Source organism: Amphiprion ocellaris, chromosome 19 (genome assembly GCF_022539595.1).
Source record: "Amphiprion ocellaris isolate individual 3 ecotype Okinawa chromosome 19, ASM2253959v1, whole genome shotgun sequence".
Lineage (NCBI taxonomy): Eukaryota > Metazoa > Chordata > Actinopteri > Pomacentridae > Amphiprion > Amphiprion ocellaris.
The window spans coordinates 20,300,604-20,419,440 of NC_072784.1; the positions used below are offsets into that span (position 1 = coordinate 20,300,604).

General features: G+C 40.4%; 13 protein-coding genes across 33 annotated transcripts in view; 5 read left to right on the forward strand and 8 right to left on the reverse strand.

The window, feature by feature from the left end:
- Window positions 1-8,354, reverse strand: part of nprl3 (NPR3-like, GATOR1 complex subunit) — a 13,150-nt gene extending 4,796 nt beyond the window's left edge. The window contains exons 1-8 of one of the 2 annotated variants that reach the window (XM_023279614.3): window positions 7,945-8,354; window positions 6,946-7,015; window positions 5,337-5,375; window positions 4,514-4,646; window positions 3,388-3,462; window positions 2,196-2,349; window positions 1,600-1,678; window positions 1,373-1,510 (exon numbers count right to left, since the gene is read on the reverse strand). In XM_023279614.3, the coding sequence (XP_023135382.1) occupies window positions 1,373-1,510; window positions 1,600-1,678; window positions 2,196-2,349; window positions 3,388-3,462; window positions 4,514-4,646; window positions 5,337-5,375; window positions 6,946-7,015; window positions 7,945-8,140 (884 nt within the window). In that variant the 5' untranslated portion in view covers window positions 8,141-8,354. The remainder of the gene's footprint in view (window positions 1-1,372; window positions 1,511-1,599; window positions 1,679-2,195; window positions 2,350-3,387; window positions 3,463-4,513; window positions 4,647-5,336; window positions 5,376-6,945; window positions 7,016-7,944) is intronic. The other variant, XM_023279616.3, reaches the window with a different exon arrangement.
- A 2,039-nt stretch (window positions 8,355-10,393) lies between these two features.
- Window positions 10,394-12,067, reverse strand: LOC111574818 (hemoglobin embryonic subunit alpha-like). Its single transcript, XM_023279602.2, has 3 exons — window positions 11,908-12,067; window positions 11,620-11,827; window positions 10,394-10,614 (listed from the first exon to the last, which is right to left on the reverse strand). Exons 1-3 carry the CDS (start codon window positions 12,000-12,002, stop codon window positions 10,486-10,488), a joined length of 432 nt encoding a protein of 143 aa, XP_023135370.1. The 5' UTR covers window positions 12,003-12,067; the 3' UTR covers window positions 10,394-10,485.
- Window positions 12,068-17,586: 5,519 nt separating this feature from the next.
- LOC111574814 (hemoglobin subunit beta-like) lies at window positions 17,587-18,325 on the forward strand. Its single transcript, XM_023279597.3, has 3 exons — window positions 17,587-17,709; window positions 17,814-18,036; window positions 18,120-18,325. Exons 1-3 carry the CDS (start codon window positions 17,618-17,620, stop codon window positions 18,246-18,248), a joined length of 444 nt encoding a protein of 147 aa, XP_023135365.1. The 5' UTR covers window positions 17,587-17,617; the 3' UTR covers window positions 18,249-18,325.
- A 1,089-nt stretch (window positions 18,326-19,414) lies between these two features.
- LOC111574812 (hemoglobin embryonic subunit alpha-like) lies at window positions 19,415-20,184 on the reverse strand. Its single transcript, XM_023279595.3, has 3 exons — window positions 20,024-20,184; window positions 19,726-19,933; window positions 19,415-19,621 (listed from the first exon to the last, which is right to left on the reverse strand). The coding sequence occupies exons 1-3, from the start codon at window positions 20,119-20,121 to the stop codon at window positions 19,493-19,495; spliced, it is 435 nt and encodes a 144-aa protein (XP_023135363.2). The 5' UTR covers window positions 20,122-20,184; the 3' UTR covers window positions 19,415-19,492.
- A 1,133-nt stretch (window positions 20,185-21,317) lies between these two features.
- LOC111574808 (hemoglobin subunit beta-like) lies at window positions 21,318-22,089 on the forward strand. The gene is made up of 3 exons (XM_023279583.3): window positions 21,318-21,473; window positions 21,578-21,800; window positions 21,884-22,089. Exons 1-3 carry the CDS (start codon window positions 21,382-21,384, stop codon window positions 22,010-22,012), a joined length of 444 nt encoding a protein of 147 aa, XP_023135351.2. The 5' UTR covers window positions 21,318-21,381; the 3' UTR covers window positions 22,013-22,089.
- Window positions 22,090-23,190: 1,101 nt separating this feature from the next.
- On the reverse strand, window positions 23,191-23,957 carry LOC111574813 (hemoglobin embryonic subunit alpha). Its single transcript, XM_023279596.3, has 3 exons — window positions 23,800-23,957; window positions 23,502-23,709; window positions 23,191-23,397 (listed from the first exon to the last, which is right to left on the reverse strand). Exons 1-3 carry the CDS (start codon window positions 23,895-23,897, stop codon window positions 23,269-23,271), a joined length of 435 nt encoding a protein of 144 aa, XP_023135364.2. The 5' UTR covers window positions 23,898-23,957; the 3' UTR covers window positions 23,191-23,268.
- A 1,478-nt stretch (window positions 23,958-25,435) lies between these two features.
- Window positions 25,436-26,208, forward strand: LOC111574807 (hemoglobin subunit beta-like). Its single transcript, XM_023279582.3, has 3 exons — window positions 25,436-25,592; window positions 25,697-25,919; window positions 26,003-26,208. The coding sequence occupies exons 1-3, from the start codon at window positions 25,501-25,503 to the stop codon at window positions 26,129-26,131; spliced, it is 444 nt and encodes a 147-aa protein (XP_023135350.1). The 5' UTR covers window positions 25,436-25,500; the 3' UTR covers window positions 26,132-26,208.
- A 4,291-nt stretch (window positions 26,209-30,499) lies between these two features.
- On the reverse strand, window positions 30,500-31,269 carry LOC111574811 (hemoglobin embryonic subunit alpha). The gene is made up of 3 exons (XM_023279594.3): window positions 31,110-31,269; window positions 30,812-31,019; window positions 30,500-30,707 (listed from the first exon to the last, which is right to left on the reverse strand). Exons 1-3 carry the CDS (start codon window positions 31,205-31,207, stop codon window positions 30,579-30,581), a joined length of 435 nt encoding a protein of 144 aa, XP_023135362.1. The 5' UTR covers window positions 31,208-31,269; the 3' UTR covers window positions 30,500-30,578.
- A 3,943-nt stretch (window positions 31,270-35,212) lies between these two features.
- Window positions 35,213-51,827, reverse strand: kank2 (KN motif and ankyrin repeat domains 2). Its single transcript, XM_023279618.3, has 13 exons — window positions 51,502-51,827; window positions 45,536-45,621; window positions 42,678-42,760; window positions 41,016-42,371; window positions 40,522-40,722; window positions 40,324-40,432; window positions 39,582-40,184; window positions 39,401-39,488; window positions 38,664-38,883; window positions 37,554-37,696; window positions 37,232-37,432; window positions 37,047-37,145; window positions 35,213-36,675 (listed from the first exon to the last, which is right to left on the reverse strand). Exons 3-13 carry the CDS (start codon window positions 42,712-42,714, stop codon window positions 36,619-36,621), a joined length of 3,114 nt encoding a protein of 1,037 aa, XP_023135386.2. The 5' UTR covers window positions 42,715-42,760; window positions 45,536-45,621; window positions 51,502-51,827; the 3' UTR covers window positions 35,213-36,618.
- A 1,727-nt stretch (window positions 51,828-53,554) lies between these two features.
- Window positions 53,555-81,249, reverse strand: LOC111574847 (dedicator of cytokinesis protein 7-like). 6 transcript variants are annotated; one of them, XM_023279646.3, is made up of 50 exons: window positions 81,034-81,244; window positions 79,114-79,201; window positions 78,180-78,358; window positions 77,894-77,962; window positions 77,614-77,740; window positions 77,019-77,231; window positions 75,573-75,658; window positions 75,387-75,453; window positions 74,978-75,127; window positions 74,791-74,871; window positions 74,411-74,567; window positions 74,116-74,246; window positions 73,112-73,205; window positions 72,847-73,009; window positions 69,876-69,993; window positions 68,851-68,921; window positions 68,617-68,755; window positions 68,393-68,494; window positions 68,199-68,285; window positions 67,516-67,747; window positions 67,123-67,287; window positions 66,809-66,981; window positions 66,055-66,156; window positions 65,621-65,707; window positions 65,058-65,153; window positions 64,731-64,871; window positions 62,716-62,829; window positions 62,454-62,624; window positions 61,957-62,096; window positions 61,623-61,792; window positions 61,363-61,514; window positions 60,881-61,063; window positions 60,209-60,335; window positions 60,042-60,126; window positions 59,805-59,901; window positions 59,587-59,721; window positions 58,986-59,138; window positions 58,665-58,823; window positions 58,464-58,564; window positions 58,194-58,386; window positions 57,947-58,090; window positions 57,672-57,803; window positions 57,541-57,555; window positions 56,903-57,028; window positions 56,725-56,814; window positions 56,408-56,644; window positions 56,187-56,330; window positions 55,921-56,027; window positions 55,653-55,826; window positions 53,555-54,883 (listed from the first exon to the last, which is right to left on the reverse strand). In XM_023279646.3, exons 1-50 carry the CDS (start codon window positions 81,081-81,083, stop codon window positions 54,841-54,843), a joined length of 6,360 nt encoding a protein of 2,119 aa, XP_023135414.1. In that variant the 5' UTR covers window positions 81,084-81,244; the 3' UTR covers window positions 53,555-54,840. The 6 variants fall into 6 exon arrangements, 5 of the variants coding, with proteins under 5 accessions (XP_023135414.1, XP_023135413.1, XP_023135411.1 ...); XM_023279645.3 differs by lacking the exon at window positions 66,055-66,156 and having other exon boundaries at window positions 66,809-66,978; window positions 81,034-81,245; XM_023279643.3 differs by lacking the exon at window positions 65,621-65,707 and having other exon boundaries at window positions 66,809-66,978; window positions 81,034-81,245.
- Window positions 70,037-72,490, forward strand: angptl8 (angiopoietin like 8). Its single transcript, XM_035952568.2, has 4 exons — window positions 70,037-71,147; window positions 71,634-71,783; window positions 71,975-72,085; window positions 72,207-72,490. Exons 1-4 carry the CDS (start codon window positions 70,842-70,844, stop codon window positions 72,222-72,224), a joined length of 585 nt encoding a protein of 194 aa, XP_035808461.2. The 5' UTR covers window positions 70,037-70,841; the 3' UTR covers window positions 72,225-72,490.
- Window positions 81,250-90,370: 9,121 nt separating the features above from the next.
- Window positions 90,371-108,579, forward strand: elavl3 (ELAV like neuron-specific RNA binding protein 3). 14 transcript variants are annotated; one of them, XM_035952554.2, is made up of 8 exons: window positions 90,371-90,867; window positions 97,769-97,988; window positions 98,081-98,184; window positions 100,284-100,437; window positions 100,586-100,814; window positions 101,371-101,424; window positions 101,991-102,029; window positions 102,812-108,579. In XM_035952554.2, exons 1-8 carry the CDS (start codon window positions 90,859-90,861, stop codon window positions 103,158-103,160), a joined length of 1,158 nt encoding a protein of 385 aa, XP_035808447.1. In that variant the 5' UTR covers window positions 90,371-90,858; the 3' UTR covers window positions 103,161-108,579. The 14 variants fall into 14 exon arrangements, with proteins under 14 accessions (XP_035808447.1, XP_035808449.1, XP_035808450.1 ...); XM_035952556.2 differs by having other exon boundaries at window positions 102,833-108,579; XM_023279584.3 differs by having other exon boundaries at window positions 90,376-90,867; window positions 97,772-97,988.
- A 332-nt stretch (window positions 108,580-108,911) lies between these two features.
- prkcsh (protein kinase C substrate 80K-H) lies at window positions 108,912-116,626 on the reverse strand. 2 transcript variants are annotated; one of them, XM_023279622.3, is made up of 18 exons: window positions 116,486-116,626; window positions 116,090-116,201; window positions 115,840-115,956; window positions 114,807-114,902; window positions 114,662-114,719; window positions 113,790-113,907; window positions 113,225-113,354; window positions 112,869-112,953; window positions 112,387-112,465; window positions 112,159-112,242; window positions 111,919-112,077; window positions 111,736-111,829; window positions 111,306-111,375; window positions 111,014-111,103; window positions 110,847-110,921; window positions 110,658-110,757; window positions 110,388-110,547; window positions 108,912-109,141 (listed from the first exon to the last, which is right to left on the reverse strand). In XM_023279622.3, the coding sequence occupies exons 2-17, from the start codon at window positions 116,175-116,177 to the stop codon at window positions 110,401-110,403; spliced, it is 1,590 nt and encodes a 529-aa protein (XP_023135390.2). In that variant the 5' UTR covers window positions 116,178-116,201; window positions 116,486-116,626; the 3' UTR covers window positions 108,912-109,141; window positions 110,388-110,400. The 2 variants fall into 2 exon arrangements, with proteins under 2 accessions (XP_023135390.2, XP_023135391.2); XM_023279623.3 differs by having other exon boundaries at window positions 116,535-116,579.
- Between the last annotated feature and the right edge of the window lie 2,211 nt (window positions 116,627-118,837).

Sequence of the window (118,837 nt, forward strand, 5' to 3'; positions counted from 1 at the left end):
CAGTTTGGTAGTACGATGTTTGACATGTTTTTTCTTGGTGTAATGAACGGCTGTCTTGGAGATCTTCAGTTTTTTTTGCTACCTGTCTCTTTACTCATGCCAATTTCCAGCAGTGGCAAGATGGCTGCCTTTGTGGCTTCACATAATTCTTTTGTTTTAGGCATTATGTGAGAGCTGACAACTTCTGAGTTGTGCTACGGCTTTAATGTCAGCAGGAAACCACTCTAGGCCTTTGCATGTGCAGTGCCGCTTATGACATGAAATGACCTCTTATATACCCTGGGAATACAATTAAGTTTAAGCATTTCAAATAGGACATAAAGTATTATGCAATTAGCTGCATTTTTTGTCATGTTCATTGTATTCTTCAAGTAATATACCTTTAGTGGTACCAGGCATTGAAATGAACAAGAAACTGAAGAAAACAAGGGTGGTCTAATTATTTTTTGCATGACTGTAGATGTAAATCAAAATTACAGCACACATGCCATCATGCCAATAGGTGGCAGTATAGCTCATAAAAAGCATGGTTTCTTCAGAAGCCCAGCTGTTAGACACACAACATGAGTCACTGATGGGAGTTCAGGCAGTCACTTTCAAGGAATCTAAATTTCTTAACGGACAAGCTCACCTGTGGTTTAACATCTAATAACAGAGATCAAGAGGGATTCTAAAAATGCTGTTTTGTTTGGTAGTTACACAAATGCCTACAAAAGCTGGTCATGTCATTGCAAGTCTATATATGTGTGTGTTATAAGTCATAAGTTTATCTCTTGGAATAAATGTTTTTTCCTAAACCATGTCAGCAGAAGATATTGTACCTTCCCATTCTTAGCTGACTGTCACAGATGAATGGCATTTTTTCTGACTTGCAACCCCATCAGTTGAACTAATTATTCCCATAAGTAAAGAAACTTAGTACATTCTAAACTGTATACATGTAAACATGAAGGTAAAAGTAGGAATGCAATGGTCACTAAGATATTTTACTCTTAAAAGGTGTAGCATTTGTGTAAAAAATAGAAGGGAACTACATATAACCTGATAAAACAAATTATTATATCAAAATTATATATGGAGGGGGAAAAAGCCTTATCTGTAACAGCCCTTGTAGTACCTTAAGATGTGTGTTTTTACTTTGAGAAGGGGGCAGTGGGGTGGAGTATCTGTGGTCGGTTGTGATAGGCCATTTTTAATATCACAGTCCACAACTGTTGATTGGGGCGTTGCTGCAAGTGTCACTTTCAGTTGTATTTTACAGAGAAAGACTTCCCCATGTGCTTTACAGGAAACAAGTTACTTCTAGTACAATGTAATATTGAAGATACCAGGAGGAAAAACACATGCTGTGTACAATTAAATCTAGACATACCTTATAGCCTTTAGGCTGCGCTCTAATGCCTCTGGGGGGATATAGTTGCCCCCAATCCTGTGAATCTTGTGTGGTAAACAGAAGCTCACCTCCAGCCAGTTGTTGATATGTAGTCGCACCACACCAGTTGTGCAAAGGCTAAAAAAGAACATGAAAATAACATAATATACATTGTGCAGGGTATATAAAAAGGAAAAAATAAATGTGCAGTGCGCTTAATCACAGACCTGTCGTAAGCCTCCTTCAGATCTCTGGCGAGCTTACACTTCGGAAGAATCTGTCTAAATGGGGACTGGGGGCTTTCATCTGTCGACATCAGGGGAGAAAGATCACCGTCAAAATAATACACTACCGTTCAAAAGTTTGGGGTCACTTAGAAATGTCCTTATTTTTAAAAGAAAAACTTTTTTTTAAATGAAGATGACATTAAATGAATCAGAAATACAATCTAGACATTGTTAATGTGATAAATGACTATTCTAGCTGGAAACGGCTGATTTTTAATGGAATATCTCCATAGGAGTACAGAGGAACATTTCCAGCAACCATCACTCCTGTGTTCTAATGCTACATTGTGTTAGCTAATGGTGTTGAAAGGCTAATTGATGATTAGAAAACCCTTGTGCAATTCTGTTGGCACCTGAATAAAAGTGTGAGTTTTCATGGAAAACATGAATTTGCCTGTGTCACCCCAAACTTTTGAACGGTAGTGTAATATACTTAGAATATTTGCTTGTTAAAAAGCTATATTGTTCTATAATAAATATACCAAAATATACAGTGAATTCTAAGAAGTTGTATATCTATTTTGTGTGCGTCTCACTCTCAGTCATGGTTGTAATCTCATCCTGGACGGCCAGCATCAGTTTGGCTTCTCGGGTCAGGTACTGGCAGCGGCGCTCCTCGTGCTGCAGGGCTATAGCGATGCGGCGCGACAGATTGTGCATGCAGCTGATGACGGATGGGTCAGCATTTGCCTGGAGAAGCACAGGATGAGAGGTTTTTAATTTTGACAAAAACATGTCTATATTACGACTGAATGATTTCCTACTAAACTGCATTCACATCATCAGTGCTTTCACTTTTAGTTTATGTCAAATATTTCCAGCCTGTTAACTGTATAAATGACCCTTGAGCTCTTTATGTGAGGTAAAGATGTTAGCATGCAACAGACACATAATTCAAACTACACTTAAGTGTCTCCTGATATATTTAATACAGAATTAAACAAAAGCCTAGTAGCAATTCATAGCACTGGCAAGACTTGTTCAGAATGACTTTACCCTTTATTTTGCTTTATCTCTGCTGTATTTCTATAGTTTAGCAGTGGTGTTGTATTACACTTCAATATATTAAGAGGTATTATTCTGCCACCTTTGGGATGTAAATAAGGATGAACAAAACATTTAAAAAAAAGGTTCAGTGACCAGTATCGTCTCTCTAAATAGGTCAGTAGATCAATTATCATTGTTTTATTATTGCATAAAAACAAAAACAAAGACAATTCGTATGATGGAACAAATCGAATAATATGAAATAAAAAATATTCAGCAGTGTGTATAGATGATGCACCACATTACAATTACCCAATGGGACTGTTGTTCTGTTCCACAGTCACTGACAAACCATGACTGAGCACTTTTTCCCCTCTCAGCTGTATTTGGACTTACTTGGTACCGTGACTCAGCATGGGCAGGAATGGGCTGCGCCTTTTTGGGCACCATGATTAGGCACAGTAAAGTGGCCCGTCCCCCCTCTGAGTTCCCATGCTCTCACAGATAGAGTAGACTGGAATATTATCACTCACACACACCCCTCCCATTCACAGCATGCAGATTAACAGAACAAAATATCTGTGTGTCCCACCCACACAATGCCAACTTAAATGTAAAATTAATCAAATATAAATATCAGTTTCAGCTTCAATACTTATCCCCCACTTAGAGTAAAACAGACACTTTAAAAATGCAGGAAATTACAAATTAAAATCTAAAGCTTAAAAAGCTTTTCCTCACCCTTAATGCAAACACCACATTAAACAAGATCATCGTAGGCATCTCTCTCTTAGGTGAAGGATCTGTTTTAGAGACCTGCACAAAAAGAAGACAAACTTTTCACAGGATGCACAAGATAAGTCTTTACAATAAAATATCAATCTATAGTTTTGTAAGTTATATATAGTATGGTAAATACTTAACATATAGCACAGGGACATTCTTAAATATTATAATAATGTATAACAACTAATGATAATTGGCAGTATTGCTTGATTTGCAAATTCTTTTTTATATATTTATCAAATTGCTTAGTCAATGAAAAACATCCATCACAACTTCAAAAAGTGCAGTGAGAAACATTTTGCCGTTTTATTTTCTTCACGCAGCTGAGTAAAAACTGAAGCTATTCAGTCAGCAAATACAAAAAACAAAGAAATGAAGCAAAGTCTTTCATTTAACAAGAATTTTTTTAAAAACAAAATTTTTTTGCTTGTAGAAATGACAAATAATTTATCACGTATTAAAATTGTTTCTACATTTGGATACAGTAGATGTTATTGAATTGCATTATACCACATATGACATAAGCTGTTACTTTCAATTATTATGGGCAAAAATTCTATGTGATTTGCTTCAAGTTTTTAACATCTTTACACGCTTTCCATCCCCTGTAACACATGCAGTGAATCATCAGTGTAGAAGACTGTCAAGAGAGGGCACCACTCAAGGTTTCAATGTGTTTACCAAAATTCAAAGCTGACTTAAATTGGGAGGTTCATAGTACAACAATATACAACAATATAAATGGAATTCAAGATGGTTTTGTTAATTTTTAACTCATAGTATCTGTAAAAGTGTCTCATACAACTTTAAGTTATAGTTACTGTAAAAATACATCACAAATAGCCATACCTACAATTTTTTTTCAAGCACAACATATGTCACTCTGCTGCACTGTTCTGTGCATATATTCTGTGTAGAAATAGATAAAATCTACAGTATTTTTTCCACCAGATGGGGGAGGAAGAGAGTAAAACATGCTGATTTTCCTCAAAAACAGTCTGACCAGAATACAATGACAGAAACATGTTGTTTACACTTGCTGGTATTCTTAAGAAGAAATGCTGAATCTTTTCATTCTTACCTGAATGATGGGAGGATGCTGAAGGAGGGTAGGGTGACCCACAAATCGAACATTGTCTATCTTCAGCTCAAACTTCTTTCCACACATATCAGATTTGGTGGCCAGGATGGTGGCGAGGATGATGTCTGAGAACCTTCAAGAAGGAAGAACAGACTGAATAAAAAAGTGTGCAGGGTGGGAAGAGGATGCTTCACAGAAACAGCTGAGAAGGTTAAATTAGCTCTGTTTGCTTACACTTTGTACATTCCTGTCTATAAGAGGGGTTGCATTAATCAGATGCATCTGTTTGAAATGTAATTCAACAACCAGAGTATAAATAAAAAAGTTTGTGTGGCTACTGGAGAGGAGAAAAGAGGAGGAGGCCTCCTTGCAGAAAAGTGAAATTGCTGTATGAATAAAGAGTGTGAAAGACTCATGCTGGTTTGACTTAAGTAACTCATGCTGCGACCAAAGGGGTAAAAATTAAAGTGTTAACGTCGAGAAAAAATTAAACACAGTATGGACTTACTCCACCACCACAATTGGAAATGAATGTGAAGCAGCTGCTTTATTGTAGCTTACATTTGATTTGAATTTTGTCTTGCAATGCTGAGTCTCCATGCTACAGCTAGAACAATCAGTGTCAATCAAAACTTTACCAATGGTTTAAACAGATTTTTCGTAACCCCAGCACTGATTCATCCTCTATTGATCATTTACAAGGATTTTAACTGAGATTAGGGTTGGAGATCCATTTAGGACACAATATAGGAAAAAGAAGGGGGATAAAAAGACAGGGGTGTTCTAAGCAAAGGAGAGGTGGTTTAGAATGATTTGGTCTTACCCTGCTACCAACTGTTCGTCAGTTAGTGGAGATTGTTCTCTGAAATGGGAATTGGGCCACAAAAAAAGAAGAAAAAAGCAAACAAAAGGGAAAATGCAACACACAGTTGGGCTAAATGCATAAAATGGACATCAAAACAACCCGAACAAACATGTGATACTGTGATGTGAAAATGCTGGTCTGCATGGTGGTTCAGGCTAATTGCTAGTTTACCCTGATTAAGCCTTCAAGTCAGTAGCGTTGGCAAATTTCGATCTTAGGACAGTTTATATGGAGAAGCGAGCCTAATTACCAGCCTGAAGCTGTCATGAAGACAACTAAGATTTCAAACACTGCTCCAAAAATATACAATGAAACAACAAGTGCATGCAGTAGTTTCAAATGCTTCTGCCAGGTTCTTAACCAACACGAGAAAGACAGACCATTTCTCAACTGCCTTATATGTTTAGCTCCAGGAAACTGATTCTAAAGTCAACACATTTGTATAACGCTCTGCTGTACTGTTAAAATAGAAAAAAATAGCTGTAAGACTGGAATGCACACAATAAAAGCCTGTTTGGTGTAAATTCACGAGGTCAAATTTGAGGGGAAAAAGAGATTCCATGATTTTGTATCAGTTTTGTGTGCTTATGTTTGGTTTGCTAAATTGATTTATTTCTTAGAAGGTTTAATTCTCACTTTCTCGCTGCTTCTTCCCACATCCCACCTTCAACCAACTAACGACTGACCAGCATCACCATCCGTGGAGTGGCAGAATGATGAAAATTACATGTTGTTGGAAACAACAGACAAGATTGAAAGCTTCACTGTCTGATTCTTGTACTTTGAGAATCAGACATCGACACATTGCTACAAACAGGTAAGAGTTCATGTTTCATCTGCCACAGTCAGCCCTGAATGTTCAGGCGCTTATCATTTTCCATTGTATCTGCATTTTTTTTCAGCTTAAAATTTCAAAGCTTCCTTGTCCTTTTAAGTTATCGTAAATTAGTCTGTGAAATTCTTAAAATACTTGTGAGTTTTATACTGTTGTGAGTGAATTTTAGAGTGTTGTTCTTTTTCTTTTTAAATGCTGTATATCTTAGTAATTATTATATTATTTTACATCTAGCTCTTTGGGGCAAGATTTCCATCATGAACAACAAATGACAGCCGATTTATTATACTTTAAAGATGCTATGAAATGATATTTTAACAACACATTTTTATGGATAATGTGATGATAAACAAGCAGTGTCCTGCATTCTCACTAACACAACGAAGTATGGTGGTTTAAAGGCTTGTTTATTTTTCACTAGTTCAGCTAATATTCACAGAGGCTACGACACTTGGACTCATTTAGACCACACAAAATTTAGCTTTATGTTTTTAAACTGTAATTGTAATGAAGTGTAACAATGCTCTATCACAGAGGCTAAATTAACAATGAGCCAACTCCCTAATTCCTTCAGAAAAATATTGTGTTTTTGGTGGGGAAAATAAGACGACCAAAAACAAGAGGGAGGAAAAATATAATGAGCGTAAGATGCTCATTTGGATCTCAGAATGGACTCTGTCCCGTACGATCAATGTATAAATTAATTAATAATATGGAAAGACTTAAAAATACCTTGAATCACCATCCTGATCATCAAGACCATCCCCAGTTGTGTGCAGTGCATATGGACTCCGTTGTTTTGCTTGTGGACAGATATCAACATGAGTTTCTCATCATGACCATTTAAAAAACATATTAGATTCATAACATATTACTAGACACGTCAAGAACCACAACAAACATGATATTCTGTCGATGACAACTCACTGATCATCAAACGTGTTAGAGTGGTGTCATGCTCAAAGGTTTTTCACTATATGAAGCTATAGTTTGCTGCTGGTAAGGGTCTTTCTCGGGGTGCAAAAAACAAAAGTAATACTAATAATCATATTGTGATTATTGTGGCATATATTGTGATTGCCATATAAGCCATGATAAAAAAATAATGATGTAATTTCAGCTGCTGTCTTTACCAAACAAGCAGAATATGATTTTTTAGCACCACAATGCTTCATCTTTTATAGTATTTTGTGGCACATTTTGAGTATTATCCAAAAAATTTACCTTCTGCAATTTGGAATTTGCACTTGGATATATTGTGATTTCAATTATATTCTAATAATCTGTTTAGCTGTATCTCCAGGATACCTTTCTGCATTTGCCTATTTATCATTAGGTAAACTGAGCTACTTTGACAAGTGTTGTTCTTAATGTGAACAAAATAGCAAGTAGATAAAATAGCAACAATATCCCAGTTACATCAAAATGTTTCTTACTAATCTCAAATAATCACGACATAAGCAAATAAAAAAGACAAACAGTAGACAGATGCACAAACACAGAGTAGATATGAAAGATTCCAATCCTATATGAATGATGTTGCTGCACTGTATTGCAGTATATCATGAGGTGTTTGTGAATTTCTACATCTCCTATAAATGTGAAATAACGTGAAAGTGACACCTTGAGGTCAGGAGTTTCTGTTTACTAATTGACTGCTTATGCCTGGCTAATGCTAATGTATATGTCTGGCTAATGCTAATGTCTGGCTAATGCTAAAGCTACGCCTACCTGACAGAGATGACGGGCATTCAGCGACTCTTTGGAAAGGATATCGAAAGAGAAGTTTGTTCCCTCGGCTGCCAGAGCTAACCAGTATGACGCTAATAGGGCTGGTTTTGTCGCCGCTTTTGTACACGCTGTTTTGTGACTGACTGTACATGGACTTTCGGTCATCTGGTAACCCGGCTGATGGGTTTAGCATCATGTTAGCATTATAGCTAACTGGACGTTAGCTGCGACACAACACAGTGACCGTTAGCCCGCTTCAGCTGGACATTAATGAATATAAATGACTGCCATGCACAGACACCAACCCGACACAAACAGTCTATCTGGAGTCAACTTTGCGGCCTGGCTTTTTAAATCCTCCCTGTGCGCATCTCTCCACTGTGCCGCTGCGATTGTTTTGTGTCACCTTGAAAAATATCCGGCTTCAACAAGGAAGGCGGCTCCGAGATCCCCCTCCCCCCTGCTTCAGAAAGCAGTTCTCCTGTAGCCTCTGTCCGTCTTATATTTTACAAGCTTGACTCAGTTTCCAAAACATGGATTAATCCTCGAATGAAAATTTCTGTTATCAAGGTATATTCAGGCAGTGCACTTCTATGCAGTTAGAACTGCACTACAAATCAGATAACCACTTATTTTATTTCATGCATATTCCACCTAGACACATGCCAGATTTCTGTGGAAAAATATAATTGAGTTGCATCAAATGTGTGTATTAAATAAGTTAAATACTGTAAGAAACAATTTACCTCCCTAAATACACCTAAATTGATTTCTTACCATTCTCATAAAACACATTAGGCCTGACCAATGATTCAGTAAACTGTTGAGTCATCAAAACCCACACTTCAACATTCAAAGGAGGAGATTCCATTAAATTAAGATGAAAAAATGATTAGTAAGCTACTGACACTGCATTTTGGCAATAGTTCCACAATTTTCGGCCATCGCCCTCATGATATTTTTAGTACACTGTTATCTTTAGCTTCAGATGACTCCACCCATTTATATCAAATTGCACATATTTTAAGGAATAACCGGCAACAGTGTTTTCCCTCCCAAAGTCCAGTGATGATAAACAGTTAATACTAAACACTTTCAAGCATGGTGGTGACAGCATCATGATGTGGAGATGTTTCACAGCAGTAGTCCCTGCAAAACATGTAAAGGTAAAGGGTAAAATAAATGCAACAAAGTATAGGGAAATGCTGGAGGACAACCTGATGCAGTCTGCAAGAGAACTATGACTTGGGAGAAGATTTGCTTTCCAGTTAGACAATGGTTCACACAAGAATTCCGAAAATGTAAAACAACTTGGCAAAATGAGGTGCACAAGTCCCTCTTTCATGGCTTTAAGTCAAGTCAAGTACTCCTTTCAGAATTTAGGATTCTCCACAAAACATGAATCCCAAAAACATACAGGTTTCTGGAACAAATTTTTTATAAACTAATGAATTAAAAATCAACTTCTCTCGCAAGTATGGGAACATCACAGATTGTAGGAAGAAACAGGAGCTTGAAGTGCTTTTGTCATGATTTGGACATGTGCCTTTAAAAGGCATGTAAACTTATTGGACAACTTTTCATCATTCTGCAGGACAATGATCCTAAACATACAGCAACCAGAGCACCTTTCAGGATGAAGAGGTGGAATTTCTTCAGCTGAACGGTTTATTCATTCAGTTTCAACTAAAAGCAAAATTCACAAAACAAGCATCAGCTGAAGATGGCTGCAGGCCAGAAAGAGCTTCATCAGCTCCTGCTGATGTCTGTGGGATAAAGATTACAGGCAGTTAGTTTTGTCACGTGTTTCTGTCCAGTTACTTTGAAACTTTGGCCACTTTGAGTTAAAAGGCTATATCTCATTCACACTTCTGTCTATTATGCTGTAGACCTACTTGAATCAAAGCAGATACTTTAATGTGATATCCAATATTTTAGTAGAAATTTAATCATCATAAAAACATTTTTAAATTGGACCCCATCCTTGATAACTTGTTTCAGTTGCACATGCCCAGGTCTTCTTTCATTTAACATTCTCAAGCAATACATTCCTTATTTCTGATTATATTTCAGACACGATCAATGACCACACAACCAACAGAGTCTATTTCTCTGACATAAGACTGCATATTTGACCTTTCCTCAACATTTTTGCACATCCATACAGCAACATTTAACTTAGTCTCAGGTGCATTCCCTTTTTTCCCCTTTAAACTAAGTGTGCAAAAATGAGTGATTTGAGCAATGACAGAATTTTTTCGACGAGAGTAAGAACAAGTTTTAACAAGGTGAATGGTTGTTTGAATAGTTGTTTTTCCTGTATTAATTCTGGCCAATTAAAAAGCAAATTTTTTAAACCTGCTTTATTAATGTAATGATGATATTTCTTTACCTTATGCACCATTAACCTAACATCAAACCCAACTACAGAAACACACTGCACGACTGCTTATTTGCATTTGATTCTTTATTGAAATTCAGACTAACAGAGAGATTATAAGCCCATGCTGCTGTCTGTCATCCGCTCCTCTGGCGCGCAGTTTACCGGTATTTCTCAGCCAGGGCACGGGCCAGGGCAGCCAAGAACTTGTCCAAGGACACATGGACCTCAGGGGTGAAGTCCTTGGGGAACTTGATCGCAAAGACCACAAGGATGTTGTGGGCCAGAATCTGTGAATAAAGATGATAATGACATTTAGATGAACTGCAAATGCATCTGACCGCTGTTCTCATATTTGATTGGATCACAAGAGGAACATCCAACACTTTATCCAAACTTAAGAGCCACAAATAGACTTCTTAAACTGGATTCTTATGAGTGGATTTGGGCCAAACCGTCTTCTAAAGTGCATCATTGATTCCTCCACAGGAAAAGGATTTTGACGCAGCAAAGTGCCGGATCTCTATCTACCCTTATGCTTTGGAGCGTCCTTTGCTACCTTGAGGCTTAAAAGTTACATTTATCACCTGTGTCTGTGACAGGATTGAGCATGAGTGGTCGACAACATGCCAGGATCTTTACAGGCCCTGCTTGTTGTTAGAGTTAATGTGTGTGTGATACCAAAAATGCACCACTTTTGTCCTAGACTCACTTTTAGTAACATACAGAAAATGCAGCTGAAAGAAGCTCCGACTTTTCAGTCCACATTATACTACATTTTTATGAATTCCAGATACTGTCATATTCAGATCTGAGTTGAATATTAGAAAGACAGGAAAAGACGAGGGCAGTTTCCTCAAAATGATTGCATGGTGGTCTTCAGCACCATGGACAGTGGACGCGAATAATCTGTTGCAGATTGGAGATGAACTGGTCTCTGAGAAAAGTTACTGGTGAAAAGGGCCCAGAGCTACAACAGCTGTTTTATTCCATGCATTATACAGGATCAGAACCCAATAATTAATCTACAGGGTTTGCAGGGTGCTCTAATAATGAGACAATTTAGAGAAAAGTGGTGCAGCTTATGATTAGACCTGTTTGTACAGTGTTTTTGGACAATGTAAGACTGGCAGCCAAAGAGCCACAATTCCAATTCAACCCGTGTAGATCTAGGGACCCTTAAATTAAATCAAAGATGACCATGCACAGCGTTTTCATTTTAAGTCTGATGAGCTACGCAGAGCAAATACAAAAAGGATTAAAACGAACTGGCGTTCTTCAGTCATCCTCAGTACCTTGAAGTTGGCAGGATCCACGCGCAGAGTGAAGGCGTGCAGCTCACTAAGGCTCAGAAGACCCCCAGTCAGATCGTCGATTTTGCTGACAGCATCAGCAACTCCACCCATCACAGTCTTTCCGTGCTTCATCACCGGGGCAGAGCCGGGCCTCAAGTCCTTCCAGTGGGCGAAGTAGGTCTTGGTCTGCGGGTAGACCGTAACCATCCTGAGTGGGAAATAATAAGCGCATGATTAATAAATGGACAAAAATGCAGGTTGTGTCCGGTAGTTTGGGGAGATATTTACCTGGACAGAGCATCGCCGCCGATATCATCAGCCTTGCTAGACACTTTGGCCCAGAAGGCCCTGACTACTTCCTTGTCATTAGCACTGAGACTCATCTTGAATGTTGAATGCCGCGATCAGCACCAACTGTCGGGGTTTTATACACGAAACTGGGCATGGGCACACCCGGGCCAACACAGATGGGCTCCGTCCATTTGGACGGGCTCCAAATAATGAGTTGCAGTTTGCATGAGATAAACATAAAATAAAATGACCGGCATGGCTCTGAAGTCTAGATTAATACAACAACGACACCACGAGTTAATCATGAGTAATTAGCAAATGGGATTCACCTATAAATTCAATTAAATTTCATTAAGTTCAATGTGCATACTTTCAAAATTACTAATTACTAATTTCCAGTGACAGGGAGTGAAAACATGGAATTTAAACAAGTCTGTAAGTGTTGGTATCCAAATATGCAGGAAATAATCACATTTAATTCAGTGGCCAGTTATTAATAGGCGCGTGCGTAATTTGTGCCCAACTGAAGAGAGTTAATGCGATTCTAAAGTGGAATACTTTCAATTTATATCAAATCGTTTTTTTCTCTCTGTCACCTACTGTTGGGTTGATGCATCAAAAATGATTTTTGACTTGGATTTTACAACTATTAAGTTAAACTCTTTGTTGTTACTGAGAGTAAATGATCAAAACATGCCTTGTAAAGTTAAAAACAGGGCACATAACTCAGTGTTAATCTAAATTGTAATTTTAAAATAGGAAAGATGTAAAATCTATAAGGTCTGACCTGTGGAGACTGGTTTATAATCGAATTATTGCAAATAATCAATATTTGGTTAAAAAGCTGATTCCTGGGGTTATTCAAGGTGAACTTTGTTGCCAACATGTGGTGTCTTTCTGAGGCTTATCTGAATTTCTATGGGTGGATCCGCTCAGAGACGAACATGATAATGTTTTAGCAGCAGCCTCGGTGACGGCAGCAAGACTGAAACTAGAAATTAGAATTCATTCACTTTACTGTAATTGCACTTCAGTTTTATCAAATGCGTGGCTATAAAATGAATTTTCGAAGGACTGAAGTTTTATCAGACAGCAGAGAGATCGGTGATGTTCTGTTGAGATCCATTGCTCAGATTTCTGGGGACGCAAAACACTAAGGCTGAGTGGACAGACACTGGAGCTCTCATCGTTGCCAGGTAAAGTATGAAACCTATTCAATGAAGTAAAGAACTAAAGTACGCTATTTGCCAGTGGCTGTGTTTCTAAATAAATTTATAAATTCAACCCACAACGTCTCTCAAAAATGGCTCAAAGCATCTACTTTATCCAACAATAATCCATATATATTCTGTAGAAGTTTATGAATGCATTTGCCTGGATAAAGGAAGTTTGATTTCCCCACTTGGCCTATATGACGTTAGTGCTCCTGGTAGAAACACAGCAAGCACTGATTGAATACTGGCACAGTCAGTGAACTGTAAAGTTAACTATATAAGTAAATGAATAAATAAATAAGTAAATAAATACATGTTTTAAAAAAAGATTGGCCGGTGCTGCTATTTAAAGGTTAACTCAACCTTACATAATGTTTCCTGACCCTGATGAATATTTTCATGATGTTTGAAAACGTAACTTCAGATTTAAGCAAAATGCTGATAGCCTTAAATAAATCCATCTTTAAATTTCACTTGTGTGGTTATAACACCCCCTAACTTGCTTAACATACACATAAGATCAAACTTTTTTGGCCTTTAGGAATATTTAATCCCCTGATGTATGATAAAGCATCGGATTCATGAACTGAAGTTGCACTTTTGCGCGCCCTCTAGTGGACATATACACACACTTCCATCTCCTTTCTGTTCGGGTCTTTAACCCCTGGATGTACAAGTATTTGGGCCCTACACTCTTCCATAAGTGGATCAAAAATGACCTGTTTAAGAATCAATGTTTTTATGCCATTTTTGTCATTTTGGTTAAAAATAATAATTTGTATTATTGTCTGTTTTATTTTTCTCCATATAAAAATGATTTCACATTGAAATGTGTATATTTTCACTTTATAACAGATTTTGAAAATTACGATAATTGAAAAAGAAGAATATTGTAAAGAACAGCAATAGAAGAATGTCAACTTTTCCACTCTTTTCGTCCAGCTGTTGATGCTCTCCGTCCCTCCAAGTTTGTTCACTGCGTCAACTCTTGTATGATGTAAACAGTGATAAAGAGCTTGGGGTAGTGGTAGTAGTGGGTAGGTAGTAGTTTATTTTAAAGTATTAAATGTATTGAATGGAATTATATCAAAAACGTGATTTTTGAGGAATAGCTGGAAAATGAAATGATAAAAACTTTTCATTGCAGTGACATTGCAAGAAAACGACCTCACCGGGTCATTTTTGATCCACTTATGCATCTAAGGGTTAAGAAGGCACAGTGCCATTGAGTGTTAAATGCGTCTAACAATTTAGATGCAAAACAATGTTTTGTTTTTGTTTTTTTTTAAAGAGAAACCATGTTGCCAAATAAATGAGAAATGTAAAGCTGATAAAAGCCTAACCAGGTGCAGGAACAGCTGGGCTTCTGCACCAGCAGCTGTCTGCAGCCACATGGGAGCTGTCCGAGGCATCTCTTTACCGCGTCACCTGCGTCAAGAGGACAGTACAGTATTGGTCTTTTTTTTTTTTTTTTGAGGTATTCTTCTTGTCCTTCTCCCTTGGTATGTTACTTTTCCAACAAACTATTCGTAGTTTAGCAGTTTTCATCAAACATTTGACGTGCATGTTCAAAACAAATAGGGGACCATGTTTTTACTTGTTTAGGCATTGTGCATGTTATATGTCATCACGAATCAAACAAGATTGTGCAGACACATTAGTAGATATGTCCCATTTGCAGCCCACAGACAGCTGTGCGTCGAAACATTTTGTTTGACTTTAATACCTGCAGCATCACATAGCAGCAGGACCAAGAAGTGCTTCTGCAAACCGAGAGTGGTGTGCGTAATTACGCACGTGGCACAGCAGTGGTACCTTCATTAAGACTGGACAGTAAATAGTATTCTGGATGGTTTTACACATCCGACAGGTCAGCTGTTAGCCACAGTTTCTAGGGTTAAATAGTTTGTAATAAAGCTTCCTGAGCTCAGCCAGATTGGGCATTTTTTTCCCCCGGATAAGTCTATCATTACTCACAGACTACAGGCTTTATTTCACTGTTTTACCTGATATACGGCTGGTTTTGGGGAGATGATGTTTCTACGAGCTTAGATACACCTAGGCCTCTTTCCTTTAGTAGTATCACTCCATTTAAGAAAACAGCCGAATTTAATTATCCGAGTAAAGAACAGTCTCTGAACATATTGCATCATCTTTACGTTGCTGGTCTCCAACAGAGTGTATAGTTTAGATGGATTTTGTGTGCTATGACAATTTTATGACCTTATGATTGAAGTTAAGGTCCTGTTTGATCTTTGCCCTGCCCACCAATGAGAACAACACTACGAAATACGGAGTTTTACAGGCAAGGCTCAGCAAAAAAAGTCTTCATTTTCATTCATCAGGCGAGAAATCACAGTCAAAATCACACTGTTTATTCCGGACTGGAACAGTTTAGATCAGTGTGCAGAAGAAGTAGAGAAGTGATAGATTTTTAATCAGCAGCATTTCTCAGAAAACACCAAACGATAATAGACATGGCCTATCAGCCTTCAGAATAACACGTTGCACTATAGGCCAAAACACACCCAAAAATGTGAATAAGGAATTAATAGGGAACCACTTATTCTTTATGGGGTTAATTGTGGGATTTTTTTAATGTGTGGGTACACACCAACATAAAAATGAATGCAACCTACATGTAATCCATATGAGCAAAGTCTTATTTGATCCTCAAAAATGTTTAAGACCAATCTTAGAATCAAGAAAAGACGAGACATCCTTCTACTCTCTACCGAAAGCTCTTTAAATATTCACTACAGTGTCGTGGTCCTCCGTTTGAAGAACATGCTGATTCAAATATCCAAAAATCTGACCCATTGCTGGAGAAATGGGTGACTCACTGCAGGACCAGCCGCCTTCTGTACCTGTAGCTGCCAGCAGCCATATGGGAGCTGTCGGTCCTCCTGTCCTGTCAGATCCGCATCAGTAGTGACCACAAGAGGGCAGCTCCAGCCAGTGACTCGATCTTTGCCCTGTTTGTTCCTGAGGAAAATTTTCGATATTTACTGGTGTTGCATTTTTCTCGTCAAGTATTAGCACCTCAGCCTCCTGTTAATTGGTCAAAGAATCTGTTTATATGTAAGCAATTCATAGAGTGATGGAGGCCTGACAAAAGGAGCTGAAGTTCAGCTATGGTTCAGTTTTGGTTTTTTTTGTTTTTTTTTTTGAAAAGCAGCCCTGTGGCTGCACTCTAAGAAATAATGTTTGAACTCAACAACAAAATTAGGATAATATCAATAATAAATCAACAGTTTGCATCAATCTTTTTGAGTTGTGACCACTTCTAAAGAAATTATGTTCAACCAACAAACAACGTTTCATGAGGAATTAGCTTTTCTTCTAGAACCTAAGATGTTTTAATTATCACTTCATTAATGATTGGCAGCACAAACACACCGTTTAATTTGACTATCCATAAAAACTAAGTTATTCCAACTTGGATTTCCATATCATTTAAAAAGATTTTCTTAGAGTCATGCAGCTACTGACAATAATTGAAACCTAAGTTCTATAATTGGAAATTGATGAAACGTCAGTTGCTCCAGTGTGAATTAGGGAAAAAGGAGAACCTGAAATGTCAAGGTGAAAACATATGTAGTTATCAAGTCAATTTCATGAAGTAACCTCAATTTAATTTAGTTTTAAATCAACTAACACAGCAATCTGAGTTTTATTTTACACACAATTTTAAGTTACATCAACCTAACCTATCAAAATCATGTGTAAAACTTTAAAGGTTTAGTGAAGCAGTAGATGACATTTTCTATTGTGCAATCATGTATTTAATTAAGTAGCAGGATTGGTCTTGGAATGACTTTTAGAGTGTGTGTGAAATTGTGAGATCTTTGGTTCTCAGTGTTTATGGGCCTAATGTTTTAGACTCATTACTAAAACACAGCTGTGCCAAAGTCTCGGTTAATTGAAGCTTGGCCATGAATATTAGTTGGTTATTCTGTTGATTATATTGATGAGAAAGTAAGAATCCATGCCCTCTTTAGACTTATAGACGAGCAACTCACATTCAACCCTTTTCCAGAAAGTACCAATTTTGTATGTATGTATTCTGGACTACATCTTTAGTTCATTCCATGCAGGTTGTTTTAACACACACACCACAACAGACTAAATGTTGTTGTAAGTAAAAACCTGGCAGTCACCTTGCTGCTTTAAATGTATTTTCTAGCTGCATCAAGTATTATATATGTAAGGGGTCTTGTGTGTCACAGCCAGCCTCCTGACCGCTGGGCTGAGCTAAAAATAGGAGACATGCTCAACCAAGATAAAATTTGAAAACTATCACCAGCCGACAAACATAATCTAGCCAACTACGCCCATCTCTTATCACCGATGCAATCCACTACACATTGTTTACTAGTCCAGCCCAACCCCCTTCATCCAATTGCTGATTTCTGGAAGGGAGGGCAGGCTTGCTTTAAAAGTCGCATCTGGTGGCCTTTAGCCCACTCTACAGGAAAACTAGAGCAGCAAAAATGGTCGAGTGGACAGACTTTGAGCGTGAAACCATCCAGAACATCTTCGCCCAGATGGACTATGAGGAGATCGGTCCTGCTGCTCTTTCCAGGTGAGACATCTTTGTAGTTTTGCATTCATATCATTGAAGGATTTGCACACATGTCCTTTAGATTTCCTGTGTATCTTAATGGAACATGTAACGTTCCTCCTCAGGTGTCTGGTTGTCTACCCCTGGACTCAGAGGTACTTTGGAAACTTTGGAAACCTCTACAACGCTGCTGCCATCAAATCAAATCCGTTGATTGCAGTTCACGGAAAAACTATCCTCCACGGTCTGGACCGTGCTGTGAAGAACATGGACGACATCAAGACCGCCTACAAAGAGCTGAGCGTGCTGCACTCTGAGAAGCTGCACGTGGATCCTGACAACTTCAAGGTAACATGAATGAATGAGACTCTTCTCCATATTTACCTTCCACACTGTTGATGTGCACTCATGCATGTGGTGTCGTCCTGCAGCTCCTGGCAGACTGCCTGACCATTGTTCTCGCTGCCAAGTTGGGCAGCAGCTTCACCCCTGACATCCAGGCTGCTTTCCAGAAGTTCATGGCTGTGGTGGTGAACTCCCTGGGAAGGCAGTACCACTAGAGAGCTGAAACAGAGGACATCATCAGCTGATCATCTGTTCTGTCTCCAAAGTGAAATAAAATGAGAAGCACAATGAACCTGCTATTTGTCTGTGATTACTTTCAAAATAAAAACATAAAATTCCCAAGCACTTGGGATGAAATAAAACAATTTTTCTCAAATGCAAATTATTGTAGTTATAGTTATTAAGCAAATATCTGTCACTGATACATGAAAAATAATAGATCTGAGCTGGACTGACATGCAGAGGAACAGTGAATCTTAAAATACAAATTCCAATGAAAAGCACTGAAGATGAAATACATAGAATCCAAATAACTAGTAGCAAAGATATATATATATATATATATATATATATATGAATCTGAGATCTCAGTTACATTAAAGTTCATTTTTATTAATATACTACTACTACTATTAATAATAACAATAATAATTATGATAATAATAATAATGATATAAAAATAAGAAGAAGAAGAAGAAAAAAAGAAGAAGAATCCGCACAGGTTAGTCATGAGTCATGTAAATATAATTTAATTTACAGTAATTTAATTTCAAGTTTTCACATTGGAGACTATTAAACTAAGCAAAGCTTGATGTTGTTGCCAAAAGAAAAATATATTTTTTTTAATGATTGTGATAATCACTTATGGAAATAGTTGCAGATTGGTTTTCTGTTCAATGACTAATCGATTAATGATCTGACGTTTACTTTGACACTGGGTTTGCTTATTTTTACCTCTATGTGCTGTTGGACAGATTTGAAGAACCTGTGGCTTTTCATCCATATTCAAAGAGGACACATACCATTGCAACAATATGTCCATCCATGATCTATATACCACTAATTCTTCATTAGGGTCACAGGGGGCTGAAGTCTATCCCAGCTGATTTAGGATGAAGGCAGGAGACACCCTGGACAGGTCACCAGTCTATCACAGGGCTACATATAGAGACAAACAATCACACTCACATTCACACCTACAGACAATTTAGAGTTTCCAATCAACCTCAGCATGTTTTTGCAATGTGGGAGGAAGCTACAGAACTCAGAGAAAACCCACGCATTCACAGGGGTTCTAGCTGCGAGGCGACGGTGCTAATCACTGAGCCACTGTGCAGCCTGCAACAATATATGTACTCAGGAAAACGTAAGAAAACATCTGTTTGAGCTTTGTGCATTCATGCTTTTTATTGATCATATCAGAATGAACTCATGCATGTTCCTCATGTTCTCCTGCTGTTTATCGGTACTTCTCAGCCAGGGCACGGGCCAGAGCAGCCAGGAACTTATCCATGCACACATGGACCTCAGGGGTGAACTCGGTGGGGAACATGATGGCCAAGACCACAAGGATGTTGTGGGCCAGAATCTGTGGAAACAAAACAAGAGTTAAAGATGAAGGCATGACTGCACGGAGAACAAGCAGACAAACAGACGCTGTAGTCTGAGAGACGCTTGACAGCAGCTGCATACCTTGAAGTTCTGTGGATCTATCCTCAGAGTGAAGGCGTGCAGCTCGCTGAGGCTCAGGAGACCCGTAGTCAGATCGTCGATTTTGGTCACAGCATCAGCAACTCCACCCATCACGGTCATTCCGTGCTTCTTGACTGGGGCAGAGTTGGGGCCCAGGTCCTTCCAGTGGGCGAAGTAAGTCTTGGTCTGAGGGTAGACGATCAGCATCCTGCATAAAATATGAGAAGCACCGAGTGGATGAATGTCAATCAGTCAAAGTGGGAGCAGCTGACAGCAGTCCGTTATGGATGATATTTACCTGCCCAGAGCATCTTTGCCGATGTCCTCAGCTCTTCCGGACACCTGGGCCCAGAAAGCCTTGACTGTGGCCTTATCCTTAGCAGTGAGACTGGTCATCTTGAAGGTTGGATGTGTTGGTGAGGCCACACAGAGAGGCTTTTATGCCTGGAACGGAGCAGGGGCGCACCCAGCACCGCCCCCCAGGAGAGGGAGGTGTCCAAGTGATAGGCCACACTTGGCGTGAGATAAACAAAAAGCTTCCCACAGTGGCTCTGGGGCCCATTTAAATACAGCACGAAATCTAAAGTATCACTATTTGCATTCATGTTGTTAGAGTAATGAACAATAAATGAAAGCACCAAATGTTCGCTAAACACTTTGATCACTGGATAATAGAGTCCAGAACCACCTGTTAAATCAGGCACAGCGGCGCCTATCATTAGTTTACCATGTGTGGTCACAACACCCTGTGAAAATGAATATAGCCCACATGTAACCCATATGAGCAAAACAGGACTCAACCCATAACAGTGTTTAATTCAGAGCCCTGGAGGGGACATAGAAAACATAAGATCGACTTGGACTTGTCACTAGGTCACAAATCTGCGGACATTGTCAGCAGGAAACAATTTTTTTTCTCCATAACCACACCACGAAAACCTTCCAACAAACTGATTGTTAATCAAGACCCTAGCAAGAGATCAACACCTTACAGGAATGAAACAAAAAGTCTTCTAAGCAAACATCCTGATGAGATTGTTAACTGTCCTGAGCAGAAAGTGACAATAGCTGTATTCAAACAGTTGCACCTCAGAAAATTGATTTGGATAAGGGGATTTGTTTTTTTGTTTTTTTGTTTGTTGTTTTACAAAACATAAATGTTCTGCTGCTGATTCCACTGCAACAAAAGACAATATTGTATACATGTATTCTGGACTTCATCTTCAGTTAATTCCATACAGGTTGCTTTGACACACACCACATCAAAATAGATGTTGTTCCAAATGAAAATTTGGCAATCATGTGAATGTAGCCACTTTGCTGCTTTAAATTTATTTTCCAGTTGTGTCACGCAAATTCATCTTCATCTTTAGGAGGTCTTGTGTGTCACAACCAGCCTCCTGACCGCTGGGCTGAGCTAAAAATAGGAGACATGCTCAACCAAGATAAAATTTGAAAACTATCACCAGCCGACAAACATAATCTAGCCAACTACGCCCATCTCTTATCACCGATGCAATCCACTACACATTGTTTACTAGTCCAGCCCACCCCCCTTCATCCAATTGCTGATTTCTGGAAGGGAGGGCAGGCTTGCTTTAAAAGTCGCGTCTGGTGGCTTTTAGCCCACTCTACAGGAAAACTAGAGCAGCAAAAATGGTCGAGTGGACAGACTTTGAGCGTGAAACCATCCAGAACATCTTCGCCCAGATGGACTATGAGGAGATCGGTCCTGCTGCTCTTTCCAGGTGAGACATCTTTGTAGTTTTGCATTCATATCATTGAAGGATTTGCACACATGTCCTTTAGATTTCCTGTGTATCTTAATGGAACATGTAACGTTCCTCCTCAGGTGTCTGGTTGTCTACCCCTGGACTCAGAGGTACTTTGGAAACTTTGGAAACCTCTACAACGCTGCTGCCATCAAATCAAATCCGTTGATTGCAGTTCACGGAAAAACTATCCTCCACGGTCTGGACCGTGCTGTGAAGAACATGGACGACATCAAGACCACCTACAAAGAGCTGAGCGTGCTGCACTCTGAGAAGCTGCACGTGGATCCTGACAACTTCAAGGTAACATGAATGAATGAGACTCTTCTCCATATTTACCTTCCACACTGTTGATGTGCACTCATGCATGTGGTGTCGTCCTGCAGCTCCTGGCAGACTGCCTGACCATTGTTCTCGCTGCCAAGTTGGGCAGCAGCTTCACCCCTGACATCCAGGCTGCTTTCCAGAAGTTCATGGCTGTGGTGGTGAACTCCCTGGGAAGGCAGTACCACTAGAGAGCTGAAACAGAGGACATCATCAGCTGATCATCTGTTCTGTCTCCAAAGTGAAATAAAATGAGAAGCACAATGAACCTGCTGTTTGTCTGTGATTACTTTCAAAATAGATACATTCCAAGCACATGGGATGAAACAAATCAATCTCACAAAAAAATTCTGACCTTTTGACATAGCTCCATATTAGACAATGCCAGACTGCCAAACCTTTACATATACATGAATATAAATAATTTTACTGCATAGATATTCTGCAGAACATCGGTAAAAACATCAGAGAGCTGCAGCAGAGAACCATTATCACATGCTGATGTTTTTTTTTTTTTTTTAAGTTTCTTGTGTTTGTCTCAAAAGCAAATCAGTTAGTAAGCATGTAGTTCTCACTGATGAATGAAAAATAATAGATCTGAGCTGGACTGACATGCAGAGGAACTCGAAATGTGAGCAGTGAATCTAAAATATAAATTCCAATGAAAAGCACAGAAGATGAAATACCTAGATTCCAAGTAACTAGTTGCAAACGTTTATATATATATATATATATATATATATATATATATATATATATATATATATATATATATATATATATATATATATATATATATATATATCTCAAAAACAAAGATTTATTTTTTAAAGTGTGACAATAAGCTTCAAAAATAGTTGCAGATTGGTTTTATGTTTATTGACTAATCGAATCGATTGACCATCTAATGTTTACTGCCAAACGGGGTTTGCTTATTTTTACCTCTTTGTGCTGTTGGACAGATTTGAAGAACCTGTGACTTTTCATCCATATTCAAAGAGGACACATACCATCGCAACAATATGTCCATCCATGATCTATATACCACTAATTCTTCATTAGGGTCACAGGGGGCTGAAGTCTATCCCAGCTGATTTAGGATGAAGGCAGGAGACACCCTGGACAGGTCACCAGTCTATCACAGGGCTACATATAGAGACAAACAATCACACTCACATTCACACCTACAGACAATTTAGAGTTTCCAATCAACCTCAGCATGTTTTTGCAATGTGGGAGGAAGCTACAGAACTCAGAGAAAACCCACGCATTCACAGGGGTTCCAGCTGCGAGGCGACGGTGCTAATCACTGAGCCACTGTGCAGCCTGCAACAATATATGTACTCAGGAAAACGTAAGAAAACATCTGTTTGAGCTTTGTGCATTCATGCTTTTTATTGATCATTTCAGAATGAACTCATGCATGTTCCTCATGTTCTCCTGCTGTTTATCGGTACTTCTCAGCCAGGGCACGGGCCAGAGCAGCCAGGAACTTATCCATGCACACATGGACCTCAGGGGTGAACTCGGTGGGGAACATGATGGCCAAGACCACAAGGATGTTGTGGGCCAGAATCTGTGGAAACAAAACAGGAGTTAAAGATGAAGGCATGACTGCACGGAGAACAAGCAGACAAACAGACGCTGCAGTCTGAGAGACGCTTGACAGCAGCTGCATACCTTGAAGTTCTGCGGATCTATCCTCAGAGTGAAGGCGTGCAGCTCGCTGAGGTTCAGGAGACCTGCAGTCAGATCGTCGATTTTGGTCACAGCATCAGCAACTCCACCCATCACGGTCATTCCGTGCTTCTTGACTGGGGCAGAGTTGGGGCCCAGGTCCTTCCAGTGGGCGAAGTAAGTCTTGGTCTGAGGGTAGACGATCAGCATCCTGCATAAAATATGAGAAGCACCGAGTGGATGAATGTCAATCAGTCAAAGTGGGAGCAGCTGACAGCAGTCCGTTATGGATGATATTTACCTGCCCAGAGCATCTTTGCCGATGTCCGCAGCCTTTCCGGACACCTGGGCCCAGAAAGCCTTGACTGTGGCCTTATCCTTAGCAGTGAGACTGGTCATCTTGAAGGTTGGATGTGTTGGTGAGGCCACACAGAGAGGCTTTTATGCCTGGAACGGAGCAGGGGCGCACCCAGCACCGCCCCTCAGGATAAACCCGATGAACCCATGACGACAGTGCTAATCTCTGCTAAATATTTATCCCAGCTTTATGAATTTCAGTTCTTGAAATTAAATAATAACACTTTAACAAGCTGTGCGTAAAAAAACTGCTCAGTGGACAGCGCCCGGTGCTGAAATGTGCAAAACCAGGAACTAGTCAGTTAAATAAATACAAAATTTAAAATGAAACAATAAGAAATTATATATAATAAACACACACACACACGCACACACACAACTTATTAATTTCATTTATCTTTTCCGATACAATACTTTATCATCATGCGTAATATTTCATTATTATATGTGAAATTGCTTTACGACCTCAGTATCATTGCTTCTTACTTTCTATTCTAGTCTTATTTCAGTTCATTTGCTTTTAAGTTCATCATTTATCATTTATTCAGATGTTATGGAATTTTGTTTTTCGTAGCAATATCGGGCAGAAGAATTTCTCTCGTGATAAATAAAGTTTCATCTTATCATAAACATCAGTTTAACAGTTTCCTCTAATAAATAAAACGGAAATCTTTGTAAAATTATGGTAAAGCTCACAGTTTTTTTGTGTCCAAGAAAATAAAAAATTTGCATTTTTTTTTAAAATGTAATTTTAAAATATTCACAAGTATAGCTTTTTAGTGTTCCTTTATATTAGACACATAAATTCGTGGTCCTTTTTCGTCGTTTTATTAATGTTGTATATTTCAAAAACAGGGAAAAATATCTAACACGAACCGAAAATATCCATAAAGTTAAATTGCTTACAGTGCATAAAACAGATAACGATAAAATAATGCTCAGTCCTCTAAGTCAGTCATTGTCAAACGAAGTCACCACTTTTTAAATCCATGTTTATGTGGACCACTTGTTGTTTGTGGAATGAAAAGACGTTAAAATTGCACAAAAACATAATATAATAATTTAGACATAATATATTTAATATGCAAGTATATAAATATATACAATTTAAATGATTGAGAAAATTCCACTTCAGAATTTCATTGAACTATTTAGATTTTGAACTGCTGTATTCTGGACTATTGCCTACATCTCTTGTTGAAAACGCAACTAATACGACATGTATGTTTTTTGCCAGGTAAACACTGGGCTTATTTCTAATGTGACCACTTTGCCACTTTAGTAGCTTGAGTTATTAAGTTAGTAAGTAAATGAATTAACATGAAGAGAATGCCACGACATTGCATGGGATGTTATGGATCATAAATGACAACCAGGCTGAGCTAAAACAAAAAAACAAACAAAAAATGGGCTACATGTTCAACTGAGATAAAATTTGAATGCTATAACAAGATGACGCCCACATAAACTATTTTCTCAGACACAATCTGAACCCTGCAGATGCGCCCTTCTCTTATCACTGATTCAAATCCAGAACACATTGTTGACTCGTCAGCTGGCGTCTGGGAGGAGGAGCGGGTTTGCTTTAAAAGGCGCAGCTGGTGCCAAATATCTTAACTTCTACGGAAACTACAGAGCCGCAAAAATGGTCGAGTGGACAGACTTTGAGCGTGAAACCATCCAGAACATCTTCGCCCAGATGGACTATGAGGAGATCGGTCCTGCTGCTCTTTCCAGGTGAGACATCTTTGTAGTTTTGCATTCATATCATTGAAGGATTTGCACACATGTCCTTTAGATTTCCTGTGTATCTTAATGGAACATGTAACGTTCCTCCTCAGGTGTCTGGTTGTCTACCCCTGGACTCAGAGGTACTTTGGAAACTTTGGAAACCTCTACAACGCTGCTGCCATCAAATCAAATCCGTTGATTGCAGTTCACGGAAAAACTATCCTCCACGGTCTGGACCGTGCTGTGAAGAACATGGACGACATCAAGACCGCCTACAAAGAGCTGAGCGTGCTGCACTCTGAGAAGCTGCACGTGGATCCTGACAACTTCAAGGTAACATGAATGAATGAGACTCTTCTCCATATTTACCTTCCACACTGTTGATGTGCACTCATGCATGTGGTGTCGTCCTGCAGCTCCTGGCAGACTGCCTGACCATTGTTCTCGCTGCCAAGTTGGGCAGCAGCTTCACCCCTGACATCCAGGCTGCTTTCCAGAAGTTCATGGCTGTGGTGGTGAACTCCCTGGGAAGGCAGTACCACTAGAGAGCTGAAACAGAGGACATCATCAGCTGATCATCTGTTCTGTCTCCAAAGTGAAATAAAATGAGAAGCACAAGGAACCTGCTGTTTGTCTGTGATTACTTTCAGTATACGGTACACTGAAATTACATCTGATATAAAATCAAGGAAAAAATATTAATTTACAAGGTAACCTTCAAACAAGCCACAACTAAAAAATATTTACATTAGATTAGCGTTTTTCCTCATGATAATTTCTTCTTTCATAACATTTTATACTAAAATTGCATATTTTTCCTTTACTCCATTTAATCAGACAACAATATTTTTTAGGCACTATATTTTTTAACTGTTATTTTACAGGTTTTTCCCTTTTTGGTAAATTACAAACCATATGTTAAAAATAAAACCCTGAGGAATATGGTATCAGTTTTGCATGTTGACCATCAACAACCAGGCCAAAACTGCAAATATTTGTATATTTACAACTAGCAACTTATTCTTGCACAGTGTTCAACCATAAAATAACATGATCACAATTTCACTGTATGTAAATCATCAACAGATACCAGCATTTTACACCTATTTGGAATTATTTGAAAGAATTGTTATTTTACAGATATTTCCTTATTTGGTAAATTACACAGAAAACTTGCATTCATTTCTATGTAGGCTGTTAAAAACAGGCCAAACTGCAAATATTGTTCAAATTGAAAGTCTATATTTTTACAAATACTAAATTTGTTCTTTTATAATGTGTGTGTAAAGTTATTCATTTTCACTTAATCACTTAAAAAAGTGTTTATTTCTATATCTTTTTATTCATTCATACATACATACACACGCACTCACACAATTTACTCACAATTTCAGGAAATATCCTCACGATCATGTGTTTACAGTTTTATTCAATTTCTAACAAACATTGGTCAAAACTGAAGTCACTTGTTAAAAACTCTTAACGCAGCCTGCATTTTCATCATGCATCTCAGCTAATGTTACAGGGGGAGCTGGAGAACCCAGGCGCAGACACAGAGAGACTGGCAGAAATGTGAATTAAGGAAAGACTTTATTTATGCCAGAAAACTAAAACAATACATAAAAGGAGAATTGAACTGGGAGGAAACTAAACTAAACCAAACCACTACTAACAAACACTATGAATTCAAAAACAGAAGATCACTAAACTAAAACTAAGCTAAAGAGGGGTACTTACAAGATGGGGGAACTGACAACAGAAGGGGCAAGGAAGCAGGCTCAGGAAATCTGGGGCGAACGGAGACGAGACTGGAGCTACTGGCTGGAGACAAAAACAGGGCTAGCGAGAATCTGAAAGAAGACTGAGTCCAAGTGAGGGAAATCCAGAGGAGGGGAAAACAGAGTTCAAAAGCAGAGTCCATGAAGGCATGTGGGTCAATGATCCGGCAGGGAGTGAATGACAGGACAGAACTTAAATAGGTGGAGGTGAGGTGGAGAACAGGTGAATGAACTAATTACTGCAGGTGACACTCATTGCAGTAATCAGCTGATGGCAGAATGCAGGCAGGTGAAACAGGGAGAGCAGGAGGGTGAGAGACAGGGAGAGAGAGACAGACATGAGGGAGAGGTGACAGACAGACAGAGGGAGACAAAGAGAGACAGGTCAAAGCAGAAACAACTCAGAACTCAAGGGAGAAAGGAGGAAAAAGAGGAAGAAGGGAAAGAAGGGCAGGGGCTAGAGCAGGATCATAACAGCTAAACAGTTAATCTCGTCCCCAAAATTGTTACTCATCAACAAAACACTTCATACATGTCTCAAAATAAGCTCATTCAACCACAATACTAGCAAATAGTCTCACTTTGGAAACAAACACAGTCAATCTTTGCACACTGAACTACAAAATACCAACAACAGAGAGCATTACATGAAATAAATTTTAATCTTTCAAGTTTGAATGATTTCTTTTTAGATAAATCAGTATTTTGACATTAAGATCTTTGCACTTTGAGTGTTCTAAATCATTGTAATATATTGCAACAAGAATGAATCAGGAATGCAGCAATTTACTTCAAGAACATTTACGTATTGTCTCTTTGCCTTTGCATAGGTACTTTGGGACTTCACAAAAAATAAAAAGTTTACTGTAAACAAAAAAAATGCAGAGTCTCAGAATTCAGGGGGCAGAATAGAAATCAAGAGATAAAACTCAAAAACCAACAACACGTATACTGTAACATTCACGCCCTGTTGTCTGCATTTGGCCACGTTTCCATCCACGTCACATCTTATGTCTTCCCTGGTGATGCACTGTGGGTAGAACCTTTTTGAGTCTGATCCACCCCTGACAGGCTATATATATATTTCCACACCCAACATTCATTGCATCCAGCAAGGAGAGCTGGTTGTGTAGAGAATGATCATAAACTTTCCACCTCCATGCTGAAAAAAAATCTTCAATGGGGTTCAAGAAGGGCGAGTATGAAGGTAAAAACAGCACAGACATCCTAAGATGTGCAGTGAACCATGCAGTCACTGCAGGAGAGTGGTGGTTTTTTATGTAACTAAACAACAACTGTAAGAGCATGGTGTAAATACATATATCAATGACATACCAAAGTAATTCTTAGCTGATGTGTTCCTAATGAATTGATGCAAGATGTATCATGAAGTCCTGTTTCTCACTAATATCTAATCATCAAGATTTTGTGAATGAATTTAATTAGTTTTCTCTTAGCTAGCTGAATCTCTCATACATAAAAGGTCATTGAGCAACAACAATAATAATACACTGTAACTAAATGTTCTGTAAAATAAAGTAGAATGCTGGCACATAATTTCTCCAAAATGTGTAACTCTAATCTTTTGTAGAATGTGAAATTTACAGTAAAAATCCCTGGCAGCAGTGGTCGCCAGTATTTTACAGTATTTTCACAGTGTTACTATTGTAATAAAACAGTTATTTACTGTAGAGATAATTGCAGTATTCTCTTGGAGATTATGAGGTTTACTGTGTAATACTATGACTTCACTTTCCAATAATGTACTGTATTCATATACACTGTAATGAACCTTAATTATAACTACAACTGTGAATTACAACATTGTTTTCCTTTTAAAATTTGTAAACTTTACTGAGAATTTCAGATATATATCATAAATATCAACATGTCTTTTACCTTTATAATCCAGAAGTGAGATCTACCAACTCTGTTTAACATCGAAAATACATATATCACTAAAATACCCGAAACAATAAAGATACAGCATAAGGTAAGGTAAGGTTTTGAAAGCTTCATCGATCTTCGTTCGTCAAATTAAACTTTAAATGCCTCAATAAATCAGCACCACAGCCACCCTGTGGATTCATCCAAAGACACGATGGCAGCAGAGTCACCAGAAGCTCCACCACCAACAATTACAAAATAACTTACAGCAGAACTACAGTTAGACGTCTATAATGTTGCCTGTGCTGTTTTTAATGGTGTTGTTGGTCCTCTGACTACTTTTACTGAAAAGCCCAACCAGGGATGGGAGTTGAAAATTAGCTTAATGTTATACACTCTATATGTAATACATCAGATGTGTTCTATGTTAATTGCATGGTCCCTGACAAAATAAACTACCGATGGAGCAGCAGTACATGCAAAACAGTGCCAGCATCAGTTCTGAGGATTCTCTCTGATCTTTAGGCATATTACAGACCAATAATAATAATAATAATAATAATAATAATAATAATAATAATAATAATAATAATAATAATAATACTAATAATAATAATAATAATAATAATAATAATAATAATAATGATAATAATAATAATAATAATTACTTTTGAAAAATTATTCCAACACACTAATGCAACTTTTAAAAAAATCTTTGTTGAACGTAATCAATTGTTGATGTGAAGATTTGAAGAAAGAAGATATATATGCAACTATTTAACGCACTTTCTATCAAAGAAAAAAAATCTAAAAATGTTGCTTGTGATCCTAATATCTGTATAAGTTGAACATGATGTTCGGCAGGTCTGCAACTAACTAATAATTTCATTATTAGGAATCACCACCTTAAAAAACAGAAAGATCCAAAAATGAAGTTTTCACATTGGGGATATGAGCAAACAATGTCTGAAGTTTTTTGCAGAATTTATTTATTTTTAATAAATAGAAAATTGTGATTATCAATGGACTGAAAAAATGGACTGATTTGTTTCTTGTTCTTTTTTGTCTATTGACTAACTGATTAACCATCTGTCTGATGTTATTATTATTATTCCCTATTTTTACGTTCATGTCGGGTTCAACAGACTGGATCATGTGTTTTCATCTACACTTAAACCAACACACAAACCATCACAAAAAGGATTTTCTAAAAAAAAAAAAGAAAAGAAAAAAGAGTGACAATGGCGGTTGGGAGCTTTTTGCATTCATGCTTTTTATTGATCATATCAGAATGAACTCATGCATGTTCCTCATGTTCTCCTGCTGTTTATCGGTACTTCTCAGCCAGGGCACGGGCCAGAGCAGCCAGGAACTTATCCATGCACACATGGACCTCAGGGGTGAACTCGGTGGGGAACATGATGGCCAAGACCACAAGGATGTTGTGGGCCAGAATCTGTGGAAACAAAACAGGAGTTACAGATGAAGGCATGACTGCACGGAGAACAAGCAGACAAACAGACGCTGCAGTCTGAGAGACGCTTGACAGCAGCTGCATACCTTGAAGTTCTGCGGATCTATCCTCAGAGTGAAGGCGTGCAGCTCGCTGAGGTTCAGGAGACCTGCAGTCAGATCGTCGATTTTGGTCACAGCATCAGCAACTCCACCCATCACGGTCATTCCGTGCTTCTTGACTGGGGCAGAGTTGGGGCCCAGGTCCTTCCAGTGGGCGAAGTAAGTCTTGGTCTGAGGGTAGACGATCAGCATCCTGCATAAAATATGAGAAGCACCGAGTGGATGAATGTCAATCAGTCAAAGTGGGAGCAGCTGACAGCAGTCCGTTATGGATGATATTTACCTGCCCAGAGCATCTTGGCCGATGTCCGCAGCCTTTCCGGACACCTGGGCCCAGAAAGCCTTGACTGTGGCCTTATCCTTAGCAGTGAGACTGGTCATCTTGAAGGTTGGATGTGTTGGTGAGGCCACACAGAGAGGCTTTTATGCCTGGAACGGAGCAGGGGCGCACCCAGCACCGCCCCCCAGGAGAGGGAGGTGTCCAAGTGATAGGCCACACTTGGCGTGAGATAAACAAAAAAATATTCCGACTGTGGCTCTTCAATCTCGGTGTCATTATTGGCATTTATACTATTAGAATAATGAATAATAAATGAAAGCACCAAAAACTGAACAAGCACTTTGATCACAGGAAAATTAACCATTTTCGAAATGACTCCAGAGCAATAATAGGTTTGGTTTCAGTGCAGCTACAGTTCAGGTCAGTTAAAACACACTGAGGAGCTTTTATTTATTTCTATATAAGATTTCAAACAGGCAAAGACCAGACAGGCCTCATTCAATCTGATTTAAAATCTTGGCAATGAAGTAAAATTAATTGATTTGTTTATCAGTTGGAAATTCTCCAATGTGATGAGTGAAGACCTTTTTTGACTTTCCTGCCAACACGTGTTGTGCTTCAAAGGCTTATCAAATGTTCTACACTCTGGATGAGAGGGTGGACCCCTGCAGAGGAACACAGATAAGTGTTTTTGTAGTGTGTAGCTCAGCTGATATCTAGTGTTCGGATGCCACCTTATGTAACTGGGAGTACAAAGTGTGCTTCATTCATAGAAATATACTTTTTGTTTTCTTTTCTCTAGGTTCATCCTCAGTTGAATTAATTCCACACGAATTATTGTTTCCGGATGCCAAAAAACAAACGTGTTTGATTTTGTTAGCATTTAGACAATTACAGTTCTGGTTATTGTAACCATATGAGGGCTGTTCACTTTCTACTCTATTGAGTAGAAAATAATGTAAGAAAAATAAATCAACTTTTTGACACACACAATCAGAAAAGGTTGAATCAATGGGTCTGCATGAGAGAAAGAGAATCTCTGAAGAGAATAAGAAAATTTAAATTTTGATTGACTGGCAGTAGAGGAGGAAAGTATTCACATCCTTTACTTAAGTCAAAGTACTAATACCACACTGTAAAAATACTGTGTTACAAGTCGAAGTCCTGCTTTGAAAATATCATCTCAGTAAAAGTGTGTATCATCACAAAAAATGTTCTCAATGCAGTAAAACGTCCTCTGTGACTGATTATCATTAGATTATTGTTACTCGTGCAGTAAGGAAAAAGCAGGATTTTACTGTTGCAGCTGATTGAGGTGGAGCTTATTTCATTGGTAATATTTTTTTTTATTATGAATGAATGTGCTGATTATTTTTTGCATTAATTGATCAGAAATAGTTAAAAAAAAATACCACCACAAGTGCTCTAAAAAATTATCACAATAGTTGCCAATTTTGATTAATTACTAATCATTTTGAGCTGCACTCATATAAACTCACGTTAAGTTGATTCGTTTATCACAAAGCATCACATATATAAAGTTCTGCACATGTTTGATGTACAAGAAAGTAGCTGTCAAATGAATGTAGTGGAGTTAAAATAGAATATCTCCCTCTGAGAAGTAGGAACGTGGTACGAAAAGGCTCAAGTAAAGTACTTAAGTGCAGTACATGTATTTAGTTACTTTCTATCACTGTTGACTGGCAGGCCTCAGCTACATGTCATATTGTGTCATACGTAGTTCACAACAGCCCAGTTGTGATGCAAACTCTGTGTTATCACAGCGACTCCTCCCGAAGACAAGCAGCTGTCTGAGGAAACCAGATGCATCAGCGACTGTGTTTTTCTCAGAGATTGTGACCCGTGCAGTTTTGCTACACTGGTGCTCATAAAAATAGGTCAAATAAACACGGAGTCATTGCACTAGAAGGGAATCGGAACCCTCTCATGGAAAAGCTGGTTATTTTAGTTTTTCCTTGGCATGAAGTAGCATTTCAGACACTTCCAGAACCGCTGAAGTAGGCTCCATTTAAAAGGTTATCCATTATAACAGCTCTGTTGCAAGTGCTTAATTCTGCCAAATGAGTCAGCAGCTTGAGATGCTTCGCTTGTCACAGTCTTGTAGCTCAATTCTGCCTTTACCTAAAAGAAAAAAATAATAGCCTGGATTTAAAATGTTACTTGGGTAAAGGTATGTAGTGTAATTTAGGAAAATGTGCTTAAAGTACCACAGGAAAATGTCTATTGCGAACATTAAAAGCAGACTTTCACTTTAACAGTTGGTTGGAGTGGAGCTCATTTCTGTATAGAACTGCAGTTAATGGTTGTTTTCATTAATTGCTGATTCTAACAATCCAAATAAAGAGATAAAGCGATTTAAAGAGATTAAAAAAAAAAAACAAACATTAAAACTATTCTAATAATTAAAAAGAAAAGCAGCAAATTCTTACATTTATAAGTCTGGAACCGTCATACGTTTGTGGACAAAAATCTGAATTTGCGAAGTAACTAAAGCTGTCAGCTAAAGTAAAAAATGGTAAAAAGTACAATTTGTTCACATGTAATGCAGTAGAAGAATAAAGTGTCATGACGGGAAAAGATTCAAACAAAGTCCCTCAAACTTGTATAATACTGGGGTTAACCCTACCACATACACATCATCCTATTTCCCTGTAGAGTTTCCGTGAGAATCGAAATTATGCTGCCACAACAGCACCTGCAGTTATCTTCAAAAAAAGATGTTTGTTTTTAGATTTTACCTCTTACTTAACCAGCATTGTCACTGTTTTATTATAAAATAGCATTTTTTAAAAGTGTTTATTGCTTCTATCCCTCTGTCAGAATGAACTGTAAGTCATATTGTCAATATTACGTATACTTTAGTGTAGGAAAAATGTGGTGGGATGTCAGTAATGAGTACTCAAGGTCAAGAAGCATATCACTAAATTTGTGAATGATTTCTTGAAGGATTCTGTATCTGTTGAATGAATGAAAATGTTTTAGTGCAGGGGAATCAGTGCTGTACTTCCAGATCATATGTGGGAAGAATCTTTACATCCTTTTTTGTTGTTGTTGTTGCTGTTGCACTATCTAAGCTTATTTTAGACTGCATTTGTATGTACACTACCGTTCAAAAGTTTGAGGTCACCCAGACAATTTCATGTTTTCCATGAAAACTCACACTTTTATTCATGTGCTAACATAATACCACAAGTGTTTTCTAATCATCAATGAGCCTTTCAACACCATTAGCTAACACAATGTAGCATTAGAACACAGGAGCGATGGTTGCTGGAAATGTTCCTCTGTACCCCTATGGAGATATTCCATGAAAAATCAGTCTTTTCCAGCTAGAATAGTCATTTAGCACATTAACAATGTCTAGACTGGATTTATGATCCATTTAATGTTATCTTCATTGAAAAAAAAAATGTTTTTTTTTTTTTTTTTAAATTAAGGGCAAGTGACCCCAAACTTTTGAACGGTTGTGTACATATAGATTGGTGCTTCCTCTAGTTTGTGTTTGCATACAACAATCCTTGGTGGGTTGCATTTAACATGTGGATGATATGTATGTATAAGCTTCTGCGTATCAGTGTGTTTATATTGAGTTTTTGAATATTTTTTTTGTATTATTTATACATTCCTATTAAAAATGTGGCAATAAAATACTATTCAATATTCAAAAAATATTTACATCCAATATGAAATAAAAAAAGGGTCCCTACATGTACAATAAATGACTGTTTTAATAGTTTTGAGCTCTGTGATGATACTGGGAGGTGTTTAAATGAGTAAAATGTGCTTGCCTTGCTCGACACAAGGGACTGTGCAAAACGTACTCAACAGTTTGTGTTAGGACGCCCTCTAGTGGACATTCTCCAACAGGCATTGCCAATAACATGAATTTACAGCCCTCAAGTCTGTAAACACAAGACAAATACATTCTGCAGAAGTTTAAAAAAAATTTCCCCTCTTAGAGTCTTTGTTATTATCTAAATTATTATATTACAACATTCCCTCCTGTGAGGTACTGTTTTTTACCTTGTTTTACATCCCTGAATGGCAACTTACAGGCAAAAAAAACCCCTCCATTCCTGAGCAAATGCAATAGAAACATGTGGTCCACATTTATTAACTGCTTTCCAAAAATGCACAAATTCGAAGAGGAGACACACAATCTATAATTTTACAGAAACCATCATAAAACAAACTACAGAGCTGTGCGACTACATAAAGGAGTGAGCTTAAAAATTCTAAATGTATAAAAAGATAGGTAATTAAATTAAAAAAGGATTTGTAATTTTATAAAAAATTTAATTGCTCAAAAGTGAATATGAAATCTGTGAAAACATCTTTCAAAAAGTAATAGAAATTTTGACATCAATAGCCTATGCATTTTTGTTCAAGGAGTTAGATTTTAGGCATAATAATTACCAGTTTATATGGACATATATTATTTTAACATTCATATCTTACATGGCACGTCCTTTTAGGCCCCAAATCACTCACTTTCTGATTCCCTGACAAATCTTACTGGCTTCACCAGTGCTTTCAGTTGTTTCTCAACAACGTCTTGTTAAATCTGATAATGCACACAACAATACAAACATAGACACACTCTATTCTTTCCTTACAACCATCCAAAGCACCCTCATGTAGGAAAATACAAAGACCATAGTACCGTAGCCTTCGGAGAGTAATGGTGGTTTCTTTGCAGTGATACTAAAACGCCTGTGTTCATATTATCACCAAAACATCCAGTGTCACGGAGCTGATGATCTTTGGGTTGAATTTGGGAAACATGGTCACACATAACATTAATGTTCAGGCTAAAAAGGTGTAGTAAGTTAAGCATTGGCTGGGAATTGAAATTGTGATCCTCAGAGGTCCTGAATTAAGTCAGAATAAAAAAATCACTATCAAAAATACTCTAGAGTAAATAAATCCTGTGTATAAATACTGACATACTGTTGAAGTGGTGTCTTCTCTATTAGATTTTGTAGCACCAATGAGTTAGTTGATGCAAGGACACTTATCCATGAGAGGGGTGGCTTTTGTTATTCCAAATGATGGCGAGGGTCACACATAATGGTGCTACAGCTACTGTACAATGAAAACACATTGTTCTATTATGCATCTAATAGAAGATTGATATGAAATACAGCAAGAAATGTATGTAATAATGAACTGTATAATGACATTTTGGTGAACAGTTTTGACTTGTGCCACAAAAAACAGTGCTGACAACTGGATTAATGCAGGACTAGACTGACGGCTGTTAAATATTCGGAGCAGAAATCCGCGTTTTCAACCACCACTGAGATTAAAACTGCTGAGTACAAAGAGCAATGAATAACAATAGTGTTAGCTGTCATGTAATTATCTGCACACTATATTGTACTTAAATTATTTAGGGTGAAAACAAACACACAAACAAACTCAATGTTTCTCTTAATTACATGGATGAATAAACATCAGTGGAGTAGCTGTCTGGCTGCAGGGGTGGGGTTTATTTTGGTTCACCAGCAGGAGGAGAAGAACCCAGAAGAGGAGATTTAGGTGAAACCTAGACACAATATAGAAAAGATGTTACGGTTACGAATTTGTAGTGTGTTGCGGAGGTTAGCTGCCAACCCAAGCACATCCTATTCAGTTAGATTCACAGAATCATTAAGATGCAGGAAACATTATAGCAAATGTAAAAAAAAAATAAAAAAATCTTAAGGTTTTGCAAATACACTATTACATTACATCTACCTCTTCCTCAGTGTGTTCTCATACATTTTCCAGTTGAACCTCCTCTGCTTAACTATTCAATCTTTATTGAGGCAACTGGATAAACCAGTAAGCACGATCTTCTCTGACCGATTCCTTGGATTGTTAAATGTTGGTAGAAAAGCGCTACTCTATGACAAAAGTGTGTATTTAACTACTCACGGGTGAAGGAGGCTTCGCAAAGTTGAGGTGAGCGTACAAAAGCACGGCAATGTCGTTCTGACTGGCCTCCAGGGCGATGGACAGAGCAGTGCTGCCATCCTGTATGACACAATGGGACAGTTATGGTGAGATGATGAGTTTAGATGGGACTTCTTGTCATGAGAGGAAAGACCAGAGGTGCTTACATTATCGGTGAGAGTAGCATCGCAGCCAGGCACAGACAGAAGCTGACGCACTATGTCCACATGACCGTGTTCACAGGCACACATGAGCGCCGTGGAACCGTCATCATCGCGGATGTTGACTTGCGCCCCGCAGGAAAGCAGCGCCCGAACCATGTCCCCTCGACCGTGACTGACCGCGAGCATCAGCGCCGTCTGTCCGGCCTGCAGACACACATTAATCCAGATCTTATCAAGAGCCATTAACACTGCATTTGTATGCAGAAATCCCCGCTGTGTTGGCTGTTGAGTGTGTAGATGCAGTATTGAGCAGTAGAGGGCGCACCTGGCTGGCCTTGGCGTTGACGTCCCCCGTGCGCAGCAGCTGCAGGACAGTTTGAAGGTCACTGTCGGAGTGGAAGGCGGCCAGAGCTGTCAGCATGATGGCCGTGTAGCCCGCCTTGTTCTGCTTGTCAGCGTTACACAGGCCTGTCAGGTACAGAGGGCGATCAGTCTGACAGGTGATACAACAGCAGCACAAACAATGGCAGAGGGACGGATGAGACAGCAGGGTAGTAAAACCACGGTGTGAGATGCAGGGGGAGCCAGCGGGGAAGCTTTTAACCAAGACGTGAACTCCATCCAAAGCATGATTTATGAAATATGTGCAATAATATGTCATCTTTGCCATGTATTTTTTGTAATTTTGTATCTTAACCTTAGATCAAGTGTAAAATCTGGCTGTTTTTGATGTAATGCATGAAGGTGATTCAAGACCATTGAAGCTTGGCAGTGCAATATCATAAAACACTCACTTTAACAATTCACACCTCAAACATCAGAAAAAAAACAAACTGCCTTGATGCCAAGTGTAGTAAAACAAAACAGAAGTACAATCTGTGGTGCTGAAAGCGGGCAGTAGTGGCTACTTTTCATGTGTTATCTTGTTCTTTTTATTTATTCTTCATGCATAGGAACAATCAATAAATACATGAAGCTAAATCAAGGGTTTTTAAAACATTATCTGACATTTGTAACCAGAAAAAAGTGAAAAAAGTGCGCTGTGTGAAAAGTCATGGATTTTTTGAAAGATTTAACTGATATAGGACACAGCAGAAAAATGAATCAGAAGAAAAACACATCTTTGACTTTATTTTTCAAGCTGTGTAACATGAATTTTACTTCTTGTTGTACTGTCCTAAAAATTTTCAAGGTAAAATGCCATGTCTACTATGTCTAAATTAATATTAAATCCCATAAACTAAATGTAGGATTTTGTTTCAAGAATGCACAAATAAGGGAACATTTTGACTATTTCAGTAGATAATCCAAACAAATTATTTCCTTTACTATTATTTCAGCCTTGGTGATCTGGTACTCTCTCATTTATCTACAGATACACTCAGATATTTTGACACGAAAACACGTGTAACGCACACAGACACACACAGCTCACCGGTGTCCAGCAGAAGCTTCACTACGGGGAAGTTGGAGTGAGACACGGTGTAGTGGAGCGCTGTATTGCCATTGCCGTCTGCCATGTTGATCACAAACTCCAGCAGCTGAGGGGAGATTGAGGCGAAGGTGTCCATATAGGCCTTGACAACTGCCGTGTTGGCTGCTTTGTGACAGGAGACACGCAACCACTCCTGCAGCACAGCGGTGTAGGCTGCCCTCTGAGATCAGACACAATGAGGACGCTTCAGACAAATAAACACCCGACAGACTGCTGGAAAAATGCAACAGCTCAGCTACGTACAGTATAGCAAAAGCAAAAATGAAAGGGGGTTTGTTGGGAACCAAACCTCTGGAGAAGCACATGCAAAAATGCTGTTTCCTGTTCCTGTATTTATAAAAATGATGAAATAACGTTTAAAAAAAAAAAAAAAAAAACATGGGTCAGGAGGTGACTTTCCAGGGCAGCAAACTCCTTTCTATCACAAAAGCTAAAACTTTCTTTACTACATTTTAGATTGCAAGCCACAAGCTCAAAAATTACATAATGAAAACCCTTAGTTACAGTCAGGGCAGTGATGCTCTGAAAATGACTTTGAGGAGCTGTATTAACTTGCTTTGCTTGTAGTTGTCAAAGTGATTGCTTTAAAAGAGCCACTTAGTGGGTTTCCTAGAAAGACAAAACAGCAGAGAGTGGATTATCCTGTTTAAATAAAGTGAGTTAGAGTCAGCACGTACCGCTCCTTGCTGGCTGAAGGCATTGGTTTCCCCCAGGGCTTTCTGCAGGGTATATAAAGCTGACATGAGGCCGTCGCTCAGCTCCAGTCTGTGACAGACAAAAGGACAACTTCAGGTGCTGTTGCTCACACAGAGTCAAACCCTCACAGACAGACTGTCTGTAAGCTATGTGAATACTTACCTGACTTGTTTGGAAGCTGTCACGGCAGCGTCGTTCGAAGGACTTTCAGCTGCTGGCTTGGACTCCGACTGACTGGTGGGGACAGGTGTTTCTGACTGGACGGTGTATTGCTGCTTGGTAATTTCAGTGGTTTTAGTGACACATGGCGATGAAGAACAGGTGAGTGACGTTTCAGTGCTCGATGATACAGAGGTGCTCTCCTGGGTGTGCTTTTCTGATGATTGTTCGACAGTCTCTTTAGAGGCAGAATCATATGTGGGGCACGAGGGAGTCGAGGAGGGGTCTGATGCTGGTGGTTGTGAGGCACATTGTTGCACAGCAGTGTCTGCCGCTGGTGAATGGGGCACTTGGTCGTGCAGTTTTGCGTCTACGGTTGCAGCCTGGCTGGGACTGTGTGAGTCTGGAATGGCAGCTGGCAGCGGGACGGCAGTTTGCTGAGGTACACCGGTGTTTTCTGGTGGCTGGGAGGCCTTGTTGAGGGCTGTCTGCTGGTGCTGGACCGTAGATTCTGGTAGTTTTTCTCTGGCTTCGTGATATTCGCTGGAGTCACTTCCCTCGTCTGAGCTCTCGCTGCTGCTGTCGTCTGATGATGTGGACTCATAGCTGCACGACAAGAACACCTTTCACTGTTAAACAGATCCCTAACTTCTCAACTCACACTTCTTTTATCAGGGAGGACATATAACTGGACTTTTTCTGATAAAAAACAGTTCATTTCTGCTCAGCAGTGACTGACACTCACCCTCCATTGACTCCGATGAACTGTAAGTTTTTCTTCATCGAGGGCGAGCCTGGTTCACCTTCTGCTTTCCGCTTCATTATGGATCTCAGAGAGGACTGTGGAGATGAGGCTAAAAAAGACACGAGATCATGCATACAGCAGGAACGTGATGTGGATTTAACAAGTTAGAACAATGGTCAAAGAGTTTATTCCACGTACCTGCCTTCGATAAACCCTCTTGTGACTCATTGGTTGTATGCAGGTGTGTCTCTTCTTCTTTAGAATGCATCAAACCAATCTGATTACCGGATGCTACAGCGATGGCAGGATTAGCTACAGGTACCGAGGTGGACAGGCCGCTCTTCAGGACATCACGCACCTGTTTGGAGCTGACTGCAATTGGCAACTCAACTGGAGAATCTGAAAGACAGAAGGAAGACTTTTCAATCTTAAATAGTCCAATTTTGCATCGAGGAATATGACAAATGAATGTTAAAATACACACACAATCTGATGCAATCCGGTTCAGTAGGAAAGCAATAAAGCCTGGCTTATTATCAGAGATTTCACTATCTGCCATTGTTTACAGGCTGCAGTTAGTGGTGGTGTTGTATTAGAAGTTAAACTGAGAGATTATATGGAACAAATACAGAATATTAAATTAAGCTGTTAACTCAGCATCCTTGGTGCTAAACTACCAACAGAACTCAGACCTTCAGGTTGTCCTTTGTGGTGGCCCTCCACGACTCCTACAACTGGCTGAGGAGTGGGGGAGCTGCAGGTCTCTGCTCGGAGCCGTGTGCCCACCTCCACCACAGTAGGCTGCTCCAGTGTGTAAACCTGGATTCCCACAGTTCTCTGTTCCCTCTGTTGTGGCTGCTGTGTGAAGCTGACTAGAGTGTGCAGGCTGCAGCCTTGTGGCTCCTGCCAGCCCAAGCTGGTCGCCATGACTGGGTGCTCTGCCTGAGGCCCCTTCTGTAATGCTGCAACTTGCTGTTGTTGCAGCTCCTGCATTGTTCTCTTTAGCTGGCCCTCAAGTTGACCCACTTGATCTTTCAGAGCCTCCGTCTCGGGCAGCAGCCCCAGGTCCTTCTCCCGAACCCAGACTCCCACATGACAACTGCCTATTGAGTCCTCTGGTCCCACTCCGATGGTGCGCACTTCACATTTCGCATCTGGTCGTGCTCCACCTACGATCACCGTGTCCTCAATCTCACATCCTGAGTCTTGCTTGGAGCCTTCAGGTGTGGTGGGAGACAGTGGCCCTGCTGGTTTGTTGCTGCTCTTAGCTCCAGTGCTCGCTTCTTCTTCTGGGATGTCGATGTAGAGCTCCCCTCGAGAACGACCCCGGCTGAAACCCAGAGTGTGACCCAAGAACTTCTGGCTCTTCAGCTGCACGCTGAGCTGCCGTTTCTCCTCCTGCAGCACAGATATTTTAACCTGCAGCACAGGGATGGTCTTCACCTGCTCCTCCAGCTCCCTTATCTTTCTGAGGGCTGCAGCCATCTGCTCCCTGACATGTTGCAAGTGGGCAGGCGTTGGAGTCACTGGGGTGGACAGGCCAGAACTCATAGGGGTGAAGGATCCACCTCCACCATGTGCCCGGTTGAAACTGTGTGCACTGCTGAGGGAGGTGTTGGAGCCAGCTACACTGCTGTGCATGCTACCCAGGTTGGAGAATCTCCGTCCTTCTTTCTCCTCTTCCAGCTTCCTGCGGGCATCTAACAGGGTCTTCTCCACCCGGGCAGTGCTAAAACTCGGTCTCTGTGACGTGTGGTAGCCAGGAGCACAGTAAGAGTAGGAGGAATGGCGACTGTCCATACTGGTGTTGGAGCACAGAGACTCTGTGGAGGTCCACCACGAGCCAGCGTAGCCATAGCCGCGGGGCAGGGAGCCATAGCGTGGCCGCCGCTGGATAGGCACCTTCTTGATAGTGTTCCCCTTCTCGATGTCATTAACATATTTGAGGAAGTCTAGGTCCAGACGGTAGCCATAGGGGGTCTCCACTGAGTAGGGCGCCTCCTGTTCTTTGGTGTGCAGGGAAGGAGGAGCAGGCGGGTTGAGTTTCCCTGCGGGGGAAGGAAATCAACTTTAAACAAACGGAAATCTGCGTCTAATCTCGGTCTCAGACTTTAAAAAACAGCATCAGCTCTGAGCTACTGTGTATTTATGTATGAAGTCTGAAACAATCGCCAAATTAGGCGCTAAGTGGAATGGTGCAGTCCACTATGGCCTGACCTCGTAGGAGCTACGTCAATTACACAGCATTATTGTTAAATTACATGCTAGTTGTTTGACACTTTGAATCCTAACAAAATGAATTACTTATCTTAACTTGAGGATGAAATCCTTAGTAAGAAAAACAATGGCTGTACCTGGGAAGCCGGGGTCCATATGCAGCACCTGAGCCATAATGAGTCTGTGGCTGCTTTCCAAACAGTCACACGCAAACTCTCACCTGCATCAAGAAAGAGAAGCACACTCAATATATTTCAAAAGAACAAAAACTCCTGCACAGCTGTCTACGTCCAACAGAAGCCTAACAAGGTCAGTGTTTATATTATGTTTAAGACGGAGCCCATCACTGAATATGCTTGGAAGTGTTATTTTTGACCCTACTGTTTTTTTTGTATGGTGGCCAGAAATAGCTTTACTGTTTCTTACACTACGTCATCCTCCTGCCTCCATCCCTAATTTTATCCCCTCATTTCTCGGAGCGTACGAGGGTCACAGTCGATTGTGTGTTTGTTTCTGTTCATAGCGTCAGAGAAGAGGAGTTACAGGGGAAAGTTTCCTGGCAGCTTATTCCAGGACAGAGATTTGCCAGTTGCAGCCTTATTAGGAATCATCTGCTCGCGCTAACTTCGCCTCTCAATTTAGAGTTTACAGACACTCTCTCCTCCTCTTTCTCTCCCTCACTTTCTTTTTGTCTTTCATCTCCGGCTTCTTCTCTATTTGTCCTTTTCTTTATGCTTTTCTGCTTCTTTCGCCTCCTCTCTGCGTCAGCTGACGATCAGGAGGTTTCAGCTGGTCTCTCTCTTTTTTCTCTCCATGCTGACTTGCTTTTTACTCCAACACAAAAAAACACAGTGAATTTCTGAAAACTCTATGTATCAACAAGAGACGAGAGATTGTGCCGTCTCCTACCACAGAGAGCAACACCGTAGAGCCCCCAATGCCAATGCCTCTGAGTTTGTGTCTACTTGGAAAAGATTAACTTTCTAGGTCATCACTTTTGTGGGAACTAGGGATGTAATGTTTAAGCCATCCGCAGCATTAGCCAGTTGAACATCATTATATTACTGCGGCTTTAAGGAGCTCAGATCAAAAGTTTGCACGGCAAACCTCAACTTTGTTTCTTAGTGCTACTCAATTTGCTGCAGTTTAAGGCTATTTTTCGTTTCTTTTTCCGAGTCCTTCTTCTCTAAGTGGAGCCCTTTCTCTCTTCCGCCCCCCCCCTCTCTCTCCTATCTCGTGACCCTAGCCAGTGGTTGCTCGTTTGTGAAAAGTAGGACACTTGGAAACACTGATTAAGTTGACTTGGTATTTTTGAAGTGCTGTTGTCAGTTTAATTTCTTGGTGCGATTCCTCTTATCATGCACCCTTTCATCGCCCTTTCATACCAAGATTGCCACACGCTGGAAATACTGCATGCATGCATATACAGCCTTATTTTAACACTGGCAGAATTTAAAACACTCATTGCCCCATGGTGGGGAGAAATGATCACACTGGTAGAATTCATTTTATAGGGCACCGACAGCAAGCCAACTATCTTTCAGCTTACACAAGAGGAATTTATCAGATGTCCCAGATATACATATTTAGCCCGCCTTACATGACTGCTAAACATAGGACATTATAGAAAAAATATCTCATATAATGTCATGAAGCATTAAAAAAGAAGAATTTTGGCTCGCTGCCTGAATCCTACAGTCTGAGTGTCTGTTTATCTCCAGTTTAAGTGTTACGCTGATAATGTGCTGCATGTTATATACAGTGTAGTCTGACTACATGTGTGAGAAAGTGAGCGCAGGACAGAGAAAAGAGGGAGTGGTTGGAGACAGTAGTGTGAGAGAAACTGAGCATGAGAGTCTGTCTCCAGGAGGGTGGAGGACAGCGCCGACAGGGGACAGTTGATGAGATATAATTAGAGTCTGCAGTTTAGCAACCAAACATCCCAGCCCGGCAGACACCGAGGCTGTCCACTCGATTTCTCTCAGAATCACAGTTTTTCTAATCCTTCAAGCCATATCTTCAAACTCGCATTATTCACCGCTTCGACTCCCTCATCCCTCACCGCTTCCCTCATTCCTCCCACGAAACCCCCTTCAAAATGCCCACGCCGTCGGGCCTCCCCTCCACATCTGCTTTTCCAACAGTGGCTCACTGGGTGTTTTCAGATGTGTTAGCATGTGTGTACCCCGAGCGTGTGGAGAGGTTGACTTTCCTCCCTCTCTTTCTCGGATCTCTAACAGAGTTCCTTTGAGATGACATCTGAACAGAAACCAGTGTTCCCCCCTTTCTCCAGCGCCATACTACCATTCTTCAGACTCACTCTCCCTGCCCAGCCTCATCCAGGACAAATGCCTCCATTACACCCCCTCCTCCTACCTCCATATACAGCTGCATACCATACTAAAGGAAGTTAACATCGCCTGGTCTACTCCCTCCATTCCCTGCTATTAAGATTAAGACAGCCCTCGGGGGGTAAGATGCAGGTCATCCAGCACAAATTGCACGTCTGTGGTATGTCCTGTAAGATGTCACGTGAGTAACCGCATTATGCCCGGACTACATCGTCCTCTCGCACTCTTTTGTGCACGCGAGGAGCTTTAAGTTTATTCATTTTACTTGCATCGCATCTGGATGAAGGCTTGAAAAACTGGGCTTGATTTACAGCATATATAAACATTCTTGTGTCTTTGAGGATTGAGACCACCCTGAGGAGTAATTTAAAAATGCCAGGCTTCATTTCAAGGTCAGCTATCCCAAAGTTTATCAAACTCATTGCTTCCATTCATTGAGTCACCTTATTATTATTGCCATTACAAAGGATTAAACCTCAGTATTGCAAAGTTAGAAATACCGCTCTTTCCACCACCCAGGGAAGATCTTCGTGGATTTTTCCACTGCTTTACTGACTCTCAGCCTTTGGTGATTGCTATTTTGCCTCGAAGCTTGGGAATGGTTTGTGAATTAGGAAAAGAGGGATTTATTTTCCGCTTCATACCAGCTGCTTGCGCCGCGAGGACGGGATCTCTCCTCCCCAGGCTCCTTGCTCTCCCTTCCTTTTTTTTGCCCTCTTACAGTCAGCACCTGTGAGAAAAAAAAGAATAAAAGAAATTGAACTTTGGCTGTCACTATTTTTGACTCATGAAAAATGAAAATAAAGGAAACGGTCATCAGTAGAAACCCCATTAAAGGTGTGCTGCTCTGCTGACACGGAGATAAAAACAGACTTATGACAGGTTACAAAAGAGTGGCCCCTGTGAGACTATAAACACAGGTTGCAAAGGCAGAAAAAACATTCCAAAACATTCCGGCGGTTTTGAGTGACATCGGATGAGAACAATATACCCCCACGAGATCCCAATTGCGATTTGACCTCCTTGTAGTGAAACCTGGATGAAGCCTGATCCATGTAGAATATAAGTGCTCCTCTCCCAGCTTTTCAGAAACACCCCATTCCTGACTCTCCTGCTCATGGCACTCTAATCAATTCAAGGCTGGGAGCGGGAGCCTCCCTGCCATGTGATTGGGCAATCTGTTCTGTTTTCTTGCTTCTGTGACTAACACTCAAATCCAGTGGCATAGCCACACACACACATACACACACACCCTCCAGTTCAGTGGGAAAAGCCTTCACCTGCAAAGATCACCTAAGGCTAGGCAGAGTTCAGGATTATTACAATGCATTTCCTTCACGGACAACACAGACATAACTACTGCGTCTGCTGATTGTCATACTTTGGCTACAGCAGCTCAGACTCAGGCAGCTGTGCAGCTGCAGTCGACATTTTGTCTGAAGGTCTCGCAGGCCTAAAAAACACCGATGGGTGACCTTTTGCAAAAATATCATAACAAGACACGCTGTTGTTCGGCCCATTGTTTCAGAGTGTTGTCATGCCAATACCACAGACGGTGGAGGGGTAGAGGGGTGTGGGGGGGAGAGAAACAGATCTTTTAGACTGGAACGACAGCCAAATCACAAAGAGCCATTCATTCAGGCCCTAAGTTCCACAGCTGGTTCTAATAGAATGCAAGGAGGGGCATCTCAGAGAGAGAGAGACAGAGAGAAACAGTATGTGCATGAGTGTGTGGTGAGGAAATTTGCCTCAAAACAAACAAACTGTTGATGAAGTGCTGTTATGGACCCACACACTGACAGAAAGTGGAAATACAAGAAGCGGGACTTGCTTTAAGTGAGTGGTGTTGAGATGTAGAAGCCCCCAACGCTGCGAAGCTGGAAAAACTGTCCATCTGTGCTGAAGACACTGAAGGAACCACATGTTTCTGATACATATTAACTTGTATATTTCTGCCAAAAGCTACTTTCAGCTATAGCATCAAAGACAATGAACTCTGTAGAGCATGTAGTTATAACCCTGTGTTGGTGCAGATGGCAAATATTTGAGAAAGACAAATACCAAACATTACAGAGGAGAAAAACTGAGCTCCCATCGACTCCCACACAATACAGATGAAAACACACAGATCCCCCCCGAGCCGCTGTGACACACCAACACTGTCCGAAGCCCGAAGACTCCCACAGATCAACAAACACAGCTGTGGCTATTAAGTTGATTTATTCAGGTAGGTTCACAGATGATGCGAAAGGCAAATGATTTAGCGGTTTTTAATTCGTCTGTGAAATTTTTGTGCAACTGACTGATGACAAAAGTCACTTTTCTGTAATGTCAGACTGCCAGCGCATTGCTGGTTCACATGCCAACTTTCATCACACCACGCTAATTGGTGTTGCGAAACAGAGATGATAATTTGAGGTCTGATGAAGAAAGGGTTACAGGAAAGGGAGCTTCAATCTCTCTATTCCCCAAGGACGCAGAAACAACCCAGTCACTTCCTCCCAGCCCAGGAGAAAGAGTAACAAGTAGGGGGAGAAAAGAAGAAAAGGAGCAGGGGTTTGGAAAGGCAGAAAGCAGAGGAGAGCAGTACAGTATGTGAGGAGAAAGCGGGGCAGAAAGAGTGAGAATGTGAGGAAAGACAGGCAAAACTGTGAGAGGAGGAGGGGGGAATAAAAACGAAATGCTGCTGAGAGTTTTAAATGGAAACTTCTCAAATGAGAAGAACATGCCTGTTCTCAGATTTGGACTCCACCAGTATGAATCACTGCAAATCCTGCTGCTGACACCAGAGTGAGTCTGCTGCTGTTAATGCAGGAAGAATATGAAAAAGAGAAGGCTACAAGTGCTCCTGACAATGAGTGCATAAAGTTTCAAAGGACCTTTCCTCATAATCTGAAATGTCTCCGCCTAGAAGATTAGCATCATTTGTGCATTCCTCTCCTAAAAATACACTTAAATTAGAGAATCCCTGTGACAAACAACACTTTGTCAAACTAAATAAGGCATATTGTTGTTCAGAGTTGTTTTTCCTCTGAGGAACAAGCCGCAAAGACCTTAATATAGATGTGCAGAAGACTCTTAAATGTTACATAAAGATCACAACAGGAGACATGGCTGTTGATGTATCTGCTAAAACTTCTTTGTCCTCCTCTTCACTCTGCAGCACAGATGGCTTCATTCAGCCAACTGGTCCTGAATGAATAATAAATTAGAAAAATTATAACAAATCTCTCTGCTGAAGAGCTAAAGAATACTAAATGCAGGAGCAACAAGGGCTATTTGTCGCCGAGCATGATGTGGCTGAACGGTGTACGTCACTGCTCGACAGAGAGGGCCTCACCAAGTGTAACGAGGCCAGATGATCTCATCTTAACATGGTAATACAGTGTGTTCCAGTGCTGCTGGTGTGACATGTGGTTTTTGACTAATATGGGCTTTAAACTCCGGACAGTGAAATCATAGCCCAATGAGATGTCACCTCCAGGACTCCCTGCCCTAAAGGAAGAAAAAGCACTGTTTTTTACATTAAGGAGTAGTGGTATGGAGGAGCAGACGGAGCTGGATCGGAGCAGTCTGGTGCTATAGCAAGAGTACGGCCAAAAGGAGGGGCTGGCCAGCTCACATTACTCCTGGAACAGGAGCAGAGTAAACACCCGTCAGTCTGCTATTGGTCATTGTGCTGACCTCCAACAGGAAACTGAGCAAGGGTGGGGCTGAGCGGCAAGGAGCGGCACCGGAAAAAAAGACACACACACACACACACAAAAAAAAATGGCATTTGGGAGAAAATTCCTGAGCAGTTGTGGAGGTGGGGAATAAGACTGATGCCGAGCAGAAGCAGACCCGCTCTGATCTGAAGGGAAACTGCAGTGTCTGGAGGGGAGGAAGATGAAGTCCAGACGGCAGTAAGAAGGGTGGTGGAGAGCTGGTCAAACAGAGTTGGGGTTAAAAGATCAGGTCAGCTGTGTGTTGTGGTACTGAGCGGACGGCACCGCAAAGCAGAGGAAGCAATCTCACTGAAGTGCCGATGTAGTCAAGTGGTTCCCTCTCAGGGATCTTATCAATTACTTCCTTATTTAGTGAGAGCTGTTGATCAAAAGACTCTGTGGACATAAAGACAATGGAACGGGCCTAGAAAACATCTGCTGTGCTGTCTATTCCAACATGTTTATGAGGTTTACTGGACAGAAGAGTCCAGCAGGCTTTTCTGGGTGATTAATGTATTAAAGGAGATCAGTCAGATTATTCAGGAGGATAATGAATTACTGTCCCCAGTACTTCAAAAGCCCAATTTTGACCATATGTCCACTGCAAACATTACTACACTGGATCTCTAATCAGTGGAGTTAAGTAGGAACTTAATAATGAACTTTATGTTCATCCCTACCTTATAAACTAATCGAACTCTTGTGCAAAAACATCTTGTTTAACTGTCAGTAAAACTACAGTGTAATGACATGCAACATTTCTGTGCGTTTTGGAGACAGGAAAATATGGACTGAATATTTGGGTGCTCATTTTCGATTTAAATGGTGCAAACAAAATAAAAACAAACAATACTTGGCTGCCTGTCTGCAAACTGGAAAAACCCCACTAAGAACATTATAGAGCTTTATATCCAGCAATAAGAGACGCAATTAGTGCAGATTATTTGTTTAAACCGAACAGATAAGTCATTACGCAGGAAGATTGTTGGGAAAAGCTAATCTGTGGTGCCCCCCTTGACAGCGACAGACAGTCTCACAGGTTCAGGGTGTAATTTCATTAGCCGCGCTAAACCGTTTAAATGCCCAGCGTGTGGCCTAGTGTGCAAATGGGGTTTATAGCCCTGCATTCCATTATCGCACCCCTGAGTCCGACCACTGTAATGAGACAATCACATTCCTGATTGGGGAAAAAAATACTGAAGGAAACTCCAGATGCAGACAAACCTGACCATAGTTCCTATAACTGCAGTCTAGGGGGACTCCCAGGGGCCTCTAATGGGATTCCTAGAGCTCCCGAGGCCAACCAGGAAGAGAGAGTTTAGATTCAATATTACCCTAATGCTCACATGACGAGGAAATATTCAGTTGTCAGTATATTTTGCCAACTCAGCCACAACTGAAGCAGAAAATTGAAGTTTACGAACCATTGTGGAGAGGTGCTGATTTGACTTTATGCTCATTCTGTAGGCTGTACTCGTGGTTCTGTTGTAAACAAGGGTAAACAACAAATTGGAGCCACAGATTACTACCCTACCCAACGTGAATGACAAGACAGTGATGGCCGTAATGCCATGCAGCTGCCACAAGCTGGTAGGTGATTTAATACAGCCAGTAACCCATTACACAACAGCAGACAGTGGTGTATTGTATGTTGTAGTGTAACAGGCCGATGACTACACCCCCACATCCTGCCAAGTTCTGCATGTCCTACATGAAAACAACATCTAATGTGTTTACTGGTGAATCAGGACAACAGGCCACACAGATCATATCTTAATAAACACATTATAGAATCACAGATACTATTAGGCTGCATATTCTGGGGGAAACCCTTAATTTGTGCGTTTTACCAATTATTTCAGGAATCAATGAGTCAAAATGTATGGAAATGGGGGTCAATTAAGTTGTCATACAGTGTTCACCGTCCACCTGCCCTGCTGATATACAGATCCATCAGATCTCATCCACACACACAAACTCTCCTCAGAGACCACTGACCAGCCATAGCAGCAAATCTAAAGGGGAAGAAGCGGCAAAAAACGGAAAGCTGATGAACATCTGGAAGTAATGAAAAGTTGATGCGGACCCACCCTCTCCCCTGAGTCCCTACAGTCTTCACTGAGCTCCTTGGATCTTTAATGAAATTTATAAAAACTGGTTAGATCTCTGCAACAGATCATGCGTAAAGCATGTGGAAAAGTTTCATAAGAAGAAAGAAAACGCACAGGAATGTGTCGCTGATTTGGAAATGGTGTTTTGAAACTGGAATATGTAGTTTCTGCAAAAAGGAGAAGGAGACAAAGTTGAGGCGGCGTGGAGAAAAAACCCCTCTCTCAACGAGTCCTCTAACGCAACAGAGCATATGTAATGGCTTTTACAGCGAGAGGCTCCAGTATGGAAAACGCACAGCTTTTCTGGAGGAAACGTAAAGAAACAGGAGGTCAGTGCAAACTTTCATTATAAGAAACGCAGTTAAAGCTCCAATATATGTGTTATTATTATGTATACATGTTATTATAGGGATTTGTCATTAACGGCGCTCCTCTGCGCCGCGCAGCGCCTCCAATGATGCTCCGAACAAAAAGACACGCACTGGAGGAGCGAGCAGGAGACTCACTGCAACATTCCTCTAAACGGAGTAAAATACTCATGTGGAATTAGAAAACCTATTTAGTCAGAAGAATAGGCAGAAAAAGGTGACTATAAGTGAAGCTGGGGTGGGTTTGCTTGGAGGAAAAGGGACCCGTTACTTCGGAGAAAGAGGACCCGGGGAATGGGCAGGACCGACGCTTCACAAAAGACTCGTGCGCCTCGTTTTAAAGCGCTTTAAAAAACACAGTTTGACAACGAGAGAATGGGACAGTTTTCAAACAGAGGAAATAGAACTTATTTGCGGCTCTTACCTGCCCTCTGGAAATCCTTTCAGCCGCCTCGGCCCGGGAGCGCTCACTGACAGAGAGACAAAAACACCGCAGCCAAGATGCTCCGCCGCGCCTCCTCCCCTCTTCTTAAAGGGCCCGCAGCCACGAGGCCGAGCAGCGGGCACGTCCACGGCGCTGAGCCCGTCTGCTCACAGGGCTGGCTCTGCAATCATCTGAAAGACCCTTTTTAACTTTAAGTTCTAACATAATCATCAACCTTCAGTGACTTAAAAGACGTGTCTGTGCAGATTTCCATCCAACTAGGTGATAGTGCTTCTCAGTAAAAACCAGCTGGACTTTTTGTTTTGTTTTTTCTCATTCCTAAATAGACAGTGCCTATAAAAAATTATTCATCCTATTAGATGTTTTTCCGTTCGGTGCTTTTCAGCATTCAGTCATGAACAATTCAATTGGCTTTTCCCCACAGTAATTTAAAAAAAGATTCTTTCGTGTCAAAGTGAAAATATATTTCAGTGGGAGTAAGTGATTGCCTAAGTGACCACCCTCTTAAAGTGACTCCTGCATCAACTCAGGTACAGCCAACGTCATTGGAGCATAAAGACACCGGTATCTGGAAGGTCCAGTCACTACTGAATCAATAGTTCTTACTTTAAAACGCCACGAAGACAAAAGAGCACATAGGACAAAGTTTTTTGACGGGCATATGTCAAGTGATAAATACAAGAACATTTCAAGTCACTAAATCTCCTATATAGTTCAGTTAAATCCATCATTATGTAATGGAACAATATGGCACACGTGTAGATGTACCTGGAGCAGGTTGTCCTCATAAACTGAGTGACTATGGAAGAAAGACACAAGTGATGGAGGCCACCCAGACACCTATGACTCCTGAAGCTGCTGAAATAGGAGACTATGTACATAACTTGTAGCCCGTTCTTCAAGAAACAGTACTCATTTTGTGTAATGGAAACCTGCCAGAGTAATTTAAGCTATTATTGTATTATTACATACAGACAGGTGACACATTACAGGAAAAATCTGAACCCTTGACCCCTACAGTGAGGGAATACAATACGAAATTGTTCTTAATCCAGTGAATGAAGAAAAATATTGTCCGTTGGGTGTGAGGGGTCACTGAATGGTTTGTAAGAAAGGGATTGAGTCAATCAGTAGATCTCAATCCAAATGAAAACCTGTGGGAGATTTTGTACCTACATATTAAACAGTGCTCTCGACTTCCATCATCAAAGCACCATATTAAGAGCGTTTCTTTTGGAAGAGTGGTGTTCCATTCTTGCATTAACGTTTGAAGAGCCTTGGAGGGTCAAAGCCGAGCAATGATGAAGCTGTTCTGATGGAGCGTTGTGGCCAAATAACTAACACATTTTATGTTGGTATTTCATTAGTCACCTGCCTGTATATGCAGCATGGATGTTGCCCATGTTGAATTTAAAGCTAGTTTTAAATGCTTTATATCCAGATTCAGAGTCGGTGCTATAACAAAGGTAAAGTTCATAAACTAAGCATGTAGTTTCCATGTCAACACTTCTGGTATCTATAGTTTTCAAAAGAATATAGTGAAGCAAAAAGTATTACTGTATAAGAAATGTAAAGAAGCAACAATATATAAGGTTGTTCAAAAGATAAAAACTAATAAAAGTGCATTAAAACTGAATGTAAGGAAAGCTCTATGGTGTATGCACAGGAGGCTTAGTGGACACTGAAGAACCTCAATAGAAAAACATCAAGAATCTCCAAGAACTTTTAAGGAGCACAGAAGATCTGCAGGGGCTACTGCAAAATTACATATAAGAATATCACAGAAAGGGTTAAGTTAGGACTTTTAAGAATATGTAAGATTTTTCAAGAAATATGAAGGACTTCAAAGAACCTCCAAGGACATTCATATACCTGCGAAGACCTCCAAGAATGCTTAAGTAAAAAAGCTCACAAGGAGCTGCGCATAAATTTCATAAGCATATAACAGTGATAATAATAAGTGGTTATTAAAATAACCCAAGTGCTTGCGGTGTCTCCACATTGTACAACCCAAATTAAAGCTGACCAGCAGTTTAGGAAGAGATATTTAATAGAAGGCAGTGTAAATAAATAAAAATGCTTCTCTAATTGGTAAAAAAAAAAGTTTCCAGCCTTGTAAAATAACAAAAGCACAGATATTTTAGTAGTTACAGTGTTAATGTGCTGCAGTTTGTTTACAATAGTGCAATTTAATAGATACAGTAGTTGGAAATGGCTACACCGAATGCAAATCTTCTACAGCCACAGTGGCGGATGTATGCAAAACATTTGGAGTGCTTTTTGACAGCAGGTCACACAGTCAAAAGAGGACTTTCCTACACAGCCAAAATGTATTCAGTTATCAGACTGTACCGCAGGGTGATAGTAAATGTCACAGTCTGAACATGTTTGTGTGGGTGAAGGCAGTGTTTCTGTAATAAACACCTGTTGTGACTGCAGTGCGTTACAAGAGAATTTCACAGTTTAAAAAACACATTTAAACATCCCATCTGGCCATTTTTTCCTCCTTACACATTTATGTATGAGATGTGAGTCCTAGACTTGCAAAGAATGAGCCCAACAACTCTGTCTATATTGAATTCTTATGGCGAGAGATGGGCAGATAAATGTGACAGCTTGAGGAAGAAGGAATGTCAGTTATTTGGTCAGCTGATAACAAAAGGATACTCCCTGGGACTATTTAATAACTGGCAGTGATTCCTACCAGGGATACTTAAAAAAAAAACATGAGACTGAAAAAAAAGACAACAGTCTTGTTCAAAAGCACACAGTCCGAGCAAAAAGAAAACCGATACACTCAAGAATGAACTCTGGATACAAAATGGGTTTGGTCGCTGAAGTTTGGTAAAAAAAAAAAACTTCAAGTTAAAGCCAGATCAAGCTCAGACAGATTACTTTGGGTTGTCAGTGAGTAGATTACTTTAGAAAGCTTTCTTTTAAACGCTGGCACCTTAGAGCCTCGCTCCAAATGACAATGTTTACAGAGCAGATAACCTTCCAGTATAAACAGCTGAGGTTTTTTTTCCTACAGAGGTGTGAGAATGGTGGTGACGGGGGAGACGGTACAGCAGGGAAAGAGGTGACAGCTAACTGTGTGTGGTGGCAGTCATGGGGGGTGGTATGGCTGGGTTTTAGGCATGGCTGGGTGGCTGAGGGGGTGGTGGGGGTAAAATAACGAGCTAGACGAGGAAGAGTATAGTGTGTGTGTGCTTGTGACAGTTGGCGTGCAGGGCAGTGGGGGGAGGGTGAACAGACGGGATGAGATGGTGCTAATTTCTAAAGCTTGTTGCTCTGAGTTGTTTTCCAGTTTTCTGTGCCTCAGCAGTCGACTTTGCGGAGACTGGACCGACTGTAGGAGTTCCTGTGTGAGAGAGGCAAGATGATAAGAAATAAAAAAATGTATTGTGTTTTTTTTTTTTTTTTTTTTTTTTAAGTGTGGCTACATATCTGCAAAATAAATTGAGTTGTAGCGAGTGTCATGTTGAAAGATTTGTCCATAAGATTTGATGTAGGGAGTGAAGGAGCTACTGTTAAAACTGATGTCTTTGTGCATGTCCCACTACAAGCTTGGTTGGCTTTCAATGAACATCTTCGTAACAGAGCAATAAAAATTGTTTCAATTTAAAATTTACAATGCATTTTTTAACGTTTTTGCAAGACTGGAAGATCAAACCATCTTTAAATGTTACATTTCCGTCAGTGTTGTAGCATCGTTCTGGCAGGTGCTGTTGTCTGTAGTTCTGTTTTTTATTATGCACCAGCAGTCCACAGACCTTCATGTGCAAACAAAGCTGCAGCAAAATATGATGAAAACAAAAAACATATGGTGATAGTTTCCATAGTCAAACAGGCTACAGTACTTCAAGAAGTGCACCAACTTCTATGAAGCTGCTCATATGATTGACTAAATGTCAACTCCTTGTAAAACGTGACAGATATGAAATCATTCTAATGTGTTTGAATGCCTATTCACTGGTGACTGATGACTCTGTAGCCTGGAGTATGATAAAGTTTGGTTTCATGCTTCTCTTGTGGTGGTTTCAAGAGGTTCCAAGCAGCAGTATGAGCTCATTTTTTGTGTCCCTGTTCGTAGGCGTGTGTGTGTGTGTGTGTTTAATGTCTCAAGTTACCGGTGTGTTTGCGTCGTCTGAGCTGGCAGGGTTCTGTATAGCTGTGGGATCTTGCGGTTGATGAGAGGACCCAGAGCTTCTTTCAGTTTATAGTAGTTCCTCTCCAGCTCTCTGTGGTACTCCTTCTGATCTGGTCCAATGAGGGCTTTATTCTTCCTCAGGGCATCCTCACACCTGCACGAAAAATAGCAGGGGAAAACGCACGGAGTTGGGATTTGTTTTTATTAGTTACACAGCGGTCTGCCTGAGTCGAGGAGTGTGTCATCACCTCTTAGTGAAGTCTTTAAAGCAGAGGCGCAGTTTGTTGTGATGGCGGAACAGTTTTGGGTCATCGGGAATGTCGGAGAGAAAGACCTGCGCCACCTCGAGGGGGCCCTGTGAGGGGAACCAACTGTTACGTATCTGCTAAGGAATGTCTACCACTATTTAAAACACCGACACAGACATGAAGCTGATGGAATTAATATTACAGGGTGACTTTTTTTAATGCACTGTGGTTGTAAATACAGTGAATTATCAGTTGCAAATGAGCACCTGGTTGACAGTGGTGCCCACACAGCCCTGCAGCACCATTTGCAGCATCTTAGAGTCTGCAGGGTCTTGATTTGTGGCAAAGGCGAGCTCCTGAGTTTTCTTCTGCATGTCCTCAATTGCCACCTCCATTGGGACAAGAATGATCTGGGGATCCAAACACAACATAATGACAACATGTGGTTGTTCACATAACATCTGATCACTCCCGAACAGACACCCACCTCCTCCTTTTGCAGAACGTTGATACGTGTCTTAATGTAAGGGAAGGCATGAGATGTTGTCAGGATGGTTTTGCGTTTGTACTGCTCATGCAAGTCGCCGTGTGCACGCCCATCCAGAGTGAAGGGAGTACAGTACATGAAGGTACGCAGGTTGTAGTTCTTATCAAAGTAGGTGATTCTTTCCTTCAGCTCATACGTGTCAAAGAAGGGCTCGACATAGGTGATCTGGAGATAGGCCTGAAACAGTCAACAGTACAGTTATGCTTTCCAAGCTCTGTAATACTTTTCTATTAATCACAAATGCAATGTCACATTACCTTGTTGGGATCCAGTTTGTTTTTGTCAACTGGGTTGGAGTCCTTGATAATTTCAACCATCCCCACCCCAAACCTCGCAGAGTAGAACTCCTGTGTACCAAAGAGATTCATCTTTAGACATATGTTTCTCATAAATCACTGAAGATGTTTTTATAAGCATCACGACGAGTTAACGTGCCTCGAGCCTGTGGGAGATCTCAGCTAATTTGGTGATTGATGGCTCCTTGTAGACGAACTCTTGCTCATCCAGGTCTCCAAACTGACAGCCATAGAAACCCACACGAAAATAGGTCCCAAACATTCTCTAAACACTAACAGCAGGGTGAAAGAGTGCAGAAGTTAAGTGAAATAAAATCAGATGACATAGAGCATATGTGCTAATAAGACAAAGTAGAAAATAAAACTAAGTTGATGGAATTTGTGGACAGATTTTTTAAAAACTTTACACCGTGTTCCCTGTTTTTACAGATGAAAATGCCAAAATGAAAGGTCTCTTTTTATTAGATAAAAATGACAGAATATTCAGAAAGAGAAGAACAACCGCTGTAGGAAAAAAGTTAATATGTATATTTAGGCTAAAATGTAGTTTTGTCACAGCAGGAGTGCAGCAAAAAGGAATGGGAACTGTTGCAATTGTGGTTCAATTCAACTATGTCCAAGTGTAAAAGCAAGTTTTAAGTTTCACTCACCAGTGACATGTCATTCACACAGGAGCAGAGAAGAAAATAAGGCGTGGGGAAGAAGAAAAACATTGTCAGTATAAATAGAAATACTTTCTGAATTAGTTTTATCCTAAATGTCAAATTAGCTTGTTACCTCCCATCCTGAACTCTGGAAAAGCAGGGAAAAGACACATACGAGAAGGAAATCAGGAAAAGTTCATTTTCTCTTCAACATTAACACCCTTGTTATTTGCTGGTGACTTTAGGATCAAACTGTCAACTCACTTGGTTGTAGACTTTGTTGAAGGCATCCTGTAGTTTCCCATGGACAGTAGCTAGCTTTTTAAAGTCTCTGTTGGCTTCATGGATGGGCAGCAGAATCTTGTACACTTCATTAATAGCCTCATACATGGCAGCCTGTGGTTACAGCACAATGGGGACATCGGTTTTACACATACCACTTGATCACATAAACCTCCCTCGACCATGTTAATGCTGAAACCTTGTGTTGTGTTAGCATGAAGACTTGTCACCATGTCGTCAGAGAATGTGAGTCGTACCATGTTAAAGGAGGCAGCTGCTTGCTCCAGGAGGCCCACCAGGCCAGACTCGCTGAAATACTTCCCAGCACAAATGCCCTCCTCCTCTGGAGACAGCACGTCATCGGATACTGCTGACTCCTCCAATATGTTGGACGATATATTCTGTGGGAGAAACAGAGTAGTCAGAATGAACAAAAAATGCTTCATTTGTCAACCTGTATTGTTTAAGTAGCATGAGTCGTTATAGTACACAGGATGCACTGACCTGAAATGTTACACAACCAATCGGCAGGTAGCGGCAGTCCTCCAGCATGTTCAGGTATTCTGCCACCAGAGCTGCACTGTGGACCAGGCAGTGGGCCGCCTCAGCATGGTTCCCTCTCTCCGAGTGTTTCCCTGCCATGTTCTGAAGCCATGTCAGGCGCAAATCAGGCGAGTTCTGGTAGCCCTTTGCAATCCTGAACAGAAAAATGTGAACTTTTATTTGTGACACTTTATTTTTATTTGTCAACCTCATTGAAGGACATCCCAGTACCTGTACATGAGGTCAAGGAGCATCTCTGGATCCTGCTGATGCTCTTTCATCTTCACAGTGTCAGTAAGAATCATATGCAAGTTGAACACCAGATCCTGGACCTGCAATTTCAAATATGCATACACCATTTTTAGTAAAATCTTATCCATTGTAGCAGCTACAGATCTGCATAGTGTAGACAGAGTTATGGTTGTTAGGAACCTGCTCTGGGAAAGGTGTGTCACGCAGCTCTAGGTCCTCTTCAGCATATGTCAAGATCGTCTTGAGAGACCGACGAAGATGCTCCTCATTAAAATTCTGTGACGTTCCCACCAGCGAGGACAGAGACATGGTGACCTGCATCTTCACTCGTGCAAAGTTCTGGTACATGACCAAAAATAGAAACCACTGTGACTTAAAACATCATTACAGCCTTGACACCACAAACACCCCGTGAATGTTTGTTTTGCTGGCATGTCCCTAAGCTAAGTGAGAACAGCAAAATGCAATTTACAGAAAAGGCAAAACAATGTGTTAACCTACATTTCCAATCTCAAAGTTCTGTCTCATGAGCAGGTAAAGAGAGGCTGAGGCATGACTTCTGACAGAACTGACACTGCTGCTGCAGTGACGCAGGAGACGCAGGCACAGGTCTGCACAAAGCTCAGTGTCCTCTTCAAACAGCATCTCTGGGAACTGCACACATAAACACACACACACTTTCACTTTAAATAAGTGTACATTAAATGATACATACTATAATTTACTTCAAAATCTTTTTTGCATAACAATAAAATAGACATTATCAGAAATAAGAAAAGATACACAACTAAATATTACAATTTGTTGAGCTGCTAATGGTTACACACACACATATATTGCCTTTATCATAGTGCACAGTGGAGAGAGAGACAGGTAATGTGGGTAGAAGAGTGGGAGAAAGACATGCAGCAAATAGCCGTGGGTCAGACTCGAACCCATGGCTGCTGCGTCGGGGGCTATAGCCCCTGTTCATGGGTCACCCGCTCAATCTGCTGAGCTACAGGGGCGCCCAAGCTGATTTTATATTTGATTGTTTTTAAAAATAAAAACAAACCAAAGGTAGACCTGGAAACACATAACTTATTCATATATCTGTACTTGCCTTGAAAACTAGAGCTCGCTGTGTAGTGAAGCAATGCTGCAGAAAGAGGGCGCTCTGGTTGCCTGCCATGCTGTGGAGAAGCACTCTCAGCACCCCGCCTAAAACACTTTCCTTCAGCTCTGATGCAACCACAGTCTGAAAGAGGACAGAGACACAACAAACTACAGTGAGGGAATTCTACACAAAAGGACGTTTCTGTGTAACAGGAAATATTTTACCTTGACTACAATTTCCAGTGTGTCCAGTACAATCAGAGAGGCCTCAGTAGCTAAGTTTCCATCCACGACAGACTCCTGCTCCACCTCAGCCTTAGTCCTGGAAAGTGTTATTTTAAACATTATTTTATATGTATGTATGATTGAAATCTATTAGTATTTTTCTGTGTTACATGCACACATCAGGTACATATTTAGTGTAAAACTGCTTTGTTAATGTCATTAATATGAAGGACATACTTGTCGACTCTGTCTGCGTTTTGTCTCCAGTGAGTGACGTTCTTTCTCCACCTAACATTCTCCTGGCTGCCATAAGGACTCCTTTCTGTAAATGTTATCACATTTCCATAAACACCTCACATATTAAGAGCTACACACAAACACCACTGTGCTGTCACACTACTTGCCTCTGCAGCGGCGAACCATCTCCTGTCGGGCTCCAATGGTGCCCAGTATGGCTTCCTCCAGCCGGGCCTTCATGTCCTGAGACTTTTTAAACGTCAGGCTGTTGATCCTCTCCAGAGTCTTTTTCCCCTATAGCAGCCAGCAATTTAGTAAGTAAATAAACAGAGTAAAGTGTGTGTTCAAATTAGCAATAAACTATTGATGGGTTGACGATAAAAATAAACTATCTGATCAGTAATGTATTATAGAAATACAAACAGTGTAGAAATAAACACACACAAACCTGCACAAACCTGTAGAATACATTATATATAATATATCATACAGGCCTTTCAGTGACAGAAATGCTGCCAATGTCAGCATTATTGGACTGATAGCTCAAGTTTGTGCTGCCACAGTCATCATTATTTTTGCATTAAAGACTTTTTACATCTGAGTCACACAGTTTCAGTGCATAAGCTAAAGATGAAATGAATAGTTTTGATTTAATAATTAACTACTAACAAAGTGCAGTAAACTGACTGCCAACAAAAATTGATATAATCAATATTTGCTGTGACCAATCCTAATGTAAAAAATTATTTAGGGAATTCGGTATCTCCCTTATGGTGTTGCGTGATGATGTAACAGTGATGAAAGACACTCTTAGCAGTGATAGTGCCTAGTTATTGTACCTTGTATTCAAAGCAGGAGACACAGAGATGAAGCAGATCCAGCAGACGGTTGATTTGCAGAACAGACAAATCAGACACCCAGCGCTCCAGGAGAGCTGCATCTGCATTCTTCAGCACCCACAGGAAACACACCAGCAGAGTCCTGCTGCACTCAGCGGACAGAGAGCTGGACTGACGCCCAGCCTGGTGAGGACAAACATACAAACTCAGTGCCAGTCTTGTAATCTGCTTCAGCATAGAACAAAATGGCTGTTTAGACAAAGTTACAAGGATAATGGAATGAGAGCCACCTACAGGCTAAGATGAGCAGTTGTGCTTCTCAGAAAATAACAACATGGAAAGAATGCAAATGTTTTTGAAAAGGCGTGTGTGTGGTGTGATCGTCTGTCATACTGAGGCAGCCACCTCCCACACAGAAGCCAATCTGTGACCTGTCAGTTCAGGCCCAGGGGAACAGTCTGACCCTTGCTGCTATCACTTACCACTGTGGGTAGTGCAAATGGGTTGGCTTTGGCATGCGGCAAAGGGGAGCCTGCAATTGCCATGGCAACAGACTGACTGATAGTGTTGCTACTGTCTGGGTCAGCATCGTCAGTGTGGGCGGAGGCATGGCGGACCCGAGCAGGCGAGGAGTCTTCAAAGAAATAAGAAAAACACTCTCAGGTGCAATAATACTGGAAATAGAACAATGTTAAGGAGGTATAAAACGACATTGGTGGGAGGCACATATTGTTCTGCTGACCAGAGAAGTCGTGAAGCTGATGCAACGTCTCCATGACGATGGGGATGAGGGGCAGGTAGAGCTGAGCAACGTGGGCTCTGACCTGAGGGTCCCTGTAGCGAGGGTCTGCATCATGGCTACACAGCAGGGAGTGAACTGCGCTAATGGCCTTTTTATGAAGGAAGAAAACCCTGTGGGTAATAAAAGAGTATGTCAGGAATCTGTGGTGCAGTTTTCACTAAACACATATACTTTAAGCTATACAGCATTTTGTGGTAAATATTAAATCTCTGATATTATGTGAAAACTAAAAATAAGGGGTTGATCAGTATATATGCAACTACAAAGAACCCACCCTTCACCATCTGGATCGAGGATGAGAGAGAGCTCAGTAAGCAGCAGGCCAGAAAGGAAGTGCTGCTGGCGAAAAGGGACGGAGAGCTCAAACATGGTGACCACACCCTGGTCTTGAACCACACTGGAAAATGCTGAACTCTGGATAAAACAAGAGATAGTAAAGATGAGACAGAAGGATATGAAAATAAAATGCAACAGCAGTTTAAATTAATGTTGAGCATTGAGTGCATGTACAAATGCATTTGCATGGATATGCAATCACAATATGTGTATGCACTGATGTATGTGTAAGGGACATATTTATATTGAATATTTTTTATTAATGGTTGCATTAGTTATAATAATGTTGACTGCAGATCATCGTGTCAGTATCATACACAATACAAAACATTTCTCTTTATGCAAGATTATTGTTTTTCTTTATAGTCCGGGAAAAGTCATCATAATAAACTGAACTAACTCAGTTATATTAGATTGTCCAGCCTGTTCAGTTACCTGTGAGGTGGTGGAAGAGGTGGAGGGGGAGGGGGAAGCTGGAGGGCTCAGAGTTGAGCAGGGCAAGTTGAGGATGACATAATGCTCATGGCTGCAGACAATACGAGTGAAATCCATCCTGAGGGCATTCAGGGAACTGGGATTTTGGGCTGTGTGAAGCTTGTTGGCAATCTGTTGAACACGAGTGTAGAAGACATTATGAATGGAAGCACCGAAGTGTTACAGGACATTAGAAGAAAACGGAGAGAAGAGCAACGGGCACCTGTTTGTAGTAAGAGCGGATGAGGTTGAACACAAAGCCTCGGTCCATGAGAGACAGCAGGTCATTCAGGAAGAAGGCCAGACTGCTATTTAACCTCTCCACAAGCTCCACATCCTGAGAGAGAAAGAGTGAAAATTCATCTGAGAGCGACAGCAATCAGACGGTATACAGCAGTGGAAAAAAGTATTTGGACACACTTAAAATTTTACACAACCTCAAATATTATTAGGAAATATTTGTGGAAAAATCTGTTTTGTGTTTCAAAAAGTGTGGCTGCATTAGACAGACACAAACAAATACAAATGATGCTTTTCTGTTTATTGTTTACAAGAAAAACTAATAAAACTAAATTTTTGAAAGTTGCAATATGTCAGTTCTCAACCTTGTCAGTATCAAAGTCAAGAAATAACAGAGAATGTGTTCAAAACTGAACAAAAAATAAATGAACCATCGCATCATCAAATTAACATGTAGTAGTCCTGCCGTTAGCACGCAGTAGAGCTGTAATCCTGGCTGCCATGTTCCCCACAAGCCTTTCACACTGTTGAAGGGTAATCTTGTACCATTCTTCTTGAATTACTGCTTTACATTTTTCTAAATTATTTGGTATATGCTTTGAAACAGACCTTTTGATAATCCACCACAGATTTTCAGTGGGGCTCATGTCTGAGGATTGAGCTGGTCACTCTAAGACCTGGATACTGTGCTCCTGCAGCCAAGTTCTACTGGTTCTGGATGTGTGGCAAGAGGCATTATCTGTTGAAACATCCAGTTTGACCTTGACAGAACAGAGCACGTGCAGAAGGGAACACGTGGGTTTGGAGAATGTCACAATACTTGGCAGAGTTCAATGTGCATCACAGACAGTGAGATGACCAACACCAGCAGCACTGCATCCCCAAACCATGATACTGCCTCCACCATGCTTGACAGCAGGTACTGTACATGCTGGAGATAATGCTTCACCTGGCCTTCTGCATCCCCTCACATTAGCAGGAGGAAGATAAAGCTGGAAACTGGACTCATCTGACCACAGAATCTTCTTCCAGTTCCTGGCTGTGCAGTTCTTGTGTGCTTGGGTCCAGCAACATTGGGTTAACCTCTGTCTCTCATTGATCAGGCGCTTCTTGACAGAAGCATAGGACATTTAGCCATGATCTAAAAGTCGGCCACATACAGTGCAGGTGAAACACTGGACACCAGTTTGGTTTGACCACTGCTGCTGAAGCTCCTGTGATGTCATTCAGCAGTTTTTCCTGCATATGCGGATCAGGATGCGGTCATTTCTTGCTGAAGAAACCCTTGGACGCCCAGATCTTGGTTTGTCTTCTAAGCTGTTGGTTCGTCTGTATTTCTACAGAGTGTATCTAACTGCTGAAGGACTGCATCTGCACTTCCTGGCTATCTGGTGGCAGCTGTACCCTTCCTGGCTGAGAATCTGTATCTTCAGGCGTGTTTCCTGCATTAGGTTCCTTGTTTTAGCCATTTTTGTCTCTGAAAAACTTTCAAATGTGCTGGCTTTATATAGACACGAAACATGGCAACAAAAATTGTGTCTTTTAATAAAATTGATCACTGGTACCAAAATGACCCAATGCTCAGAATTTCTTATGTATTTTTATGGAACCAATCAATTTTAAGTTTTTAATGGCTTTTTTAGGATTTGTTTAGTATTCTGGCTCTGACTGTACTAAAAGAAATCAAACTTGAAGACCTAAGAGTGATTCTTAATGCAATATTCCACAAATGCATGGGATGTCCAAAACCTTTTTTTTCCACCACTGTATATGATGAACTGGAAAGGAAAATTTTATAAGAATAAAAAATTCTAGTAGTTATTTGAATCAACTAACAATACTCAAGCCCTCAGTAAGACATAAGCCAACTTTCCATTTACCAAAAAAATTGACACCATTGTCATTTTTTTCTTAGTCAGTAAACTCAACTTATTGTTAAAATAATGAACTACTAGCTGTTAATTTTTTGAATGTGGTGCAGTTTTGTGGACTCTGTACCTTGTGGTATCGACTGGCTATGTCTGCACTGATTGCACACACAAGTGCAGCAATGTCGTCCACAAAGCGGTCAGGGAAACGTTGACGCCTGGCAACTTCCATTTTTGATGTCAGAAACAAGTGATGGGCCATGCTCTTAGTCTGTAAGGGTGGCAATAAATAATAAAACATTATTACTTGATTAAAATGTGGTCCTTTCTGCTATAATAGTGGTTCTTACAGTATGTGCGTTTTGAAGCGTAGTTTGGCCATATGGTATTTAGACTCTAGATTTAGACCATTTAGAAAGTAGTGAAAATCACTGTGAATTTACAGAAGCATACTGACCATAAGTTGGAAGAAAAACCAAGCCTGCTGCAGCGCTGCTTCCCTCACTGTGCTGGTGCTGACCACCCACTGTAATGCCAGCTCCTCATGGAGCAGCTAGACGTGAACCGACACAGAGCAAGTTTTAGCTCACATAAGGAAACCATTTCAGAAACAAAATGAGCCATTAAGATTAAAACGGTGTGTTTGTTTTCACAGTCAGTCAGTCGTGAACCGTAACTGCGGTTTCTGAAGTTGTAAGTGCAAATGTTTGATACTTACTCAGGACTTGGACACTTACTGATGGAAATCATAATTTAATCACTGATAGTAATAATAAAAGTAACAATGTAATCATTACCTAAGCCACAGATTTAATGTTGATACCTTTAGATTAAAAAAATCTTCAAGAAACTGTTACAGGTGGCAAATTTTCACACCATCTCACATATAGTTGTTAAAATGACATGAATGACAATGAATGTTAATGATGTTGAAAGTTGCTGAATGTTAGGACACCAAAATGTGTTAGTTTGTCATCAGGAATGTCATCTTTACAGTTTCACAGTAGATGCCAGTTTTACCTTCTTTGCAATCTGCCTTGTGGGAACTGAAAACAAGGCCACGCTGTCCAGAAAGGCAGACATGCGATTGCAGCTGCGGTCGTTTGCCTGACATGGAGTGATGGTGAGGTGAACACACAGACATGAGGACAAAGTGGTGTGAAAATGGATGAATGGAAATGGGTGGTTGGCCAGAGAACTTTCTATGAACCCTGAAGAGTGTAAGGCTGGAAAGTAATCTAACAAACTCGAGGAAGAGCTTGTGACACGGACATGGTGTAGTCATGGATAAAAAGGTGAGCAGCAAGGATTAGGGTAGCAGAGTGAGAGGCAGACAGACACAGATAGATGCCCTGAGATCTGCAGTGAGAAATGACCCATGAGAGTTGATCAAAGGTGGTGCAGGATGGAGGTGGAGGAGGTGAAGGTGAGGAGGAGGCGGAAGGATTTGGCACCTGCTTGAGCTCACAGCTGGAGTTGGGGTTCCGGCGTAGCACAGATCTGGAGCCCCCAGGGGCATAAGCAGAGTTTACCCAGGAGTGGGAGCGGTCAATGCCCTGCCATAAGCCACCAGAGATACACACAACACACACACACAAACAAAGTGTGGCAAGAGGCAAGGGCACAGTGAGTAAAGGAAGGGTAATTACCACACAAGATCAGGAAAAATAAAATAGGGGACAAGAAGAGTAAAGAAGAAAAGTAAGCAGGGGAGGGGAGAATAAAGGACTGGAGGTACTATATGAAACACAAGGGACAAAGGCACAAAGCATAATTGAATTGTTGACTAAGCAGTGTGATTAACTGGCAGAGTTCTCAGTCCGCCAGACCTTATTGAATCTGTTGTGAAGATTCAAGACACTATTATTACAACAAAAATAACACAGCACTACTGGATAAACAGAAATTGGAAATATGGCACAAATACAGATTTAATCATTTTGTGCTGCTAGACATAAAATGATCATACTTTGTAACACCTTCGATTCTAGATAAAACAAAAAGGAGACAGTTTGAAAATACAATAAATACCCAAATTAAGCAACAGATGTCTATAAAAACACTAGTTTAAACCGAAACATGGGTGCAAATTTCTGACAAATCTTAAGAAGACAGTCAAGAGACTGCACAATTTTAAGAACTCTAAAGCTAAATAGAAGCATTTAACCATTTTCATCACAATCAAATGACAGGAAAGGTACAACTCACCTTGCTTCCTATGATCCTTTGCACCTCTTCGTCAGGAGAAACTGGTGTGCTTGCCAGGTCAGGGTTAGAGTTGCTAATACTCTTTGAACGGGACAAGTGGAGGCTGCTTGGGCGGGCCGTTGCCCTTGATAATGTAGCAAACTGCATGGGCATCTCATAGGACTGGGTGCCTGCTATTCAAAGCAAAAGAAGGAACAGAGATGTGAGCAGATAAACAGACATACGTCCAATAAAATGACTGCTTGTGGTACACTGAAAGCCTGTTTTTGCTGCTTCCCGGTCGACAAGATGTACATTTTAGTCTGATGACGCACCTGTCGGGGGTACTGCAGGTTCGGCAGTGGGCAGGCGGAGGCAGTAATGGATGTAGGACGCCAGCAGGTTGTTGCGGCCGTGCTGGTCTTGGTTTCCCTCCAGGTTTTTGTGGATCTGGTTGACCAGCAAAGCCATTGCTTCGAAGGCAGCTCGGCCCAGATTAACTGTAGATAAATTGAGAATGAGAGCGACAAGATGTAGAAGTTAAAACTACAGATTAATCATAATGCTTGTCCACAAAACTAGCACAATTTTCTGTTTAGCATTAGGTGTTAAATTATCAATTAGCTCATCTGATGCCCTGCTGTGTGTCACTGAAGCTGAAAATAAGAAACACTTGGATGTACAGTAAGATGCAAGAAAGTAAATACTACTATACAAAGCCTACACACCGATTTGGCCTGCGATGACTGGAGGGTAGACGATGAGCTGAATGAGCTTGTTGAGTAGCTGATGCAAAAACCTGACACAGGTATCCAGCAGGGCTCCTCTCAGTGCAGCCATGCTGGCTTTAAGCTCCCCCTCCATGTTTGCCTCTGTTATGATGACGTCCTTAAGACGGAAAGGGAAGGAGTACTCCTCCAGAACATACACTAGAGTGAAAAACTTATCCAGGTGGGGGTCCTAGAGACAAAATCACAATGCAGACTGAGTATCAGAGAAGGTTGAACTTTGACAGCACAGTTTTCGCATGGCTGAAATTTATGAATACTTTTAAGGCAAGATCCAAGGTCTCTGGGCTTTTCTAGATATAAAGTGTCATGAAATTACATGAATTCACTGCTCACAATATATAGCATGTAAGTCTCCAAAACTGTGATACATACTGATGAGTGAATATATAGATAAAATACTTTTGAATTGTCTGCGTGCTCGATAGTTTTTATTTCTTCCCACAAATCAACTCTGGTAGGTTCTATTCATGTTAAATAAAACCAAGAATGCTGATGTTTTTATTCAAATGACCAGACCTCTTCCAGTGACGCTAAACAAACACTAACTTGGGCCTTTATTTCCAGGAATAAAAAGCACCCGAAAAACAAAAAACATCAGTAGAAAAACAATATTTGCGTACCTGAGTGTGAACCGAGGAGGCCGCTGTCACCTCGACATTGAACACTCCTTTGTGATTATCCACCCACTTCATTCCTGGGAGCTGAACCTGCCACAAAGTGACATCCAACTCATTGAACACTCAGTCACATCACAAAGGAATAGGTGATGGCAGGCAAACTGATATTCACACATTCTTTCTTTAAACACACTTACGTCAGGGGTGAGCACAGAGTAGCTAGGTGGAGGCTTTTCCACAGAGACGGGCAGACTGAAGGAGCCGGTGCGTAGTCGGCCGTGCTGCATCAAAGGGATCCACTGCAGGCAGAAAGGAAGACACGCGATCTCTTACAGATGGCAAGACAACAGAAAGAGCTATCAAACAAGTGAGTGTGTGGGTGAAAGTATTAAATGCGAGCCAGCTCAAGGAGTGTACTCACGGTGTAGCCCACAGGGGTCTCCAGAGGAGTGTTCTGTTTGGGTTGGCAGCTGATGTGGTAGAAGGTGAACAGCAGATGGTGGTTGTCTGTCAGATTGGCAGGAATCTTCATCTTCATCTCCTCATAGAACTCAGGAGACCTTGCGAGCAAGAGTTAAACGCAGTGTTAAAGAACGGCAATGTGAATGAAAAGAAACAGACTCAAGCAGAGGGTTAACAGATGATTAAACCTTACTTGTTATGGTATATTACAGGAGAATATGCTTCTTTAATGAACTCAGCACAACTCGACTTTCCAAAGATGACCTGGATAAAATGGAGAAGTGTGAATGTAGTCAATGACCCATAGGAGGAACTCTTGACATCACCATGACTGCAATCACTGTCATTGTTTTTAGGTACATATACAAAATTTCACTGACTGCAGTTCATTTAAGAAATAAACCACACATGAACCATTAGTGTCTGACTACATTTTATAAAGCTGTGCAGACTTTTTGGTCCCAGATTCTTTTCAAACCTAAGTAAATAAAATAAACAATCAATGTTGAAATTCTTATCTATTTTAATAACTTCAACAGCCATTATTCGTTGGCCTATTTCTTATGAATTTTTACATTCTAAGGCAATTTGCATCTTTAACATGAAGACATTTTAGATGGGACAACAATTTTAAATTGATACTCTGAGTATCGAGCACTTACCCTTAGAACATGCAAGCAGTGTATTTAACTATATTCTGACAAAACTACCAGCATTTGGAAAATATGGTGCAAATGAATGATAGGGTACACTGGATGAGCGGTTTGAACAGTTTCTTTGGACAATTTGATAACTTTTTGACCATGAGTTGCCACTATTGGAATATTATTTTTTATTTAATTTTAATTAAATGAACACAACCGCAGCCATGTAATAGAAGAAGAGGCAAAGTGCATGCTTTTCTGCCTACCAGTTTTACAGGGAATGAGTTTTTGATACATAAGAGAAAGATCATTTTTACCAGGTACTATATAGCATGCATCAGACATCTGATACTGAATAAACAAAAAATAAATCAGCGCTATAACATGAAAGATACACTCTAGCTCACTACATTTTTCTTTCTTGCTGCTCAAAAAATATGCCCCTTTGAAGTTCATTCTCCCGAGAGGATATCATATAGAATTTCAGCGCCTCAAGCTGTTCTTTGTGGCTGCGATTTCATTTTCCTGAGAACACTGCAGTCAGGTCACTTGGTTAACCTTCACAGCAACTCACTGGTAAAGCTTGACTGGGGTCTTCTCCTGCCATGAACTGAACTTTCACAGCGATGTTCCTCACTGAGCCCTGACGACTGCTGAAGTTCAGACTTTGTGGGTACACATAGAGCAGGTTTCTGAGAAAAAGAAAGAAAGAAAGAAAGAAAGAAAGGATATAATTTAAACAAATGCAGAGTTACGACAGGACTTTGTCTGACAGTTAATCGGCCCTATTTTTGATATGTTGTCAACATTTGTCTACAACATTACAGAATTCTGCATCAATCATTACCGACAACCTACAAAAATGTAAAAAACATTCATTGACAAAGAAGCAAAAGATTATGAGATCCATGTACGTACATGACAGGAGTCTGACCCAGTACTGGATTAAGTTGGTGAAAGTCACCTTAATTCCTGTCCAAGTCAAACATTAGAGGTAACTCTTGTTCACATTTTGAAACAGCTGATCGTACGCAGCTGTTAGGAGGCAATGACTCACAATACAGTAACGTGTTTAAAATAACAGTAAACAACATTTACTGCACAAATTGCAATACTGATAATCACTGAGCACTATAGTTTCTGTACAAAACAGAAGAAGGTCACGTATATTGTTTTGTATTTTGCATGTTTTTGTGACCTAAATGCCAAAATCTGTATCTCAGGGGTTAAACTTCAAGGGAGGGTCACTGAGACTAAGGCCATGGACATGACCTGTGATCGAACCACAACTGAGCTAATGTTTTACTATGGTATTGCATATACACATCCAATATAAGGCACCCAGCCACCCTCCAGATTCATCATCCAGCGGCTGATGATGCTAAGTTCGGCACAGCAATGACAGAAAAATCTGTATTTTATAGCTTTCCTGTCGAACTTGCGAGAACTTACGTCAAACAAACCTTCATCTGAACTGGCTCGATTGCTGGAGAAGAAATCAAACTTTTGAATAACTGAAGAAACAACAGTTACTATCAAAATGATCTGGGGCCTGTGTTTGCTTTGTCTGGCTGTGGGTTTAGAAGCAGTCCATGCAGGTCCAATCAGGAAGACCGGCAAGATTGAAGACAAAGTTGCACCACAAGAAGAAGTCAATGTGCTCATGTTTGGTGTCATACAATTCAGTGAATCCCTTAACGATGTTTATGAAACCACTGAGGCAAAGATCGCAAAAGTCAGCCAGACGTTGAAGAGATACGAGGGGAGTCTCCAAAACCTGGTGAAGCAGACTGAGCAAGCTGCAGAAGTGGAGAAACAGATAAAAACAGTAGTACAGCTGCTGAAGGTAAGAAAACACTGAAATATGTAAACAGTGGATTCCACATATGAAGCTGAGTGTTATTACAAGAGTGATAACCACTGAGAGCTACAATCAAATTGAGATCTAGGTAAAACATGTAGGAGCAGAGGAAGATTGAGGCAATGTGTAGAATATCTGAAGGCTCCATCAGATTACACTTCAAAGAGAAAGAAACTGAGAGTTGAACAGACATAGCAACGCATCTCGCTGGCGATTTGCAAAAACAAACAATGCATATGATATGTCTCCATAAAATGTTATGTTGCTGTTATTGCTTGGGCACCACACTTTTTGCTTTGCAAGACTCATAATCATCATATATGTTTATTTCATTTTTTCTGTTGTATATGGATAACTCAAAGTCTTTTACCTATGATATGTTAGAAAGCTGCATGGTAACACTCAGGGGAAGGCTGCACTGGAACCATTATTAGGGAAACAGGATAATATGGGCAGATGCTCTTTTTACAGACCCAGATGGCTGTGCAACAGGTTCACACCAAGATGACTAAAGACTATCTGACCGGGATAGAGAAGGAAGCAGTGGAGTTGAAGACAAAAGTGAAGAGGCTAGAGATGTACCTCAACAAGTCTGTACCCACCAGTGTTAAGGAGCTGAAGGTAACAGAAAGCTGAAATAATCTCAGTTATTACAATTCACAACTTCAACATCTGTCACTCAAGCCTGCAGACATTTACTTTTGTAATTTTTCATTGGTCAATGCAAAGGCAGCTTTAAATTTACTTCATATTGGAATAACATTCACTGACAAACAGTAAATATGTTACTCTAACTCCCTTCATGTTTTTAGGAGAGAGCACAGGAGCACTCCAACATCTTGAAAGGTTTACAGCATTTGACCCAGTTCCAAAAAGAGAACATTGACACTCAGAATGAGCACCTCTCCAAACTGCAGAAGATGGTAAATCACTTTTCACATCACATTTCATTTTGAACACATTTCACACATTTGGGTAATGTATGTTTTGAACTTTTGATGTTTTCATTTAGTTAAATTTTCTGCTTTAATTCCTTTTTTCCAGAGTGAAGCAATGGCATAGTTGTTTCAAGATTCACCACTGCTCTGATTGACAGCATCCGTCTGGATTTCAATTCCTTCATGTCACTGCACTCCTTTCTGACCCTGAATTTATGTGTATGCTATAAATTCACTGTATGGTTTTACAAGTGTCGTTGTAAATGTGTCCTTATTATTATGGCTCTAATCTATTTTTTTTATCTTAACTTCAATGTGCTTTGTAAGTTTTTTTTTTTAAATATTCAAATTTAGATGTTAAATTATAAAAGAATGAGATTTAACAAACTGTATCTTGTCTTTTTTGTAAACATATACCATGCCTTGAAAAAAATGCTATTTTTTAGATTGGTTTTATATCCATATATTTTACCAAACAATAATATCAGTATAAATGTGTTTTCATTTTAAAGTCATGCTATGAAACCTTGTGTCCTCTTTGCTTAAAACTACAGACTGACTTGAAGGTAGAGGAAAAAATCTGGCTCAGTCAAAAATCAATAATCAAACAGAGTGAGTCATGCGTGCAATGACTGAGTGAATATTTGTGTTCTGTAGGTCAGCTTATAGTTTGTGTGTGTGTGTGTGTGTGTGTGTGTGTGTGTGTGTGTGTGTGTGTGTGTGTGTGCATTTAAGTGAATGCTCACCTGTAGGTGGTGTGTGGTGTGTATACATAGCGAGCAGGGAACTCCAGAACCTCTTTGGTTGGACGAACACGCAGGTCTGGATAAGGCTTCACATGGAGCAGCTCTGGTGACAGACAGTAATGAGGCGAATCCGGAGCTGGAGAAATGTCGATCTTTAACTGGGCTAAGGGGTGAAAGAAGATGGATACAAAAATCATAAACATTTACTCATGAAAACAGACAATTTTACATAAATACCTCGCTTGGGAGATAATGCCATGTTTACCTGTGACAGGCCTCAGTCGCCGCAGAACAGAGGATGGCCTGCGCATATCTGCCAGATACTTGTAGAGGTCCTCATCACTCAGCCTGTCCCCCTCCTTCGTATACACAAACAGAGGAGCAGAGTTTGTACTCGACAAAACGCTAAATATCGTTATAGTAACTCATTGGGGATAGATTATTATGTATACTAGAACATTTAAGTTAACACTTTTGACCCCAGGGCTCCCCACAAGAAAACATTGAGCTCATCTCAGCAGGAAGTTGGAGTACAGTCATAGACTACAAGTCAGTGGACGCTGAGGTAGAGGTGAGGTTTTTGAAATCCTTTCAGTAGCAATTGGTGTATTCAGGCATGTAGCAAAAGAATAAGTACTGACAGCTTAAGTGAATCACTATGATTAAAAAAGATGTGTTGGATATGTGCTGCAGTGAGAGGGGTATGCAGGCTCACTTCATTTGTCATTGCCAAAATTCTCAGAGGAACAATAGTACAGCGCCTCAATATTATACAGGATTTTTGACAGATATTTTGGGGGGGAAATGACAATGAAAATCTGCATTTGATCTTATCACAGTAATAGGACAGAAAAAAATATGTTATTGCATTTTACTGAGAAAACAATGAAACACTCCACAGGAAAAAAAAACTTTTACTTTTGCTCTTTTGCTTATGGGATGTGCATACATTCTTATAGTTTCTTTTTTCAATATAACAGGGGCCAGTTTCGTTTCTAGGTTAAAGTAATTTTCAGGCTTAACGATTATCAACTCCTCTGTCTCTTTCAATACATGTGGTGCAACACAAACGTGAACTCTTGCCTTATTTTCTCATCAGTTTAATTTGGACCAATTTATGTTATGTAATTTTGTGATGATATGCCTGAAATACTGGACTTTAACTATAAAACAGAGGTTCATGTAGCCACTTTGCAGCATATTAAGTATAAATGTATCAACATTTTTTATAAAATGAGTCCGAGGCACTACTGTTTGACAGGGTCTGACCTGTTTGAAGAAGTTGGTGACAGTAAGTGTTGCTGGACGGAAAGTGGCAAAGTTACACATGTCGTCTCCAACACTCATCCGCTCAAACCCCTTCTTCTTTCTCTCATTCCACGTTCCATGGCCTTTTCGTTCTAGCCAAGAGACAAACCACATAAGATTAGAGAAATGTCTGCATATGTTTGTTAGGAATAGGAGACTTTAGTCACTGTCAGATACTAACTGCTCGGTAGATGTGTGTAGATGAGATTATGTATGAAATCTCTGAATTTAAGTAAGTGTTTGGAGTCTGCAGTACCAGAGTCAGAGTCTGGGTCAGACCGATCAAGACCTCCCACACTGCTGACAATGTTGACAAGGTGAATGGCGGTCCAGGCAAAGGGCATACGAAAACGGCCAAGACGACTGCATGACTGCTCCGCTTGAAGACGTAGTTTCTCCAGCTTCTCCTTGTGCTGCAGTGGAACAAGAGAAGAAAACTGGATCCAAAGATACTCAGGAGCCTAAAATATCCACAATAGCCAACAGAGTTGGCCTGCTAAAGGGGATGGCAAATATTGCAGCTACCCAGACACAGTTGAGTAATAATCATGACTAGACAGTAAAAGGTTCCACGTGTATGTTGGATGCTTGCACGTGGCATTGCAACAGCTTAAAACATATTTTTAGCTCCATTACCTTGGAAGAGTCCGATTCTTTCATAACCATGTAGGGTTCACAGCATTCGCCAATGTCTCCCTGCTGAAGGACTTTTTCAAGCTGAAATGCAGGACATGCACATGATTGGTAATACATTAAAGGCAATATTTATCACGTAATAACAATTCTTCTTGATTTAGACAGCATACTCAAAGTTTCTCAGTACCTTAATAACCAGGAAGATATCAGCGGAGGGGTATGTGATGGAGAAAATTGCAGAACGGGCCAGTGTGGATATGGCCATGTGAGGTGTATGGGGTTTAAGTAGTCCTTTCATCTGATCTGAGTTCAGGTCGAAATAAAAATTCTCGGAGATCTATTGGAGGAGAGATAAGCGGGAAACAGCAGAGGGAGGGGAAGGATAGATGATAATGTAAGTGCACGTCAAGGGATTTTAATTCAGTTTTGACTCAGTGATCTAAACCGCAAGACCACTTAGACCTTTTTGAGACAAGGGAAATTCAATTAGTTGAGCATGAGCTCAGCATTACGTAAGTGGGTGTACAGAGTAAAAACCACTGGAAAAATACTTGCATCAAATAAAAAAATTATCTGCTGGAAGAGAAGAAACATACCTTTTTCTTTTCCTTGATATCATAAAGCGCAAGTGATCCAAATATTGGCTCAATTTCTATTTCGAACCTGAAAAGCAAACGGAATATAAAATGGCTGTTCAATATGGGATAAATTCAGGTATTTCCAATTCTAATAATAATAAGAGTGCGAATACTTAAATGTAAGCCCTAATAAATGTTCCTCACTTCAAAGACAGACACTTGACCATAATCCTCTGGCCGCAATGTTCCTTGGGCACTTCAGGAAGAGAGCATCTCTCTACTGCTTCATCCTGCCACACAGAAAACAAAGCCACACACCAGCATAACATTTACACAGATGCCATGGCAACGTAGTGGCAGAGAAACAATGATGTGTACACAGACATGAAGAAAAAGGATGGAGTGAAAAAAGGGGAACATCAAGGAAAGAAAAGCAAACTGTTCCCTTGAAGTGGCTGAATTTGCAGACATCATGGACATTCACTTGATGGGGACATTCAATAATGTTACTCAGAGCTGAACAAATGGCAACTACATGTAATAACATTTCTGCCAGAGTGCTCTGTTGGCTGAAGCTATAATTAATCTGTGCAGGTAGTGACATAAACTCCCTTTCTTTTGGTTTTCTTTTGAAATAACTTTGCATTTACATAGATTGCAGTGTATATTTATTTCAGCCTTGAGACTGGAATCATGACTCTTTCCGGTCAAAGTTTTGTTGTAACTATGTGGTGCGTTTATGATTTTCCTTACAGTAAACGGTTGCATCAGCATTCAAATGCACTTCACTATGCATGTTACTGACCGTTCATACAGCCACAACATTCAGTGTCGATTCTAAGTCCCCTCAGTTTGGTTTTATGGTCAGCTAGTCCAAGCTGTCACTTCAGTTTAGTACAAACACAAGCACTGCACATAAAGTTGAGAGCTCAGCAGCTTATTGTGTATGACAAATTTATCAGATTATGACTGTGACTGTGTCTTTTGGTTTTCTAAAAGACTGCAATACAGTAGTGCTGGCAACAGTGTTCTCATTCACTAGGAAGCAGAGTTTCATGGTAAACACGAGTGATTTGTTGAATAATAATGTTACTTCAGTGTACTCAGCTCACTTTGTAGATTCGCTGTTAAGGATTTGTTTGTGATCTCTGGTTCAGTCATAGTGGTATTTACACCAAAATGGAAACAACTAAGTTGTTTTTTTTTACTTGCTTAATAAAAATGTAGTGGCTTCTAAATGCAACAGTGCCCGTATATGAGAAGATTTCCCTAATAAAAATAAACTTGCCTGTGGGTATTTTTTCATCAAGCGTTTATAGTACAGTGTTTCTCACAGAAATCTGGTTAGCATTCATTATGAGCGGGGTTAGATAAAGGTTTAGACATCACCTTACTCATTAAATATGAATTATTTCCTGTGTGATGTAGTGTCAACCCCCATTTCCCCCAAAGCAAAATGGAATCTAATGGAATCCATGTAAAGGGCCAAAATCTATGGCAATCTACATATTAACTGGATAAAATCTAAGAAAATGCCTTGATCAACATGTGATCAAGAGTCATAAAGAATGTTAAGTGATGTGGTTTGTAAATAAAACATCATCTCCTCCACAGCAGAAGCAGATACAGACAGGCTGTTGTAATACTAACCTCATCAGGGGGAGGGTATAGGCCAAGCAGGTCACTGTGGCGCCCCTGCAGACGGGCCTCAGTATTGCGGCGGTCCATGTCCTCAGCAGCTGTTCGTTCCAGCACAGACGGCAGGAGAACATCTGGGGAGGAGTTCTTCAGGTCAAAGATGCTGGAGGCCCAGCTGCCCCGAGGAGTCTCATCAAGGCTAACTGACCGCCGCTTTGCGTCATCCTGAACCACACGCAATGGAGAGGTGAGGTCATGTGTTGTTTTTTCTTCCAGGCAAGGACAAGCAGAACAATGTCCTACAGATCCCATTACCCACTTAATATGATTCATATGGAGATGTGTAATGGATAATGGAGAAGGTATATGCATTTATCCATTACTCATTCTCTATATGAACAATTTGCTGACCAGAACGAGACATGCACCTATTTGGCTGACCAATCTCTCCATCTCCTCAGGCATTAAATGATGGAAGCTTCAGGCGCATGACAGCTTTTAAACGTCTACTCCTGGCAACAGTAAAGCTTGCCTAATGAACAAAAACTGACTGAAAAGCCAATGTGTGTTTGAGATAACAAGTCAACTGAGCATCACAATCAGCTACCTGGTCATCAAGGCGCTCAGCAGCAGCAGCCTCATCTAGTTCAAAGGTCTGTTTGACCAGCCCTCGCTGCCTCTCCCTCTGTCGCTCAGAGTTGCATGGGGTGTGTGTGGTGCTGTAGCGCTGATATCTACAGGAGAAGAGGAAAAAAGTTGTCCTTGCAATAATGTAACTGTCAGTCACGTGAAGAGTGAACAGGGAGAAGTGGTGCAAATTATTATTCAAAAGAAGAAACATGTAACTGTAAGTTCATTCAGATGACGCCACAATTGCAACCACTTACTTTCTTTGAATGACAAGCCAGTCATCTGTGTAGACTGCCAAGGCATCTCTCACTCTGGGATCCAGTGCGCTACATAGAAAAACACATTAATAATTGAGCAAAGCATGCTTTTAATATTTATGTTCTTTCAGTGTCACATTGTGGAAGGTTTCATTCCTATTTGTAGTGATGTCTGTCTGTCATTACAGTGATATTAATGCTCTGTGTGTATGGCACTCTAAAGCCCATAGAGGGATTTGTGTATTAAAGTATGAGGCTTGTGTTGGCCATCAGTAGTTGGACTTACTCCTCCTCCTCAGGCAGTGGGGGCTCCAGTGTAGTGCAGTCTTTGTCCAGCTGGAGGAGCTCCAGGTCATCCTGGGGGAACTCTATGAGCTGTCTGAGGGGGCCAGGCTCCACCCCAGGAGCATGACTGCTCACATACTCCTCAAAGTCCACCGGCTCAACCACCTCCGTCAGGGGCAACTGTCAGTCATTATCAGACTATTATGGACCAATAACTATAACATGACCATCATGACAGAATTTAATCTGATTAGCTGGATAAGACAGAATTAAATGGTGCAGTGTGGTAAGAAGACATTCTGCCTTTACTATAGACTGTAAAGTAAACTTGCAAAAACAATATTAATATTTGCATTTAGTTGCCTTGTGAATGTATACAGGCTTCAGAAAAAAAACATCCTTTTTCTGAGAAGTTAGTACAAAATTATGCAAATTTGTAACTAAACCTATGGTGTCACAGGCTTTAATAAGTTAATAAAGATTTCTTGCACCCTATATATGCACATTTAGAAAATATTTAAACAATGTGTTCATTTCTTTTTCAGTTTTTCATCAGGGATGCCTTCTGCCACAGCCGCTGCTGCTAGTACTCGTTTCAAATAATTCATAAATTTCTGCCATCCTTGCAGCGTGATAAAGGGCCATTTTTCAGACACAGCATCTTAAATATCCACCCCTTATTCCACTGAGAGCACCCATGTTAAAACCCTTCCTGGCTTCTATATAAGACAGGTGACTAAGAGCAGGTATATATATCTCAAAACTGTCTTTCTTTACATGTAACACTAAGACTTTACTCAGCTTGCTTACGTCTTCCTTTGTCTCTAAAGCTAGGACTAATTCACAACGTTCCACCCATCCACCTCTGCCCTCGCTAACTGGAGCTTCAAACCAGCTGGCCCTAAACTCAGCAGGTTAAATACAGGGTGACTCACAGGGTGGTGTCCACCTCCTCGTTTCTTGGACAACTGAGGAGAGCCATAGTCTCTGGACACTTGTTTTCTGACCTCTGCAGCAACCGTCCTGAGGAACGAAAAGATTTGTCAGTGAGAAATGTAGTGAAAATGAAAGGAAACACAGTTGCAAAGGTTATGTTCATTTTTAAGAAGTGTGATGCTGAAGATGTAGAAAAATACATAAAACCATATGTACCTGGATGGATAGATCTTATAATATTAAGCCAGTGTTTGCATCCTTCTCAGTTCTTAACTTGTAGTGACTGTCATTTACATTTTCCAGCTTTAGTGACTGAAACACTTTCAGGGAAGTGATACGTCTGTCTGTACGGGCAAAGCTCTGCGCCTAAGTTTCAGACTTATGCTACACAATCTGTAAAGCACTATTTCTATCACACAGTTTTCATCCTCTGGTATTAGTAGCAATGCTGAAGGGCAGCAGCTGTTCTGAATAGGGACTCGAGCGGATCTCACAGAGAGGTGGCGAGCTGGCTCGAGGGAGCAGGCACAGAGCCAGAGCTCTGTCCCTGGCCTTTATGAACTAACAGCAAATGGGAGGCTTAAAGACAGACAAAGCAGGAAAAAAGCCCAATCCTATCACAGAGACAGCAAGCAGCTGCTCCTCTAGAACCACAAAATGACTGTTACTCTCATATACACAGCTGCAAAGGCTTCAACATTTCTGCCATGATTACATAGCAAAGGTTCATGCCTTCTATCCATCAATACACAGAGACCCATGTAGTCTGCTCCCATCTCCAGGACATAGCTATGCTTTCCTGATGATGGCTGGAAAGGGTTTTTCTTTCATTTTTAGCTTTATGTCCAAACCTGTATCCTTAGCAACGTGCAAACAGTTTCTGCAGCTCTGCACACCTCCACTTATAACAGGAAAAAGGAAAGCTATCGACTGCACTGACCATTACAACCTTTCCCACCCTTTCCTGCATCCGGCACTACACAATGGTCTGGGTCTCCATAAGGAGACAGGATTTGAGGAATGCAGCGGGAGACTGAGAATATCTCCTCAGGATGTGTTATTGTCCAGTATGTGGGGACTCAGTCGGGAGCAAAGTTTAAAATATCCACAGTCTAGGCATTACTTAAGTGAGACACTATTCACTTGCAGATCAATGATGTTTTCTTGCAGGCTTCTGCAGAAGATATCTGGTTTAGCAACAATACGGTGTTCATTGATCAGACACTTGTAAAACCACCTATTGCAGGAACAAGGGAGTCACTTGGCTGCAAATATGCTCCCACACACACCAGTGTGGTTAAAGTTGTTTTCCAAGTGGCAGCTGACACATTTGACATGTCTTAACGTTTTCTCCTGGAGTCGGCTTCAACGATTATTTAGCCTAATGACATATTAGATTACCAACCCGTGCAGTGCTCTACTTTCTAATGGAGAGGTTGAACCAGTTTACAACATGTGGAAACAGGTTGCTACTATATTGCTAGGAGGCGTTCAAGGCACAAGAACAAAACACCTCAACGTCTCCTGGCTCAATTTTAATGCACACAAAGCATTTCTCTCAGTGTTTTTATGATTTAATACTAGCAGACAGCACACTGCCGTAACAGACTAGCTTTCAGTTTGGCAGTGTTTTACTCGAGTAGCCCCATTCGTGTTGACAACAATGCTCTTACGATGCTACCACAACGTCTGGAAAACACATAATTAAACTCGCCGAAGTGTCACAGACCCCTTAGGAGAGTATAAACGGACTCGATAAAGCTGTATTTCATCACAGAAGGCTACTGTTGTGTTTAAACTAAGCGGTTTAGTGATACCTTACAAATCCTAGCATGCTGGCTATATGTCTGTCCAGCGGGTCACTCTCACGCGCAGCGAGCGGCACAACTGTTAAACAATAACTTGTGTCGCTGCCTCACCGGTTGATTTTATGAGCAAACGCTCTCCTTTCGCTCGCAGTCGACGACATTTCTAAGTCCCCATGTAAAGAAAGTCCTCGAAGTCAAACTGAAAGTGCTCTTCTCCTCCTCCTCCGCCTCCTCCCGGGCTTTAGCTGTGTCCCGTCTTGTGTAGGGATGCGGACTCTCAGACCGCTTCCTTCTCCACGCTGGGACCGGGCAGGGAGCCCTCCTTGTTCCTCCTAGTGGCCGGGAGCTGAACCGTGGCCATAACCGTCAAGTCACCCGTCACACCTACGCTACATCCGGTAAGACTTTGCATCTAAATTGACATCTTCGCTCGTTAAACGCTTTCAAATAAAGTATACACAACGATAGAACACGACATTTGTAGCTTCTACTCCACTTAGTCACTTTGCAGACGCGAATTACTTTCAAAAGGTGTATTTTCATTTCATAGTTTTGTGAAAATCGTCGCTAAACATCCGGCTTTACTGCTCTATTTGCGCAAATTTGACCATTTTCTACTCGAAGACTACGTCCACCATCTGTTCACACAGAAATCTCACCTGACCGGTTTACAGCGACCTGGTAATGGCGCATATCCACCTCAGTTTAGGGTTTCATTTCTGTAAAACAATTTAGGAAGCGGACCTGTTATTCTCACTGGGAAGATTTCTTCGCTTTGAAAACCGTACACTGTAACTTGCTAGATCATGTAAACACATGTACAACACCCAGACACCTCCCTCCAATGACTGTACATATTAGCTATGTATATGTTCACTCTACAGCCTGCACACTTCACTGTTCTTACTGTTTAAAAAAAGGGGTATTAAAGGGTAAAAAGTATCCATCACCCTTGTATGTTTTCCACTATTATTTTTCAGCATTAAAACATGGTCAACTTAATTGTGCTTTTAGACGAGAATGTACAAAAGATGTTTTCTTGTCAAGGGGAAACATAATTCTACTAAGTAACGTCAATTAGTTATAAATTAATCAAAAATGTAAAATAAGGTAATGTAAAGTAAAAAGTGACCGCACAAGTATCTACCACCTTTAAATTGACTCACCTAATTCAACATAAAATGGAGACATCTGTGTGCACTGAATGTGTCTCCAGTGACTGTAGTGTAAAGACACCTGTATCTGGAAGGTCCAGTCACCGGTGAATCAGTGCTCCTGTCTATAACTACACCCCAAAGACAAAAGAACACTCCAAGCAACTCTGTGAAAAGGTTACTGAAAAGCTTAAGTCAGGAGACGAATACAAGAACATTGCCAAGTTGCTGGATATCCCTTGGATTACACTTGAATCCAGTGTTTAAAAATGAAAGGAATACAGCAAATGTGTAAATCTGACTAGAGCAGGCCGTCCTTCAAAAGTGAATGACCGTGCAAGCATGACACAAGTAAGGGAGGCCACCAAGACACCAATGATTCATCTGAGGGAGTTACAAGTGTCAGCAGTTATGGGAGAGACAGTGAATACAACAACTTTTGCCCGTTCTTCCTGTTAAAGCTTTATGGGAGACTGGTAAAGAGAAACTTCACAAATTTGACACACGAGTCTTTTTTGTGAATCCTTGTCAAAAAGCTTGTGATCCAATGTTAAAAACCAGCAAAAGCCCCTCTACCTTACTCATACATCTTAAATCATGCCTTGCATACCTACATACACTGAATTTACTGCTTATACTGTAGGTGTTTTATATTGCACTGCACTTTTGCTGCTTTAGAGCTAAATTGTATTACGCCGTCGTAGTACTTGAACTCTGCCCAATGACAAAGTTCAATCTAATCTAATAAGGAAGGAACAGGATTCTATATTTAGCAGTTTGGTTTTTATGTTGATGCCAGATTTATTCTTAGTTTAAAAAACACACACAATAGCAACCTCCAGAGGACTGTTTGCGCTCATCTCTCACAGAGCATGTTAGAGTAAGGCTGCACCAGCAGATGGAGCTGTTAACCACGGTTGGAAAAGAAAGAAAGCCATGCCTCATCAGTGTTTGTTTAAGATTCAGTCCGTAATTTTGACCTCTGCAAGGAGATAAGAGACAGCCACAGCTTTGTTAGCCAGCCCATTATCTGCAGTGCTTGGAAGTCAGCGAGCGAGCTCATAAATAAATTAATAATTGTAAAGGCTAAATCAAATGACTGAAAAGGGATGGTATGGCTCCTTTAAGATACAAAGGAAATGTGTCAAAAACAACATAATTGACAGGGTCTTCTCTCTGTCCAATTTGAGCAAACAAGAAATGACATTGGCGGTGACTCTTTCCACATACATCGGTTTATGATAATGGCAGATCTACATCTCCCTCCTCCCTGCCTGCAATCACACCATACCCCCATGTCTGCCATGAGGAAATTATATAGCCATGCTCACTGCTGCAGCCCAACCCCACCGCCACCAGCCCCCTCCTTCACTCCTTCCACGTCAAAGTCGTCCTATTCAGCACCCTGGAGAGCTGCTGCAGGTACTCGGCTGTCCTCTGTGAGATGGCTGATGAATGGCATGTACTGTATAGGAGAGAGGTGAAAAATGGAGAGAGGGGAGATGGAGGAAAAATTAACCTTGCATGACAGAGGCTTGGTTGTGGCTGAGCAAGGACAGACATCTATGGGATGTATGTTTATGCATGGAGCAGCACTCAGAGCTGCATCAGAGCTCGCAGCAGGCAAGAGTCTGGCCCATAGGCACTGCTAATGAAAATAAATGAAGCTCACGCACTCCATCTCTCCCCAATACAGGCACGCGTCCGCCACAAAGCCAAAACTCATCTTTCTTTCTCTTGCTGCTCCAAGGTTCAGCGAACTGTAATTCATTGCACAACGGGGCTTTCGATAATTGATTTGTTTAAGAAAGAAATGATATTTTTATGTGAGCATAGAGTACATCTCAGACATCACCGATTAAACAATCCTGAAAAAATACAGTTCTAAATATTTACCATGAACATTTCAATGTGAATTCAATGAGGAAATGCACTGTGTTTTTGTGTGACATTGCAGTGTCCTTGGTTAGCGGAAAAACCACCTAAAAATAAGGGGGCTGATCCCATGCCTGCTTTATCCTTCTGTCCACACCTTCCCTGCCTGCTTCCTTGCCTTTTCTGTTCATCGAAGGCTTTCAATTCCTAGATCGGCACTATTGTTTGAGCGCCCAGCCCCCATGGCAGCGAGACCCCCCCCCCCACCACCACCATCACTGCTGTGTTACCAAAGAACAAAAGAGAGAGTGTCAGACACCACCCACTAGATCTCTTTCACACCAGAGCCCCCACCTCAGTTCCAGATGGGGTTGCCTTTTTTCAGGGTTTCTCTCAACCCCAAGAGTCCTCCAAAATGGAGGCCCCCTCCCTCCCCCCGGAGCCCACTACTCAGCTGCCCGTCATCCACCTGCTCCGCTGCCACGCGCCCGTGGCCAGGGCACGTCCCCTCTCTATCCCACCCCACCAGGGAGTCCTATTAAAATCATTAACCACTTTTTTTTTACTGGAGTCTGCTTCCAGGACATTTACTAGCAGCAGTAAAAACTTTAAAAGGAAAAATAAACGTACGCTCACATAAAGAGGAAAAATATTTTTCCATAAAGGACAAAAAAACATATGTAATAATTGTTCATTTGTAATTTTAATGCTGTTCCATTGGTCATTCTAGATCTTGCTAGTTCAGCTGTTCTTAAAGCAGGGTGGAGGAATTACACCAGACTGAAAATTGTAATCAATAATTCTAATCTATATCTATATATATGTAGTGGTGTCCTATACAGGGGGCTGGCAGATGCTCATTTGTTTGCTTCCCTCAGAGCATCAACATGTAGCATCTTCAGGAGGATTTCTGCTTTAACCTCCACCCTTGTTTTGACCTTTCCCCTCCAGGGACAGAGAATGTGGTATAGCAACAGGACACATCTGCTACAAGACAGCTGTTAAGTCTCCTAATGTTGATTCTACAGTCAGGGGTGGGGAGGTGGGGGGCAAAAGGTAATCAGTGCTGAATTGCTTGGTATTACCTTAATTGCTTCAAAACACACGAATAAACACCTCTTATTAGCCACCTATCCAGCAGACACAAACAATACATTGAGCTAATCAGACAGAAGAAATGTATTGCTGTGGTTATTCATTTGCAAACTGTAGCGAATCAGTCGAATGTATCTTGGACAGCATCCTACAAGGAGACTATGAGCAGCTACAATTTCTCCTCTGCCTACATTACATGCATGGATGCATGCTATGCTGTCACTCACTAACCAAGATTTATGGAAATACCCCTTCTAGCTGTAGTCAGTGCAGTGCACAGAGCACACTGCTCCCGTGTTTGAATATATGCAGATATATGCATGTAATATGTTTATGAGTTCTTTACAGCACTTGCTTTGGACTTTTTATCGTTTCTGTGCTGCAGGAAATGACTAAACCTCCATCACCATTACCACCACCCCCATACCCCATCCCACCATCCACCATCCTCCAGTCCCTAAGGGTTCAAGCACCCAAATCAATTGAAAGAAAGAAGAGTGCATCGTGGTCCTCCCCCTACATCTGTCAGGGAGGGAAAGCAGGAGGGGCCACACTCATGGGCCATACAGGGAAACAATATCACTCCATCTGTCACAAACCGTTTCATCTCTGATGGGGTGAAATATAGCTCACAAATACATCTACCTCTATATCATCTATGTGTATTAGCTTACTGGTGCCCAAGCCTCTACCAATTCCCAGAAGCATACGCAGTAGCTTTTTGTCTCATATTACCTTCCTCCCACCAGCCAGCACTCTCCAGCCACCTTGCAAATTATGCTTTTAAGCCAAACAGCATGTTAAAAGAAATTGTTCCACTTCACACAGTGAACCAGTTAATGAAAATGGAAGACAACCAAGCAACAACATTTACATGTAAAAAGTTCCAGAATGAAAGTACAGAGCAGTGAACCTGAAAGCTTAATGAAAGCGAAAACCCATATTGCGTTTGGAGGAAACACAGAAAAAAAAAAAGATGCAATCTGCTAATAACCAGAGTGCCCTTTCATATTCAAATGGTGCTGCTGCTGTGCTTGGAGGATGGGTGTGGCCGGCTGATTCTTCTTGCCTCCTGAGCTGTCGCGGCTTTGTGACGTCCAGGATCCCATTTGCTCTATCAAATTATGCTATCGGACTGGTCACTGTTCATTGTGGAGGACAAAATGACAACCCCAGACAATAGCTATCTATGTCCACAGTGATGCACGCTGATCGCCAACAAAACTACGTAGCCCGGTGATCCGGTAAGCTGTAGGAACAGTACAAAATGGCCTGACTGTTTACTGGAGGGAGAAACGAAAAAGAAAAAAAAATCCCATATCCCCAAGAGCCATCATGCATCTATCTCAGCAGCAGGTAGAGCTGCAATCTCAGTCATTCATATTTAATTCCACAAGAGTTTCCGGCCAGACTAATGTGCTATTGATTTCAAGTCTCCTATTACTGAAAAGGGGAAGGGCCAAAAGGGGGAGAAAGCTGGACTACAGGGAGTAGGAGCTGGAGACTGAAAGAGGAGAGGAAAAGGATGGAGGGAGAAAAGAGAGTGCAACAGCTACACCAGCGAGCTTTTTCGAGGAAATAATATAATATTCCATCTGAACAGCTCCAGTTATCTGTCTCATAATCTCCTTTTCAAGTAAATGCAACAAATTCTACATGAAAGCTTAATGAGTACTTTTCAAGTTTAAGCATGAAATGTGCGTCATAATATATACTGTTCATTGCAAGTTGAGGCATTTACACAGTAAATGAAGCTAAAAATGGCTCAGTTTAACAGAGCAGATATACTTACACCTCCTCTACTTGTTTTGTGTCTGTCAAATGTACGTTTATGTGTCAGATGGAAAGAGAGCATCAGGAAAAGAAGTGAGGGAAGAAAAACAAAGAGAATGTCTAAGAGCTTTGTGTATTTAAGGTCTCTGCCTAGACACCAACTCAGACAGGACAAAATGAAAGATTAATAACCACGGCTTTATATTTAAAGAGGTTTTGAGTAAAACACGGTCTCAGTAGAAGAGGTGAGCACTGCAAAACCCAACCTCAAAGCCACATGAACATTCATACGCATTTACGAAAATACACGAGCAGTAAAGTTAACGTTTTGATTAAGATGTGGTCAAAGAACTAGCATATGCATGATTTTCACTGTAATCAGATAATAAGATTGTGGAACATACACATTGCCTGAAAAGGTTAAACATATCCTGTTCTACACCGATTAAATGCAAACAAAAGACAGATACTGTACGCAGAGCATTAACCAGGCTCATGGAAAGCAGAATTTAATACATAAATAAAAAAATGACAAGAGCATCTACTTCAGAGACTTCCTCCCACCAGCCTGTCTACTCTAATAATAGCCCAGAGACAACAAATCCAGACAGACAGAGGGAGAGAAGGATATAGAGAGAAAGAGGAGAGAGACAGAGTAAAAGTGCAAGAGTGAACCCATGAGGGAGACCACAAGAAAATTGCCAAATAATACATAAAGCCTTGAATTAGGCCAGTTGCCATTATCAACAAATGTCCTTTTAAAAAGAGGCTAATTTATTTTTGGAACCTTTCCTGAAAGCAATAACTGCTTCACTGCTGTTGCCACAAAACCCTGAATTGCCAAGAGCCAGGCCTAGTGGAGAGACCACTGAATTAACCAGACCTGAGGCTGAATCATCCTACCCATCCCCCAGATACACTGTCATAGTGTCACTCTCTCACTCTCCCTGTCTCTCCCCCTCTCTCTCCTTCCCTCTCTCTCACACACACACACAAGGCCACTACCTTACCGCAGGGCAATGGCAACAGGCATTCGTTTTGACGTAACACTGAGAGAATAATAGAGACGAGGGACAGAAAAGGCTAGGCTAAGGAATTCAGACCTAAAGGGGTTTTTATAATTTACAAAGTTAAGCATCACCAGCCAGAAGTCATATATATATATTGAATTTGTAATTTACATATTTTTGGTATATTAATGGTGTTCCGGTAGAGCTGTATAGATGAATTGGTTTGATTAAAACTACAAATGCTATGTGAAATGCATGAATTTTCTGCTCTTTCAGTCGTATTTTCTCGGATAATTATACAGCTAGCTGTGATTCCTGTGTGTTGCTGAACCTCTAAAACAGTGTACTGATTTTGTTCATATCTCTGGCATCAAGATGCATTCCACGATACGCCAAAAGAAAAGGACCAGTGCATCAAGACTCCTAATCACCACTAGTGGAGGCAACCTAAACAATAAGAAAATAATCAGTTGAATAACAAAAAGGCTTTTAAGCAAAAGTAATGCTTGATCCTTTGATTCAGTGATGTACAATAGGCGCTTCAAATGCCCTCTTACCCACAGGGAGGATTCAGCTGCCGTGCTACAAACCAGGGCTCCAATGAGGGGCCACAATTAAGCCCATTTATTCACATTAAGTGTGAACTGTAAGTGGGGCTGCAGTCAGTTGACAGACCTGGGTGCCTTTGTGTTACAAGAGCCGCTTTTATTCACCAAACAAAGACGGAAAAAACACAAGCACCTAATGACTGAATCTCGCCATCTCTTCTCAGACGTCCATACACGCCGACAGAAATACACACACATACACACAAACACACACGTGCATTTGCACACACGGACACACAGTCGTCCTCACTCTCTAACAAACTGACTCAAAGGCTCCAACGCATCCAGGCTGAGTTGAGTCACTGCTTGTCAGAACGGTGGGGGCGGGGTTAAGACAGACTGACAGTGGGGCTCCATCTCTATCCTCTTATTAACGCTTAACGAGTGCTTTCCTCATGCAATATTCATCTCCACTAATATCATCCAAGCTTTGAGCCAAGCTTGCTACTTATGTAAGGCAATTATGTAAAATATCAGACAGGGCCCATGTTCAGAATCTGACTGGAAGAGAGCTGCAGGACAATGACAGAAAGGAAGAGGGGGTACACAAGAGTGATTAGGAAGGAAGGACTGCAAGGTGGGAGAAACAGTTAAAGACAAAGAGTATCAGGACATCAGCTACCTCTGAGTCTTGTGCTATATCTTCATGTGAGGATCTATCCACAGATCCATCAAAGGCAAGTGGCCAGTGTCAATAATGCAAACAATTTCCTCCCTCGCACCATTCTTCATTCTTCACAGCCAGAGACAGGATTGAGTTAGGGTGAGCAAAGTAGAGGAAGTGATCACATCAGCACCACTTGTCTCCCGATCAACAGCTAAACAAGAAACAGGAGGCATTAATTCTATACAAAGCACAAACCTTCTTACACCATCTTGCTTCCGCTTATGATTCGAAACCCTCCACTCACAAACAAATAAACAAACATACACTGATTTATGCACACTTGCACGCACACCCACCCCCCGAGGTCAAGGCCCTATGGGGGTCTGCACAGAAATAGGTCATTTGTCACACATGATGTCCCGGGGCAGGGAATGCATTATAGATGAGCCCAAACAGCATGTCTCAGTGAGCACTCACCACACAGCTAGGGACATAGGAGGCAGCAGCAGGAGGTGGGTAGAGAGGGCTGAGAACTCTTCAGGAAGGAGATGCTGTGATCGTAAAGTAAGACAAAAATCACTGGTGGCCACGGTCCTGTTCGTAAAGCAAAGAGTAAACATCATTCGGCACAGCTTGAGCAAAAACTACAACAACGTTTTTTTTCAACTTTTCCCTGAAAAGATGTGAATTAATCCAGGGGGGTGTCTAATTTGTTATTCTCATTTCTACACCTGACACTATGGCTAACCATCTGCCTTGCATATGAGAGGTCCAAAAATCATCCAGTCATTAGTCGTAGTATGGATTTTATAGCTTTGTTTCTAGCTACAATTCACACCTAGTCATTGCATATTTCAGGCTTCTGCTCTTTTGCTTTAATTTGGCAATTATCAGCCAAGAACGTGGACTCGGAAAAGTCTGCTGATCTGCACTCTAAATTGCTTTTATTTGCAAAGACAAAGGTCTGTGGAGTGTAATTGTTTGCTGCGGTTTCAGGCAGGCCTAAGTGAGGAATAAGAGAGAAAGGAAAGGGGCTGTGCTGAGGCAGAAGTAAGTGCAAAGTGTGGGGAATGACAGAGACAAGTCCACTGTCTTGTGCTGCACCCATCTGTTCTGAAAGTGCAGGTGGAGCCCTATTCACTCTGCTCTGCGTGTGTGTGAAGAGGGGGGCAGGAAGAAAGGAAGGGCAGCGAGAAGGAGGGAGTGGAGAGATGGAAGGGCAGGGATGGAAGAGGGAAGAGGGAGGGAGGGAGGGAGGGAGGGAGGTGGGGGACTCTTGGTCATCTCTCCTGAAGGGGATAATGGGAGAGGAGCGCATTGCAATGGCTGCCATGTAGTACCCTCCCTGCACAATTAGCCAATCAGCAGCGCGCTCTGCCAACCAGGAGGACGCATAAAAGAAGAACATTGCAGCAGAGGCACAGAAGGAGACTGCGAGAGGAGCAAGGAATTACACACAAAAACAACAGAACCAGAACACCCTCCCCTGGACACACCCTGCTGAGGATCACTGCTTCTCTTTTTTCTGAACCATCGCCCACGCCACTCGGAGAGAACGCTCTCCCTCATCATCATCCAGTAGAAAACCCCTTTCTCCTCATTTTCATCCTATAGAGGACACCTACAATCTCAGAGGGCTGAGATCCCTTGGCGAAGATTGTATTTTTTTCCTTTTTTTCTTTTTTTTTCTTTTCATTTTAACTCCTGAACAGAATACAAGGGCCATATAATATAAAGGCCGAAGAGAATACTCAGCCCTCAGCTTCAAGACCAGTGCAAAGAAGGACCTAGATTTCTTTCATTGTACGTCAAGAATGGTTACTGTACGTATGACTCTATTTCTCTTATATCTGTGAGGAAGATGTTGTGGCAGTATGCATGCATTGTATCTCAGTCCTTTTGTGTTGGATTTGTTGTTAACTGCATGTACACATGTGATGTAGCCAGAGACAGATCCATCTTTCTTATCCTTGGTGGAGATCATTTTAAGTAGAGCTCCAGCGTTAAGCCCACATGCCAAAACACAGAGGAGCTTTAGGATTAGTGCCCTGCGTTTTGTCCAATATGCCATGCCATATTATTATGATAAGATTACCAATCGATAGAGGCAATTAGCAATCTCATACTGAGTGATGCGCCATGCCGGCTGCGCTCCAGCCTGCAGTCATCCTCGGCACTGGATAAATTCTTCATCCTGCCATTTTAGATAGCACACGTTTTAGCATCACAGCCACTATGACCGCCTAAATGTCGCAGCTGTGAGTCTATTTCTTCGGTGATTCGATGATTGAGGAATTCCGCAGGATTACAGTGATGGAGATGCAGAAAGGCGACGAGGCGCTGCCTTCAGTTGGAGTAGAGAGGGGGGGAGGGAGGAGACGAGCTTTCTTTTCGCCTGGCACAGCACAAGGATGCTGGAGACGGCTTTCTGAGACAAAACATGATGCCTCGGAGGCTGAGGGCCCATCCAGCAAGGCAGAGGAGAGGAGGAGAGAAAAAAAAAAGGGTCGAGTCACTCCGGGAGGGGGGGTAGGAGGGGGAGGGAGGAGGAGGAGGGAGGATTACGCATCCATTGGTTAGCATTGAATCAGACAAAGTCCAAATTCCTCAGGGTTCTCGTTGCGATGCAACCGAGTAAATGGGCTGGAAAGCTCAGAGGCCGCGACAGCGAATTCGGGCCGTGCGCGGACATCTCCATTTCAAAGCGCATTTTTTTCCGCCCTTCCAAGTATTTCATCGCATACGTACAAGATGGCCATGCTTGCGTTGCGGCTGTCGGATAAATGGAGATGGGGAAGCGCTGATAAATTAGCCTCGCTGTGTGCCGACGGCCGGATTGGGCGTGTCTCTGCTGGACTCGAGCACCAAACGAGGGCCTTGAAGCCTCAAACGGCCTATTCCGCTTTCACTCTTGACATGCTCCACGCATGAATGCAGATAGTTTATCCAAGCAGACCAATTAAGACCAGACAGATTTACATAAAATTATAGAGGACAATAAAAAAGAGAAAAGAGCAGGGAATCAGTGTGGATGCTGCCCTGAGATTCCGTGCAGGTGTTATTTAAAAAAAAAAAAATCCAAAATAAATTGAGATACAAAAAGAAAAAAAGGGATATTTACACATAAAATGCTTTGTCTAATAATAGTACACAAGATCAAATATTTAGGGACTGGGATGTGAGAGACATCCTCGAAATACAGCACCCCGTGAATGACTTTAAGGTCACATTTAAATAAATTTGAAATACTTGGAAAAGAAACTGTGCGTAATGGAGGAAAAGGAGGAAGAGGAGGAGGAGGGGGAGAGGAGGACTTGCTCGATTTGTCCTCTTGACACGTTTCCAATCGCAGTTTTATTTTCCCTTTGTTGTACGTTACCTATTGTCCCCCCTTTTTGCAGGCCTAGACAGTGTCACATCCACAGTGGCTGTAGCTCCCCTCCACATGGTCCGCAGTCTCCCCATGCCTGTACCGCAGTGCCAAGCAAATAAAAGCGTTGAGTCAGATAACCTTTCCAAGGCACTAACACAATTCAAGGACAAGGACAGTCGAGGCCATCACTGTAAACCCACTTATATGATCTTAAAGGTAAAACTGCTGGGATTACAGCTTGTAGAATTAAACATTTAAATCTATTTTTGAAATTCTGGCTGGAGGTTTAATTAAAAAACACGCTGGAGGCAAATTTAGAGTGAATAAAGTGATTACAGGCTTTTTTGGTTATATTTTTACATTTAAGATGTATCCTGACTAACTAAATGCAATTATGTTATGTAAGCAGTGATTTGCCTCCTGTTGCCTGTCCAGAGATGTAATTATCAGCAACAAATATAAAGCCCGCAAGGAAGAAAGAGATAGTGTATGCATTCCTATACAAAATTAACTTCTCCTTACAGTCGTCTTTACAGAAAATATTAATCAATATACAGCACATTGAAAGATTTTTTTATGAGGGATTATGGAAATGCATTATTTTCCCTGCTAATATTATTAATATTTAAAATTGTGGTCAATCCAGGCTTTACATATACTGATCCTGGAAAGGAAAACAGTCCGGATAAAGAGCAAATAAATACAATTATTGGTTTGTTGATTTTATATTTGACCTATAGTGGCGCTTTTTTATTTTTATTTTTATTTTTTGTTTTTTTATATGAAGCTGGCAACTATAACAATCATTGTTCCCGGAGAGTCCTGCAGCCCCTGGCCACGACACAAAGCGCCACTGTTTACATTAATATTCATAGTGCTGCCATAGCCTCTGCGAGAGAGAAGAGGAGGAACGGGTGGCTCTTTTGTTTGGTCGCTTCAATACGTTTATTCAGCAAACAGGCGCTCTGGTTCATGAATGCCTGCAGAGCGCACAAGTCTTGCCTTTTAAATAAAGAAATATATAAATTTAAAAAAAATCTCTATATATGTATAGGAGAAAAGGAAAAATCGAGGGATCCTGTTTGTCATTTGGCACATTTAAATAGCTGCAATTTTATTCTAAATAACTGTGGAATAAAAAGGATGTCTGCAAAAAAAAAAATTAAAAAATAGAAATGATTCTTTTGCTTGAGCCATCTGTGGCCTTAAAAATGAGACCGTCCGAAAAGCCACTCCCTTTTTCAGCACGCTGGATAGCTCCCCGCATGCTACAAGGACTGGCAAGACGGATTTGTCTCCCCGAGCCTTTAGACGTTGTCTGCTATCATCTTATCAAAGCAGCACACACACCCAAGAGGAGCAGAAATCTTTTTTAGAGATCTTTTATTTGTAGTCTACGGAGCGGAGAATAGGGATGGAGTCTCGCTGCACGGCTGACATGAGCTGTGACTCCTGTCGTCCTGTTGTGTTACAGCTGCCACCATGATCCCTTAAGCTGCAGAGAGTGTGGCTAATGCCCTTTGTTTGGGATAATCCTGTAATCTCTGTTATTTAGAAGGCTCATTTACACTTTAACCTAGCATTCAGTTTTGATTCATGTCTTCCAGATTTAAAAAAAAAAATCTTTATATAATGCATTATAATGTGCTCTAGAGACAAGGTTATATCTTAAAAGAAGAAATCTGTGTTAAGATTGGAATTTAAAAATACATCAACATGTGCCTTTGTTGATAATTTGTGCAGTTTATGCTAAATAATACATGTAACAGAGAAACAGCAAGTGAATTTACTTCTACATCAGGCTTATAATTCCCAAATGCTCAGTACTGAATGTGAGCACATCCTTTTATTCTCATTACATCTTACAGATATTCAAACTGTAATGTGTAATGTGGTGAATCTCATGTTCCGAGGTAAACTGGGGAATGGTTAGTCTTCTGTACATCACAGCCTCAAGTGCTGTGCTGCATTTGGAGCAGAAGTGAATTGGGGAGGCTGTTTCGAAGCATCAGAACACAGGCAACGCAGACCGCGTTTACATTTAGTCCCGTAATGCTTCTGTGTTTTTTAATTTAATAGTGTACAGTGTAGGTGGTATGTGGACTTGGCAGTGGAGGCAGGGCTCTTGTTTGCGTGCAAGTCTGGGTTCATGTGTTTGGCAGTGGAGGCAGGACTCTTGTTTGCGTGCAAGTCTGGGACCATGTGTAGGCGATGCTGATGCAGTACATTAAATATTAAGGAGAGAGGGAGAACTCACACAACCCCGAAATAGAAAAAAAAAGCAGTGGGGGGCACATGGTGCTACCATTAACTGGGATTTGTTAGAAATTTGAGGGGAAAAAAAATCTTAAACATTATTTCTTTGCCATGTTTCTAGTATTATTATATAGTTAATCAAAAACATGCTGAGGAAATGACATGCAGTATAAGACCTCCGCCATATTTACACTAATGGTTTCTAACGACCCCTGGAGTAATCCTTTTTAATGTTACTAAAGCAGTAAAAAACCTCCATAGTATATGTATTCTGAACAAATTGTGATTATTCATGCTACTGTGGGCCTTCCTATAACATCACAATCATTTCTTCTTATTATACAGTAACTGTGTTACTGAAAACCGAAGTCTAGACGATTTGATTTTTCTTGTTGGTGTACAGTATGAAATTCGACAGCCTAAAATTGAAGCAATCCTCTGTGATTTTCAACAATTTGTTTCAAACAACTTCAAAGCATGCTGTTGCTCTCTATTTCTGTATGAAAAATCTTAATCTTAGTTGCTGCTTATGTCAGCCAATCTCCGTGCCCAGCCCATCCTCAGTGGGTCTGTGAATTATATAACTTCACACTGTTCACTGGGAATGTGTGTTCTGCCATGCTGAGGGTTATTTCAGTTGGCGAGCCAAATTTGTCCTAATATGTTTTTGGGCTTCTTTCCCCCCCTCAAAATGCTTTTGTCATATTTGGGACACATTCAGTCATATTTCTGTTAGTTAGATGCATCACATCACACAAGAAGGCACTATTTATTACAATAAATACAACATAACAGCTTAACTCCACCCTTTTTTGTGTCAAGACGTAACTATAAGAGCACAAAAAATGATTTTCAGCTGGCATTTTCGCTGTGTACCAAAATCTTTACTCGACAGATTGCTATTCTGTCATCCGCCCTTTGTGCGTAGATGTGTGTTTGAAGTATTTTATTTTTAGGCTGTCTAAACTCTTGTCACTGTGCTACTTTTCGCCTTGTCATTATCAGTTTGACTTACTGATATCCCCTGATTCTACAGAGCCACATAATAATAACACAGGGCAGACCAACGTCTAACCTGTATATCTGCTCCTAATAAGCACAGACCAACACACTCAGCTTAAAGTAAGAAAGCCATTCAGCCATTAGAAACAAGCAGTCTTTGAGGGACTGTTACCTGGGCAACCCGAGTCAAGGTGAGGCTCAAAGCGAGACAGCCGGTTACAGAGACGAGGGGAAAGGCAGCTTTCATTAGACAGACCCATTCACAGACACTAGAGAAAGAAAGAAAGAAAGAGCACATGAAATGATGCATTCATTCAAAAACACATGAAGAAACTGGTTCTCTTCGTACTGTGATTCCTGACATAGAAAAGCAGTGTATACCTGTATTTACAAAACACTGGTGGATTTAAAATTGATGATGAGTGCAGAAAATTCAGAATATTCAGATCCTGACAAAAGCATTTATTCTGTCTGCTACTATTTCAAGGTTATCAATAAAGAAATATACTTAAAGATGCAGAATTAAATCAAAATAATGATTATTATTCATTATAAAGGGACACAAACCAAAAGGCCATAGGATCAGGTAATTCCCAGGTAAATATATCTCTTTTAAATAATGTTTCAGTAATATTTATAGTAATTTTTCCATCAAGTTAGGAAATTCCCTGAATATAATTTAGAAATAATTCTTAAGATTCATTAATTAAGTCCCGTTGTTGCTTTGGACTACATTGTAAGATCCCAAGAGCTTTAGAGAAGACTCATTTAGGCCTTTTGACTTACATAACACCCACCACTTAGAGATCTGCAAAAGCTCAATCCTACAGCCTAACGTAACAATTCACATTTTAGCCACACTAGCACAGAAGCATTACTGTTTGTCCAGACCATTTTTCAGTTGTCTGTGAAATGGTATACTTAAAAAATATATTGCAAATCCATATAGAGTAATGCTAAAGATGCTGTCATTTCAGTTTTGTATATACTTATTTACTTTGAAGTGAAACAAATCAAATATGTAATTTGATGATGCCAGATAAATAAATGGTAAATTAAAATAATCAATAAATTCTTGTCAGTATATTCAATATAAACTAAACGTAGAATTAAAGTAGATGCTTATCTGTCACTGGTTTTCTCAATATTACAATTTTTCCAATTTTCTTATTCAAACATCTGTACAAACAACGTAGAGACTTATAACTTCACTATCACAGTAAGGGAAAACACCTAGATTTTTACATGAATTTAAATTATTGTAATTTAAGCAGAGCTTGCAGTCATTTTCTTTGAAGATCTACAATAGAAATACTGATCCAGACACAAAGAACTAGGTGCTGAGTCTGAGGTTGGGGGAAAATGGAGCAGGAACTTTTGTTTCTGACCACACAGATGGTCCTTGAAATCCCATGTGCCCTTAAAATTAAGCAGCATGGGGTACACGAGAGCAACACGAGTGACACATACACAACACTATAACCCACGCCTTTCCTATACTTGGAAAAAATAAGAGTCTGTCCATGACAAAGAAACCTTAACAAAGTCAGGAGAACAAACATCTAATTCGGACTTTTTTTTTTTTTTAAACCAAACCGTGATATTCCTCATTTTTTTGTGGTTCTAAATCCATTTAACATAGTCACTCTCCCTTTTGTCCATCATCTCGACCTCTGCCACTCCTAACTCCCCCAGCCTCACACACCGCCATCGCTATTATCCATCCCTGTGTAATGATGTAATGGTGTTTGACCCTGGAAGAGAGTAGTGGGGGGAGGGGAGAAGTAAGGAAAAAGGGACTGTGACATCTGCAGGACCAGAGGCAGGGAGCGAGAGCAGAGGAAAGATGGGGTGAAGAGGGGAGGGGGAGGGGAGGTGATAAATCAGATCCTGTATCCATCTCCATTTTAGCAATGCTGATTCCTGACCTTTCCCTGTGACAGTGACAAAGCGGGCAGTTAGTGTGCATGGTTGTGTGCGTTGCTTGTATTTGTATTCTGCAGTTAAATATTAGACATTTATACCACAGTTACAGCTTTATCTACCGTGTGTGTCTTTGTGAATTATGAATCTAACTCCACCCTCTTCCTCAGCAGATAATCAGCACCATGGAAACCCAGGTGTCCAACGGTCCAAGCGGAACCAGTCTGCCCAATGGCCCAGTCATTAGCACAAATGGCTCCACAGACGACAGCAAAACCAATCTGATCGTCAACTATCTGCCTCAGAACATGACCCAAGAAGAATTCAAAAGTTTGTTCGGTAGCATCGGAGAGATTGAGTCCTGCAAGCTAGTCAGAGACAAGATAACAGGTATGACAATGTACGAAAAAAATATATATATATATGTGTCATCGCTATTTTGAGAATCTCTAACCTCAATGCGCCTCCTTTTCTGTTCCCAGGTCAAAGTTTGGGATACGGTTTTGTAAACTATGTGGATCCAAATGATGCTGACAAGGCCATCAACACACTCAACGGTCTCAAGCTGCAGACTAAAACAATTAAGGTGAGCAGGCCTCCATTGTTTGCAAAATTCACTTTTCACTTTTTTGACTCCTGACAGCAGCCTAAACAAAAAGAGAGGAAGTGGAGATTTTGTCGGAAGGGGGGCTGTTGAAAGAGGTGGCGACAGACGTGGCAGAGGGAGGGGAGGAAAACGGGGAGGAGGAGGCAGAAGAGAGCGGTGGCTAGAACAAAGGAAGTGAGAGAAAGGCTGAAAAGAGAAGGAGAGTGTGGAGGTCAGAAAGCAAGGGGCGGACAGCATGCAGAGGTTTTTGTGATGGAAATGTAATTAGGATGCCTGACTGTGGTGCACGAGGGTCAGTCCAGGTTAGCCCATCTGCCTCCAATCTAGGCTAATTAGGGGGCTTCTTTGTCCCAAAATCAGATGAGGGGAAAGAGGGGGCATATTATTAAACACTAATTCCTTCCAACCTGATCAAAGTAGATCAAAGATTGAGACAAACTGCAGGACTGAAAAATCGAATCTCTGACGGAACAGAGCAGGTGATTTTCTAACAGCTGTCCATGGAAAGGGATGTTAATTCTGACCCATGACCAATTAAATAATGAGCTTAAAGTCAGAGACTGGATTTGGATGCTTTTTGGTTCAGACAAATGACATTGTATATATTATTTAAAAGTATATATATAAGCTTTCAAATGCAACATACTCTGGAGCAATCATGAAGTGAGAGTAATGAAACTGTCAAGACAATTATTACACTTTATAGTTAATCTGGTGTTATGACATTCGTTAATACTTGATGTTTCTATACATAAGTCACTCCATCTGTGATTAACTTCTTAATAATTTATTCTAAAATGAAAAAAACAAGTCCTGTGGTCAACGCCGTGTTTTATCATCCTGATTTTGAAGGAAGCTTCAAGAGAAAGGGATGCGGGTGTGAGGGAGGGGGCAGCAGTAAGAAGGGTAGGGGGTAGCTCAAAGAGCAGAATGCCAATGACAGGATTAGAGGCCATATGGGCTTCAGGCACCATCTGTACTGTGGGAGCGACAGGGAGAGGGTTAATTATAGGGCAGCCTCTGCTCCCCGAACACAGCAACTCCCCCCTGACTCGTCCAGTACACCCTAATCACTGCACCACACAACCCTCCTGCTCATGCAGTCTGTCTGTGTACACAATAGACTCTGGTGCTTAGTGCTGATGGATGAAATCAGAACACCTGTATTCATTAGAAAGATAATATACATACGCTGGCATTGGAAACTAGCTTTCTTTGTGAAATAAGCAAAAGTACTTGTAATGCTACGACTTTCTCTTTCTAAGAAGATTAAAATTCTTAAACATTTCTATTCATATCACTATATCTCACTGTAAACATTGTGTGTGTGTGAACAGTATGTTTATAAGTTGTTGTAAGAATCCTCCAAGTCTTGTGATGCAGTTACATTGTTTGCTGTTTGCCCGTGGAGCTGTTCTCCCCCAGAGAATAGAGACAAAGGAAGGAGGCAGGACAGGGAGGGCAGCTCAGCCTATCTCAGACAACACTCACTCTGTCTCTCCATCACGCACAAACACACCACTCTTAACAATGCACTGAACTGGACTATCTCTCACACAAGTGTTGACATGCTCCCATGAACACAAAAAAAACGAGAATATGTCTTTGGCTTTTACAATCAATTAGATATTGCTCAGCAGTACTAGATGAAAAAATTGCTGTGAAAGTAGACCAACAGTAAACCATAAGGGATATAAACACAGATGCATCAAAAATGGCCGTGCACTAATTAAGTCACTGGTGAATTCAGGAAAAATATATCAACTAAGGCTGGTGTTTTTCAGTTTATAACAAAGCTGACAGCTGGGCTAGATTCAGTTTGGGTAATGGTTACAGTCGTCATAGTGTGTCTGCGACGGTCTCATCGTGGCTCAGTGTGAGCTTAAAGGCACTGATTAAGTCCACAGACACCAAAGAGACAAGTGGGTCTGTAGAGATGATAAATGAGGAGGACTCAAAATGCAAACTATTTGTTGGGACTTCCATAAGATCTTGGTAACATGGTCCTAACGCCAAATCTTCTCTGATTTGAGCCCTCAACAACAATTAAAATGAATATTCTAATTTGTCTGTGATAGGTATCTTATGCCCGGCCAAGCTCGGCTTCCATTCGTGATGCCAACCTTTACGTGAGTGGACTCCCCAAAACCATGAGTCAGAAGGACATGGAACAGCTGTTCTCCCAGTACGGTCGCATCATCACATCCCGTATTCTAGTGGACCAGGTTACAGGTACAGCCTTATTTCATATCTGACGCTGTCACTCAATATATGTGGAAGAACCATATCTATCTACCCCGAGTCAGGCCAAGCAGACTTGCATGCAGCAGCGGTCATGGATGCCAAGGTAGTAACATTGGTCTGCTTTTCTTATTCGGAGCAGGCATATCACGAGGAGTGGGCTTCATCCGGTTTGACAAGCGAAATGAAGCAGAGGAGGCCATCAAAGGCCTGAACGGACAGAAGCCTTTGGGTGCCGCCGAGCCCATCACTGTCAAGTTCGCCAACAACCCCAGCCAGAAGACAGGCCAGGCCTTACTGACTCAGCTGTACCAGACTGCTGCCCGCCGCTACACGGGACCCCTACACCACCAGACTCAGCGTTTCAGGTACTGAACCTCCACCAGCCTCACATCAACCCTATTAGTCCCTCACTAACCAGTAGATAGTCTGTAAAAATATATTGTTTCTAGCCAAGTCACAGGTAATCCTGCTCTGTTGCTGTGCTTAAGCAAGCCAAATATCTTGCAAATTTTAAAAGCCAACTGATAACTGTTTCAACATTGCATTGTTTTTAGTAAGCTGTTAAATGTCACTACTGTGTCAATAGTCAAAATCAAAAATGTTTTTGACAATTATCAAGCCTTAACTACATCAGACAATGGCTAAGACTAATTATTTTTCAGTGGCTACATTCAATCCACCAGATGAAGTGGCACTTCTACAAAAAGTAAATGTGGTCCAGATTTGTAATACGGTAAATTGTGTGGTGTTAAACATTCAAAAACAAAAATAATACATATTTCTATTTTTCTGTCACTCTAACACTTATTTTAATTACACTGTTCCTTTAAGTAATCATTACTTTATAGTAACGAAGGAAATGGCAATATGATATTGTCCCTCCTTCTCACTCTTTTTCTCTGACTTTCTTTTAAACTGCAGTGTGATCCCTTCACTTGGAAAGGGACCAGATCCAAATAACAGCTCAAAACCAATGTAAGAAACCAGATTTTTCCAAGTACAATTGAAAAGTAAAGCTAATCAAATTTTGGTTTAAATGTCACCTATGCTTCATAGGCATCATAAAGACTGAAACTGCCATATATTAGAAACATCTACATGGACAATTATGAATACAGGGTACAAAAGAGTTTAAAGTCAAATGTTTCCAGTGTTGAATATATTTTAAGGAACTTCACAAACAACTGTAGATACCCTCTACGGTTGGAATGCTCACTTGCTCAGTATGAATACGCTGTTAGGTGTAAAATGACCTAGGATATAAAAGTTGTTTATCTTACATTTAAACCACTAAAGGGGAATCTATTTTGGAGCTTAAACTGAACTCGCAGTAACAATAAATACCAGCTGAAAGACATATTCACAGGACTATTTGGCGTGGCATCAGTTTGAGGTTGGATGGTTTGGGAGAGCCTTGCAGTGAAGGATGCCCTCTGGAGGCCAGCTGGTGAAGGAGCTACATGTTAACATGAAAGCCCCCCTTCCTTGTAGATCTCATAACTAACTTCTGCATCCCCTTCATTCTCCCTCTTACGTTGCAGACTCGACAATTTACTAAACGCCAGCTACGGAGTCAAGAGGTAAATGCCAAAGGTGTACTTTCAAAAGCATTCATGCCAAAATAAAACCTCAAACAAAGTGCCCGGAATACCACCTGCTGACTTCATCTCAAAATCAGATATAATAGCCATAATTTTTAATTCCCACAGCCCATTTAACCATGTTACAGAAGCAGCTCAGACCACAAAATACTATCTGTAATTGTAAGTAAACAACGATGCAGTTTTCTAACAGCAGGGTATTCTGGCATGGCTTTGTTTAACCTTTTTGTTCTTTTGTTTTGATTAATAGAAATAATTTCTATGTATTTATTTATGAACTAACATTGTCAGTTTCAGTTGCTTTAATGTCCCTTTTTTTCACCAGCATGGACATACCAGATTCCGTTTGCGTCTCCTCTGTTTGCTCCAGTTTTTGTATGATTTGATTCCAATTTGCTTTTCATCCCTCTCTAGGTTTCTGTGTTTTGTTCAATACTGTGATTTCTGTTGAACATTGTGATTCATGTGTTTAATTCTTCCAGAGGCTTTGGTCAGCAGAGAAAATGAGAAAATATGCAGATTGTGTGGGTGTCTTGTCTCAGGGCACACAGTGTCATTTTGTATGAAAGCAGGTAGTTTGGAGCCACTGTGGTGCCCACACATATTTATCTACTTACTGTACAGCAGAGGGGATGGAGATGGGGTCCCCTGACTCCATATCCGACTACAAGCTTTATCATTTCTCACAGATACATGCTCATAACAGAGTCAGTATAGAACAGTGAATGCTGTGTGGAACTTCAGAATGACACCCATGGTAGTTCTCCTACTCTCTTCCCCAGATTCTCACCTATCACCATTGACAGCATGACCAGCCTGGCCGGGGTCAACCTCACTGGTCCAACCGGAGCTGGCTGGTGCATCTTTGTGTACAACCTGTCCCCTGAGGCGGACGAGAGCGTCCTGTGGCAGCTCTTCGGGCCTTTCGGTGCCGTCACCAATGTCAAGGTCATCCGTGACTTCACCACCAACAAATGTAAGGGCTTTGGCTTTGTCACCATGACCAACTACGACGAAGCTGCCATGGCTATCGCTAGCCTTAATGGCTACCGCCTGGGTGACCGTGTGCTGCAGGTTTCCTTCAAGACCAGCAAGCAGCACAAGGCCTGAGAGAGAGAGGCTGCTGGTGCCAGCTCCTTCGACCTGCAGGGAGAGCAACCCAAGCTCTCTGTGCCATCACTCTACATGGGCCTGGACTGAGTCTCTCTCTGACATACTCTCACACAAATTCATGAAATGAAATCACAAACACAGACATGCAAATTCACACATAAATGCACGCACATGCCACAAACATATCCATACGCAAGCATACACAAGTCAGAGTTTCAAACAAACACACTAGTGGAGTTTTTCTTTTCTCTTTACACAACATGCTAGTCCTTCCCTATATTTGCCTGGATTGAATTAGAAGGGGTACGTAGCTGGTTTGTTGGGTAGGGGCAAGAGCTATCTATTTAGGAGACAGTCTAACGAATGTGACGGAGAATGTGTACTGAGTGCTTTGATTGAATTCAGGCAAATAATGACAACTGATGAACAAAATGATCAAAAATTTAAGTGAACGAATATGTGCAATTTACCCAAACTCTTACCCCACCATCTCTCCCATTATCTTGCTGGAGAGGATGTAGTCACTTTTTTACACTTGGGCATTTTGAATCAGCGATTTTTTTAGATCAAAGAAAATGAAAGTAAAAAACAGTGTTCTCTTATATACGTCTATTAAAATATAACTATATATTCAATATTTAAGGTGGTTATAATAGCCGAGTATGTAAGCATTTTCTAGAAACTTTGACTACTGTTTCCTGACCTGCATTAGGTGGTGCCTAGCGTAAAGGCAGTTTCTCTACCCTATCTGAGCTTGTTAGCTCAGACCCAATATGATTTAGTTAACTAAATGAATACTGGTCACAGAAAAGAGTAGTCCGAAGGCCATCAGAATCACTCTTTCCCTCACAGTCTCACGCCAAACAAAATAGTACACTCATATATCACAGAAACACAGTTCAGTAACTAGAAGACTTACACATATTTAGTCCACTAAAGCTGTATTTTTTCTAATCTCTCCTCAAGATGGATTTAATACAAGCAGACAGTCTGTGAACTTAGAGCAGAGTGGCAGCGCTCCCATGGTGACAATGTTCATTAGTAATTCTCTGGTGGGCGACAGAGTGATGAGTGTGAGGGGAAAACCGTTTCACCATAACACAGCCACGTCAAAGGAAAATACCGGTGTTTTTTCACTTTTTGCGTCATTATCTCATCTGCACCTGTGTTTTTAACATTACCCACAGGCCCTTTTATTTTGCATGGCACTGTCAGCCATGATCAGGTGTCAGATCCTTTTACCTGAGAGGTCATTTGGTGTCAAAACAAAATACAAAGAAGGCATCCAAGACAGGCAAATGATGTTGTTTTTGCTCAGACGTTTTGATTATGAATGTTACTGCACTCAAGAGGCGCATGTCTTATGACTGAATGACATTTTTAATGTGATTACAATCTAAGTAGCTGGAAAAAGTAATTGTCAAACACCACACGCATGGACTGAGCAATGGTCAAGGCAGGTCTGCACAAACAACACATATGAGCAAAAACTCAAGAGCACCGGTATTATTCTTCAGTCTAGTGCACAGATAGAAGCTCCCTGAATAAATTAGGTCAATGTTTTACATTTCAGCAGAATACATGGGATCTACAGTAACAACACGAGTAGAGTAGATTAAGGGGACTGCAGTTCCTAATGACTGAACATTTAAAACTGACTTAGAGTCACGAGTGTGAGCGACTATATCTGCCAATTTAAATAGTGATCACTGATCCGTTGAGGAGAAAGATTACCGGCTCCTCCAACTTTGCTAAATGCTCCTCGGTTTTACTGAAGAACATTTAAAACCCTTCAATTCTCTTAAAAGCTTCCTAAAAACTTTGAACTCCTGCCCTCTCAAAAGATGACTGTACAACATCAAGCTTGCAAATAAGTGTCATAATTATACTTCTGTTGACAACAGAAAAAAAATATTTATTTGCTTCAGATCTGTTTGACACTACTACAAAAATAGCATTCATAAAATATCCCCACCCCAACTGCATGAAGATTATTTATGGCACCCTTGATGAAACATTAAAGCCAACCTGTCTAGTTGAAATGTCTGTTAACAGCCCAGACTTAAGATTACCATGGGGAGAGCTAATGTCTTTCAATATCAAGACATCTGCACATGATAATAGAATAAATAAGGTCAACTATATTCAAGACATTTTTGCTTTTGCTTTTCTAAATGACGCTGTGTTAGCCAAAGAGGACGATCTCTTTGAAAGGATTACATTAGAGATAAATCTATTTTTATACATACAAAGGAACAAGACCTTGTGCTGAATTTTTACAGATTCTTAAGCTTGGAAAAATTGGGACATCGCATGGCTTTATTTTAAACCCTCTGATCTTTGCAGAGCAAGGGGGAATAAGCATGCGGTGTATGGGTGGGGATTTAGGGAGGGGGCGAAGGAACAATGTATCTCATACAAACTTAGCTGTCTAACCATATCAAAATGATTGAAACAAACTTAACAAAAAAGACAAAAAAACAAATTTGATGTAAAACGAAAAAAATGCTACAATTAAACAGTTGGGGATATAACCTGACAGACACATCTATACTTTTGAGTGCTTAGACACACTCACATCTCTTGTCCTGAAGTTGTGTACAGTGTTGCTTCAATGATGGTGCAGTGAAGTGAAGTTCTTTGACTTGAGAATCCCAGACAAAAGCTGCAGTGAGAGCGGCTCATTGCCCAGCTGAAAAACCGAATAGCTGCTTGCAAACAAAAAGGTAAAACGCAGATTCAAACAGTGACGCAGATTCATAATGAACATTGAGCATGAGTCTTTACGATTAGATAGATTTGATTTTTGCCAAAGAATTGCTTTGCAAGTCAGTACCAAGAAGGATAAATTAAGACTATATTATTCCCTGAGTAATTGCTGTACAAATCTATGTTATTTATTGAATAAGGACCCTCTACAATTTCAGTTATCATTACTTTTGAACATATAAGTTGCGCATATCAGTTTACATTTGTAAATCTTACAACCACTAAACCAAATGCTAAAATGAAGCAGATGCAAGCAATCCCATTTGCACACATTTCATGCAGACACCGAATGACAGAAGGCAAATCGAAAATAACGCTGAATCAGTTCATCTCTCTACAAGGAAAAATGCATCAACGTAACGTATTTCCCCTGACATTTAAATCATCCGCTTTGTCTTTATCCTTTAAAAATGTTAACATTGCACCCCTTCAAACAGACTGACACGTTCCAATTTGACTCATACTGTTTCATCCCCTGAAATACTCTGAATGCTTGTTGCTGGTGTGTCCCGAGCTGACCACACGAAGGATTAATCTAGCTATTTTGGGTCAAGCAAATTGCAAGAGATAGCACAGTAGGACTGAGCACGTGGTAAGACCAGTGATCGACGTTCGGAACAACCAAGATAACAGGCCGCGGTGAACTGCAGCTGGAGCTGTTTAGCCAGCCATGTCCGATGTAGTACAGTCAACCCACAAACCAAACCCACAGCCCAAAATGACCTTTCATACACAGTCTATACAAAGACCTACATCCGATGTACAGCAGAGAGCCAAGGACCATGGCAGGAAACAGTACTACACTGCTTGAGCAACAACAATAATCATTTAAAAACACAAAAAAAACTTTCCTATGGAACAGTAAGTGCAATGTGCTTTGTTTTTATATTGACTGAGAACAAATGATATATATTTTTTAAAAAAGAAACTAAATGTCACACTGAAAAGGTTTTGCGGAATCGTGAAAGGAGCAAAAACATTCAAACGAACAGAGTCATTAATAAATCAAACAAGCAATGAGAGCTCTGATCTTAAAATTTCCATAATCACTCCCTCAGCCCCTAATTTGTGCTCTGACCATGCAAGCTCAAAAACAAACTGCATATTTGGCTGACTTAACAGAGGAAACCTCAACGACCTTGAAAGGAATACTGTCTAATATATCATCAGTTTTAGCCCATGTCAATTTCAAATATCATTTTTTTTCCTGTAATTTATTGATTTCATTTACATATCAAGACTCACTTGTTAAATTAGCGTATTTGTGTTGTTGATGTTGCCATAGAGAACACACATGGGTCAAAGATTATGTTTGGTTGCATTGATTGGGTACAGTTTGTTCTTTTTCTTCCATTATTTAATTAGTTGCAGTTTTTACAGTGTATGCAGATTTTAGACTTAGTTAGATTTTTTTATTTCAATCAAACTGTGTTCAATTGTGTTTGTAAAGTCTGTGGTAGCTTTTGTTGCAACATAAAATAATTTAAACAGAAAAAATTCAAAATAGCGCCAACAAACTTGTATTATTTGGGCGACTTTAAGCTTGTAGTTTTAACTTATTGTTAACTTAAAAACTATTTATTATGATTATTATTATTGCCTCGTATAAAGTATGTTTTGTGTATATTTATGGTTTATTTCATTATATTTGCAAGTTTAAAAGATTTTAAGTTTGCCAAAATTGTGGTTACACCATTTCGTTTCTTAAAAGGGGGACAAATAGAAAAACAGCTTTAGAAGTACGATTTGGAAACGTTCTCCATAGTCAAAGAATGCACTGCTATATTTAACTAATTGAAGTGTATAAACATACATGCTGTGTGCTAGATGTTATGCCTTTACTGCCTGTGTTCTGTTTGTCTTGTTAAATGAAAATCTTTTAATTATTTAATCTAATCACAGTCTTGTTTTTTCAACCACTCGGTGAACCCCTAAGAAATGGAGCAGCCCCTGTAGCAAGGCTTTGGCCCAAGCGAGGGTCCAACAACTAGCCAGGAACAGAGGGGATGTCCTCGGTTTAATACGCTCACAAGAATCTTTCCTGTTTATGCTGATGGGTTTGATTTACAAAAAAAAAAAAAAGGATATTAAGGGTTCCGTTTCTGCAAAAGCATTGTAATACTGAGATCACCTGTATCAATTTCACTATCAATTTGTGCTAATGAAACAAAGGCGTTTCTTTTGCATATAAAACCCAGCCAAGAGCTCAAACTAAATGTTACAGAGCTCAGAAAAGCTGCAGGAAGGTTTTCTTGGGAGTTATTAGGGTAGTAAAGGGGTGAGTGGTCCTTCTGTTTCTCAACCAACTGTATTTTGTGTCTATTTATTTAGAAGAGGGGACGCAGTAACTTAGTGATGTTTTTCTTACATTTTCCTGCAATGGTAGAACAAATCAAAGGTGAAAATGATCAAAAACTGTTCTGTTGACACCAATGTCAGTGGAAAAAATACAAAATCTCATACTTCCAAACATGACCAAATGAACAATGTCAAAATTTAACAGAAAAAAAAATAAACCTTTCAGTTTAGACTAGGATATTTATTACTGGGATTTCAGCTGAAGACGCTTGAAGACTTTTTCATGGAATTGTTTAATTATTTGTACTTTACATGCCAGAAAAAAATAAAATAAAAGTTACAAATATGAGTGACAATTTTTATTGACTGTCAAAAAACATATTGAACGCTATGATAAGGAATTTTACTATCATGCATGTATGTAGCGTTAGTAAGGCTTGACTTCCAATGTTTTATTAATGAAATGCAGCAGTAACAAAGATTACAATTACTTCAGACACCAACACGTTACCTACAACTCTCCACTTGCATATGTAGATATCTAATTGATATTTTTATAAGCAGATGTATAAGTTGTACCCATTTAAAATGATACAAATAAATACTCAGTGGTCTCATCTGAAAGCACAGTTGTAACAATACGGATTCGCTAGTAGAGGAAAAAAACAGACAAGTTTAATATATGATAAAAAGAACTTTATTTGCAAATAATGGAATGACACTACATTGGACAAACAACACGAGAATCAAAACAGATATCACACGAAGTTGGAAGTGCAGATGATACTATAATGAACTACTCATTGGAATTTCCATAATTTATTCTCAATTGTTAACCAACACCAAGGTGATGCTGCTCACAGCATGGCAACTTCAGACTGCTACGGTAACTCTGGTCCCTTGAGAACAATCTGCAAGACAAAGCACATACGCGTTCATTTCAATCGCTGGTTTGCTTAAGTCATGTCTTTCTTGTTATTTAAGGGAAGGGCAATTTTGTTGAAATTGACCCCTATAGGTTTGATTTCCGAGGACTAAGCATTTACATCAGTGATTAATCTGCTTCTTGAGTTATTTTCAGACTGCACACATGCAGAAAGGCTTATTCTGTTGTACCACACCCTATCCCCACCACACTTGATGAAACATACCTAAAATCCTCTATTATCATGAAGCTTAACACTAATTGTACAACATTATCTTTTCGTCATGTGACCCTCAAATAGGAGAGAAAGAGTGAAATAAACGATCAGCCACGGTTAGCAAGTTACACAAGCTGCAGCAATATCAACATTTCCTATTTAAATGGAAGCTATACATGATATCCAAACAGTGTGTATGAGGTTAGCGGTAAACCTAGTAAGCAAACCTACAATAAGCCATCACTATATATTATTCAGTGATATATTACATATTACAAGACATCACAATATCTGTGACTTGAGAACAAAATATGAACTAAAATTGGTAGAAAATTTAACTATTTAGTCAACAGATTATGAATTGTTTGGACCAAATTTTAGTTTGATAAAGCATCTAAGCTTTGTTACTTCATATAATAATATGTACAAGAGCGCAATCAGTCATGTCAAACAGCCATTAAATGCAAAAGGCCAAACTGTCTCCAGTAAAGGATGAATGTGGGACTGCATGAGTATAGCAAGAGAACGCATATTGTTGCCAGTTTATTGATTTGGCGCATAATTCAGCTGCACGTATTCATCCCACTCATAAACAGCATTATTATATTCTTACCCTTCATTAATTTCTTAATCCTCTTAACCACTACAATGAACTCAAATGAAGTTGCCATTACCTTGGTCTTGCTGCTGTCCTGCTCTTCTTCTAAAATGAAGCTGCAACTGCACAAGGGATTTCCTTCAAAATACTAAATCTTCACACTGTGCAGCTTTGACTGTCACAGATTTTGCATTTTCTTCATTATACATGAAGAAACCGTAATGAGTTCATTTTGAGCACCTTAGGTTTACAGTTGAAGACATGATTCCCCTAAACAACCTTGGCTATAAGACCTATTTGAGATCTTGAAGGGGGCAGACATGGATAGATATGTGCAAAGCATAATATGATGAAAGATTATGTCTCATATTATCATGAAGTTGGCCAAGAATCACTGAAAAGTTGGGAGTTACTCACAGATCAGGAGGCTCTAAAGCTCTTCATGTTCATGAAGATCTGAATCCAGGTTCGCAGGTTCCTGGCAGACAGCAGGGGTGATGAACTCCATCAGGTACTCACAGCGACTGGGCTCAGAGGTAGATGTCACAACTGTCTCCTTTCCACATGTTAACTTAACCTGAAAGTGACAGAATGTCTATTTTGGTGCTGTGTCCAATAGGAAGCAGCTGTGCAATGAAAAATTATAATAGAAAAAGATCAAGGGAGGGCTGACTGTCCGAGACTCACCGTGGTGGACCTGTTGGGGCCTTGCCAGCACCCGGTTCCATGCTCATACTTCATCACAGAATAGATATTATCCTCAGGGCCTGCCCATTTCCCCCATGTTCTGCAGGAAGCAAATGGTGAAAAACACAGGTTGAGTCAAGTTTGAAGCAATAACTAAGAAATGTAAACATAACACAGATATTTTCTTACCCTAAATTAGTTTCTGATCCACCATACTTGGGCTTCTGGGATACTCTGTTAAACGGACAGAGCCTGTAAATGTACCTGAAAGAAAAAAATGCATTTAAGACCTTCAGAAATAGGAACTTATATCAGATAAATACAAATCTTTTTCCAACGTCACAGCATGCACATACTCGCTTGTAGTCAACTCGTAACACTGGCTGTAGAGGTAGCCAAATTCAGCACTGGGTCCAAAGTCGAAGGAGATTTCCTTTTCAAGGTTCCTGCAAACAAATCCCAAATCCAAAATGCATTGTTTTTTGGTTTTTTTTTTTTTTTGTATTTACAGTCATCAGCTAATAACACACTGACTGTGCAACAAAATCATTTACCACAGCTGTTAAAAGTTAGACTGTTGTTGTGGTAACAAAGCTCTGATTGCATTATTGGCAAAGAACCTTCTTCATATTCAGGCTGAGCACTTACTTGATCTGATCATCCACTTCCCGGAGCGCTCTCTCAGCCTCATCAAACTCATCCCTGGCTTTCTGAGCAGCTGGAATCAGAAAGCACAGACTTAAAATACAATCTCATAAATTTAATCCAAACATAGACAGAGATACAGCAAAGTCATCTTATTGAAGTCTTTATGAAAGATAGAAGTAACAAACCTGTCATATAAAAGCAGTTTTTATTCAATAAATCTCTTTGTTCTGCAATAGAAAGTTTATTACCGAACAGAATGACCGACGTGTTTCAAATATGAACATTAAAATTCAAAGTAATAGGCATGCTACCATACTTGCAGTAATTTTTTGTGTATAAAAATCATGTAATTTTTTTTACAGTGTGTTCAATTACTCATTGCTCAGGACGAGCTGAGTCATTTGGTTTTCAGACACACACACACACTTACCATCAATAAGGTTCTGCGTTTCTTGGTCATAGGGTGGCATAGTCCCCTCATCATCGTCATCCTTCTTTTCTTGAGTCCGTGCCGTAGGAGGGACCTGCACATCAATCACAGAATAAAGTGACTCACTGAAACAAATTTGAGAACTGTCCAACCAAGTGTGATAAAGAAACTCAGTGGTCTTACTTTATAGTCACTCTCATCCTGATCATCGTCTTCATCGTCTTCATCCTCCTCCTCTTCCTCCTCTGGGATGTCATCTTCAGGGTACTGGTCAGAGTCGTTATCAGAGACAGGTGTTTCCTCCTGTGCGGTCTCCACTGGTGCTGGGATGTCTGCGTTGGACTGATGAAAAAAAAGTCACAAATTTTGAGGAGTGGAAGCTTTTTTACGTGGAGTTCACAAAATGAATTTGCAGGTTCTTACCTCTGACAGGTATTTTTCTTTAATGTTATTCCAAACAGCCCCGAATGCTGCTAGGTCCACTTTGTCGACACCACCCATCAGCACCTACACAAACCAAAGATGATGTTTACATTTTCAATCATTCAGTTCCTTACGTTGCATTGCAGCTTTGAAAATACTTGCATTTAACGATTATTACATTTGAACAGAATTGTTTTAGAAGACCAGTACAAAACGAAAAAAAATTACCTGAGCCTCTGCTTCAGTGAATGAACTGTCAGAATCTGGGTCGAGCTCAGAATGGGACATAAGCTCAGCCACTGAAACACTGGAAAACATAAAAAAATATTGCAGTTAGAGTAAAAATCCTTTATTTTTACAACGTAGACAATGAGGCCTATGACAAAAACACTGAATCAATGTCACACTAATGATGAACAAGGTGTGTATATGAAAGGCACGATGCGTAAATCATTTTATTTTAAAGAGTAAAAATTTGTCTACAGACATTTTTGTTCAGAAAGCACACTAATCCCTGTGGCATATCATCATCCAACATTTTGGATTCCAATAAATAAATGACAACAAATGCAGCACAAAGACATACTTCAGGTCCCTTTTGTTCTCTTTACTATTTGATTGAACTTAAAGCTGTCCCTGCTAAGCTTCACTACATTGTATGCTTTCTCTCATTATGGGTGCTAATAATTCGAGAGGGTGCCAATACTCACAAGCCATCTGCATCATCATCCAGTTCAAGAAACACCTCATTCATTTTAGCCTTGTCTTTCTCCATGCGAGCGATAGCTTTTTGCTCTGAAACAAAAAAAAACGCTTTACTTTTCGCCAAGTTATCAGTTTTTCTGCTAACATACATATTTGTAAACAGTGTTTAAGAATTTCAGTTTAGTCAGATGAAGTCAGAAACTTGCATGACTAAATTTTTCTTTCCATTACTAGTTTATATGGCATCCTGGCAACATAGTCTAGCACCTAAAATGTTTGTTTAAATAAGACACTATACAATATGTAATGTTATGCTCTTTACAAACAGTAGATGGTGATATACTTTCAAATCCTAATTTACCTTCCCAGGCCTGCATGTGGCGCTCTTTAGCTTCTTTCTCTGGCTGCTCTGCAGTCTCCTTTACTGTTCTCAGAGCCTCCACCTTCGATTCCAGATCCTTCTTACTGCTCTGAACTTCTGAAAGTTTAAGCTGTTGAGACACATTAAAATAATAAATTAAACCAAAAATGATCCAAGCAATACCTGAAAACAACATTCGATTTGGCAAACGATGCCTTTCCATCTACAAAAATTACGGCAAATAAAAAAATAACACTATGAGAAGCAGCCACAACAAAACACACAGAAAGCTACTTTAACAAATTACACAACAGTGTGTCACCAATGACTTTACTGAAACCTTATAGAGCCCTGTTGTCTTTTGTTACTTTATTCTTTACAGGAGAATTCAGATAGTTAATATTTAGTTTCTGGATTTGCATCCGTGTGCTTAAGAAAAATCAAGGCAGCAAAGTCAGATAGGCATTGTCAAGGATCTCTCCAGAAGTGTCAGAGTCTCTATGGAAAATCAGTTTTCACAAAGTAGTAATGATTATGCACAAAAAATGAAAAATGTTTTTCACACCTTCTTGTCCTCTAAACCACTTTTGGCCTCATGGATAAGTTGCTGTTTCAGCTGAAAGCCCTCCTTCGCAATTTCTGCCATCTTCAGCAGGCTCTCTCTCTCTTTGCGCCCCAAGTCCCTAAAAGTCACACATTACATAAAAAATTCGTCACAAACAAGATATTTAACATTCTCTTTACTCTCAGTGTTTATTAGAGCTGAACACTTTGACACGATTTGAAATAATGCAATTACTAAATCAAAAAGGCCAAAATTACGGATATATGTCATGCAAACCCAAAGTACGATTACATCAGTGGTTTTACAATTTCATGCTGTCATCCTTGTGTGACCAGAACGCTTTTGATTGATAAATCTGTTACGCAGAAAATAGTGGACTGCAGCTTGACTTGAAAAACAAGTTTCACAAAACAAATTGCAGCCTAAATATGAGGGCTCCTAGCACACACACACAAATATACATAAATACGCACGCACGCACGCACACACACACACACACACATATATATACATACATATATATATATATATATATATATATATATATATATATATATATATATATATATATATATATATATATATATATATATATATATATATATATATATATATATATATATATATATATATATATATATGTGTGTGTATATATATATATATATATACATATATACATATATACATATATACATATATATATATATACATATATACATACACACACACACACACACACACATATATATATATATATATACACATGTATGTATATATATATATACATACATACATATACACACACGCGCGCACACACACACACACACACAAAATAGAGCTATAATTCAAATATAATTCAAAACAATTTCCACCTGCAGGTGTTCTGGCAGGAAGCGCCACTGTTGTACTCATCTGTTGTGTCACAGCAGTCTACAGAGGAAACACAAATGTTAAAACATAATCCTGGCCACACAAGACACTTGGAAAGAAATAGTCACAACAGATTAAAATTCATACCACAGATTCCATCATTGATACGAGAAGAAGGGATGAAGGCTGGTCGGAAACCTGCATTGGTGCAGTGGAAGCTGCCATTGGGACAAGCAGCAGTGCCTGAAAATATATATATTATTAAATGTACAAAACAGCTCTGTGATATTGTAAAGCCCTGGCAACATACTGACTAAAGCCCCTTTTAGACATGCATTCCTTTCCATCAATCTAGTGCTTTATCACTTTCACTACAGCATATATCTGATCTGCATACAGCCATATTTACAGATAGACGCACAAACAACATACTTCAAGCTGTGTGAAATTATTTGTGGAGTATTTTTTTCAACATTTAGCATTGACACTGGTCTAAAAACATCCCAGAGCGTGGAAATGGCAGTTTGTATGAACATATCAGCAGAAGTTTAATTTGCAGGAGTCGTTGCTCTGAATTTGTTTATAAATTCCGCGACAGCAGCAGGATCCACAAGAGCATTTCTAAAGTGAAAGAGTTGGACACATTTACACGCTTGGAATAACAGCAGTGACTTAATCAGTTACTTATAATTAGCAACTATCTAACAGCAAGTTACACTATGCACTTTGCCTCTCATCAGATGGGTGATTTGTCACACACACAGGGTCCGTTTAAAAGCTGCAGTTAAATCATTTGGAAAATTAGAGCTGTCCTCCAGTTGAGTCCTGAGCTCCATCCTCCATAATGCTGGGAAAGTTGTACTTAGATTATCATCTGACATGGGCAACAAATACAGTGCTTCGGAAACTAAAAAGCAATTTGGGTTGTTAGTTATTTGGACAGGTTGATAAACTTCTAGCTATTAATTTCGATTTGGTTTTGTTGTATACTACAACATACATCCCTTGCTGTACCCTTTAACGGTTTTAAAAGGCTAGGAATGTTACATATTCCATCTCGGAAAAGGACCTACATTGGCCTCTCCATTTATCAGAAAAATATTAATTTAGTTCATTGCTCTATGGAAAAAATACTACTTGACAGTAGTGCAAAAGTCTCCAGTATGCAGAATATACACACCTGGCTCATCAGAACCGTCCTGACAGTCACAGTAGTCATCATTTACTCTGTCAAAAGGAATGGTGCGGGAGCCATCCAGGCAAGTAAAAGGTTTGTCCTCTTCATAGAACTGCCGTTCTGTTGAGGTTGAACACAGAACCCATGTAATATCAACACTATAGAAAACGGATTGTGAACTTTAACCCCAGTGCATATCACACAGATATACACATGGATGCATTTTAGCTGTACTTAAATTATAAATGCTTACTTGACAAGGGCACACCACGAGGACGGTGGACCTCCACCGCTGAGACCCCCACACTCAGCAGCAAAAGCAGCAGGTACTGACAGGACATTGTGACGGCTCACACTCGAAACGCCTATCAGTCGTACAAAATTTGCAGATTAATCACAAGTATGAGCGTACAATGCATCTGCAAATATTTTGACAACATATCCTACAGCACATCGAACTCAATACGACACTGCGTATCTATAGTTATTGTACGTTGGTCGAATGCGTAAAGCGACTTGTTGGTCGTTAGCAAGAGCTAATACAGTAATGCTAACTAGCAAATTCAGCTAACACTTTAGCTAAAAGCAAATTATGAATTAACATGCAAATACAACGTGTACGTATATTTTTACAATAGAGCTACGTTACCTCTATATCAAAAGTTTAACGAAGTAGCAAAAGATAAAATCAAACAAACTTTTACTTAATTTCCTCTTCGGGGAAGCTTATAGCGAAAGCTAACCTGTCAGTACACCTCCTAGTTCCGTATCAATTGAGCGCAGGCGCATAATCGATATGGAACCTCTGTCTTGTGTCGCTCTGATTGGACGACACTTTTCAAGACCGTCTGATTGGCGGAGAGCGCAGAGACACGTGATATTTGTCTGACGCACAGAATTCTGGGTATATTTGAAGCTGCAGCCATCTCATGCTGGAGTCTGCAAGAGAGAGTCATCAATGTTTTAACGTCCATGTAGATAAATGTTGGTGTAAACTTACATTATCTGTTAAAGGTACACTGCTGGTCAAAAGTTTTGGAACACCCCAATTTTTCCAGCTTTTTATTTAAATGCCAGTAGTTCAAGTCCAATGAATAGCTTGAAATGGTGCAAAGGTAAATGGTGAACTGCCAGAGGTTACAAAAAATATAAGGTTACCCAAAACTGAAAAATAATTTACATTTCAGAATTATACAAAAAGGCCTTTTTCAGGGAACAATAAATGGGTTAACAACTTAAAGTTGTTCTGCAGCAATGGAGGTTGATCAAGCCTTGAAAGTTGGTGCTACCAAATCCTACAGATGTCCCAGTGTCCTTTTCTTGATTACTTACAACCTCCTCTGCGTGAAAGTAGTGGTGGAACACACTGTGGCACCATACCCTCCAGAGCATTATTTGAACAGTATTGTGCTGCAGAATGTAGTGTGTTGCTATAAAAATGGTGAGAAAAAGACAATTAACAATAGAAGAGAGACAGACCATCATAACACTTAAAAATGTAAGTCTTTCCTACAGAGAAATTGCGAAGAAAGTCAAGGTGTCAGTGAATACAGTTTTCTTCACCATCAAAAGGCACTCTGAAGCTGAAAGAAACTCTGACAGGAAGAGGCCTGGAAGACCCAAAGCCACAACAGAATCAGAAGACAAGTTTCTGAGTCAACAGCTTGGTGATAGGCGGCTCGCAGGACAACACCTTCAAGCACAGCTTAATAGTGGTCATAGTAAGAACTCTCAGTTTCAACTGTGAAGAGAAGACTTGGAGTTGCAGGTTTGACAGGTCGAGTTGCAGCAAGAAAGTCCATTTGCTAAGATGTCAGAATAATAAAAAGAGGCTTGCCTGGGCCATGAAACACCGCCAATGGGCTACTGAAGACTGGAAGAAGGATTTATGAACTGATGAATCAAAATTTGAAACCTTTGGTTCATCACGCAGGATTTTTGTATGCCATCGAGTAGGAGAAAGGATGGTTCCTCAGTGTGTGACATCAACTGTCAAACATGGAAGAAGCATGATAGTCTGGGGCTGTTTTGTTGGATCCAGGGTCAGTGACTTGTACAGAGTGAGAGGAACCCTGAACCAAAACAGCTACCACAGCATTCTGCAGCACCATGTAGTATCCTCTGGTATGTTCCTAGTTGGTCAGGGGTTCATCCTACAGCAAGATAATGACCCAAAACATAAGTCCAAGCTATGCCAGAACTACCTTAGAAAAAACAAGATGGTAAGCTTGAAAACATGGAGTGGCAGCACAGTCTCCAGACTTAAACCCCATGGAGCTGGTTTGGGATGAACTGGACAGAAGAGTGAAAGCAAAGCAACCTACAAGCGCCACACATTTATTGGAACTTCTGCAACAGAGTTGGGAAGAACTTTCTGAAGAATATTTGATTTCCTTTGTGGAAAGAATGCCACAAGTGTGTTCAACTATTGTATCTGCCAAAGGTGGCTACTTTGATGAGTCAAAAGTTTAGAATACATTTTGGTTTCTAAATAGATTTTTTAAACTAATTTTTTAAATTTGTTCTATCTTTTCATTTCAGAGTACAATGAGACATGAACATGCATAGTTGCCACTAAAAAAACTGGAAAATTGGAGTGTTCTAAAACTTTTGACCAGTAGTGTATGTCTAAAATAGCCTCACTGTCTTAAACATCTATCCAAATACAATCTGCTAACGTCTATTTTAAATTAAATCATGTGAGCAAAAGTGCAAGATTTTCAGTATTAGATACATATACACTATAAAACAAGTGTAATTAAGTCAAATCAATTTATCTTTCCAGTTTACATAATGTAGAAGTGTCATTTCTTTTTCTCAATTCTAGGTAATTAAACCTAACTTATTATTGTTCTCAGACTACTTTAGAACTTAAAAACACATTTTAGTTTAAAATGATGTGTTAAATGGATGAGCAGCTGAGAGTTGATTAGACTTAATTCCATTAAGCTGATAAACACAAAAAGCATATAAGCTGACATCCTATAATGCATTGTTAAAG

Excerpts from the sequence above, each read along its gene's own strand:
- LOC111574818 (XM_023279602.2), bottom strand. The coding sequence starts at position 12,002 with ATGAGTCTCAGTGCTAATGACAAGGAAGTAGTCAGGGCCTTCTGGGCC. Across the intron at positions 11,828-11,907 it reads GGCGGCGATGCTCTGTCCAG|GATGGTTACGGTCTACCCGC; the intron begins GTAAATATCTCC and ends TTTCCCACTCAG. Across the intron at positions 10,615-11,619 it reads TGGATCCTGCCAACTTCAAG|ATTCTGGCCCACAACATCCT; the intron begins GTACTGAGGATG and ends CTTTATTCACAG.
- LOC111574814 (XM_023279597.3), top strand. The coding sequence starts at position 17,618 with ATGGTCGAGTGGACAGACTTTGAGCGTGAAACCATCCAGAACATCTTC. Across the intron at positions 17,710-17,813 it reads GGTCCTGCTGCTCTTTCCAG|GTGTCTGGTTGTCTACCCCT; the intron begins GTGAGACATCTT and ends GTTCCTCCTCAG. Across the intron at positions 18,037-18,119 it reads TGGATCCTGACAACTTCAAG|CTCCTGGCAGACTGCCTGAC; the intron begins GTAACATGAATG and ends GTCGTCCTGCAG.
- LOC111574812 (XM_023279595.3), bottom strand. The coding sequence starts at position 20,121 with ATGACCAGTCTCACTGCTAAGGATAAGGCCACAGTCAAGGCTTTCTGG. Across the intron at positions 19,934-20,023 it reads GGCAAAGATGCTCTGGGCAG|GATGCTGATCGTCTACCCTC; the intron begins GTAAATATCATC and ends TATTTTATGCAG. Across the intron at positions 19,622-19,725 it reads TAGATCCACAGAACTTCAAG|ATTCTGGCCCACAACATCCT; the intron begins GTATGCAGCTGC and ends TTGTTTCCACAG.
- LOC111574808 (XM_023279583.3), top strand. The coding sequence starts at position 21,382 with ATGGTCGAGTGGACAGACTTTGAGCGTGAAACCATCCAGAACATCTTC. Across the intron at positions 21,474-21,577 it reads GGTCCTGCTGCTCTTTCCAG|GTGTCTGGTTGTCTACCCCT; the intron begins GTGAGACATCTT and ends GTTCCTCCTCAG. Across the intron at positions 21,801-21,883 it reads TGGATCCTGACAACTTCAAG|CTCCTGGCAGACTGCCTGAC; the intron begins GTAACATGAATG and ends GTCGTCCTGCAG.
- LOC111574813 (XM_023279596.3), bottom strand. The coding sequence starts at position 23,897 with ATGACCAGTCTCACTGCTAAGGATAAGGCCACAGTCAAGGCTTTCTGG. Across the intron at positions 23,710-23,799 it reads GGCAAAGATGCTCTGGGCAG|GATGCTGATCGTCTACCCTC; the intron begins GTAAATATCATC and ends TATTTTATGCAG. Across the intron at positions 23,398-23,501 it reads TAGATCCGCAGAACTTCAAG|ATTCTGGCCCACAACATCCT; the intron begins GTATGCAGCTGC and ends TTGTTTCCACAG.
- LOC111574807 (XM_023279582.3), top strand. The coding sequence starts at position 25,501 with ATGGTCGAGTGGACAGACTTTGAGCGTGAAACCATCCAGAACATCTTC. Across the intron at positions 25,593-25,696 it reads GGTCCTGCTGCTCTTTCCAG|GTGTCTGGTTGTCTACCCCT; the intron begins GTGAGACATCTT and ends GTTCCTCCTCAG. Across the intron at positions 25,920-26,002 it reads TGGATCCTGACAACTTCAAG|CTCCTGGCAGACTGCCTGAC; the intron begins GTAACATGAATG and ends GTCGTCCTGCAG.
- LOC111574811 (XM_023279594.3), bottom strand. The coding sequence starts at position 31,207 with ATGACCAGTCTCACTGCTAAGGATAAGGCCACAGTCAAGGCTTTCTGG. Across the intron at positions 31,020-31,109 it reads GGCCAAGATGCTCTGGGCAG|GATGCTGATCGTCTACCCTC; the intron begins GTAAATATCATC and ends TATTTTATGCAG. Across the intron at positions 30,708-30,811 it reads TAGATCCGCAGAACTTCAAG|ATTCTGGCCCACAACATCCT; the intron begins GTATGCAGCTGC and ends TTGTTTCCACAG.
- kank2 (XM_023279618.3), bottom strand. The coding sequence starts at position 42,714 with ATGGCTCAGGTGCTGCATATGGACCCCGGCTTCCCAG. Across the intron at positions 37,146-37,231 it reads ATGCTACTCTCACCGATAAT|GATGGCAGCACTGCTCTGTC; the intron begins GTAAGCACCTCT and ends TGTGTCATACAG. Across the intron at positions 36,676-37,046 it reads TTGCGAAGCCTCCTTCACCC|GTTTCACCTAAATCTCCTCT; the intron begins GTGAGTAGTTAA and ends TATTGTGTCTAG.
- angptl8 (XM_035952568.2), top strand. The coding sequence starts at position 70,842 with ATGATCTGGGGCCTGTGTTTGCTTTGTCTGGCTGTGGGTTTAGAAGCA. Across the intron at positions 71,148-71,633 it reads CAGTAGTACAGCTGCTGAAG|ACCCAGATGGCTGTGCAACA; the intron begins GTAAGAAAACAC and ends CTCTTTTTACAG. Across the intron at positions 71,784-71,974 it reads CCAGTGTTAAGGAGCTGAAG|GAGAGAGCACAGGAGCACTC; the intron begins GTAACAGAAAGC and ends TCATGTTTTTAG.
- LOC111574847 (XM_023279646.3), bottom strand. The coding sequence starts at position 81,083 with ATGTCGTCGACTGCGAGCGAAAGGAGAGCGTTTGCTCATAAAATCAAC. Across the intron at positions 62,625-62,715 it reads TCCGCTCTTACTACAAACAG|ATTGCCAACAAGCTTCACAC; the intron begins GTGCCCGTTGCT and ends CGTGTTCAACAG. Across the intron at positions 54,884-55,652 it reads CAGACGACGCAAACACACCG|GAACTCCTACAGTCGGTCCA; the intron begins GTAACTTGAGAC and ends TCTCTCACACAG.
- elavl3 (XM_035952554.2), top strand. Across the intron at positions 100,815-101,370 it reads CACCAGACTCAGCGTTTCAG|TGTGATCCCTTCACTTGGAA; the intron begins GTACTGAACCTC and ends TTTAAACTGCAG. Across the intron at positions 101,425-101,990 it reads AATAACAGCTCAAAACCAAT|ACTCGACAATTTACTAAACG; the intron begins GTAAGAAACCAG and ends CTTACGTTGCAG.
- prkcsh (XM_023279622.3), bottom strand. The coding sequence starts at position 116,177 with ATGTCCTGTCAGTACCTGCTGCTTTTGCTGCTGAGTGTGGGGGTCTCA. Across the intron at positions 113,355-113,789 it reads GTGGTTTAGAGGACAAGAAG|CTTAAACTTTCAGAAGTTCA; the intron begins GTGTGAAAAACA and ends GTGTCTCAACAG. Across the intron at positions 111,830-111,918 it reads AGGATGAGAGTGACTATAAA|GTCCCTCCTACGGCACGGAC; the intron begins GTAAGACCACTG and ends ATTGATGTGCAG.